Source organism: Eupeodes corollae, chromosome 2 (genome assembly GCF_945859685.1).
Source record: "Eupeodes corollae chromosome 2, idEupCoro1.1, whole genome shotgun sequence".
Lineage (NCBI taxonomy): Eukaryota > Metazoa > Arthropoda > Insecta > Diptera > Syrphidae > Eupeodes > Eupeodes corollae.
In genome coordinates, this window is record NC_079148.1 from 40585103 (window position 1) to 40729281 (window position 144179).

The following is a 144179-nucleotide window of genomic DNA, read 5'->3' on the forward strand; positions in this document are numbered from 1 at the left end:
CCATAGTTAAATGTTTTGCGGAACAGTTTTCAACAATTTATTACATCTGAATAAGAAGTAGTAAAACATTTTCAAAATTAATGAAAATAAATATTCTCTTGACTTTTAGACCTTACAGTTTCAGAATGAATATTAAATTTTTGTTCTTATTTGAAAGCTTTTAAAATAGAAAGGTGTCCATAAATCACCGCATCAATTGTCAACCATTTCCAATACCTATTGAATTTACAAATAAAAGTTTGCATGGAAGTAGTTTCAATAAGATAAAGGAGTCGATGAATTCAAATTGAATCCTTTGAGATATAATCTTTTCATGTCTTCTTCCTTCTTTAAAAGTGAAAGCTTTTTATCAGTTTGCAAGAATATTTGCTTGAATTGATGAATTGAAAAAAGAAAACCGAAAATTTTTCTAGGGGTCTCTGTATTATTACTCTTATAAGACACTATCTGACCCCACTTCTAGTGATAAGGACCTACAAAAACATGGTCTATGCAGAAATTCTGCTGGAACGGCCTAATATTCGTTGTTTAGGTCTATATCCTATTTCTTGAAATTTATCCACTGAAGAATTTAGTGAAATGTTAACCACTTCACAATTTAAATAAACTTCCAAACTCTTTGGTTTGTTTGAATACAATATCTAATATGCAACGTTAGATATTTTGCTGCTTTTGCTTTCAACAGAAGGACTTTATCACTTAGGTCCTTCAAGTTGGACTATATCAGATTTTCAATTTTATTTTTCGAAAACAAAGAGACTGCATGTCTTGATTGTGTGTGTGTGTTTTTTTTTGTAAGGAAAGTAAGCTTCATATTTTTTGCAAATTGTCTAAATTTCAATCAATAGCTACCCCAGTCAAAAATAAAACCCTTTTAATCTGAATGATTTATGACATTAATACCAAATAAGAAGTGTTAATCAACTTTTTTGTTTAGATGTTACCGTACTTTTAGTAATGATATGATGAATCCTTTAAAATATGAGATCAACGTGATTTTGGTTTTAAGAATTTCAAAATGCCTTTTTTAATTAATTAATTTAGCATTTTTTTGTTTTTATTTTGTATTATGTAGATGCTTTTTATATTTCTATTTCATTGCAGGGTGATATAGTACAAATTTGAAAGCTTAAAAATGTACAGCGAAGTTCTAAAGTTATGTACAGTGTCTTGTTGTTATATGATGCAGTATACAAATTAATGATTAAAAAAAAAACAATAAAATCAAATTAAAATTGAAAAAATAAATGAATGATAAATTCATGAACATAAAAATCATAACCATTCATCTTTTCGTATCGCATCGTAACTTTGTGCGTTTGCTTTTGTAGGTTTACCTATTTTTATTTGTATTTTAATCTAAATTTTATATATTTATCAGTTTAGTTTTTTTTTTCTTGTTGGTTAAGTTCTTAGAGGTTTATTTTATACATTTCCTACATTGAAGTATTGGATACTTCATTTGTTATTATGTTTTATTGATGTTAAATGTTTTTATAGGTTTCAATCTCTGTTATTTTATTTATTTTTGCTTTTGCTATAGTGTTTTTTTTTTGTTTTTAATTTACCTATCTAATGAGTGAGTATGTAAAGCGAAATGGATTGTATTATTAATGTCCAAATATATTTTATATATTATATTGCAAAATTAAAGATCAAAGTAAATGAAAAGGGCTATTAAATGCGTCAACAAAAATAAATTTGTTTATTATTATTATTTCATTTCTCTTTTTAAATATATTTTGGCGATCATTTCAAGAAGTTAAGTTTTATTATTTTTTTTTGTTTTGTTAAAAATTTTATATTTTTTCTTTGGTTAAATTTAAATAGGTTTAAATTGTTCTAGTAAAATGTCTATTAAAATTAATTTAAAGAAAAATATTAAAAATTCAAGTTCAACAATAGATTGGCTAAATATTATCTTTTATTATTGTATAACAATCCATACACGGTATAGCATCCAAGATTTCGCAATAAAATCTCTTACATTTTTTAACAATCAGTCAACAAAAACAATGTGCTAATAATGAATAAATTTTACTTTTAATGTTTTTTTTTTGTATTATAGTTTAACGTAAACTTTTGAAGGAAATAACAACGTTTGATTTTTGTTTTTGTATTGTTGGTAATAACTGGGATAATTTTGACAAATTAACTTTTGTTTTGGACTTACGCTTTCTATATAATTTATGTATTCAAAGGTACCTCTACAACTCTTTCTTGTATTTTTTGTTTTCTTATTTTTGTTTATAAAAAATGTGTATATTTTATATCGAATTTAAATTGTCTATAGAAATAAAATAACAATGCCTTTTCCATATATTTATTTATTTTTCATTTTTAATAAATTTATGTATATTTTTTTCTTAAATTTGGGAATAAAAACGAAAAATTATAAGCTATTATGTTAAAGCTGCGGCAATATATGTTTTTTTTTGTTTTTATTTTGAGATATAAAACTTTTTTTTATTTTTAAATGTTTATACGAGTTTTGTTTTTTTTTTGTTGAGATGGTTAATTTGTCAGTTTCTTTACATACTTTGTACGATCTTTAAAATATTTTCCGTTGATTATGATAATTCAAAAGTATTTTAAATTGTTTATAATTGTTTTTTTGTTTTTATTTTATTTTTGCGTATAAAATTTCGAACTTATTGTAGCAGATTGTAGAGAAAGATATTATAGACTATTAAATGTTTTGGTTGTTGTTTGTTGTTGTTGTTTTTTTTGTTGATTCACGCATGTCATTAATGAGATGGTTTGTGGTTTTCTTTTTTTTTAATTTGTATATGTTGCTGTTGTTGTTGTTTTTGTTGTTGTAGCTACACCCAGATCTGTTCCCTGCGGTCACGCCTCAATCAAAGCCTTTGCTAGCACCAGTCTTCTTCATCTGAATCCGAATGTCGTGTGTGTAGGCCACCTTTTGGCTTGTAGCCATTTAAAACTGGTGAAGGCAGAACTCGTCCTGTTCGTCCCATGGCAAGAGCCTGTTCAAAGGACAGAGGTGCAATATATTCCAGTCTGCAAGGAGAAAATGTTGTTACATGTGTGTGAGATATAAAAATCAAATTCAAGCAGATTGGTCTGCTCTCTTTATACCATAATAGGAAGCCAAGACAACAATACGGGATGGATAATTTTCGTAATAAAATTAAAGTAGTTGCACTCTTTCTTAAATAGATATGACATCATCAAAAAACTTTTAATTGTGTTTTTAAAATAACATGGAACAGTATTTTTCTTTAGGTTTAAGTGATTGCCCCATTTCATGTGCCTATTAGCTTTTTAATCTCTTTTAAGTGTAAAATAAATGTCTATGTATTAGACAAAATTAAATAAGTAAAATAGGTGGGGCAACAGTCCGTTGAGAACTAGGGCCTAGTGACTTACAACTCTCAACCATTTCTGTTCACAAGTAATGTTGTCTGTAATGGAGGGGATCTACAGTTTTAAGCCGCATCCGAATGGGTTATTTGAGAAAGCACTTTTAATGACAAGAATAACTCTCAGAGATTTTGCCAACTCCTTGCAAGAGGCAGTAACCATCATGGCACTGGCACTACCTATATATTAAATATCCATAAAACAAGAAAGGGTATGAATTATGGTTGGTCAATCAGTTGGCTGCATTTCCAGCAAAACAATAACAAGGAGACAGAGAATTTGCACTTAACACTCTTATACTAGTTGTCTACTTGATTCAATGAGAATCACGGAGAACAGTGACAAAAATTATTTATAAACAGTTCGTAATTATTTTCTGTTGAGCTCACTCTAAATCGTGAAAATCAACAAGAACGAAACGTATTTTGGATTTTTGGATTTATTTTGGAAACATTTTCTTGGTTTAACTCACAACTGAATAACTGGACCTAGCTCAAGTGATATTCTTCAGGACTTGGGTGAACTTGATCCACAATTGAAGTTGGGCAGTAATAAAAAATTGATCACATTCAGTTCGTTTTAATCCGTTATTAGCACATTTTTGAATAAAGATACAGAAATAAAAAGATGACTTGGAATCACTTACTTTACATCCATTAGAATTTATGTTTTCTTATTTTAATTGTATGTAGGTAAAGTATGGTGTTGGTTTTACACTGGCCAGGTACATGTTAAGTCTAAAGCAGTTTCTTATGCTAAGTTGGTTTACATATGTTTCTTAAAACAATTTAAAAGCATATATTTCAAACTTTGAACAAAAGTTGTCTGCTTATTTTTTGTTAAATAAGTGTACAAATTATTTTGTTTGTACTTTTTTAAATATAATTAAAGAATTGTATTCAAATTATTTGACCAACTTTACATAAGTCTACTTAAAAATATCATTGGTCTCGATCATACCTTTCTCTTTCCAGCTCTCTTTCCCTATCTCTTTCTCTTTCATAAAGCTCCCGTTCTCGATCTCTGTATTCGTAACGCAGGTCGTAGTCTCTCATTCTGTCTCTATATCGCTCACGATCTCTATCTCGTTCCCTACTACTATAGTACATATCTCTTGGATCCCGCAACAAATCGCGGTGGTGTGGCAATGAGTGAACACTATGAGGCGTCGAATGATGTGTCTGTATAATCAAAAAATAAAAGAAAAATATTAATTTAATTTACAAAATTTCAATAAACATTTTATTTGTTTTTTTAATAAATCATGTAAATCGTACATGCGTTGGACTTGCATTCAGTTTTGGAAAATTAATATTTGTTGGCTTCAACTGCAACGTTGATGGTTTACACGGTGTCGGCGGCAGACGTCTTCCAGCTCCTCCACGCCTCGCCGCCAATACTGGATAGCTATGCTGAACATGTGTACCTCCTTTGAAAACAAAAAGGATTGCATAAGCAAACAAAATACAAAGCTTATTGTAAAAGTTGAGTTTGAAAAATAAAAAACGACGAAAAAAGAGCAAAATCTATAGAGCTATGATAATGAGAGTGGTCATACAAAAATAAACAAAAAAAGAAATAATTAAGAAATTGTTAAAGAAGAAAATCAAAAATCAGCGATAAAATGAATGAAATAAAATGAATTAAAATTAAAAATACATTGAGATACTTAAAATTGTAGATACATTTTAAAGATTTATTTTTTTCTGTATAAAATGAGAGTGCGGAAGAACATGCTGATATTGTAAAATGAGCAAAATGGTTATTTTTTAATGGAATATAAATATATAATAAAATGCATAATGTTGAAATTGTTGATAAAAATGAGTAAGTATAGATTTGTTTTTCAAGAATGTTGCGCCTGTTATACATAAGGATGTACTCGATTTAAATGAACAATATTGATAATTTAAAAAAAAGAAAAAAAAAACGCACATCGCTCCTAGTGCCATGCGCGCGATCTTTCGATAAGAAAAAAGGACCTTATTCTAGAAAATATTTCACGCATCCATGAAATAAATGTGTGTATATAGATAGTATTTCAGAAATACGAAAAAAATAGGTAACAAAACACATACACAACACAAAGAAAAAAATGTTTGAGAGTAATGAAATGTAGTTTAACACAAATGAATTGGTGATTTTTTTATTGAATTGATTGTATGTTAGTGTTTATTTATTAATATTTTTTCTATTTTTTTTTTTTTTTTTGAAAAAAATTGTCCAATTAGTTTTTTTTAAATTTTTTTTTTGATTCTTAAGTCATTTGCAAAAGTACCCATTTCATCAATCCCAATACCAAGTCTATCTCTTTCACGCATCTCCTGAAGTCGAGCGGGACTTGGCGATCGTGATCTTTGACATAGACTTGTCGTCCCATATGTGGGATAAGGCAGGTGATTACGCCTACTTCGAGATAAATGGCCACCAAATCGAGAAGGTGAAGGCGAACGGGCCGGACTTGTCGATGCTGACCATGAACCTACATTGGGGAAAGATATTTATGTATATTGCTAAAGTTGTAGTTTCTGATTTTTTTTTGTTAATTCTTTTTTTTTTAGTTTTAAATTTGACTAGCCGCAAGAAAGTGTTAAGGAAAGTGTTTTATTTTTACTTTTAATAAAAGACATTTTTTTATTTTTTGAAAATCAACAAAAGAAATAAAACAAAAAAAAAGAACCAAGAATTTGAAAAGCATTATTAGTTATTTATATCGTTGAAAATTTATCAAAGTAAAAGTAAAACATTTATATTAAGTAATTATAAGAAATAGAATTGGACATTTGAACTTTTCTAGCATAAGACATTACATTATATATTTTTTTCTTTTGTCTGAAAAAAAAGAAAACTATAATAAACGAAGCTTATTTAAACTAAAAAGAAAAATATATGAAACAAAAAACATTGTTCTTAAGGAAACTAACTGTAAAACATTTAAAATTCACTTTCACAAAAATTTTAACTCGCGGAATTGGGACAATGTAAACCAACTTTATATGTGGGTGTAACTAATAACAATCTAAGTTAAGGGTCTAATATTGGACTTTTTCTACCTATTGTTGTGTAGAGGAAAATAAAACAAATTATCACCAAACTAATAATAATAACAAATGTCATGTTTGATCTTCAGTGTACCTAAACGTGCCTTTTTGATTGTAAGACTCAAAAATTAACCGCATTAAAAATAAAATCGATTTGGGACTGATTTTTAAATTGTAAAAATCCGTCATACAATAAGGTCAGAGTATGGTTGTTTGGCAAATCGATTGGCAGGAAGTTTGACATTGGGTTGAGGATTCAATATCATGTCATAATCGATTTTCACTTCCTCCTGGAAAACTGAGTAAAAATAACCATGAGCTGAAGGCGTAATTTGATGTGATAGCTTAAAAATTAATTCAAAATTTGAAGAAGTACATTTGTTTTTTCCTGCCCATCTTTGAAAATATTTTTGACGCATCGACAAAAAGACGCAGGTTAGTTTTTATGTAAGTTGAAGAATTAAATTTCCTTCATTGTATAATGATTGCTTTAAAATTGGTAGTTGTTAAAGTGGAAGATAAAACATTATATTTAAGAAATCTTGAATTTTAACAAAAATAGTCATTTTTATCCATTATTTTTGGCGTAATCTGATGACCAAACTTTAAAAAAAAACTAGGAAAAATTATTGATTTATTAGTGCTTATTTGCAAGCTAATTATTTTTTATAAATAAACAGATTTAATATTCTAAAAAGTCCTAGTTTCCATGTTGTAGCAAAATATCCACAGTCATTTTTTTTTCTCGAAAAAAAATTCGAGTATAGAATTTTAAACCTTAAGAGGACTTTAATCCCTCATGGACATAATATTTCGGCTTATTGAAAAAGATATGAACCTTCTAAAATTCCTATTAACAACAGTCATCTGTCTAACTAAGTATTATACTTAAAAACTTAGAGTATTGGTGTGTTCATGTTCATATAAAATAAACAATATTTTATTAATTTTATTGTTTTATGTGTGTTGATATGCAAATGTGATTAAAATTATACGAAAAAATAAAACTATGAATATAAACAAAATAAAATTAAGCTAAAAAAAAAATAAATAAAAGTGTGAATATGATTAAATTGCATAAAATATTGTATTGTATTGAATTTTTGTATTTCTGAAGTCTAAAATATAATTTCTACATAATTTACTTCAAAATTCTATATTTAAGTTTGTAGATTCAATAAAGCTTTAACCAAAAATATGCAAACTCGTATTAAATACTGTTCAAAATTGTAGTTTTTGTTTAAAGAAAAAGAATACGTATAAGTGTTTAAATTTGACAACTACAACTAAGGACCAATATTTTGTTCACAAAACAAAAACACATCTATTTCTTTATTCACTCGGGTAAAACCAAAATTTCAATTATTCTCTGAAAAAAGTTCTTTATAAAAATAAGATTTATAAACATATATTGCTTAAAGGATTCAATCCGATTCGCTAAGAAAATGATAGAAAGTATAAAAGTCGTTTGGAGTTAACCAGTTCCGAATAAAAAAAACAAAACCCTTAAACCCAAATTCTTTACCGAACTGGAGGCAAAACGTTCCACTTTTCTCTACCATTTCGATTTATTTATTAAGTTTGTGCATACGCTAAGTTAACCACTCACTTTTTTGTTCATAGTAACGCGTATTTGTGTATAAGGTACGGCCTAAAAAAAAGAATTCTCAGCATATATAAATACGATTTTTATATACAACTAAAACAACACAAGTCGTATTTTGTATGGTTTCCAAGTCATAAACAAGAACCAAAAAATAAGTCAAAAGTATGCCATAATTGAAAATTAAAAATATTCGAAATATTCCGTTGTTGCAGAACATTTTTTTTTTAACAATTAACAGGGGTTATTAGTAGTAGTATGTTTTAATTTGAACACAGTGAGAGCTTTAGGAAAATAGGGAAGAATTTAAGATGAGATTTCGGTGGACATTAGTGTTAAAGTTTTGAAAATCAAAATTAAATAGAAAAACAGAGTTGACCAAAACATTCCACTTTCACGATGTGCGTTTTAAAAAAGAATCCTTATACTTTACAGTACGCCCAAAACTGAGTCGGATTAATCCTAAGCAACTAGCATCATTTTTTGGCAGTGTCGAATATGTGATGATTCCATAAAAGGTGATCTGTGATACACAAACCGAGTATTGAAAATTGAATAGTTTCCTGGATGCGAGTGACATTTGGGGTGGATTAATCTTTGACGACAGTAGACAGAGTTGTTGAAGCATTAAATTCTACATGGTTAATAACTCCCCATTGGATAATGCTGTCGAGATGGGATTTCCATGAGCTTAGCATACGCTGCCGCTGAAGTTCCACTCACAAAGCACAAGGATGTGAAAAATTTTAGTGGATTAGAAGTGGAAGACAAGAAATCGTTTTCAAATAATATTGAAGAGAGTCGGAGACAAAACGGATCCCTGGGGCACACCAGCATTTTTTGTATGAGCATCAGACTTTAAACCCTCCAATATAGATAGTATTGAACGGTTAGACAGGTAGTTTCTAATCAAACGAAAAAAAGATTCATCAATACCGAAAGCAACAATTTTCGATAGAGAGCTGCGTGCCAAACTCTATGAAATGCTTTTGAAATTTAATAATTTTACTTTCTCCAAAACGATGTGAAGATATGGCTCACTGTTCGGTTAAATAAAGCAACAAATCACCAGTCGACCACACAATATTGCTACAAAAGCCATACTGCCGCTTATGAAGAATCGTTCGTTCTTAAAGATATTTCTGAAGCTAGTAATTAATCAGCGTTGCAAAAGTTTTGCATTGTTGAAGAACAAGTACTCCAGTACCTCTTCAACTGCACGAGTGCAAAAGAAGATTTGTCCCATACAATCGTTTAAAACTAATGATAACCTGACTTGTGTTGGTTGATACCCATAATAATCACAAGACTTGTACATAATTACACAAGAAAAAATAGCAACAAACTGCTTTTCCGCATAACTACAAATAATATGAACACGAGTTCTTTTAATCTTTAAGTGGCACGAAATTTGTGACCCTGTCCTAATGCTCGTATTGTTTTTTAGCATTCAGTAAGGTAATTCACTTTGACATTTAAAAATTATAAGCAATAATTTTTAATATTGCTTACATTTTTTGCTGAATTGCTGGTCGAATTTTGTGATAATTTTTAAAATATGTAAAAATGGTCAGTGCATTGCCGCGTAACTTTAAGAATGTCTTTGAAAAAAATTAGAAAAGTAAAATAAACTAACAAAATTTAAAGTTTTTTTTAAATTATTAAAAATACGAATGAGTGAAAAATAATAACAAAATTACTGTGCATTTCGTTATTATTTTGTTTTTCAAAACGATGTGACGCCAAAGTTTCATTCTGAAGGACATTTTATTAACAATTTGTTGACCCACAGAAAACCATATAATTTACAAATCTATAATACACCAGCATTGTATTATTATTTAGGACAAAATAATTCTATGAAACATTCAGTAGGGGAAGAATAATTTATTTGATATTGTGTTTATATAATTTTATTTATTTTGTATTTTGTAAAACTGTTTTATTTAATTTATTGTTGAAAATTTCATCATAAATATTTTTCACTTTGTATTGTCCTTAAAAACTTTGTCTTTCAAAATGGTCCTTAGTTTATTTTAAATATTTGAAAAATATACAAGGGAAGTTTTAGCTAAAACAAATTTTGTATACCCAGCCCCTAAATGTCAAATTTTGTACATACAAATAATTGAAATGAATTTAGAAAATGAATTGACTTATTTTTGGTTGAGCCTCAAGTTTTAACATATAATTGTTAAAATATTTTTAGTTATCATTTGTTTCGAAATTTAAATGGAAACGTCCAAAAAAATATAAACTTTAAGTGAACCAACTAACAAGAAAATGTTCACTCCAAACAAAAATATCAATTTCAATTTTTAAATTGAATATTAAATGTTGATAAGGACATTTCATAAGGAATTTCGGCAAATTCTAAAGCTAGTAGTAGGCACTTGGCTGTTAGTTGCAAAGATTCTCTAGTCTATGGTTTAAGTTTGAAACTTAAGCTGTCCCGTTGAGCAAATGATAAGCATACTAAAATAATTTAAATAATAATCACAACCTTCTTTCTTCTTAAGAAGGCTTTTATTGCCTTATGGTGTTTAGCATTTAATTTACTTCTATTTACAATATGTTTTTTTTTTATAATTATTTTTTACGGAACACACAAAAAATAATATAAAACAATCAAATTTGACTATTTTATTTTAACATGCTTTAAGAAAGCTAAACAATTAGGATTTTTTATAGTTACATCAAACAAAAGTTTATAATTATTTTTACAGGGTTACAATTTTACTATATCTTAACTAAAAACAATTTTTTTTTGCAAAATAAAAAGAAAAATTGAGTAAATTAATAATAAAATATAAGTATAGCCCTTTTAAGCATAGATTGAGTATATAAGAAACTTAAAATATTTTTATTTTTTAATTTGTTTGTATTTTTTTTCAAGCAATTGCTTTTTACAAATTTACCTCTTGGATATCGAGTAGGGTGACCATAACTATGCCTAGGATGACGGGTCTCCTTGACCATCTCTACAACATTAGATACGGTATCGGAGAACCCAATATCATGATGTATATATTGATGACCTCGCCGTCTAGGACTTGGAGATCTGGCCAAAGGAGATCCGTTATGCCTACAAATGATATTCGCAAGGTAAAAATTTTTATATAATTATTATATGAAAATACTTTAAGTTAAATTTTGACTCTCTGGGTTACCTTAGGCTAGGTGATCTTCGATGACCGTTTGTGTACGCATGACCAGGATGCAGATGGCCAGCATCGCCCCCAGTTAACGATTCCTGAGAAGGGTGCCGTGATGGAACATCTTGTAACTCCAACATCTATATTTTGTTGTTGTTTATATATATATTGATAGTGTAAGTAAGTATGATCAGTATAAATGTGAAAAGTATTTTTTTTTGTTAATTATTTAATTAGTAAAATTGTGTGAACATTAATTTTTCTATCGACTCCATTTTATAGTCTAATTTTGATTTACCAATATGAATCTAGATTTGTAATTATATTACAATAATTATGAATTAAATTTTACTATTTTAGCTTATTTTTGTTCTATAATTGTATTTTCTGTTGTCCTATATTTATTTTTGATAAATATATATTTATATTTTGTTTATAAAATAAATTCAAAAGTAAAAAATACTGAAAACATGCAGGTTGACAGGCAATTAGTATAGATAGTTGCAAATATGTATACAAATACTTTCTATGATAAAGTTCAAGGCTCTCGCATGCAATGTGATTATAATGATAGCTTCTTAACTATTTTGGGATTTTGTTTAAGTAGATAATCATTATATTGAATGTTTATGAATTAAAAGCTTTTTGTGGTACTTACCAAATTGTATTTTTTTTTTTGAAACATTGACTTACAAACATGTATAACATTTATTGGCACAGTTATATAAACTAGCTTTTTCGATTAAACATATAAATTATTCAAAATAAAATTAAACAAAATTAAATTAACTCAAATAAAAAGTGGATCTTAAAAATCTTGTTCTTATTTATTTTGTGTGATAGTAATAAAACACATATATCTTTTTTTTTAATTATAAACCTAATTTAAATGTAATTCAAATATAATTTTAAGAAATTATGAACTGAAAATATGATTGCTTTAAGTATTATTAAATTGATATCAACAAATTTGCATTGTACTCATATTTAGTGTAGAACACTGTTTAAATAAAAAAACTTTATAACAATGGAAATTATAGATATAATATAAAATCACTGACGTTTGTCAAAGAAATAATAAATTGTATTGATAATTCTAATTAATAAAAACACATTATTTATTAAAACAGTTTTTTAATAACGATTTTGTACGTTTGGCAAATGGTTGTCTTTACTTTCCAAACTATTTTTGGAAACGAACTTTTAAGAAACTAGTATAAATAATGATTAAATAGCTTAATCGACATTTCTTCTTAGCTCTTTTTACCGTTATTTATATCATATAACATATGCCCAAATGCAGTAAGGTTTATAAATTTAACTCAACTATATTTCATTAAACGACCAAGCATTGACGAAAAGTATGAAATCCCGAAAACATAATATGTTATCGTTGTTTGCAATTCAGCATATTTCGCTCAAAAGAACTTGACCTTTAAAATACCACAACTTAGTGCTTTTTCGAATTGTAAGTCATGAATTGAATCTCCGCGGAAGGTAAACGGCAATATGTTCCTTGAATGGCTTTTCGAGCTTTTAAAAAATGAGAACGTATTTCAACTTAGTGCTCATTGAAAATTGGATGCATAATTTGTTTTCTCAAATAATTGTGTCTTATAATTTTGAAAAACTACAGTGATTTATTTTTTTAAATAAAACCAGAATGTACTATCATATAGAAGCATCATTTCTAAAAGCTTCAAAATATACCTAGAATCACCTAAAAATTATTATATTTTAACTTAAGCCTTTGCAGAAAAATAAAAACTAAATAAAAATAATTTTTCTATTTAATATTTTGAAAAAGCTTTTAAAGCCAGCAGTAAATATTTATTATTAAATAATTGAATTTATTTAAATTTGTTTTTAATTTTAACGAAAATATGGATTTTGGTAACACTGCTATAATGAATTGAACTAATTTCATTTCCTAATATCTTTCGAATAAAGAAGATTCAAGAGAAAACATAAGTATTACTTTTTTAACTACATACTATGGGAAAGCTATAAGTTTGTTTTCTAATTTAAAAATATATAAGAACGCGATATGAAAAAATAACACAAAATTGAATTGGAGGTCTTAAAGGGTCTTACAAAATTCATTGGGAAACAATTTCACAAGTATTCAGAGCAGGTGTACGATAAGTACAGGTTTTACAGAACAATTTTCAGGAAAAGAGTGGTTAAATAGTTTTGGAATATCATTTCACAGGCATTCGACATAGTTATAGGTTTCATGAAGGAACCTTTACTGTGATGTGTTATGCATAAACATGGTCATTATAAACAGTTTGGATAAATAACATAGTTGTTAAATTTGACGAAATAACCTTTTTTATATCAATAAAATATAAAGAAGAAATCTTAAGTTGTTTTGATGGGCAAAAATATAAGTAATTAAATGTTTTTAAGAAAGGATTCATTTTTAAAATTCAGCTATTTAGGAATTTTAAAAGCTTATATTTTGATATTTGACAAGTAAAGACCGATAAATATTTGAAAAATGCATTGATTGTTATTGTGAAATAGTAAAAATTCGTTAAATATAAGCATTTTAAGGTTTCGTTAAGTTTCTTGACATTAGCGAAAAAGTTTAAGAAAGTGATTTCATTAATCATGACCAATTATCACTCAAGAATAAGTGATAATATGACTGCAGAAAACCGTATGAGACATATACAAATTTAGTTTTATGAATTCGTTGCTGATCTTATTGACAGTACGCATTCCACACCAAGATTACGTCGGATTGTACATAAAGAAGATATGCTTTGGATAATCATAAAAGTGATATCTTCACTAATTGTTTCGGTTTTCAAAATGTTCTTTAGTTTCATTTAAAATCTTTAGTGGTGAAACCCATTTTAAATACGTAAGCTATATTACTAAACTGTATCCTCACATTTTAGTATCGGAAAATCGTATAATTGTTTAATGCAGTTCTTCGGCGTTTGATGAGATGTAACCTTTAAAGTTAAATCTGACTCTAATGGAACTCTTTACCCTTGCGCTTGAGAGCAATGCTTAATGATTTTGAGTTTCCACAATTTCGTGATTTCGTTTATTTATAACAAGGCGGTGAAGGGTGCAACGTTACTTTTATTCAAGTTGGTAACAAATCGTATGATTTAACAACCTTTAGAATTTTTTAAGTTATTAATTCGTGAAGTATGCAGGGCATATCGCAATAAATGCGCAAATTAAAAGTCGTTAAAAATATGTGTTGCTCCAACCGTTGCCGTGGAAGCCACCTGGCTTTGCAATGAAATTAACATCTATTAATTTTTCTTTAAACATACTCATTGTTTTAATATCAAAATAAAACCGCTTGTTGGAATTTGGTTTCGTCTATCTAGTGTTTTAGTAAACTTTCCTAGTGAAAGATTTAATACAAAAATTAAATAACCAATCATCGATATCTAAAGTGTGAAGCAAGAATACAGTTTTTTTTTAGATTTTTGAACGGATAAAATAAAAAAATATTAAAAATTAAACTATCTAAATCAAATCTTTCTTAGCTTTCGTTAATGTTTAAATTTTTGTAAGCATATTATTTTCAATACAATTTGGTTAAATTATATTGTAACTAAAACTAAAATTTCTTTGAAAACAAAAAAAATCACATAAATCTTTTCTTTTTCTTTGAATTTAACAAAATTCATCGCTTCACACTTCTACCATAAATGAAGGTTTTAATTTGAAGCCAATTATAATTTTCTATCCTAATTTTTCTTGTTCAAAAACACAAATAATACATTATATAAGAGGATTCCTATAAAAATCACTAAAAAGGAAAATATTGCTTCTTAAAAAGGCGTTTACAACAGTAACAACAATAACACCGATTTACTTAAAATGATATATATAAGGGGCTATAATAATTATAGATTCTAAAAACTTTAATTAATTTTTTTTTTGCAGTAACACGAATAATAATAATAATGTAAATTACGTAGGAATTTCTATATTTAATTTTATCGACAGTAATTCACATTGACTATATTATACGAGTATATATAGAATATTATATAAGGATATTTTTTCTGACTTATGTGTTACCACTTTTAGTTAATTTATCACCTTTTTGTTTCTGAAATTTAAAAAAAAATCGTAAAAGGATATAAATTTTAATCATTTTGGTAAAATAAAAACAAGTATGAAATAATTTAAAATGAAAAAAAGAAATAAAAATTCGAAAAACATACAATTGATAGATTTTCTAAATAATAAAATGAGTTAATAACTAAAATGATTGCATATTTAATTTTTTTTATTTGCATTTCGTTTTTATTTTAGACTAAGAAATGTTTATTATTTTTCAAATAAGTCATTATTGACTTAATCCAACACAAAACAAATTCCCCCCGTCACTTGATTGATGTAAGGACTGTATTAAACATTTTTGTTTAAAGATTTATGTAGAAGCAGAAACCTATAAATTGAGTTGTTCTTTAAGGAAAAAGTTACACTTGAGGGACAACTTTTCAAATGTCGCAGTAAAACATTAGTTAGTAAATGCTAACTTAGTCTGCACTTAGTCATTGAAAAATTGGCTCCAAGTATTATACAATATTGTATCTTCTAGGCTTTTTAATTAAACTGATTTGTATGAAGATTTCAAAGCATTTAAATTTTTTTTGGATAGAAATTTAATCAAGCAATCATTTTAAGCTAATTTTAAACAAAATAAATAAAAACAAACAAAAAAGTATCGTTTAATTTTTTTACCTAATTGATCGCTTTCGTATCGTACTCCGGCGTGCTAATGTAGCCAAATTATTATGATCAGCATCACCATTAAGCGGTTGATGATTATTATTATTGGCCAGGAGATGGGTTTGTGAATTAGCACCTTCGTTATTTGGCTCTAAACTAATGGAACCTGCACGGGAATCATCCTTGTCTAACGCAGCCATATCAAGCAAGCAATTGAAGAATGATTGTTTCTGTGTGTTTTGTTTTTGGTATTGGGATTTTGTGCGTGATGTTTTTTAATTATTTTAATTTTTTTTTAATTTTCGAGCAATGTATTTAAAGTAGGTTTTTATTTAAGATGATTTGTGTTTAGTGTGTTTTTTTTTTTAAATTCAAATATTTTTCCCGAAATCCAATTAGGCATAGGTTATTTCCCGTAGTTGATGCAAAAATATTTATGTTTATTTTGTTTTTATTTATGTTTTTTTTTTGATTTTTTTTATTTAGCAAATATGATTGCAGTGAGCAAGAGCGAGAAAAGAATTAAAAAAATCAAGCAAGAAATATTTTATTGTTTATTAAAAATGTGTAAATATTAAAAAAAAAGAAGTAGATTGTATATGTAAAAGTAGTTATAGGAAAAATTAGCAAAAATGTTATCAAACTATTAGGAGAAGTAAATTTTGTATTTATTTCTTTAAGTTTTAAGTTTTATAAGTGGATAATGTTAAGGTACTTAAATAGAAGGATTATAAGAGTAAAGTATAGTTTTTGTATATTTCATATTTATTTAGTTAGTAGTTTTGTTTAGGATAAATACGTCTAGATTCCATGCAAAAAACTAATTGATATAATTATTTTTGTTAGAGATAAAAAGTGTTTAGTGTTCAGAAGACGAATAATGTTGGAATAAATATGTTTTACATTGTGTTTTTCCAGAAATCCTTTCGATATTTTAAATACAAAACTTTATTCAGTGGAACTGATACAGTAAGACTACTTGGAGGTAGACAAGACAATATTAATTTCAATGATACAAAATAACATTTATTTTTATAGACGCAAACATACAATTAACTTATATCGAATTGATTTCTGCTTAGTTTTTATTTGTTTTTGAGATTTTAGAGAAGAATTTAAAAAAATAGCTAAGAGTGCTTATTTTAGATAAGACAAAAAATTTACAAACTCAGTTAAAAATAAAGATTAAACTAGATTAGTTTTCATGCAAAGGTATTTTAAGAAATAAAAATGAAGAAAACTAAGAACATGCCTAGTTTTTTTTTGTTTAAGAATTTAAAATATATCAAATCAAGTCAAATAAAAATAAAAAACTAATACTATTTATTATTTGTTTAAATATAGGACAATTATTTTTCTAGATTTCTGGTTTCTAGGTCTCTAAATGAATTGTTTGTTTCTATTTATTATTTTTTTTTTGGAATCTAATTTATTAATTAATCCCTGATGAACTTAATATTAGTAAATTACGTTAATTGTTATATTTGATTGAGTGAAATGTGATCACTAACACTAAGACCATAGCATTAACTTTAAGGTAAACAACTATATTAAAGGCAACTTGGTTTATAATAATTAAAACTGTGTTAATTTTTCTATACTATAAAAATATATTAAACGAGCATGTTTACATAATTTGTTTCTACTTTTAATTTATATTTTTTCATTACTGTGGTTCCAATATATTTTTTAATCAAAAGAATGTTCATTCCAAGTTTGTGCGAAAAAAATAAAACAAAAATTAATTTAAAATAAAACAAAATTTATGAATAGAATGTTGTTTTATTATTAGGAGATTTGTATACTTATTGTGAGGTGAGCGCTATTATTTATAAATTTTGTTAAATTTGTATTCATTCATTTTGTTAAATTTGTATTCATTCATTTGTTAGTACCTTTTTTTGAGTAGTTTTGGGAAATTTTAGTTCAAGCAAATATTTCAAACTGATTTAGGCGATGTTTTGTTAAGAATAATTTTCAAAACTTGCAACGAATTTTATTAAAATTAAAAAACACATTAATTTATCCTTTGTGAAGTGAAAACGTCTCTTGGGAAAATAGAACTTAAAAAGGTAAACTTATACCCAATTTAAACAAAGAGATTATCTCATTATCAGGTTTAATTTTTAAAATTTAAAAAATAGATATGGTATGCATATCATAATTTATTTAATATATTTACATACATTTTTAGTAACACGCCCTTTAACTTTTGTTAGTAGAATCAATCAAATGCATTTGTTAAAAAATGTTCAACATATGACCATTTCCAAAAACAACTTACTTTTTTTGTCAAAAGAAGTATCAAATTTCATTCTGTAGGCTTGGGCATTTTTGCAATTTAATATTGTTTTTTTTTTTTTAAAGTAAAGGGCTATTTTAAAGGTGATTGTCTTTTTTAAGATACATCTTTGTGAAGATAGATTTTTAAATACTTTGTCTGAATTGTTTTCTTGATTTGTCTGGGCAAACAATTTTATTTTGAAAGCGCAACGCCTTGGACCTAAAAAAATATTTTGAAACAAATCTAAAATTTGCATAGGTATTTTTGTAATCAAAATAAAATATGATAAATAAATAAATTAGGCGATAGTTTGTTGAGAACTACTCTTAACCTTATTTGTGCAAACCATGTCATCAATGGAGGGAATCTACAGTTGTATGCCGAATCCTAACGGCTAATAAGAGAAAGCTCTCTACATCATAAGAAAAACTCTTGGAGAATTTTTTGATTCCTCGCAAGAGGATGTACCTATCAAAAAAGGTGGCACAGGCACTAACTAACGACATGGGTAAAAAATACGATACCGTTTGAAAAAATTTATGATTCTAAGAATTTAAAATTTCATGAATCAATAATAATTGTAGTGTTTTTATATAAAACAATTGTATTGAGGTTTGTTTTCCAATTTATAACTTATTGTTCTTATTTTACAAAAACTCCAGTTCTGAAAAACAACAATCTGAAGAAAAACTAATAAATTCAAAACAAAAATTAGGAAAATGTGCAAAAACTATAACTATATCTTAATTGTGATACTGCCAAATAAAAAATTTCAAAATAAAATCATGTCTCTTTTTCAACTAAAAAATATCTTTTTTTTTGTGTTATAATGCATAAAGTTCTCAAATGAGTTCGGACTGGCAAAAGCAAGCGAAATTTTGGTTGTAATTTAATTTATTTTTATTGAATGTCTCGTTGTTCAATAAAATTTTCTATTTGGATTGGGATATTTTAAGGTGAAAAAACGTCGACAGAAAATTTAAGTAAAATTATTGAAAGGTATATGGGTGTATATAAATTGATTATATTATTTTATAGAAATTCATCTATAAATAAGATTATATGTTATGATTGAATATAATTTCACAGGAAAAATTTGCCAGGGAATTTGATATAAGGAATTACAACATAATCATTGATTATAATTTTTTTAGCGATAAATAAAGAATTTATATATTTTCATATATAAAATGCCAACAAACGAAGCAGGAATTTTTGTTTAAATAAATTTCCATACATTTAGCAAACTTTGAATATTAAGAAAATGATTATAATGATATATATTATGTTGATTAAATATAATTATATATTAATAATTTGAAAAGAATATTTGCAAAAAAGCAAGTACCGGCTGATCGGCAGCGGTAGGACTACTTTTCATATCATCATCTTTCTTGGCCTTTTTTTAAGTTGGAAGGAACAATATTTTTTTTGAAATTGCAAGTCGTTATGATGTGAGTCAAAAAGTAAATGAGAAAAAAAAGTGTAAACAAAATTATCATCAAATATTTTCGAATATAATTGTTATATTATTATTAATATTTTTTGTTTAATAAAAATTGTTTTGTAATTTTTGATTATGTAACTCAAAAGATTGTAAGAGAACTTAATTTTTTATTTCACTTAAAAATAATTGTGCAAGTTTAAAAAACTTTGCTATGGCCATAAAACTCTTTACCTACAAAATTATTAGTTTAATTTATTAATATAAATTAATTTATCTAATTTACTTAATAAATTTAACATTGAACATTTATTTAAAAACAACATTAATTCAACTTTAAAGGTTTACTTTGATATTCATAATTGAAGGATTAAGGTATAAGAATCAATTTCATAATATTACAATATTTAAATCAATAAAAAATAAATCAATAAATTATTAATCCTACTTTTATGGTAAAGTTAACTATTTTAAGATTAATTCAAATTAAACAAAACACAAAACACACAAAAGTTAGTGCGATTTAATATACCTCCTTCCAATTCTGCATTTTATTATCAAACGTGAAATAAATTTAACATAAATAAAAATAAAATTAAAGTGTTTTATATCATAACATCCAAAAACTGTTCTAAATTTTAACAGTTTTTTGTTTTTAATTATTTTTTTCTAGTCTTAATATTAATAAAATAATTACAAAATAGATTTCAAAATGTGTTATGAATACAACTACTCATTTTTTTCTAAAATGTATTCTGATCCATATTCCCTTAATATGGAGAGAACTGAAAGTTGTTTTTTTCCCGATGTCGGCAAATCGGTGGAAACGACGTTACTCACCCTAGAGCGAACCATAAATTACTCTGTCCATTATAGAGGGTTCACTATGGTTGCTTTCCTTGACATCGAAAATGATTTTAGCACATCTGCACAAACATTTTTGAACGTAGAGCGTTCGGTTGGGGAGATAATTTATTTAATGCTGATTAGCAGAATAATTAACTTAAAACTGGATAACTCTTCTGTTAGAAGATTCTTTAGTAAAAGAACAATGCAAGGTGGTGTTCTATCCCATCTCCTCTGAAATCCTTGCTGTTCTGAATGCGAATGATTGCAGAGTAAATGCCTTGTGGATGACGTTGCTATAGCGGTCTCAGGAAAGCATCTTAACATCCTAAAGGAACTCTTGCAAAATGCCTTAGACAAACTAATACTTTAGGCTCATCTGTGTAGACTGGTGGTTAACCCACACAAAATCGGTTTAGTCCTATTTTCTAGGAAAAATATTCTTTCATATGTTAATCGCCTTATCTAATTATAGTTCTTAGACTAGGCTTAGTATCCGGGTCTTATTTTAGACAAAAACTAAATTGGGGCGTAATATACATAAAAGAGTTAAAAAAAGCTTCTATAGTCTCTCTCAAGGCCTGAATTGCGCATTGGTTATACACATCGGTAATCAGACCGATTTTAATGTACTGCGTAGATTGCTTTGGAAAAGGCTACGAACCGTGACAAACTAAATAAAATCCAAAGTCCAGATTGCCTTTGTATTAGGCGATCGCTTCCCACGACCCCATCTGCGGCACTGGATATCCTAATGTACCTAAAACCCCTTAACAACAACATTGGCCACTCCGTAATTCTTAAGTATTTAGAATCATTTCCAAAGCACACAGAAATTTCCAGTTTCCAGTTTTCTATTCCTGTTTTTTGCTTAATTTGGCATACCAATCGATACATGTAAGCTATTGCTAATGCAATATGTCCTACACTAGATTTAAAGCCATCAAGGTGCCTTGCTATCTCTAAGCAGATCGCCTATAAGCTCAAAAATCGGTGTCATAATCATTTTGAAATGACTTTTGCGGAAGCTGTATGGATGAAGACGATTTCAATCATGTTTTCACGCTTCGAATTCTCATTTAGCTTAGAAGAAAGCCTCAAGATTTATTTAGTATCACAATGGGCCTTTAAACTGGCCTATAAGTGTGACCTATTCCATCACAGACAACCTTTTTATTTTAATTGTTATCTGTTTAACAATTTTGGGATTGTAATATTATCTTGAAAAACCGGCCAAGTTAGTTGGTGATAATCTTCTTCTAAATCCCTAAAAATTGGCATAAAATATCGGTTTGTTTAATAAACCAAAATTTAACATGTCACATCGAAATGCAAAATCTAGTTTCATGTGGGATTGGACAAACCTCGACACATCACCCTACTCCAACAGACGAACGAGACAGAACCGACTACTTCACAAACGAACAGACATACCAAAAGAGAATTAGCGTCCCTTCTATTTGTATCCTTTCACATTTTGTATATAGCGTCAGCAAGAAAGAATATAAAGAATCGTGACGCATTCACAATCCATCCGCCAAGAGGATCAGTAATCAGTTGTCTCGAAGTTTTGCTCGAATTAATTAAGAACTATTTATTTCATTAAATATAAATTATTTGTGTTCTTTTAAGAAATGTAAAGAACCCGTAAACAGAAGGAGCTTGAACCCCACATTCATGTCCGAGTACATTTAAATCGCATTAATAGTGCCTCCAGGACTTTTCAAATAAAGATTTTCTTATTGCATCCATAACACATTTTATTTAATTTTTAAATTGTCTAAAAATAAAATTTATCTAGAACATAACCAATTTTAAATCAAATAACACATTGTATTTACAAAATTTATAATAAGTTTAATTATATTTTTAGATACTTTTTTCTTGTTTGGATTTTTTTTATACTTATGTGTATTTAATTTTAATAATTAATACATTGAGAAAAATTTACAATAATTTAAAAATAAATTATTAAGTAACCAATAAATAAATCTAATGGACCAATATTTTTGTTGTGTTAAAAAAAATTTGTTGTTGTCTTTCTTATTTTTTTATTTTATAATATAATACAGATAAAGTATTTACTTAATATTTTTAACCTATGTTTTTTATATATTTTATGTATATAAGTTTGTATAGTTTATAAAAGAGAGAAAATTTAAAATTGAAACAATAAAACACTTACCGGCATGCCTGAATCTATTTGTCCAAAACGCGTCGTTCGCCAGGATTCTAAGATAAGAAATCCACCATAAATTTTGCCAACTGATAATTTTCCCGTATTCAATTGATCACTTTTCGGCACCAACAAATCAAGGACCTTTCGGGCCTGTAACGGCCATATATGCGTTATGGTTTCCCTGAGTTCCATATCGGCTTGATCCATTTCTTCAGCTATATGAATTATGAGTATATTATTTTTTTGTTTAAAAAAAAATTGATTATTTATTTTAATATTTAAGAGACATGAAATATCAAACAAGAAACATCGAGTTTAGCAGGAATCTTTTTTTTTGTTGGTTCCAATCTGACATTTAGAAAATCTTCGAGCCCTAATTGAACATAGGACCGTGTTATTTTGGACCAGAACTAAAAGCAAGGTAGGAGAATGCAGCCCACTGGAAAATCAGTACACAATGGTTTGTGTACAGAAAACAAGTGAAAATAACAACTTGTGGTTATAAATTAACAATAAATTACACAAAAGGACTTTTATTTATATTTAAAATAAAATTGATGAAAGCTTAATATTTCAGTTGAGAAAAATTGTATTATAAAGGGTGGTTATGTTTTAAATGCCTACAATCGGAAAAAGCATGCAAAAATTTGGGCAAACTGGGTCTGTACGAGATGTGAAAACACCAATGTTTGTTCTACAGGTGGTATTGCTGCTGTTCGCGATATTGTAGTCGAAGGGCCGTCCACCTCAACTCGTCGTCGTTTCCAACTATTTTTCCCCTCACGCTCGTCATGGATGAACGACATGCACATGGTGCATACAGACTTGCATGTACACGCTTACAATTTGCAATGGACTTAACAACTAAAGCCTCTTGACCATTTCAAGAGTCATCAATGGTCGAAAGAGTGCCAAGAAATGGCAACAGTGAATGATCAATTTTCGAAGAAAATTATATATAGTTGCCGAGGCAAACTTTTACCTCAGTGGATTCGTCAATGACCAGAATTACCCGATTTAGTTTAATCCAAGATTTATTTTTCCAGAATAAGGCGGGTCAAGAAGTTACTGTGAATGGTGTTTGGTCACATTATGATAGTGAACTTTGTATGGCCCGAATACGAATATATAGACGTAGATAATTGTCACACATCTAACGTTTGTTGGTCGACATCGTATTGACAATAGGACGGAGGTGTGCCGGCGAGGTCCCGGCGGACATTTGGCCAATATTTTGCTCCAAACATAGTTGAACCATACCAACATTATAATAATAAAAACAGATTACACTAATTTCCTAAATAATTTCTGTTCCAATTAAAATCAATATCGGCCATTAAAATTTAACCAACCATTATTTATTACTGGTCAGAAAAATTATTCAAAAATTGAATTGATTCAAATTAAATTTAAGGAAATGAAAGAATATCATACTTTGGGTCCTTATTTAATTTGGAGCTTTGTTTTTCTGGTGGTTAATGTTAATGTTTCTAATAAAAAACTAATGCAGAAATGAATATATATATTCTTCTTCAATTTGAAGGCCAAAAATATATTATTCACACAAATTTTCTACTTTCAAAAACTCAATATTGAATTTTGTGTTAAATGTTAGCTTTAAAAAAATAAATATAGTAATTTCTTTTTATAAAATTAAAACTATTTTCAACAGTAAAATGTTCACTTCAACACTTTAAAATACTACCGAACGAAAAGAACACAGGACAGAAGGCAAAGATACAGTTCTTATATTGAAGAGGGTTTCGATTTCAATATAAATCCATAAAACTATATGGCTGATCAATATATTTTTACTTACCAGAACGCATTTTTATACTGAGATTTTCACGTATCAGCGCAAATAGGGTAGTTGTAAAATTCACTCTCAGTTCTTGATCAAGCGGCATATTCATTCTTATTAATTTTTTGTAGGCGAGGCGATTGGGACATTTGTTACCGAACCCCAATGGAGGATCCATGTTTTTTAACATATCATACATTTCTGTGTAGTGAATTTTACCCCTAGAAAATTTATCGATAGGATTTATATTTTTATAGTTTTTTTTTTCTTTGCAAATAATTTCATTAATTTTTCCCTACTTAAATTTAAAAGAAATATTATTTGTTCTTATAATAAAACAGTTTATAAATATTTTTAACGAAACACACACACACAAAAACAAATGTACAATTACATTAACGATGAATGCAAATAACATTTTTAGTTTAAGAAAAATGTTGAAAAATCACTATCTACTGTAAAAGTATCATATTGTGGTTATATATTTTGTTTATGTTTATTTTTTGAGGTGAGAAATGTTATTTTTTTTAAATTATTTAATGGTGAATGGTGGGGTGTTTTGATTAAATAATTGTTATACTGTCATTGATAAAAATGTTTTTTTTTTATAATTGTGAAACGTGGTAAAATTTGTTTGCATAGATGCATTTTAAGGCAAGTTGTAATATGAAACAAATACGATCAAATAATAATCAATTTAATAATATTACTAACTACAAGTTGTGTTAACCCGATTAAATATTTGTACATAATTAATCGATTTAGAGTGTAAACATTTTATTTTCATTGTAAATATTTTTATAAAAGTTTACACCCTATGTCGAAAAATTTGGTTAAACACAACAAAAACAATAAATCTAACAAGATTAAAAATAAAATTCAATTGATTAATTTTATAAAAATATTTTAAACACCAATTTTATATTTTAAATAGAAAAAAATAACACATAAATATATTGTGTTTTAATCGATTTTTTTGATTTTATAATATTAAATTTAAGTTTGTGTGATTTCAAAAATTAAAATCTGTAAGAAAATGTTTTAAAAAATTGGACTTTAAGAAAACAGAAAAATTTGTCTCGAAGATATTCGTTTTTTAGCACACATTTTTTTGAAATAATTTGTAATTACAATTTTAACTGAAATTTGAAAAATATCTTGAATTTCGTGGTAGTTTTTAAAGTGATATCTTTTTTTATTAAGAAAAAGCATTTGGAGAATATATTGGACACGAATATTCGATTACAATACACAATATATTTTTTTTAAGAGAATTCCGAAAAAATTATTTTAATCCCTAACAGATTAGCAATTAAGAAAAAATAAATAAATAAAAATAATAATAATATTTAACAAACAATTAAAATATTAAATTTGATAATTACGTCGCATTTGGATCATATTCAGCCCAAATCCGAACGAATTCGTCTAAATGATGGGCACCCAATATACTGGAATCACGTGTAAGATAATCAAAATTATCCATGATGACGGCGACAAACAAGTTTAACATCAGAAATGAACAAAAAAATATGAATGACACAAAATATGCATATGCCAATGTTGAACCACATGTCTCATCCCCTTTCTCCGCACGCTCATCACATGGCTTCCCTTTAAGGCACGCCAGCATAATGTTCGGCCACGCCTCGCCCGTTGCACATCTATAAGTAAATGTAGCTTTAGTAAATGTTAAATTAAATGAAAATTTTAAAAAAACTGAAATTATTTTATGTATATATTTTCAACTTTTATATTTTTTTAACTATATTATACTTTTTTGTGAGCTATAAAACACCAAACTATTTTCTTGTATTATACCAATAAATAAATTACTAACTAAAATAGATTGCTTGTAATTAAATTAAAAAAAAAACTTTGAATTATACTTTTTTTAATCTAAAGTATACAGAAACGTTAAAGTACATCTTTTTTTTCAAATTTATTTACAGAAGTTTTCAAACGACTAAAATAGCACATTATACTTGTGACTTGGTACGAAATACATACATATATTTAATAAATATTAATTTAAAGTTGGTATATTTTTAATTTCAATAATAATAATAAAGATTTATTATTATTTTTATTAAATTTTTAAATTAACTATTTATGAGAATAAAACAAAAATTATATAACCAACTTTAAAAGAGGTTCATTTGAAATCTACCAACGAACTAAACAAAATCAACTTTTATTTTTTAATTCTACGGGATATTTTTCTATGAAAAAAAACTATGAAAAGTTTTAATTTGAAGAAATTTGGAGTGTATTATAATTATTATGAAGGGGTTTTTTTTTAACCAATTTGTTAGTTTTTTTTTGAAAATTATTTTTCCCTAGAAATGGATATTCCTTGGAATAATTTAGGGTGGAGAAAATCTTATTATATTTCTTTTCTTACAAAATAGACAAACGTTCACCAATTTTTGTTTATTTAAAAAAAAAAATATATTAAAAAAATCACAAATATTTTCCAAGAATTATTTTTTTTCCGAATGAAGTTCTATTTTCGACATATTTTTTTCAAATTGAATCGGATTTATTGTACTTTTATTTATTTGTTTTTCATTTTGAAATTGTATGAAATTTGATTGGTATTACATTTTTTGAGAAAATCGAAATTCAAAAAGGGGTCAATATTGACAGTCTTGTGACTGTTATTTGTATAGTATTTTATTTTTATTTCGAAATATAAATTTTAAATAAATGAAAATAAAATAGTTCTTTCAAAAACATTTTAAAGAATCAGATTTGTAAATGAATGCTTTCATTTGAGAATGTTTTCTTTAATTGAATCATTTGTGGAAAACCATGGGTGCATTTGACTCATTTAATTCAAAAAATATAAGAACTTTGAACGTTTTTAATTTTTAATAAGAAAAAGCCCAAGCTATTCCAAGAACAATCCATTTCATCACTTCTAGATTATATTTCAAAATTTTACTAACTTGGATATATCTTATTCAACGCAAACAAACGTAGTAATATTTTTTTTTAATTTTATTTTTGAATTTCTACAAAAATTCAACAATAGGGAATTTAAATATATAAGTATGCAACTTTAATTTAACTTTTAATATCTTGCTCATTCCAAAACATATATATGAAACAATAAATATGTTATTAAATTAAAAACAAAAATAATGGACTATATTAGTGCTTTGGAGAGGTGGTGGGTGGGGTAAGTTTTGGCACTCAATCAAAGTATAAAAATACGAGTACTTATTTATATGGCACAACAGGAATAGTGGATTCAGGCTGGTGTGTAGTTGGGAATTTTAAGCAACTTTATTTTTGAAGGTTAAATTGTTGCACACAAAGTAAATTTATTTGTTTTTATTTTAATTGGATTTGAAGTTCTCTATATTATAAAGGGACTAAACATTTTATATTAAATTTTGTGAATTTTATTACTAAAGGTACATGAAAACTACAGTGAAAGCAGATTGTTTTTTTGAAAGATAGGTAAATTAATTAAAAACAAATATTAACTTTTTTTAATGAATGAATGAAAGTGTTTTTGTATAATTGATATATAAATGTGTTGTTTTAATTTTTTTATAATTGGGTTGTATTTACCAAACAAATATATGTTTTTTTCTATTATTTGTATTTGAGTGCATTTTTGTTTTGTAAAATAAAAGCAAAATAATTAAATAAGTATAAACTATATATTGTAAGTCAGAAAAAACCTATCTATTTTTGTACAGTTGCTGAAAGTCTTATTGTTTATAGATTAATTATTAATTTATATTTTATAACATTTTTTTAGTTCCCAAAAAGAAGAATGTATAGAATTTATTTTCGTTACAACAAATATTTAAAATTTTATAACAAGACGAAGAGATTTTTTTTTCAATTTGTATGTAAAAAAAAAAAAAAATATAAAAAATTAAAAAGAAAATTAAGTTGTACTTTCTAGTTTTTGGGGACTTAAATTGTGAGGTTTTTGAAAAACTAATTCGATGCTAAATGCCGTCCTCCAGCACCTGTACTCTATTTTGTAGATTAAGAAGAATCAGATTATGTTATTTCCTAATAGACTATAGATTATTATGTAAACAATTCCAAGTGTCTCTTCTCTAAGGGAAGGATTTTATCTTTTTGAATGGACTGCCTATTGCGTCACGGACACTGATAACTATAAAAATTCGCTAAGAAAAACTATTTAAACAAATTATTATGAACTTATCATAGTAATGCTATAAATGTCTGGTCTGCATAATTAATTTTTTGATATTATTTTCATCTAACTTTTTTTTTCGGTTGTAGTAGTAGTTGTTGTTGTTGTTGAATTGGACAATAGATTACATACCTGAACAGCAACATGACTCCTTGCACAAACGATTGGAAGTTGTTGTGTCTAGTTATTGACTGTTCCGGTGTACTTAGTTTGATATTTCCAAACACCTATTTGCAATGTAATAATGTTTTTTTTTTTACATAAAAAAGAATTTCAAAAATTAAACAGAACCAAAAATCAAATCAAAAATTAAATAGAAAAAAAGAAACAAAAAACAAACAATATTGGTTCATTGAAAAATCAAATGATTTTTGTTCGCTGAATTGTATATATTTTTAAAATATTTATTTTTGTTAGGTATAGGTAACTTAAAAAGTATTATGTATAAAAATAAAAGAAAACAAAATAAAGTTGTTTAAAAAAAGTATATTATTGTTTGTGTTTCTGTCAGCGAGTATTAAATTATTCTAAATTGATGATTTAACAAGCTGTAGTACAATTTTGTTTAAAATTAATATTTCCAAAACGAGGTTAATAATTATTATATTCAAGTTTTTGTATTTTTTTTTATCTATTTGTACTGTACTTACAGAATTTTAAAAGGGTCAATATTGTATTAATACTTATAATAATAAATAGATCAAAGAACAAGTTTTTAAATCAAATATTTATGTTTATATTTTTTTCTATTGCTATAAACAAAATAATGTATTATAATATTGTTGATGTGGTACGAGAGTTTCAAAGCTATACACTGTCTTGTTAACGAAGAAATGCAGGAAAAGGGTTCTTTTATTAATATGAATCCTACGTAACGTTTTTTTTTTGTAAAAGATAGGGATTTGCGGTAAATGAAGATTTTTTACTTTGTACAGGACAAGGGTCTACCTTAAGGCTAGATGAAAGAGGACTAACTACATAATGGATTTTATTTTTTGTTAATAACATATTCAATTTTTGTTTAACAGGGAGTTTTTACAACCATTCCAGTAAAAAAAATAAACAATAAAAGACAAACAATGAATATTGAAAATCAAACATATATTAGTGTTTATTTTTTGTTATTTACTAACAAACATGCAATTATTATTTCAAAGGAGGGTATTATGGTTTATTTATTGTTTGGAAACTTTACTCTTGGGTTATATTTAGTATCGAAGAGAAGAGTACTTATAATATTCTTAAATATATAAAAGTAAATTGTAAAGAAAAAAATATGCAAGAAGCCATTTTCAAGAATGAACGTATAAAATTAATAAAAACTTGGATGCTTTAGAACAGAAATTAAATAAAAAAGTAAATAATGTTTGAGATAAATTAAAATATAATTATTTAACAATTTTTTTTAAATAAAATTCATTCGAAAACAGAAAATATAAGTTAAGTTTTGAAAATGGTTATAATTAAAATTAAAAAAAATTTAACCGAATTTTGTTTAATCCCACCAAAATTTGTTACACTATCGTTCTATTCTGTTTTGTTTTCGTTGCTTCGTTAAGATACATTTTTTGTGATAAATGTTCCTAAATTAAAATGAATACAAATACCATTTTAATAGAATAAGGACGAATTATGAAGTACTTTTTTAAAAAGCTAACTATTTTAAAAATTCTTCAAAATTAGCTTTGCTTTATGGAATAACTAAATCAGAACAGTCGAACAAAGCAAATTTTAGTCCGAAAGGAAGTAGCTAAGAATTTCAAAACTTGTATTTGTTCTTTTTAATTCCAATTGCATTCCTTTGTTTATTGCAATTGAATTTGAAAAATATCATCCTTTAGCTATTATCAACATTTTTAAGTATATTTTAGACTTTGGAGGTTTTGAGTGATTACTAATAGAATATTTATGTATTTGATAAACTGTCAATTTTTCCATTAAATGATCAAATTTATTCTAAAAGAAAGCCGCTGAAAATCTGTCCTCTTTATTTTTCAAAATGGATATAGTTATAAAAAATCTAAAATTAACAAATACGAAAGAAAACTTCAAGGCTTTTAAGACTATTAATAAATTTGTTTAAGTCACAAATTTGCACGTTGTTTTCTCATTTTGGATGCAATTAAAATAGTCGGGTTTTTAGGTGGAGTCGAAAGTTTCGGATGTTAAGTTCAAAAATCGATTCTGTTTCAGTTTTTTAGTGTAAAGCACTATACACATTTCTTTTTTTTGGCATAAGAATATACATTTAAGACTTCTGAAGTGTTGAAAGTGGCAAAAGCAAAATGAGTAATTTAACCAAGTCTTGATAATTATAGACTCAACTATAGCAAACATAATTTCCTGTTCACTTGATATACATAATTAAAATCATAAATTGAAGATGTATCAAAATTGTTGTCATGTAATTTGTTTAACAAACACAAATGGGTATTGAATGCATTTTAAATTGTGCCTTTGCTGCTAAAATTCATTTTGTGAACATACAAATTCTATCCTTGCCCGGAAAAGTGTCCGGTATTATTAATTGCTCATATTTATAAAACTACTGAAGTGAATTTCAAAAGCCCTTACCAATTAAGTAATACATCTTTAGAATATAAAATAATAAAGTTAACTGAAAATTGCAATAAATCTGAGAATAATTTTTGTGAAAAATATAGTTGTTTTTTTTTTCAAAACTACTAGAATATCTAAAATGTATCATAGAACACACAACCAAATTTACCACTATTACTACTTCAACAAACTGTGTTAATTTATAAAACAAATACAAAAAAAAAAACAAAGAAACAACAATTTTTTTAGTTTCTTGAATGAGAATAAAAACAAATTAAAATACCAACAAATATTTTTTCAAAAAATTATTAACAAATAATTAAAAACAGAAAAAAACAAACAATCATACAAACATAAATATGAAAAGCAAACAAATAAAAACCAGAATTTATTATTTTACGTCTCAAATATAAAATTTATAAAAAATATTTATATATGAATGTAACCCATATACTTTCTTTTGTAAATTTAGTTATAGATAATAATTATAAATAAATTAACTTTGTAATTACAGTTAATAATACTTTAAATAATTACTTTTTCTTTCAATACTTGTTTTAATCAACATTTTTTACCGAAAAAGCAGCATGATTCCTCCAAAGAACGATTGAAAATTATTATGCCTGTTGAGCTGAGTATCCGGATCATATTTTATATTTCCAAAAACCTTTATTTTCGTATACACATTTATGTATAATATTTTTTTTTGTTTTGTTTTTTGTTTTAAATTTTACATTATGATTAAAATAAAAACGAAAGAAAAATATTTTAAATCATAAATATTGTTTTTTGTCTTTTCTTTATAAAATTATAACTAAAATTTATTATTTTTTTTGTTGGATTCTAAACAATGAAGAAAAAAGATGGACTGTGTGTATATTGGAAAAATAAGAGGGGCTACTAAAGGTCCTTTTTGTTTGTTGTTTTTTTAAGTTTATTATATTTTCAAAGGCAATGCCATTAATTCCAAATTTCTAAGGATATTTATTTTGTATCTATGATTTCTATTGAAAAAATATTAATGGCTTTTTCATTCTCTACGTATAAAGTATATCTAGGTATTTAAAATCTCTAGGGAAAGAAATATTAAAATTCATGTAAAAAACGGGCCCTTGTCGGCAGGTGGAAATTGTTGTTGCAAACCTAATCAAGTGTAGGTATCTAAGATTTGTTTCAATCAGTGATTCTTTGTGTGTTCTCGCTACCAATTTATTAAAATTTGATTTAATGTTGTGTTGTTTGTTCGATATATAAATATATGTGAATATTTTTTTTTTTCAATTTTTTACTACTATAATCTTTTGACCCTTTTAGATTTTGAAAATTAAAAATTATTTCATATATTATTTTGAAACATAAAAATAAAAAAAAATATATTCATTATTAAAACTCAATTAAATCACGATAAAATTATTCAACACAAAAAGGAAATCAAAAATGTATTTATTGTTTCAAATATTTTAATGTAACTTACCTGCATGCCAATAATGGCATAAATAAAAAACAGCATTGCAATAAGCAAACAGACATAAGGAAGTGCTTTGAACGATTGTACGAATGTCCAGAGTAAAATTCGTATCGTATATCCTTGGCGGAGAAGTTTTATGAGACGAGCGGCACGAAACAATCTCAGGAAGCCAACGTTTATCGAACTCGACTGGAATTATCATAGTTTTAAGAAAATTAGTGAAACAAAATAAAAATTTAATTTATATTTAGTAAATCTAAGGATTTAGTTGAGAGATAGAGAGAGCATTACAATTATTCATCATTATAGATTTTTTTTTCATTTAAATATTTACACATTTATTTATTATTTTTATAAAGTCAAATTTAAATTATATAGTTAAAATGAAATTTAGAAGGATAGTATTATGGTAAATTTTTGGCATACAACACTTCCAAGAGTCAGAGTGCATCAGAATTATTTAAAATTTGAAAAAAAAAGTTTTCACTACTTTATTAGAAAAAGTTTTTGTTTTATTTTATTAAAATGCTTTTCAATGGCACAAGCAATTCAATATAGGATGATAGTGATATTTATATATATAAACAAAATTCCTAAGATCATTCAATTCATTAAAATGCGAAAAAAAGAGTTTTTGTTTTTTTTACTAAGAATTAAATTTTTACAAAAATATAAGTCTAGAAGTTTTATTTTACATTTTTTTTCCTATTTTATAGAAAATGTTTGTAGAGTGTAAGGAAATATGTTATATTATTTTTTATTGAATGTTAATTCTCCTTGGAAAGTGTTGTAATCCATTTATACTAAAACAATAAAAAAATCAATAAAACCAAAATAAAAATCAATACTAACTAATAAAACGTTTAACACATAAACTATCAACTAAAAATGTATTAGTATTCATGTGTTAAGTTTTAAGTTAAAAGGGAAATAAAAATTCAATACAAGATATGTTTGTTTTTATTTAAACTATAAAGAATCTATGTATGTTTTCAAAAATGTGGAATTAGTTAAGACCAATTTGTTTAAAAAAAAATTACTTATTCTATTGTTTAATTTTGTCAAAAACGCTTAATTTGTCTTCTTTGCCTTTGTATATTATTTGCATGTTAGAAAAACTTTAAATAATATTTGTGTTTCTGTTTTGTAAAGTTTTTGAACAGTTACTGTTTGAAAGGTCTTCTAAAATGTCCTCACAAGAATACTGATTCTTTCTTTTTCTTGAATAATTTATAAAAAATTTAGGAAGAACTCCATTTGTGAAAAGTCCAAAACTTCCAAAGGGTACTTGTAAAATTTAAGCTTTAGCCAAAGAAGCTTATGGAGGATTTTTGTTCTTTTAGGTTCAAAATCGAAAATTTTAATTTATTTTAAGAAGTATTTTTTAAACACATGCAGAATTGCATTCTGAGAACAGAGAAGTTTTATTCTTAAAATTATTAGATAAACTCTAATATTTTATATTTAATTTTGACAAAGACAAAGTAAACACATTAAATGCATTTTTAAAAGTAAATTTTTTTATTTACCACTTTAACATTAAAACACTAAAAATAACTAAATAATGTTTTTTTTAAAGTACTAACAATAGGATATAAAGTATATGAACTAAACTAGATGATAGTATAATAATATTTAATTTATTGTAAAAAGGGAATTAAGAATAATTCTTAAAAACTAATAATCTAAATTATTATATTTCTATGATGTAAAGGTTAAGTATAAGTATGTATGTTTATTATTCTAAATTTAAATGTGTATGGTAACCTAAGAAGAACAATCTGAAGAACCTGATTGGTTTTCAAAGATCTTATTAAAACAATAAAATTAATTGTTTGAAATAATAGTTTATTTTTGTTATTTTTAAGTTTTTAAGAGTCAATTTAAATGGTATCTTTTCTCAAGGTTCAAGCTTTATTTGTTGTTTGATGTAAGAGAAAAGTAATTAATATTTTTGCATTTGGATCGGGACTTAGAAATTAGAAATCAGGTATTAAGGACAGTTTCACAAATATGAAAATAGACAAAGTGCAATGAAAACTATTTCAATATCAAAATTTCAATACTTTTCTGTTGTTTTCAATTGGTCGATATTTTCTCTTATGTTTACATACATATATATTTTTTTAAACAAACAGTCTAACAATCTTAAAAACAAGTCAAAATTTAAGTGACTTAAGTTATTAAAGTAAGTTGGTTTCATAAAAATGCTTGCTTATACGGAATACATCACTTATGTGAAATTTATATAAGTAAACAAATATTGCTTGATTTAAAAATTCACCTAAGAAGATATTTGATGGTTGACATTTTTGTAATCTTTTGAGGTTTTCTGTGATTTAGAAATTAAAATGTCAATACATTTCTGCGTGTAATATGAAAAAGAGAACACTCAAAATTCTTTATTCTGTTACGTTTTATTGTTGTTACCTCAACAATTTTTGTTTTTGAAATAGCCTCTTTGCAATAATTACAAAAAATGGAAACTGAGTTTGACTAAATAAAACACTTGGCTAAGAAAAAAGTGTTTGGAAAAGCGGCTTTCTCGTGCCTGTAATTTTTAACAATTTAAAAGAAACTCATATTAAATTCTTTACTAACATTACAATGAATTATTTTGAAAACAAATATAAAATATTAACTTGACTCTTTAATTTCTTTAAAATTCCTTCAATTCCATGTTCACTTGTCCAAATTAACCAATCAGATTATTCAAAATGTTTTAACAAATAATCAAAATTCAAAATCTAAGCTCCAAAGAGATAAAAGAATAGAATATCCTTTATCCATCAGTGTCTTATGTTGGTAAGGATATTATCTCTCGAACTCATAATGAAAGTATCGAAAGTGGTCTATCGAAAAATACTTAACTACAGAATCAAAAGGGGCAGCAGGGCTTAGAGGATTTATTTTATTTTTTTTTGGTTTAATTTTTGGCCAACGTTGATTTTATGTTTTTATTAAGAAACTTCTAGATAGAAACAAAAAGCTTGATTAAGAAAAAAGGTAGATAACACATCTAAAGGGAGCGGACAGAAACAACATTATTGAGGTGAATCTAAAAGTAATGTGATAATATAATACACAAAAATTCATTTATAGAAATTTAGTTACGATATGGTTTTTTCATTTTTTATGGATCGATCAATATTGGGAGTGAAGCTAGGCTTTCACTACGTTTAAGCATTACAAGTATTATTAATTAATATTTTGTTTTAAATTTAAGTAGACAGTTTTAAGTTAAGAGTATAATTGCGTCTAAAAAAGTTCTTCATCTAATATAGCAAAATTCGTTGAAGTTAAAATTAAGTTTTACATTATTAAAATACAAATACAATTACTGAGCTTTATTTAAAAAAAAATACGGTTTTCATTACTTTTTTAATTTTTACTTACGTCCTGATGTTTGTTGGAATTGGATATTTGTTTGTATATTCGAATTCAGTTGATATGTTTTTTTGGATGTGATTTTTTTATATTCGGTATCGAGTTTTAATATCGATATTCATATTTGAGATATATTTTTGAGTGATGTTTTGTGTGGTTGTTTTTTGATGATGAAATTTGACAGATTAGAGCAGTTTTGTATATTTTTTTTAGTTTAAACAGCGCAAGCAATTTTAGCATTCACATTCGAGATATTTTATATAGTTTGATCGATGATTATTATTTTTTTTTTTATTTTTAGTTAACACATACAGAAGAAGTTGTAACAGTCACGGGCATCATCAAATTTAAGAAATTTTTTTAGTTTCATTCAATATAGAATTATTTTTTTTAATTTTGATTTTTTTTTTGCAAAATAAAGAAGAAGAAATAAATGCATTTATCAGATATTATTTAAATCGATATCTTGAAAATGGCATATCAAAATTTGACAACAAGTTATAATAAATTATTATTATGAGCGATAACATCCAAATAATTTCTACACGGCGCATTATTTTGCCAACAAAATTCTATTCTAAAGACGTTTTTTGTTTACTCTATTTTAAATAAATTTTCTCTAAAAAGCATCACTAGCAAGAAAGGATGATTTTTTTTTTAATTGGGTCTAATTTTTAGCAGGGCTTAAAGATAAATTCAAGGCATCTAATTTGTAATCAAGAACCAAGCCAACTATATTTTTGAACGCAACAAGGGATACAGATCAATGTAACAGTATATTAACGATAGAGCATTGTGTGACAACCCATCACATTTTGTAATTAAATAAAATTGTATTAAATAAATAAAAGAATGATTTAAATGTTAATAGACAAAATTAATATTGATGAATAATATAGTTTGAAGTGTGTAGTGTATGTTAATGAAATGATTTTAACATTCATTTGAAATCAAAAATACCATTTGTGCTTTAAAGGTTTATTATTTAATGGATTTTTAATTAATTTTTCTTAAAACTTTTAAAAATACATTTTTAATACTCCAAGTTTATTAAATATTTCTTATGAGTCGAAAAGAAAAATCAAATATTACGGATTAGAAAGAAAAACTGTCATTTTAAAGTAAATCTTCAAGTTCCGTTTTTAGCACTATTCAGGAAGAATACAAGGAAAAAATTTCAGAAAAGAAAAAATTTAAGAAATACAATTAAAATGTTAATGATTGCGGTTTTTTTTAACTTAATTGTAAGTATTTCAGAAAAGTTTACATAACATTTCGTTTTTTTGAAAGGATTCCAAAAAGTTGAATTTTGTAGGAGGACTTAATTAAAATGTCAATTTTTAAAAAAAAATACTCTTAATCTGGAGCAAATGGAATGGAACAAGCAATTTTTGTGGGGTGAGGGAGAAGGAAATGATTTCTTTTCAGAAAATACTTTTTTGCTCAAAATACTCTCACTTTTTAAAAGTATTTAATAAATACCTCTGATACTGAAGTTTTCATGAAGGGTAAAGTTTTCTTTCAATGGAAGCTAAACCTAAAGTGCTCAAATTTTAGTATTTTGGCTCCAAAATCTACATTGTTTGGCTGTGTTATTTTTTTCGCCATTTCGTTTTTACAAATACTGGATACTAAAGTTTTCATATAAAGACTATTTCTATTTTGTTAAATAGTTAACTATTCATTAAAACGTTTTTCAACTTAGTTTTGAGTTATAGGAAGTTACCTAAGCTTTAGGACTATAAACAAAAAAAACTATAACCACTAAAAAACAAATATTAGTTTTTTTACTACTTTTCCATACTACTTTCATTATTTTCAAAAACTATGATAGAATATTTTTGATCTCCAATTACTTACTGATGGATCAGTTGACTGTGTGTATTATGAAAGATGAATTATAAGGCGATTGTTGTTTTGATGAAGTTTTATTCATATTTATAAAAAATATTTTGAAAATATTGTGTGTGTTTTTGATGTTGTTTATTGAATTGTTTGTAACATGAAGAATAAGAATGATTGTATCCAGTGAATGTGACACATTTGTTTATGAAATAAAAAAACGAATAGAAAAAAATGAAATAATTATCCATTTAATTTTTTTTAATACTTTTATAAGAAAAATAAAATATTTGGGGATGGGTTCACACACAAGTTTTATAGATTCAGTACCTACTTAAAAATATATTTTTTTTAATTTTAACGATACAGTTTATAAGTAGGTAAACAATTGTATTTTTTTCTTTAAATGAGAAACAGCATACAATAACTTAATATTATAACAATAAAATGACCTATTACATTCACAAATAGGCCTAAGTCAATTCTAGAAAGCAATAAGAGTTTTAGTTTACTAGCTTATGATAGCTTATGAATGAAAATTACTAACTACTTTTATAAATGAATAAGAATAAAGAATAAGTTTTAATTATTGATATTTGTATTTAAAAAAATATAAAACACAAAATAAATTTAAAAAAAAATATGGCAAAATAAATATATTTTAAATAAAATCAAGAATAAAAATAAAAAAATCCTATTTCCAAAACTAAACTGAAGATTTTCTGCTAGCAAAAAATGATACCAGAAAGTCTGAAAATTCAAATTTAAATTTAAAAATAACTGATTTTAGTTTTCGTGATTTGTTTAAAATTTAATAATGTATAGGTACTTTTCTACGTACTCTAATTTGTTTCATTTTGAAAGACGACTTTATTCCGAATATTTAAAATTCTTGTGTCAAATCAACTCATTTCTTTCTTTGATTTTTTTAATAATTTGAGAAAATAATTTTCTCAATTAATATTTAATTTTAATAAAAAATAAATAAAACCAACTGATTCGTAAACGAAAAATTTACAAAAATAAAATTTCAATGTAAGAATTAAAAAACTACTTAAAAATAATTTGTTTTAATAATTAAGAAGAAAAAAGATCTATTCACAGAAAGCTTAAAATCAATACAAATATCAAAATCTTTTTTTAAATTAAAATAAAAAATAAATAATTGAATTTTTTCTAATGATAATAAGATAGTTAAATCTAACAAGCTATAATGAATTAATGAAATATCGTATATGTTTTATAATAATGTGTGTGTGAGGTGTTGTACTTACATCGTGCTGTTGTTTTTTTGATTGTTGTTGTAGTAGTTGTTGTTGAGCGATAAAATTATTTGTGTATTATTTTATCAGGAAAAAGTTTTTTAATCATTGGTTTTTTTGCATTTTTTAAATTCAAATAAAAAAAGTTCAATAAAAAAAAAATTGTATTTTTCATGATTTTTGATAGATTTTTTTTGGTGTTTTGTTGTTGTATATTGGTATTTTTGTGTGATTATGTATTCGACCCCATATCGTATTCGTATCAAATCAAATCAAGAAGTATGAAAAAAGGAAAATTAAGAAAAAATATATTTTGATTAATATAAATTCGATTGTTTCTTTTTATTAAAAATAATAAAATAAATATTTATAATGTATTTTTCTGTTTTGTTAGTTTTGGTGGTTTCTATCTATAATAATTATTTTTATGCACATAAATGTATGATTAGTGTTGATCTAAATATTTATGAATTTTGGTGTTAAAAAGAGTGTCACTCAATTATATATATATATAAGATCGGTAAAGAGTAACTCAGCACATCCTTGAAATTGTATGGGTTAAGAGATTATTTATGTTTGTGAATACCTAATTATTATTATATGAAAAAAAAGTTATTTTTAAGATTTAAAAAAATAACATAATTATGCTTTTATTAGTTCTATATATATTTTTGTATCCTAAGAAGAAAATCTATTATTATGATTATTATTGTATATAAGAATTATAAATGTAAAATATTTGTTAAACAAAATTAATTTATTATTTTATAATGTTTGTTTTTTTTTTTATCTATTTAAACTTTGGCGAGAAATTTTAATGATAATCTTAATTCTAAATTCAATTAAAAAAAAAATATCAAATTATGTATATAGTCTATATAGAAATATCATGGCAAAAGATATATGTTTATGTATTTTCAACCAAAACACTTGTGTAGGTATATTTATATATGCGAGTATATTGTTTGAAATACGTAATGATATTAATAATACAATAATTGTTTACCCCAAATTCCATCCACAATGCATCAATGATACTGCCAACAACAGTGATCAAATCAAAGATGTTCCATGGATCCTTAAAGAAATTCTGTTTTGAAAATTAAAACGAAAAAAAAAAAAAAAAACGAAGAAAAAAATGTTAATATTGTATTAAAAAGGGTTTTTGAATAATAAGCACACTTTGCTGAAATTTACAAATGCCACAGTTTACTTTATAAAGTTTATTTTATTTTAAATATTAAAATATTTTAATACGTATAGTTTATGGTTAATTAAATTAAACATTGAAAATGAGGTAAGAGAAATGAAGAAGTACCATTGTGCAAAAAATAGGAATATGTTTTAAAACAAAAATGAGTAAAAATGTTCATTATAAAACAAATTAATTTATTTGTTTTCCTATAAAATCCCTTTCACAGCAATAAAATAAGTCAGCAGTCTATACAAAATTTAGAACTTTGATGTATTTTGTAGATTTTGAAAAAGGATGTCCTTGTTCGACATCAATCAATTGCTTCCAATTCCAAATTTAAACCAAACCTTTGGGTAAAAAAAAAATGTTGAAGAACACAAGAACGTATTTTTGCAAACAAATCGAATAATAAACTGATTTTTTAACATAATATTACAATTTTTGTCAGTATAACTCCAGAATACTTTTGTATTCCCCATATTTTGAGTATTGTTAAATTATTTTTAAACATTGTTGACGTAATTTTTTTAAAATTCTTTCTTTTGTATTATAGTTATTAAAACAATAAATGTTTAGTTAATAAAAATATTCTTTAAAAAAAAAAATAAAATAAATATCAGACTTTAAAAGCTCAAAACAATTTAAGTAGAAATAACTAATAATTTAAATAACCTAAAAAATATGTAACACATTTAAAGCTTTAATTGATATTCTGAGCATAAAACACCAAAATGAATTCATACGTAGAAAAAAAAACAGTTTTAGAATCAAATACATCCCTTAGATTCTATGTGGTATACCAACCTTACATCCAAAAGCTATTATTTTTAAGATGGTTTCCAAAAAGAAGAACAATGTAAACACCAAATTCATGTATGTCAAGATGTCGATTTGGGTAGGCGGTGCATCGTGAAACTAAAATAAAATAAATGACAATTTTGCAAAGTTCGGGTTTTGATTACCTATTTGTTTTTTCTTTGTTTTCCTTTTATTGTATATTTTGAGGTTCTTTTAGTTTTGTAAATGTTAATATATAATAAATTAAAACTGAATTTCGTCTGTTTGCAGCCAACATATTTTTTGTAATAAAGTTTTTTTTTCAACCTTTTAACATTCAAAATAAAATAGAAATCTAATCGAATTAACAAATGCTTTGAATACAAATCGTAGATTTTAACTTTTTTTTTTAAAGAAATACAAAATAAATATGTAAAAGACCTTAAAACGAATTATGATGCATTTTTCGTTTAATTTTTGAAAATGAATTATAAATTTTAAAACTAAGGAATTTCGATCTAGTTTTATGTTAGCTACATGCAGCGAAGACACCTTTTCGTAGTACTTCTTTTGATTATTCAAATAATTATTTTTAAACATTTATTTGTTATAATAATTTCTAATTTTTATCTGAGAACTAGTTTTATTTATTGTTAATGTTAAAAATGTGTGTCAAGGACGTGTCTAACGTGATGTCTGTTTAATTTTTTGAAAAAGTTGAAAGTGTGTGTTATAGTTAATAGATATAAAATCAGATAGTTTTTTAATTTAGGAAATTAAAATGGAAGGAGTGAAGTAAAGAACATGCTCTTTATTAATTTACAATCAGTGGTGTCCTCACTTTGCTTTAAGTAGTATGCAATATCTTAAAATTATAATTTAAAAATAAAAGAACATGCAATTATTATGTGGCAATATGGTGCGTTTTTAAAGGCTGGATATAAACATGCTTTGATGGCTAAAAATGATCAATATCAAAGCACTTACCTTGATCTTTTTTCATGGTGCATTCACATTTGATAAGGACTTAGGAAAAAACTTTTGAGAAACAAGGACTAAATAAGTCCTAAAATAACCCCTACTTCTGAAAATGTATCTTCTATTGTGACTTACAATAATTGAAAAATTTATATTTTTCTCAAAAATCTTTTAAATTTGTGTAGAATTGTAAATTTCAGCTTGGCACCTTTTATTTAAATAAGTTTGTTTACAAAAACAAAAAAATACCCACCTTTACACCAAATCCGATTATTTTCAGTACTGTTTCAACACTGAACATTCCAGTAAACCCCATGTTGATATATTTTAAGGATTTTTCATACATATCGCCTTGGTTATGATACTATATTATGGAAAATCAATTTATTTATTGTTAATAAATACAAATCTTCACTAAAGAAGAACCTTTCCTTTTGAATTAATTGTTATTACATTTTTGTGTATATTATAATTTATTGAATACAATATAAACGTTGTATGTTGTGTGTGTATGTTTAAATTTGTACTACCTTATCTAGTTGCTATTTTTATTAACAAATAATTTATATTAAACAAAGAACTATTTTCTTTCAAAGAAAAAAAAAACAAAAAACTAAATTAATAAATAAATTTCGAAATTTTAATTTAATATGTTTTTTTTTTTTTATTTTATTATTTTATATATACTTTCCTCCTAAGGTTCGAGCATTATAGTTTAGAAATAAAAATATATGTACGAAAACATGCAACAAACATTAAAATGTATATTATACACACATAGTAGGTATATTTTGTACATTTTTTTAACATAATATTTATACGAGCACAAACATTCATATAAGTATGTTATAATATTGAAATTGATCATGATCATGCATTTGTTTAATAATAATTTTAAGAAAATTGAAATAAAAAATAAATAGGCCTAAGTAATAAATAAAAACCCTTTTAAAAACACATTTTGATGATTTAAAGCTTGTTTTTTTTTTTATTGTTTTTCATTATGCATATAGAAAATCAATAAATGTAAACATATATGAAGTGTTATAATGTATGAACGCCATTGTTTTTACTATAACAGTGTACCAATCATATTCACTGTTTTTAAGAGAGAATTTTAATAAGATTTTTGAACCTCGATTTTGAATCAAAATAAACACACTTTTTTAACCAACAACAATGCCACCCGTAGTAAATTATGTTATATAAAAAAATATAAAAGAAATTTAAATTGGTAAATTTATACATTTTTTGAGAACTAGGTTCACTATTTCGAACGTCTACTGTCCCTTAAGTTCATTGGATGTCAATCATTGGAAGGGAAAGACAACCATAAAGGTGTGTTTTTTGTTTAAGTACCTGCATTCTTATTTTTTCCGCACTATTACTTATTATCCTAGTAAATGAAATATGTACTTGAAGAAGAGGGGATTTAGGGACAATCCCTTTTTTGAACCCATAATTGTATTGCCCGTCTAATTTTAACATGTAAGGAAGGTTGTTAGTAATTTGTTGTGTTCCTTCTTCTTAGGAAAACTTAAGGGATGGTTTGTGATTGTATGGAAGATCATTTAATTTTTAAATAATATGCATGTACTCAAGGGGATATTACTACCCTTATTATGCTGAGACACAGTGTGAGCACAAGGGAGCGAGGGTTTAAAAGGAGGTGTCGGTACACATTGATTCTGAAATGCAATGACTGGGAAAGAAGAACTGTGGAAAGTTATTCGATATTCTAGTAGTATAACAAAAGTACGACCCAACTTGGGCTCGATGGTACACTGATGAGCATTCCTAGAAAAGCGAGTATTAATGTTGAAATGTTTAAGGGGAGGGATATAGTTCTAGAGCATAAACCGTTAAAATAATGGATAGAAAGGTTGAGACAAGAAACTCTACTTTAAGCAACGTTATATGATCAAAGTTCAATATCGTCCAAGAGGCAGGAGCGCCATCTCTGTAATAGGAGTTATACTCAAGCTTTGGACGTTTATAAGTCTTGTAGTTAACATGAAGATCAGATTGCGTTAGAGAACCCAAACATAGTGTGGAATTTTTGGGGACATCGTGTATAAGATCCTTCCGGTACCGAGAAAATAAAATATCACAGCATTGAGTTGTCTAATTATTAAATTCCATGCAGTTTTTTATTTTCCACACACAGTTTCACATCCAAAGAACTTCGCACCAGAAAGCCACCGTCTCTTTTATGTTTATCCATTTTATGAAACAAAGATTGCTCCATTGGCTTAAAATCTTTTCTTTTGAATCAGGGTCAAACTTCATCTTCATGGTGAACAAACGAGTTTGGAATATGGGTGGGTTTTTTCACGCATACTCTATCAAATATAGTAAACCAGAACCAGTTGTCTTGTGCACCTTGTAGCTTAAGAAGAATGACAGCATATGATTGGGATTTTGGGAATGGTTTTTGTTAGGCTGTACTTCATATTATATATATTCAAAGGTAACTTCATTGATTGCAGTTCATAGTATAACACACTACACTCGACCTACACTGAAGTTGAAATGTATTTTAAAATATTTTAACAAAAAGTTAAGTTGCATATTGAATTTTTAAATAAAGTCAAAAAACAAGTCAAAATACTTTTGACAAAATTTGTATTTCATTTCATGTCAACAGCGATGAAATCTTGTCAAATTTGACATGAAACGGGTCAACTGGGCAACACTGGACAGAACAGAACCTTTGGACTTGAGCTCATCCAATACTACTTATATTGAACGTTTCGAAAGGTAATTACTATTCCAATGAAGAAGGGATTAATGAAAACCGAAGAAAAACTTTTTCGAGTCTGATGCAAAACCCTATCAAATGCTTTTGCAATATCAAGTGCAAGTTCAATAATCTCATTTTGGGATTATAGCTCTTGAAAATTGAAAAGATCTTCACTGTTAATAACACATTTAAATTTTTTCAGGACTAATAAAGAAGCTTTCATTTATACAATTTTATGAATTTCTAATATCACAAGTAACCATGATAATTTGTTAAAAAGTAGTAAAATTTAAAAAAATAGCAAATTGAATTCCGAATAGATTTGATTCTATTAATAAGATATAATTTTTAAGTATTCGATTTTTCAAAATTGTATTTCCTAACTAAGAATGTAGTTTTATGTATGTATACATATCAATATTTAAACAAATGTGCTAAGAACTTATAACAAGACAAACGTGTTAATTTATAAAACAAGTACACATAAATAAAATAATATTAATGTTATGATCCTCAAAATGAAGCAACACTCTTGTAAAGTACATTTTATATTCTTTTCGTTATATCAAAAAATTGCTTTTTCCTTAAAAAGTTATAATTTCTTATTTAAATTACCACAATATACTTTCTGCTAAAACATTAAATTTATAATTTACTCAATATTATTTAAATATTTTACGGTGGTTTTTGACTGATTTACCGGTCGTTGGGTCCTTGATTTTTTTAACTTCAAAACTAGAGTAACTTTAGTGCTTTAAAACGCTGTTTTGTGCTCGCAATATCTTATTAACTAACATAATATTTAAAAATAAAAGCTAACGCCTACAAAAAAAGGGAATGTGCAGATATAAAAAATAAAAATATACTTTATTTCATGCAATTTATTTATTTACAGCAAAACTAAAAACTATCGTGCATATAAAATAAAAATAAATTATTATTTATTCCTTATTTTTACATACACAAACAACAATTTAGCAATGTATTATATTATTGTAATACTATATATATATAAAAAAAAACATTGTTAAAAAGAGCAAGTATTGTGTATTTTGTAAATAGATTTTAAAGTTTAGGTTATTCAGTATTATTAATGTTATTGTTTATCCAAATCGGAAAATATTGTAACTTTTAAGTATAAATGTCAGTGTATACGAGTGAGAGTAAGAAAGTGTTTGTTTAAATAGAGATTTTCTTCGACCTTTATTTAAAGACATTTAAATTATACGTTTTTTGTTCAAAATATTTCAAAATAGATGATATCATATTAAAATGATATATAATTTTTCTATACATATTTTACATACCTTCATCATAAGTAATAGCGTATTGAACACAATTAGCATCATTATAAAATACTCAAATGGTGTTGAAACTACGATTCGCCACACTTTGTATTTGAAAGTGTTACGATTTTTCGGCATATAACGTTCCAGAGGTCGAGCACCAATCGTAAAATCTATGCAAGATTTCTATAATAGAAATTTTTAAACGAAAAAGAGAAGTTTTTAGTTTTAGTTTATTACGAATTGTTCATGTTTTATTATTGTTTTTCTCATTAAAGAATAAATAAATTTATTGTAACATTATAACAAGATAGAGAATTTTTAACAAAATAAACCAGAGCTGTCTTCTTAGTGAGAAAGAACACTAACATAAATACCTCTTTTTTTCTACTTCAGTACATTATTATACTTTCATCCTAAATTTATATAATTTAAAAAGTTAAACTCACCTGATTTTTATCGATTTCACCATCTTGCAACTCAGCCTCGCCTTGCTCTTGAAATGTAATGATAATCAAGGCCACGAAAATGTTAACGAAGAAGAATGGAAATACTATGAAATATACAATATAAAATAAGGACATTTCAATCCGGAAATTTTGAATTGGACCCCTGTTTTCATATGTGGCTGCCATTGAATTTTGAAGGACTCTATATTATTTTCATTTTGAAAGGAAAGTTAAATACATTCATGTTAATTAAATATATTGTATAAAAATATAAAAATAAGAATTACTACAAAAGACGTTGTTTTTTGTTATTAATATTTTTTTTTTACTAAAAAATATAGATTTTCAAAAAGAAAATTATATCTTACTGAGGCCATCCTTCACCGGTCTGTACAGCGAATAATGTTAACATGGCAGTTGCTACATTATCGTAGTGAAAGTTTCGCGTTTTCCAAATCCGCCGTTCCTCTCTTGGTAATAGTTCATCTTCTTCATATCTGAAGAAGGAACCCCTGGTAATTATATCAAATTTCGTGTGAAAATTGTCTGCTTGTGTGTTTTTTATTTATTTAAATTTGAATTTTTATTTTTGTACAAAACATAATTTGTTTTATATGGTTGCAATTAGGCGTAAAAAAATAGGAAATGTTACAAAATCGATTACAGAACATATACATTTAAACCAAATACACATAACGTTCTTCATATTTATGAAAATAAGCTCAAAATACAGTTCTGCATGTAGTTTGTTTTTGTTAGTTTTACGGTAGCTTAATAATGCGAGTAGAAGATAGTGTGGACATTGACATTGACATTAGCACGGATTTTACGGATACGGATATTTTTTAACGTTTAAACATTCTAGACTTAGTATGTATATGAAATAATATATAAATAGCCTGTTTATTTTTTTTAATTGTTATGGGACGGCTAGCACACATAGTTAAAATTATAATAAATATTTTATAAAAATATTGGATTGAAGCTTTCTGGGGTATGGAAAGGGGGTTTTAGTGTTGTTGTTTGTTTAAAGGTGTGAGGGAACACACAGCACACAAATATTATATTGCGGACAAAAAACACAACTAAAAATTAAAAAATTGTTAACTAAAATATACAAACAGGATTCTCAAGCTGAAGGTCATTTTCATTTTCATATTTTTTTCTTCTATTTTTATAAATAAATGTTTTTTTTAAGATGACAATAAGCTCTTAAACTAATAAAAATCTTAATTAAAATTTAAACAAAAATATACCGCTTATCTTTTTCGTATGTATACAGGATGAGCCATAAATAATAAGAATATAAATTTTTTAAATTAAAAAAATATATTATATTTAAATATAAAGTTGCTACGAATGAAATTATAATTGTTTGTGATTCCGAATATATACTACACATAAGTAAAAGTTCAAGATAAATATTAAAAACATTTAAAAATGTTGGAAAACAATTAAATTTATCTTAATTAATTAAAAATTAAACTAAAAATGTTGCAACTGCTTTGGATTAAGACGTAAAATCTTCAAGTCAATAGAATTAAAAATAATAAATTAATTGATTTTTCGTGTAAATGTTTTGAAATAAATCTAATTTGAATATAAGAATAGACTTGAATTCTATTGCTTCTGTGTTAAAATTACAAATTAAAAAAATTCATCGTTATTCGTGAGAAAAAATTGTGCTGTAAGAAAATTAAAACAATTGTGAATTACAACAAATTAAAACAAATTGTGCTTAAAATTTATGACCCACCCTGTAAATTATACTTTATTATAATTTTAAGTTGCAAAAAATATTTTAGCGTTTTATAATAACTGTAAGAATATTTTCTTATATATTTATAAAAAAGTGATTGTAGCGTGTCCTTAAAAAATATTAAGTTTATTGTTATTATTAGATTCTATAAAAAATGATTTTATTTTTGAATTAGTCTTTTTCTTTTACTGTTAGCTTCGTGAATGATGATATTTAGCTTATTAAGAAATCTTCTGGCAGTAGTATGGTTGGTATGGTAAACTTGTGTTACTTTTATAAAAGCTTAGGTACTTGTGACATCAGATACAAGCAATAACACAAATCTTATTAATTTTCTGTTGTAGTTTTTTTGGATTTTTTTGGAAGCTAGTGCGTAACTATATTTGTTTTGCGTGAAGTCTTTCTGTATTATTTTGACTCAAAGCCCTTAAAGGCAAATAGTGTTCGATGATAATTCCTAAAATCTGACGCATGTGCTCATAAGGATTTTATGGATATTGAAAAAGTTTCTGACATTTTGAAATAAGTATTTTCTGATTTGTGTTTAAGGCAAATGGAATTAGTAACCTAATTTTTTTAATTTTCCTCCGTAAACCTAATAATTTTATTTACTTTTGATTTTTTGTATAAAATATCTAGAATTTTACATCTTTCATATATTGGACACGGATTTTCTTTTCTAGCTCCTTCACTATAAAATATTTTTATTTTTTTTTGAAAGTGATACCTTATCCAAAAATATCTTCAATAAAATTACAAATTTAACAATTAAAAATAAGCATATCTTAAGGATTTTCCTATGCATAATAAACTAATTTGCAGTGGAATTTTATTCATATATATATGTATTGGTTATAATACTTTTATCTATGACAATCTCTATAAAATTATTTGCAAATAATAAAAAATAATCAATAAGCCTGTTTGTTTATAATAAAAAAACTGTGTTTTTAATGTAGGTTAATTTTTGTGTCGAGTTTCATATTTCTCGACGAAACAAGCGCGTATTGAAAAAGCGAAACTTTACTCGATCCTGTCTTTGTATCTTTCGCATCTGAAAAAACTTTATTTTTTTTTAGTTTTTAAAGTTTTTCATTTTTATAAAAATGCGATTAGGCACAAGATTTTAAATACAAAAAAAAACTTTGTATATATTTTTAATCTGAAATGGTAAATATTATAATAGATAGTAGTAGTTTTTAAATAATATCTTTGTATTGCTCAATTATTTATTTATGATTATATTTATATAGGTATATATATTTAATTGAGTATATAGTCGAAAAAAGTTAACGCAACAATAATATTTATATATTTTTTATAATTATGCAACAAACTACAAGAGTTAAAAAAAAACTCAACAAGAAAAAGCTAATTTTTATCGGCCAATATTATATTTGATAAGAAATTACAAAATTTTAGAGTCTAATTGTTAAAAAAAAAATTATGTATCAACAATATATTATTTGAAAAACTAATTAATTTTGTATTAAAAATGTATTTAATTTGTACTTATTTTAAAATTAATCATTTTCGGAAATTTAAATTTGTTCAAATTTATTTTTAAACTTGAAATGATCTTTTTTTGGAGATTTATTCTAATGACAATAGTAATTCTTATTATGACCTTAAAAATCTCATATTCGAATCTTTTTAGTACTTAAAAATTTGTTATCAATTAAAAAATTGAATGCAGATATATTTCGGTAAAAATATGTCTTCAAAAATTGGATTTTTAAAGCGAGAATGATTAAATACCTTTTTCCAGGTTAGTTTAACCAACAGTCCACAAAATCACATTTTATTTTGAATAAGTAATTTTTTAAAGACATTCTATTGTTTGCCTTTTTAAGTAAACATTTTTAATACAAATAAGGTTGATACATAAATAAGAATTGGTAAAAATCTATTTAAATTGTAATATATGTTAAAAAAATAAACAATTAACGAGAATATTAATTAGAAAGCCGATATTTCTATATTGGATTTTTTTATTTTTATTGAATACAAATTTGCAAACTACTACCAACAGAAAAAAAATGTTTTTATTTTCCGAAAAAAAATATCTTGAACCAGATACAAATATATTTTTGTTTTGCTATAATTTCAAACAAGTAAATCGAAACACTATAACTACTCGTATTAAACTTTATAGAAATTAAGTTTAAGCTTTTAAAAATAACTTTAAATATATTTTAATATCACTCAGACTAAAATAGACAAATTTAACTAATTTCCTTCATTCGAAAAACTTAAGAATAATCTTTTGAGGCTATTGTTTTTTTATTTTCAATATTTGTTTGAAAAATTGTTTCTATTTTCTTTTTTGTATGCCTGTATTTATTTATTTTATAATTGCAACTTAATTTTTTATTAATGTTTTTATCAAAATAAAATATCACCTTTTACTAGATTGTCATCAAATAATATAAAGTAATTCAAGAACGCATTTCATGTTAATCTAAGAAGAGGTTAAAAAGGTAACACTAGATTCGATTTAAGAAAAACGTAAATTTTCTACAAAAGATAGACAGAGGAAACATATTTATTATAGTTTTTTTCTACAACTATATTTTATATAAGTAAGGGTAAAGTATAAAATAATATAGAGATATTATCTATAAAAAAGACAGTAAAGAAACTAATAGTTGTTTTTTATATATTTTAGGGGAAAATGTCAGAGTTTTAAACTTAAAGTTTCGAAGCGGTCATTCTAATTCACTTCACACAGACTATTTTATTAAGGCAAGTTGCGTGCTCTTTGAAGTATATGTATAACAAATTTAAAAAAAAGTTTTGAAATACTCTAAAACACTACTATCTTTTTGAATATCCAAAAAATGATAACTAGCTATCTTGGATTATTTTGCTTTGCGAATTTTCAAAACTTTTTTTTATTTATTTATAAAAATTAGGTAATTCTTAAAGCAGGTGTTAGACATAAGGTTTTAAGGTAAATCTATCACCTACATTTAAATATTTTTTATTTACATAGTTGGAATCGCTTAAAGAAAAATAGTCACGCACTGCTCAATTCAGTTTCTAAATACAAACACATTTTTGTATAAAGGTAGACAATAAATTGAATTAGGATAAGTTACACATAGATTAAAATATATATTACACACGCGAAATATCTACAGGGCTGATAGTTTTTGTTTCGAAAATGAAAATTTAAAATATATTAAATTTATTAAAGATGGAAATAATAATGCAACAAATATAGTTTATAGCAAACACCGATAGGATAGACAGAGATCTTCTATAATTTTTAGCTTTTTTTTGTCAATTAACTACAAACAAAAAACACAACAAACTAAAACTTATAAATAAAAATAAAAATATAAAACAAGCCAATGTTTAAATTCTGTAAAACATCTAAGCACAACACACACACATTTTATTAAAAACAAAACAAAAAAAAAACTAAAATAAAATGAAAAAAAAAATATTAAAATTATAAGAAATTAATAATATAATATTAAAAATTTTGATTGAATTTAAAATTTTCTTTGTTTACTTACTGGCACTCTGTGGCAGTATGTTTACTATCGTCCGTACAATAAAAAAATTTCCCATTGAACAATTGTACACCAATTACCGAAAAAATAAATTGAAACAATATATACACGATTAAAATATTAACAACATTTTTAAGCGAGTTCACCACACAATCGAATACCGCTTTTAATTTCGGTACACGTTTAATTGTTTTTAATGGACGCAGGACACGTAATACACGCAACGATTTAATCGTTGATAAATTTGCTCCCGCTTGGCTACCGGTCATATCGAAACCGAAGCTTACTGCAGCGCATATAACGACCACAGCATCCATAATATTCCAGAATTCTCTTAAATAGCTGCCAGGATGTAATATAATACCTAAATCTACAATTTTTAGTAACATTTCTATTGTGAATACGCCCGTAAATGCATAATCGAAATAATTTAATATTTTATTTCGCGTCGAATTTTCAATGACGGGATCTTCGGCGGCCAACGCTATCGATGACAATGAGATGACGACCATAATGAAAAAATCGAAGTATGGCAAATTGACCACCCAATGGGCTCCACAACGAATGCTGTATGATTTTTTTTTAGTTTTTTAAATTTTTTTTTTAAACATCATCGTCAAGATTTTGAGAGCATTGGGAAATAGAAAAAAAATTAATAATTGGTTTGTTTAGATAAGCTTGTTTGTGTAAATTTTTAAAATAACTATATAAGTCCGATAGGTGGCACTTGATTCAAATAAGTTATTTTATACTGATTGTTTTTTTTTTTTATTTTTAGCTTAAGTCTATATATTTTGGTATCCACCATAATCTCAGATAATAATTTGATCCTTTGGATGATATTTTTTACATAATTGCAAGAAAACATAAACTTTAAATAGAACAACATTAATTTCGAAAACATCGCTTAACCGAGAAACTTACCCATTGACAGATCATCAAAATTAGATAACTGGCACCTTTACAACTTTCATCTTTTGATATTTGACAAATAAAAACTACACCATTACTAAAAATGGAGCGACACAAGCTTTAACAAGGTATTGAATTGGTGAAAATGCATTTCTTAAAAACGGAACAATACCAACATCAACAACGTGTTAGAATTATAAAAATTCTAACCTTAAATGATGAAAATCGTGAATTTAGACAGGTCTCACTCTTGAAGCTGTCATCTTTTGATATTTGGCAAGAAAAAACTACACCACTACTAAAAATGGAACGAGCTTTAACAATCCATTGACATATTTAAAATGCATTTCAAAAGTGCTGAAAGTCTTAAAGTCACAATTAGAAGAATTGGAGTATTTACAATAGTTTTGCTTTTTAGCAAGTATAAATAAATTAGTGGAAAAATTATTGGGCCTTACTAATTGAAAAGTAAAGCTGGTGCAGATATATTTAGGGAGATATTACGCTGTCAAGAGATGATTAATGAATTTTATGGAGGAATTACAAGATATTTATGAGAAAGAAGTTTGTTTTCAGCAAAAAGAAAGAAACTGACCAACTTGTGATGGAAAATCTTTAAAAATTGGTCATCAAATATTTCATATTTCTGGAACCGTAGCTTTGGCGGTAACGTGTTCCGATATAAATGGTAAACTTTTTCCGTCTTCAAAAATTGATTTCACTTAAATGAGCTATTTATTCCTTCGGATATTCGGGAAATATCTTGTAACATTATTGAACATTTGGAGAAGTTTGAACAGAAAAATTCAGACTCCCGTGATTATAATCTTTTGTGTGACCTATCAACAGAAAATTGACAAAACATTTTAATTACAATGTTTTGGTCCGAAAATGCAATAATCCAAGATGGAAATAAGAATAGTTACTCAAAAAATTTTCAATTAAATCGTTTAAAAAAAACTTATTAATTTAAAATGCCACCTAGCAGACTTATTTGTTAGTTAGAAACAAATTAATAAAAAATAAAATAAAAAACAATATTTACGGGTTTGTCGGTGATAAAATAAACATTGATGAATATGGCAACATTGGCTTGGGGCCTTCGGTGACCTCTTCTTCTTCTTTTTTCTCCTCTTCTTTCTTTTTACTTTTGCCACCAGTAGCTGGCGCTGCTGTTTGCCCTTCAACATAAACACCATCTCCTTGAAGAGCTTCCATTTCTTTTTCAAGCTCCTGCAATTGTTTTTCTTTGTCCTCTTCAACTTGTTCCTCTTCAGCTGCTGTCAGTTCTTGGGCATTTGCCAAATTATCGACGGCGATAGCCAAGAACACATTTAGCAGTGTATAGTTACCGAATAGCACCAAAACGATAAAGTATCTGCATTTTGTGTTTTTGTGAAAATAAAAAGATACACGACAAATAATAATAAAATATGTTTTCTTTTTTTTTTGTTATTGTTATTGTTTTTTTTTTAATAAATTTGAAAATAAAAATTGTATATTGTATAATTTTTTATTAAAAACTAAATAATTAAACGAGTACTAAAAATGTGTATAAGTATGGGTTATTTGGGTTTAGTAGATGTGTGATTTAAAGGATTTACTTTGTGTACCTAATGTGAATGTTGATAAATTTAATTATCGTGTCCATACATTTATTAAAATTAGTTAATTCTAAAATATTAAACAAATTTGACATAAATGTTATGTTTATGTGTTTGTGGTGTAACAACAAAAATGAAAATGTGTTAACAAATAGGTAGTAACAAAAACAATGTTTCTAGTATTTGAGACTTAAAAAAAATACTTTTTTCACTGGTAGGTGAAAATAGTTTTTTTTTAGAATCAATTTTCTAAAATGTAAAAAAATACACTCTCTTTTGTTCGATAAACGTTAGGCTGCCATTTTCTCCCGAAATAGTATTTGATTGTAAATTTTAACCGAAGACAATGATATTGCACTTTCCTGAGAACTCGAAAAAATCCATCACCTAATTTCATATTTAATGAAATTATATTTAAATTAATTTATGTATTTCCTTTTTTGACAGGTTTTTTTTTCTTTAATTTTTGCTATAAAAGACTGTCAAAATACTGATTGCCTTTCCTTTCTTCTTATTTATCGTTGATTCAGTTTTTATATTAAAAATATATTCTCGAAAGCTTAATTAATTAATATTATAATAAATTGAATTTGTATGTGTTTGTTTAATATCTATATCATGCACTAATATTATTAGTTAATAGATTACATAGTGTTTATATTATAAAAGCAAATTAAATAAGCTTTTGCAAATTATTGTATTGCTTGAGAAATTGTGTGCGCTTAATTTTGTATAGCTGCAGCTTTATGTTATTGAAATAAAATAATTTAACTCTTTTTGTATCTTTGCTGATTTGTCTTTTGGTTTTCAATTAAATAATTTAGGAAAAAGTGCGAAAAGTGGAAATTTCGTTTTTTTTTAATTCCATTGCCAAGTGAAGACACCCTTTAAAAACTTAAATGCATACTTTTTTCGAATTTCGAATTGTTATCAATAATTCGAAAACTTGTCATGAAAATAATGCAGAATTTACTATGGAAAAAGTACTTAACATTTAAAAAAAATATTTATTTACTCTCAAAGAAAAATAATGGTCATTGAAGTGAGGTACTTTAGCAACCAATAATTTTCATTAAATAGTTTTAATTTATTGATTTAGATATTTTGAAAAATATTTTATCTCAAGACCATTTTAAAATACTACAATTAAAGGGAGTCTTTATTTCTTGTAAGGGAGTTATTGAAAAAGCAATGTTTTGTCGGGAAAAAATTAACAACCTCTTTGAAAAGAAAAATCTAACTAGATAGAAATCTAAAAAACTTAAGCCTTTCTAAGTTTGTTTTTATTTACATGCAAAATTAAAAATTTATATTTACTAATCTTTAACAATTGGTTAATAAAATTGAAAAGCACCGCAGTTACTTGATATCGTCCTCTTGATATGTGTTACTCTCAAGACTGTGTCAAAAAAGGAAAAATAACAATCGAAGGCGCCACGGAGAAGCGTTTAAGAGTTAAGTACATACTCCATTTGTTTTAATTTAAGTTTATTGCAATATGAAAGTCTGAAATTTAATTTTTTTTTCATATCCTTTTCAAAAATGTATTATAAGAATTAAAATATCTTATAATCGTAATTAAGTAAAGCTTAATCCATAAGTGATTATGGATCTTTAAATGTAATGAATCTTGAAACATTAATATAAATGTCAAAATATCTATAGAGTTTTTGCTATTTTCTAAGCAATGAAGCTGTCAGTCCACTGCAAAGTGCAAAGCCATCATTAAAGTCATTTAAAACAAGAATACACAAAAACAAAAATGTTTTGAAAAGTTTTTTTTTGTTTGATTTAGTAAACTTCTTATAGGATTTTTTTTACACTCAAAAATTGATATTTGAACGTTTATTGGTCGTTAACTTTTTTTTTCAAAAATTTGAACTCGTAAGCAATTTGTATGCCTTTTTATTATATTTTAAAAATGAAGACTCTGCAGTTAATCTTAATTTAAAATTAAATGAGGAACTCTATCTCAAGAAATTAAAATATTTAATATATATTAGAAGTAAGTTACGAACAATGAAGAAGTTTGAAATGCTTTTCTTTTACTTTGTAAGTTTCTATTGTTTTAAATAAAACATATACAAATATATTTGCTCTAAAAAACATTAAAAAATAAAACCTTTGCTTTCAATTCTCATTTTTTCTAACCAAAAATGTAAGATTCAAAAATAAAACCTGATCAAGAATACATGCAACCTAAGGTTGTGTTAATTTAATTATATAAAAAATCGTAAATATATAATTGGCATTAATAAAAATATTAGTTATAATTTGCAACATAACTTCATGCTCGAACAAAAGAAAAAGTAACTTTAATCACCTGTCATATATTTGATTATTATTATTTAATTCAGATTTTATTAAGAGAATTAAAATTGTTGGAAAGAAGTAACCATACATTATATAATAATAATATGTACGTATATTTTTTAAAATTCTAATTAAAAGTCTAAAAAAATCTCTAACTAGTTTCTATACTACTTGTGTGTTTTTTAAGATTAAAACAAAAATAATATTGTGATTTATGATCCTTCATTATCCAAAAATGTTTGGATTTCCAACAATTTGTTTTTATATTTTTATACATTATAATTTAATTCTCTTAAATTAAATCTGATACGTATTGTTTTGAAATAATTATTATCTTGAAGACGATGATTGCGCACATTAATGGTTCAACGTTCAACGTTATTTGATCTTGACTTCTAGCAACGATATTTTATACTTATATAGTTTTTCTTTTTGTTTACTACTACAGGATGGACTACTGTATTATATTATGATAAAAAATGTTGATCCGACAAAAGACACAATATTTATTGTACGAGTACAGAAAATATAAAAGTAATTTAACTAAAATGTATAAGTTTAGGTAATAGACAATTATACGGGAACCTATTTTATTAATTATAACAAAAAAAATAAAAAATCGATATTTTCTCTATTACAAAATAATTGTTAAATATTATTTAAACAGTCGTAGTACTCGTTTGTAAAATATATAAAGATTAACACTCTACGTCACTTGATTAAATCGAAGAAGTTTTTAGGAATTTTGGGTATAAGCAAATGTAGACTTCCTCTCAATTAATTAGGATGAGTTCTGTAGAAAATGAAATATTGCATTTCCTGAAATTGTCATTTTATTTAAAATTGTTTTATATCATATTGATTTACAAATTTTTAAAAATAAACGACAAATATTATAATTTTCCCTTATGTTGGGAAAATATTCCTAAATATTCTTAAAGTTGAAACAAAATGCTGATATACAACCAGTTTCTTGAAACAGAAATATTCTTCTAATAGTTCAAATCATGATGAACATTTGAAAATTTGTTTCTCACCCCTTTCTGCTACAATTTAAGTATTTTGACTTAAAATACGTAATGATCAGTTTTATAACTTAATTTCTTAAAAAAAAAACGAAAAGCTATATAAAAGCTGTTAAAATATTACATTACAACGAGTTTTTCCTAAATTACTTGGATTTCTTCTAAATATTTTGGAAATGTTAAAATTGAAATACCATTTTTGTTAAAATTCTCAACAAGAAACATGGAAAATACCTTCTACGAATAATCAAGTGACGTGGACTGTTTATGATTTTCTAAAGACGTTTGATATTACGTTTAATGTAGAAGAAGTAGAAGTTGTTACACATTTACAGGTGGAATTGATTAATACTCAACAAAAATTTATAAAAAACAAAAATTAGACAAACAAAAGTTTTGACAAAAAACACAAGAAAAACTTAAAATTAACAGAAACAAAAACAAAATAAAAGAAAACAAAAAACTTACAGTGAATAAATCATTCCTTTCTTGGCTCCACCCTGTGATATTATACCCTGATACATGACCTCGTTCCAATCCTCACCGGTCAGTATTTGAAATACAGTTAATAGTGCAATCGGAAATGTGTTGAAATTTGTTTCGGGCGTACCATTCGGCAGATTAAATTGTCCACCGAACAATTGCATGCCTAGCAATGCAAATATCAGAATGAACAAGAAGAGCAGGAACAACAATGAAATGATGGATCTCATCGAGTTCAACAGCGAAATCACAAGATTCCGCAGCGATGACCAATATTTGGTCACTTTAAATATACGTAGTAGACGGAGGGCGCGTAGAACGGACAAACCGAATGAGCCGCCTTTCACCTCGGACCACACCACTTCGAATATCGAACCACTAATGACGACACAATCGAAACGATTGAATGATGATTCAAAATATATCCGTGGACCTAGAGCGTACATCTTGACCCACATTTCTGTCATGAAAAGACCCAGAAACACAAATTCTGCATAATCTGTAAATAGAATTAAAAAAGAAAGACAGAGAAAAATTATATTTGATACATAATCAACCCCCCTCCCTACTAAATTGCAGACAATCAATTGAGATTGGATTTTTCAACTGGGAATGTCCTTATAAGAAAGTTTCTTATAAGATCTTTTAGTGTCCAATTGGAGTCTCTATACAAATTTTCTCCATCAATCAAATATAAAAAAATCTGATCACAATTGATTTTCTGAATAATAGGGTACATCATCATCATATCATAACAATGAGTGAACATGCGGACAATATCACAGCCTAAGCGGTCTTACTCTAACGATGAGACTGCATCAGGATCCCAAACGTTACAAAGAACGTTTGTTTTGTTCTTTTTTAAAAATACTTACACAGAAATTTTGTAAGCCAATCTGGCTGGCCGTAATGTTCTACTGCTACGCAAACAGTATTCAGAAACACCAAAACTATGACGAACCAATAGAACCATTGTGTTTTGACGGTATGTCGGATCCAGAATCGAAATCGCTTTTCCGCATGCCAGAAACCCTTGCATGTGCCTTGAGTTTTCGTTCGCGATTTAAGATATCCTGAAAGTGGTACTGTTTTAGTTTATTTTGTATTTTTAACATAAAGTATAATAAATTTAATATGTACGAACATCAAGTTCGGAGTTTTGAAAACAATAAAAATAAAATATTTAACATATAAGTACACAAACAATTATTTGGCGATACATTTTATAGAAACATATTATGTGATTTAACATTTTAATTTGAACATATATCTATAGACTTTAAGAAAACATAAATAAACGTTTTGTACCTTGTTTAAAATTTAAAAATTATAATAATAATAATTAATTTTTTGATTTTGTAATGGATTCTAGTGTAGGGTATGTTTGATATATGAGCAGCAAAACTATATTCTATTTATTATTATTCATTGAGTTCATTCAAGGCTGGCTGGAACTATAGCAAGCTTTATTGAGTACATTATTAAGCTGTATAATTGGGGTAGTAATGAGAAGCTAATGGATGTATTTATTAATATGATAATTAACACTTAAAACATTCTGAGCCATGGTTAACTGTAGATTAAACTATTCCAAACGAAAACTGTTTCAAGTGAACCTTATCATCAAATGCGCTCAAAATTTGTTGACTCTGTACTAATGGTATCCTGCCTTTTTTTTATAAAATGCGCAAACTCAAGGGGATATTACTATACCCTTATTAGGCAGAGACCTAGTGTGAGTATTTGCACATTCACGTAGTACGGCTAAGGAACGAATCTGCAATTGACAGTTGGACTCGAGGGTATACTGTTGAACATTTATAAAAGCCTAGGTATTTCATGAAGGAAAAATAACTGTAAAAACGGGTGAGACAAGAAACTTTACGACGATGTTAAAGCGATGCACCAGTTATGACATTATCAACAATCAACTTAAATGCTCTTCGTTCAATACTGTACAGGAGGCTTAAGTTAGTTAAAGAAGCTCCAGCCAAAAGATGAGAATTATACTCAAGATTTGGGCGTATACAAAGCTTTTAGATAACACATACGTAGAATATCGAGATTTTCAGTCTCATTGATGCAAGCGCCATCCATGGATAAAGGCAAGGGGGAGGGGTATATCTCACTTTAGTGGTACAATGGTTTTTGAATTATTAAATTACACGTGATTTTGTCTTCCCTATTGCTGTTTAGATCGGAATTTAATGAGCGTATCATAGTTTTTCATTTGAGTTCCACATCCGAAGAAGAAGGATTTGAGTCTGAAAACGAATATTAAAAGCTAAGAGTACTACCGTCAGCGAAACAATGTATTGTGTTAGAATTTGTACACAGAAGATCGGTTAAAAAAATGAGAAAGAGTGTTGGAGTCAGAACAGAGCCCTGTGGCACACCAGCATTTATTGTGTGGTTTTCGGACTTGAACAAAAATGTATAATATTTATTCAATTAGAAATATCAACATTCAATTAAAAAATAATGCTAGAGACATAAACGTTTTAGTAGCTTCTTGAGTTTTAAAAATATATATATATTAAATTTTCAAGAAAACTCAATGAAATCACTAAATTCTTTTGAATGTACTTTTCGTAGAATAAATGTGATTTATTCGCGTCCTTAAGTTAAATTTGGCAAACTTTCAAAGTGGCAGATGGAAGGAAGTTATTTACATATGTAAGGTTAATTTTACTTAGACTCATACAGTACAAAATATGTTTAAAATTTTAATTTACTAGCTTATAGTTGATATGGTGCTTTTTTGTTTATTTAAAACTTTGATTTTTTGTATCAAATGCCTAACAATGTATGTATGTATGTTTATTTTGTGTTTTATCAGACAGAAAAGAAAAATAAAAACCCAGAAAAAAAATAATTTGTGTACCATAATTCTTGAAACTGTTCTGCAAGTATATTTTTTGAATACTCCTTCGATATAAACTAATTTGAATCAAATCTTTGCTATTAATTTTTTAATTACTTTATAATTTAAAAAAAATAATCAGGAAAACATTTTTGTGTTATTTTTGCAAACATTAATTACAATAGTTGTTGCAAAATATTTAAATTGAATTTTTTTGGTGAAATGTGCACAACAAAATGTGCATACATACAATACGGGGACATTACATTTAGCTGCAATAAAATTTTAAATAAAATGTATGAAAATACGACACATTCTATTTAAAATTAATAAACAAAATATTACATCCTTTCCAAAAAGATTCCTGAGAAATTAAGGTGATGTTTAATTTGCAATCTACGAGTTTTAGCAGCAGAGCATAGAATTAAACTATTAATTTTTTTTTTCAAGCTTTGGAAAAACTATGGTAACTAGTTATAAAAGTTATGTATTAGTAACATTAGAATATGCATTCTTTTCTATACAAAAGCGTTTTGGTAAAAACTGCGAAACACGCTGCATTATATTATTTTTTGTATTTTAACACTAGCACAGTTATTTTGATACAATTTCTTAAATTTATCTTTAAGTCGTACCTTCCTTTTCATTATCAGTCTCAACTGAAAGAAAATGTTGTTCAATGATAATTATGCGCACACACCAAATGAAATTGATATAAATAAATTAAATCAATAATTTATTTAATAATAATACAATTTTTTGTCAACTAAAAATTCGTAAGACGGTATACATCATGATTTATAAATAAAATATGTTATAAAACTAATATATTCATAAAAATATATTCTAAGGAAAGCCCATACGTTTATATTTACCCTTCAATAAATGTCCTATCATTTTACTCTTTTTCGGTTTTCTAAATAAATAATTGCCTAAAGAGTGAAAGTTCATAAAAATCTTTCAACGCAAAAACTCCTTAATCTAGAGGACACTCTATATTATTTTGCAGTGCCAGAAGTTCAAAAATTATTTAGAGTTTTAAACGTTAATTTTAACTTTATTATTAAATTCATCTTTTACCTAAGTAACTTTCAAAAATGGCTTTAAAATTGGCGCAACAGCTGCTAAAAAATTATGAAATAGTGACTTACAACTCTCAACAATTCCTGTTTTCGAGTCATTTCAGGAATGAAGGGATCTACAGTTTGTATGCTGAATGAGAACGGCTTATTTAAAAAAGCACTTTCATGACGAGAATAACTCTTGGAGACTTGTCCATTGCTTCCAAGAGATAGAACCTGATACAATAACTTTAGGTGGCACAGCGGGGATTGAACCCAAGACCTCTAGCATGAAATTTTAATAAATCGTTTAAAATATTACACCGATGAATCTTAAGTACAAAGATTTTTCAAAATCAGATTGAAAGTTGGAAAAACTCACAAAACAGATTACCAAATCAGGATAACTTGTGAAAATGAATAGCTCGGATAAAAGTCTCAGGCCGTCATAGTTAGCCTTAAGAGTACTACCCATTTCAGGTCTGTCAAGTGTATGGTACGAATACATGTGCTAACCATCTTTTGGATTCAATCCTCAAGTCAGGAATAACAGAGGACCTTATTTGTACTTTAAGAAGTTTTTCAAGCTTTAAGTTGATCTAAGCCTTGGAAATATATGAGTTGAGTTAGAAAAATTAGAGCACCTTATCTGTATTTCAAGGTTCAAGACTGAAGTGACTGTAATCATTAGCGCAATATGTTTCTATTGGTCACAACCATAAGTATCTCTCTATTTTCTTGAAAAATTTCAGGATCATAAATTTTGCGACCCCTTATTTTCTTAATTACTATGAGTTAAAGGTTGTATAGGCTTTCTTTAGATCAAAATTAATAAGTCAAAATTTGTATTTAGCTATTTTATTATTCATACCATCATCACCATAATCTTCTTCGCCTTCTTCTTCTTCTGTATCTGTTGACTTAGATTTTCCTAAGCTTTTCAGCTTTTTTCGTTTGGCGGCATTTCTTCTTCTCGCTATAATTCCCAGAAAAAAATATTTATTAATTTTTAAACAAATATTTGTATAATTATAATTATTATTACCCTCCATTATGTGCATTTTTTCCTCTTCAGTTGTTCTTTCTTCGGCTAGTATCACTTCCTCTGAAATTTTGACGATTGAAAAATAGAAAAAACAAAAAAAAAATATATTAACAAAAATAAAACAAATTGAAAAAAATAAGTTATTTTGATTTTCAAGCAAAGGATGTTTTTGTATTATTATAAAGGAGGAGCATTGGTGTAAAAATATTGTTAGGAATGATGCAGGAACATTTAAAAAAAGATGAAAATATATCAACAGTGTTTTGTTGTTAATTATATGTTTAAAAGCATTCAACTATATTTCAGTTTTTTTTTTTGTTTAATATAATACTCTACCAGCTTTACAAATCCATTCAACATAGCCGTTTAACTCTCTTTCTAGTTGCTGTTGTCTTCTAAGCTTAAGAAATTCTTGCCTATTTTCTACTTTTTCTCGTTCTTTTGCGAATTCACTACGAAAGACAAAACATTGGTGGAATTTTGTTTGTTTTTTTTTGTTGGTTGGTTGGGTAAAAAACAATGCAAATAATTTTTTTTATTTTTGTTTACAAACAATTAATTACAGAGGAAAACTCAGGTTATAACTAACTCAGTTTGTAATTTGATAATAAACAAAAAATAAAATTATAAATATAAATAAAACAAAAAAAGAAACAGAGATACTAAAGGAATTTAAAATTATATCGAGATAGAGAAATGTAGAAAATGTATAATGTTGTATTTACACTGGAATGAAAAAATATAAAAATTTGATTCTACCTTCTTGTCATAACAAAATTGTCATTTTTGAACCAATACTCCTTTTGTGTGATTTGGTGCACCTGACAATAATATTTTGACCTTAAAATTTATTACTTATCTTACTTCTATACAGACTTGAGGTTTGTATTCCATTTCTAAGTATTTTTTTAATTTTTACAAAGTTTAAGAGAAACATAAGAACTTATAGAAGCTATTTCTTATGGAATTTAAAACCGCTAAGCAAATAAAGTCAAATTTAAGGAATTATTTATATTTTTGGTGGGTTTAATTAGGGGTCGTTTACATAGGAAAAAGCCTAATCAAAAATATAAAAACTGTTCTTTCTTTTAATTTTCAAAAAAGTATACATACAATTTTTATAAACTTCACATTGGAAGTTATTGTAATCGGTCCGATTTGTTCAAGTAAAAATTTTGACATTTCTCGACGTTTAAAGGTTTCAAGAAATTAAATCCATTGGGACACCAATTCATATAATCTATACTTCAAGAAAGGATAAAGAATTCGAATATATTTTGTTCAAATGATAACTAACGTTCAGAAAGGACTTTCGACAGTAAAATTGTATTTATTTTATTCTTGAAAAATTTGGTTGGCCCTCGAAATCATATTAATAAATAATGTCTTTGACTTAGTCTACACATTTAATGTTTTTTTAAAAGATTTTATATGAGTTTAAAAAATAGCCGCTTTTTCCTTAACAAAAATTAAACGAACTTATTTATTGATTTGTTTAATTGTTTATTCATAGAACATGACATGATTAAATTTTCCATAATTTATTTCCAAAATAAATCTGTTTGAATGTTCTACCGAAAACATGATATATGTTGTTGTTTTTACGACAGCTTTTCCTAAAAAAAAAGGCATAGGGTACGTTAACTTTTCGAAATCAATAGACTAAAAATCCGAATCGTTTCAAAACAGAATATAAAAACAGTTTTTTTTCGAAAATGCATAGTCTATCAAATCACGAAGACTTTTCTTCGATATTGTCAAAAATTAAAGTGGTAAGGCGATATTTCTAAATTCCATTTTCCTATTTCCTATGAAGCGAATCTTTGATATGACGTGATTATAATTTTCTATGATTTTGTGAATAAAATGGGAATGATAAAAGTTTGTTTTTTTGGATATTTTTTATCTCTAAAAGGTTCAATTAATTGGACATTTAACTGGGTAAAAATACATGTCATTTCTTTTTTAAATTCGAGCCATCTAAAATAATAATAAAAATCGTTATACTTGTTGATTTCTATATGTAAATATACGTCATCGAAAATGATATTGTCTGTCCACTGTGATGTGGATGATAGACAATAAATTAAATATAACTTCACTAGGCATTAAAAAACTAGCAATTCATCACACATCATTTTTTGGATAAAATAACTAAGAGATGATTGTGTTCACCTATAAAATTATGGAATTATTACATATTTTTCAATTGATTTTTTTTTTTGTAATCTAAAACAAATTTATTGGACACACACATTATTACATATCAAACTTCTCAACTATGTTATATTAAATGTTTTGTGTATATTTTGGGTAAATATATTTATATATATATATAAAATTGTGTCGCATAAGTGGATTTTTTTACTTGAATTTTCAAATAGCTAATTTATTTAATTTTTTGTTTGTATAAACCTGCTTGAGTTATCCAATCAAGATATGATGTCATGGCATTTTGAAATAATGTTCTAGTCCGGCATTTTTGAAATTCCATTCGTCGTTCGACACGATTACGTTCGTTAGAAAATTCTCTTCAAAAATGACATATATACAGGTATATATTATTTTTTAAATAACAAAAAAAATCAAATAATATTTTGTTGTTATTGATTTTTATATAAATTATAATAATTTAAATATATATAGTTTTTGTGCAGTATAATTTACAGAAAAAAATATAGAAAAATGTTTATAATATAAAATTATTTTAAAACATAAATTGAAAATAGAAACAGAATATAAAAAACATAATGAATAATACAACAAAAATAAACATAGAAACAAAATATTCAAATTATAAATAAAAAATAAAAAAAAATTGTAAATAATACCAAGTGTTTTAAAACTTACCCGCTAAGAACACCAAGAACTAAGTTGAGCATAAAAAATGAGCCTATTACTATTAGAGGCACAAAATATATCCAATTAAACGTTGAACCTAATGCGTCGTTGGTCTGAAATTAATTATTTTAAATTTTTTAAATTTAAAAAAAAATCCAATTTTCTTAAAACTAAAATTAATACACACAAACATTAGAAGAAGAAAATTTGATTAAGATATAGACAGATTTTTTCTACATTTGAAAATTGTTGTTTTTTTTTAGATTAAAGTAGATTTTTTTTTTCTTAAAGAAAATATTTATACACATTAAGACACATTATTTAAATTATATGTACGTAGTTATTGACATTTTTACACAGAGAAAAATATTACATTAACATATACACAGTAAATATAAAATAAATGGAATAGTTGAAATTAAAAAATATAATGAAATTCGTTTTATTTTAATAAAAAGGCAAATATTTAAATTATGTAAAAATGTGTGTGCGGTATGTGTAACGTTGGGTTAAATTACGTCCAATATATTTTTTTTCAAAAACAATGGACTAAAATCCTTCTAAGGGGCTTATTAAGACCTTAGGAGGTTAGAAACTTTTACAACTTAAAATTAAGCGAGGAGAAAAATCAAAATTTTTGTGAGTACAAAAATTCTGTTCTATAGACAGAAATAGTTCCTCGAGAGTTTGTTACAGTTTCGATATTGTAGCACATTTTATTTTATAAGCCCTCATTAACATCATAATGAAACACCCTGTATAAAATCATATACAATTAAATTTATGTTTTACCATACTTATATAAACTTGTAAAACTTATATATTATATTAATATTTTATTTAAAGCAGAACAATATCGAATGATAAAACAGTTTGTTCTTTAATCCATGTAATACTTTTCTTTGTTAAACCAAGGTATCATTCTATAATTTTAAAGAAAATCAAATCAATTTTGTAATAAATTGTCGAAACGAAAACGTCTCTTTTATTTCTTTGGCTCATTTTTTATGTTCGCGGCATCCTACAATATTAAACTATTTACGGATATCACGCCTATTTACGGATACTACGCCTAAACGTCAAATTTTATTTGACATTTCTCAATTTTGGACAAACTCAATTTGAACAGTGGAAAGATGAACACGTTGAAATTAATATGCATATCGTGTACTTCGCGGTTTTTTTCGGTCAATTTAATTATCCAAATTAGCAAACCAGATCTGTAGGAGATGTTAACACACCAGTACCTACCAATGGTTGAAGAGCCGTCCACCTCATTTCATTGTATTGGCCAACAATTGCACCTCTCATGCTCGTTGTTAACACACATAAAGACTTATTATCACGTTAACAAGGTTCATCGACTCAAGAACTAAATCTTCTTGATCTTGAATATTATAAGTTGTATTGGTCAGAATAGTGGCAAGAAATGGCAACAGTGGAGGATCAATTTTCGAGGAAAATCATCTTCAGTGACGGGGTACATTTTTACCTCAGTTTCAGTGAATTCGTCAATAAACAAATTGAAGCATTTGGGAAAATGATAATCCAAGAGTGATTGTCGGAAAACCAATGCACCGGAAAAGATAGGCTGTTTGGTTTGGCGGTAAATGGGCTGGTGGCATCTTCGGGCCGTTTTTTTTCCAATGAGCCCGGTTACTGTGAATGGTGTTGGCTAACGAACTTTTTCTGGCCCGAATTGGAAGGTATTGCTGTGGACGATACATATGCAGCTACAACAGGACGGTGTCACTTGCCACGCTTCTAACGAATTTAATGGCCGTGTTAGAGCCCTTGGATGCGATGTAAACTGGCCATTGGACTTCTTTATTTGGGGTTATTGGAAAGAAAAGGTCCACTTCTAAAGGATGAGATAGTTCAACACATTAACGCCATAGAACGTCAATTATGTCTCAATTTCAACGAAACTTGGACCATTAGGTGGAGTTGTCCTGCAGGGCTTTGGGGTGGCCACATAGCCGATGTTATATTTCAATCATAATTGAATTTGACGAATATTATCATAACAAAAAGAGAAGACAATAATTTCCGAAATAATTTGTGTTTTGTTCAAAACCAACATCGGGCTTTAAAATGTAACCACCCTTCATAAGCGGGTTTAAGTTCAAAATATATTTCAGAGTATATCAAAAAAAAGGAGGGGAGCTGTAACTTCCGTTGAAGTTAGTTCCACTTTCAAAAATTAAATAGAATTAAATTAAAAAAAGATTATTCTAACGACTCCATAAGTCCTCCCGGGAAAGCGTTTTCTTATAGGATTTTTTTGTACCTAAACATGTGTAAATGTGAAGTTTTTTTGTGTTATATTGCGTATTATATACATAAAAAGGCCAAATTAAAATATTCCATTTACTTACACACAAGTCAAAATAAAATGTTTGCACATAGATTATAACTATTTATAGACAGAAATTATGTAGATATTTATAGGTAAGTAAGTTCTAAGTTTTAATGAGAAATATACATTTATATAATAATAAAGAATTCATGCACACAATTATGAAATTCAATGCTGGTGCAAATGTTAAATTTTCATGGCCTATTTTTACGGTTGCATTAAAAATATATGTTTTTGGATAACTTTTTTTTTAATTAAATTTTGATATTTTTTTCTGAACTGATCGAATTTGACTAAATGCGTATTATTTTGTTTGTTAAATAATTGACAATTGTATTCTGAGTCATAAGTTCAAAATACATTTGACAACACCCGTTTCTATGTAGAGTTATTTTGAGCTCGTATTTAGTTTTATTTATTAATAAATTCAGATCAGAAAACATTTACTTAATTAACAAATAGCCAATATGAAAATCGAGTTTTTTAAAAGTCAATATATTAGGAGCATGGGTATTAAAATTTGCGCCCAAAAGCAGAGAATTTCAAAGAAATAATTTGTATCTGTGTGCATATCCAAAATATCAGCAAAAAAGATATATCTTAGATATTATAGTAATTATGCGAATCGCACACTTAAAGCAGGCATGTTATGGTATATTTATTATACTATATTTTATGATTTCTATCGCAATCGATAGGCAATTCTGTATTAGGTAAATTTATAGGTAACGAAAGTGCAGCACAGTTTGAGAACATTTACATAGTTATAGATAAATGAGTAGTAATTATTTTGTTTATTTAGAAAATAAAATAATCTAGAAAATTTGAAAAATGTAGGACAGTTTGAGACATACATGTAAAAGTTTGTTTTACATATAGACACATTTTATTCTATACAAATAAGAAAAAAGACACTATATTAACTGCAATACCAAAAAAACGCATTGGTATTGTGGAAAATACAGTTATGCACACACACATATATATTATTTGTTTTATGAAAATTACTTTTTAAAAAGTAATTTTTGGTTTTTAAACACAGCAATTTACCCAATACAGTATTGCAGTCCAGCCTTCCATTGTGATGCACTGGAATACGGTCAACATGGCAAAACCGATATTGTCAAAACTAGTTATTCCAGAATTTGGTCCATCCCATTTTTCCAGGCACATACTTGTGTTAACATTACAAACGTATGAACCTCCCGACGCAGCAGTGAAGTTGTCCGTATTACACGGTGTTTCCATCTCGCCCTCCTTAACAATTCTATCTGTTTATGCAAAAATTAAGAAAAGCAAACAAAACAAAATTATTTTATTAATAACGAAACTTTTTAGATTTTTTTGTTTCATTTATAAAAAAAAGAACAGTTTTCTTTACTTGGATCCTCTAAACTATAACAAGTCTTATGCAGTGCGCCCGAATAGAACTCGAGTCCGATGATTGCAAATATAACGATCGCAAACAGGACCAAAAGTCCGATTTGAAGTAACGGTGCCATTGCTTTGATAATTGATTTTAAAACTACTTGTAAACCTGAAAGATTATTCAATGTGTGTCGGAAAAAGAAAAACACACAGAAATTGTATTAGTTTATGTTGTTTTTGAAAATAATTCTGGAATTTAAAAATTTTATTATTCAAAATTGAACTTGAAACAAAAATTTAAATTTTCAATAAAATAAATAAATTACGTTATTAAAAGCATGCATCTATGATTAATTTTTTATATTTAATAAGATAAAAATAGAAAAACTAAACTATTCTAGTTTTGTATTAACTTTGGAAAAAAGAGTAAATAAATTATTGTACTAAAAATTCTTTTTTCCAAATGTTTTTTTATATTATATTAATCTAAATATAAATTTAAAAACAAAACATACAGAAATTACACTACAAAGAAAAAACAAAACCAACTCTAACGAACTATTGCTTTTTTTAATAACTACTCACTAGGAATTCCAGAAACTAATTTTAAGGGCCTTAGCACACGAATAGCCCTTAATGTTCTTAGATCTACTTCGGGCCCTTTTTGTGGGAACATTGTGATGAACCTGATGTTTTTTTTATTTTTTTTTAATTCAACATCAAACAAGCGATTTGTTAAAAATATTTTTTTTTTAATTATTTTATTTTTTTTGGAAATCGCAAAAAAAGAAAAAAATAAAAGAATGTTTGTGAATTATTCAAAGAATTTTTGTATTTCTTGATAATTTTTCTATTTGGTAGGTATTCTAAAACAAAAATAATAAAAATAACTAAAGAAAAAAAAAACTAAATCACACCACAGATCTAAGACACATATAAGAGTAAAATGTTTTAAACTATAGACCAAATCAAAATTATGAAACTATTTAAAAAAGAAAGAAAACTATGGGCTATCGTTTTGAAAATAAATAAAGTTAATTGAAAAACTAAATAAAATCAAATTCAAATAAAAAAAAAGATAATTAAAAAAAAAATAAGATTTTGTGCCGAATTCGAAGTTGTAAATTTTTTTTACAGTTTTTGATACCAATTTCCTGAAAAGACTAAAATTTTGGGAAAAACATATTTTTTTAAAAACTTAAATATTTGAACTACTGAAAAATGGTAAAAAGGCATTTTACAAGATGTACAATACATTTTTATAATATATTATTATGATAACGATACCTTGGTCCAGTTTAAGAAAAATAGACAGGAAATTATTAAACAAGTTAGAACAACCTTAGTAAGTTCTTGCGAGTCTTATGGTCAGTTTATCAAATAAAGGTGAATTTTTTAAATTCACCAAACGATTAAAATTGTGTACAAAGTTTTACAACAAAATGTTATCAAAATTTATTATTAATTATTATTATTATTAATTTTAAGTGTTTTGTCAAAAACTTCTTTGTTTTTTAAACGACCAAATAGGAGGGTCTTTGAAATAATACCGATTTCCATTCAAAACCATGTCAAGGCTTAAACGGTAAACCATCGGTAAGTCCATTTGTAACATTTTTTAAAAGATCAATAAATTATGAGAAGTCTTAAGCAAAAATGTGACTTAAGATAGTTTACGTAGTTTTGATAATTAATTTTTAAATTGTATCTCAAACAAAAATAAATGATTAGACTTTTCTTAAATTTTCGTCTTTTAAAATGGACTTTTTTTCGATTAAACAACAAATTTTTGATTTTTAAACAAAAGAGCGAGACAGTAATAAATAGAAAATTCATTGGACAAATCTGAAGTAGGACCAAAGTTCATTAAAAATAACACAATTTAAGTGGACTAAAAGTGTTTTACCTTTAAAGAGAAACATGGGCTGGGCATCCCTGTTTGCAAGGAGAGTCTGAAAATTTGGAGGAAAGTAGACAAAGAACCCACCAAAAACTAACTTAATCAAATAAGCCAAAGAACTAACACCACAATTAAATACTTAAATGAGTAAGGCCAAGTTCTAAATTATGAAAAGGAAACTTCACTTAATATAAAATACAAATTCACTCTATCAATCTATTTCTGATTAAAAAGACAGAGAAAGATTACGTTTGGTATTGATTCAAAGAGTATTTAAGGACTGGCTCTATCCATTTAGAAACTCATCGTATAAAACGATGACCAAGACAGTTTCGCATAAATATTCGTACATTTCATTCATACACTTATCAATTTCCGCATTGGTGGTCCTAGATGTTTTACTTCAAAACATCAAAAAAAACAATAGCCCGTTGAATGATAAAACACTATGTGAACCTTCGAGCAGATTTCCCATGTTAGGGACAGACAACAGAATAATGCTGGGTGGAAATTGAGGCCCATGGAAGAATTCGAGTTAAGTTCATGAGGGATTGGATCCATTCCTCCTCTAGAACGACAGTGAGACATATTTTGGCTTTGAAATATTTATATACTGTATCTGTTTTTTCGTATGATGTAATTTAGTCACTTATAAGTGGGCTATTTTTCCACCATCATAAAGAATACTTTCACCTGTTACTACGTATTTTCGAAAAATAATGGTCCGTTAATACTCGCAGACCGAAAACCACACCAAACAGTGACAGGTTGTGTATAAATTTGTTTCAACACAATTAACAGTGGGTTTCCAGAACTTCACATGTGACTATTTTGACAATTAACGAAGCCATCAAGATGAAAATGATCTTTATGACTCAAGTTGAATTTGTTTGATAGTCAGCATGCAAATTATACAACAATTAAAAGTCGTTGTATTCAGCTCTTAGATTATTGTTTTGTTTTCATTGATTATTTTTTTCCTGAAACAAAATTATTTTTTGACCCTCGTGCTTAAAAATATATTTCTAAGGAAAAAACGCAGGTATGGAAAGTTTTTGCATTTTATATTTCTCATCAGGCCATAATTAAAACACTGAAAAAATATCTACTAATAGTTTAGATTAAACGCATTTTCAACAAGCAACGAGAAGAGTGCTCTTTTTTTAATCTAAAATACTCGCATACTATTTATTTTTAAAATATTTTCTTGTTAAAGTGATTTTGATCTTTTTATTTCAAAATTGTGTCATATTCTAATTTGACTGAATTAAGTTTTGCAACAAGACAACAAAATTCTTTTAATGCTGGAATTTATAATTTGCTTCCCACTGTTAGAATTTTGTTAGTGTACATTATAAAGAAATAATAAACTTAAATGTTCCTATAGAACATTCATATTTACGATTAGTAAAAAGCATTATGTTTTTAAAACTAAGGATCTATTCACAAAAGGAAATTGTTTCAAGAACTATCAGACTATTTCTTCAAAGCCAACGAATTCTAGTCGGCCCTTAAAAAATACACGAGCTATACAATATTATAATAACTAAGACATAAACTATTTCCATTAAAAAAAAATTCTATTATTAAAAAAATTGAAAACAAAAAAATCTACTTTAATTTAAATATTCTAGCGGAGAAATTAGTTTATGGTTTTTTTATAAAAGATATTTTGAAAATTAACTCATAGCTGAAGATTTACTAATTTTTCTCTGGCACTAGTATTGGTACTAGATTTTAAACTATTAAAATGTTAATAGATACGATACAAAATGAAAAATTACATTTTGCTTGATTTTTATGAAGACATTTTCTGTCAAGTTGACGTTTTTTAAAAAAAACTAAAATGCCGTTGCGAGATCACACACTAGAAGGAACGATGAAATTTTTAATTATTATTAAATATGTATGTATTATGTATATTTTTTTGTTTAAACTAAAGACCATCTATTATATAATAATTATGTATAAAGAGTCTAAAATTTTGTTTGCTTGTCTAAAACACACACACTGATGAACTGATAACATATATATATCTAAACATATGTATGTATATGTATTTATAAATTATAGTATAAATATATAGATAACGTAAAAATTGTTAAACGAAGTTCAGCGAACAATTCCTACTTAATGGCACTCCTTGCTGAGCACTCGGACGTCTTACTTGGTATTCTCGAAACGAGCTTAAGCGGCCTTAAGACACGAAAAGACCGCAACATTCGCAAATCGACATCGATATTGGCTTCTGCGAAGATCGTCATAGCGCTGGAGTAATTATTTTAAGAAATAATTACAGTTTTTGTTAAATTGTGAATTAATGAAAAATTAAAAAAAAAAAACATTCAAAATAATCAAAAAAATAAAGAAAAATAGAAATTAAAAAATCATAAAATAAAAATAAATAAAAAATTCTTAAATATTTTATAGTTAACCTGCCCAAGTGTTTTATAATTTCAAAACATTTTTATGAAGCTTATGTTTTTTTTTTCTATGAATAATTGTATGTCAAGATTTAATAAGACAAAATAATTACCCCGTTACTACAACGAAAAAATCCATTATGTTCCATATATTCCTGAGGTAGGAGTGTTTATGCAGAACTAGCCCTAAGGCAAGGATCTTGAGCGATGCTTCTACACAGAAAATGCATAAAAAATAGGCTTCGGTTTTTTCCTATTCACAAAAATATAAAAACAAAAAAAAATGCATTAGAATTATTTTTGAACAAGTCGACTATTAAAGTGAAAAAAAGGATACCAGTTTTTGAGCCAATACTGTTTTATCACCCTCAGGCAAATGTTCTTCTAATGCCAACACTACACAGTTGGCAATGATTGTCAATAACACAGCATACTCGAAGGGCGGCCATTCTATTATAAATCGTGTATACTTCCTAATTGGATTATCCTCGGTAAGGATAAAAAGTGATGTGGGCCCACCACCGGGTGGTGATTGGCCCTGACTACTCGGGCCACCCATTCTATCAGCTAAGCGATGGGCTCCCCTTCGACCCAAGTGCCCCCCGCTTGTGGAGCCCTGTTGCTGTCCTGCTAGCGCCGCTTCCTGAGCCGCTGCCAACCTGGGAAATATACAAATGAAAAACAGGATATGAATATATATGTATGTATATAGAAATAATTTAATATAAATTCATCTAGTGAATAAAAAAAAAGAAACACTAAAGGAAATTCATGTTATGGACTTTGTGAAAAGCACCGTGGGCAAGAGGGCTTCCGCATCATTGGCGGTTGTCGGTTATATCGATGCAATATTCAACAGGTTTGTTACAGCTAAAAATAATGTTAATTGAAAAAAAAGGTCAAAAGACTCCTTAGAGTGATTGTTTGCTTTGTAAGTGCATTAGGTTCCGTTTGATTACCGCTCACTGCATTTTATATTCCATGAAATCGAAGTTTTTGGATTAGAATTAAAAGGACAATGAATAAGATAAGTTGTATTTGCTTACAGTTTCTATGAAGTCTGTTAGTTAAATGGATGGAAAAATGGAAGTCTAATGTACAACAAAATAAGTAGAGTAGAATACGAATTATTCTGACTTTCTAAGTACTTCGGTTCTATCAAAAATAGGCCTGAATGGTTCCGGTGTTAAAGTAAAACGAATATTATTTTCTTAAGCAATATTCGAAGTACTATTAGATTAGTACTTTTATGTACTGTCAAAATAATTTACTTAAGTTAATGTCAGTTTTACTGTCATTAGTTTTTCTTTTGTCAACAAACTTAAAACAGTATGTTCTTTGAAGCATTTAAAAGCATTTGCTAAAAGTTTTTTGTTATTTGTGGCGAAGTATTTAAAGATACTGATATTTGACATTTTTAAGTATCAGTATCAAAGTACTTACGACCAAGAATAAGTTAAGAAAATTGACATTTCTTGTGAGGTTAAATAAACTTTCTTAGGCTTAATATAAGAATCAAAGTTCTAGAACCTTATATTGTAACAATATTGATTTTGGAGCTACAAAAGTTTGTGAGTTAAAATAATTTGATAGCGGAGATAGTAAAAAAAACATTAAAGAAACATGTAAAATTATTATATTTGAGCCGATTTTTCAAATCCAAACATATGTCATTTTGTCTTTTACAAAATAATCTTGTTAATATTTTGTAAAATTTGTCAGTTTTTCATAAAAGTTAAAGTCCTACCAAAAATCCCTATAAAATAAAGATAAGTGAAATCAGGCCAACTTTTATAAATTACAACATAACTAACTCTTGAAAAATGTCCTTATTTAACTTAGCTTCTGACTGGCTGTTCATGTCAAGAATTACTATTGGAGGATTTGTCATCCCATCCCGTTTTGTCTTGCTAAAAAGGTTTGAAGGTTTTCTTATTTTTTAAAAAAGTTTTCAGTTGAGTTATTCTGAAAAATTAGAAAATTACCAACAGTGTTTTGCATATGATCAAATAGTTTGATTTCAAAAATTATTTTTCTTTAGGAGATTCTTAGTCGAAAACCAATTTTTCTAGATTTTATTTTTTGTTGATTTTAATTTCAAAAAAAAAAATGACTGTTGAATTTAAAAAAAAAATGTACTGAATATCAAAAATAATATTTTCTGTGCGGTAAAATTAGTTTGAAGCCCATATTTTTAATTTTTGAGGAGACATTTGAGTCGGAAATAAATTTTTACCAACTCTTAGTAATGTTTTGTTAAGCTTTTTATTTTTTGTAATTTCAATTTCTCCCATAATCTTACTGAATGTTAAAAATAATATTTTTAAAAGACGAAATTAGTTTCAAGCCAATATCTCAATTTTTTGACAAGGTATTGGAGTCGAAAATTAATTTTTACCAACATTTAGTAATGTTTTTTTAGGTATTTATTTTTTGTAAAATTTCAATTTGATTTTTCTCAACATTTTACCAAATTTAAAATTTTTTTTTGTTACATACATTCTTTTTGAAAATAAAATAATGTTGTACAGTTTTTTTTTTTTAAATTTATTAAAAAAAAAAACCATAATTGGATTTTTTCCAAGAATATAGAAGTTTAAAATCATGTTACAATATGTAATATTAAATGTAATTTCAATGCTGCATACGTTCATACTGTCTTGAACAGGCCAGCTGTTTTGGCACTAAGCGAAACTCAGGTTGGTGAGACCACCGATCAATCTGAGTTTAATCTCTTCGGTTACATCTTAGTGCCTTTATTCTTTTCTCACCATGGTCTAGCTGTATATGTACGGAATGATGTTGCCTATCAACTTCTACCACAATATGGTGCACCAACACAAATTTTAATTATATGTGGTTTAAATTCACCGTCCAAAGGCGCATCATTCACACGTGTTTTATATATCGTAGCCCAAGTCTGGATAATAATTCGACTTCTAACGAATTCGATGCGCTGTCCGACTCTATCCAGAGAATTTTATCCCATTTTCCGCACAGTGAGATCGTTGTTACGGGCGATTTCAATGTACATAATTCTTCGTGGCTGAGCTATTCTGGTCAGACAACATCCGAAGGAAGGTATGTCGAGATTTTTGCTGAGTTAAACCACCTGACTCAGTTAGTTGACGAGCCAACTCGGATTCCTTACGTTGCAGGTCAATCCGCCAACACTCAAGACTTGTTTCTTACTTCTGATCCTAATAAATATACTGTCAGTGTATTATCGCCTCTAGGTACATCGGACCATTGTGTCATATCTGCAAATTTCTCATGCCAAAAAACGCCAGTTAAAGTTAAAACCCCTACGAGAACCGTTTGGCAATATGAGAAAGCCAACTGGGACGGTCTCAACGAATTCTTCAGGAACTTTAACTGGTCACTATGCTTCATCGATAGTGACGTGGATCCCAATGCAGATATGATTACAAACTTAATTCTTTGCGGAATGAGAAATTTTTTCCCGAATAGGGTAAAGAGGTTATTAGGATCAAGAATGTTAATTTCCGGAATTACAAAGAAAACCCAACTGAGGAAAACCGGAATAAGTTCAAACAAGCTAGAAAGACCTGTAACGGACATATACGACGCATTAAATTTTTGCATGACCAGAAATTACGGCAAAAAATACTACAATGTCCCAATGGTAGTAAAACCTTCTGGTCATTTGTAAAAAATGTGCGCAACACTACGTCATCGTCAGTTCCTACGCTCGTTTATAATGACACTCCCTACGTAAGCGCGATTGATAAAGCCAATTTGCTTGCAGCACAGTTTGCTGTTAATTCGATGCTGCCAATGAGTGACATGACTCCGCCTGTACTTGAAAGCGTAAACGATTCTATGGGACGGATATTCTTTCGCAAAACCACTGTGTAAGTTTTTCCATCTGTCCTACGCTACAGGTCTCTTTCCGAGTGGATGGAAAACTGCATTTGTCCAGCCTGTTCCTAAAAAAGGCGAACCCTCCTCACCATCTAACTATCGTCCAATTGCACTTACGTCCCTTCTTTCCAAGGTCATGGAAACACTGATCAATTTTCAGCTTAAGAAATATCTTGAATAACGAAAGCTTCTTAATCCCGGCAGTATGGCTTTCGTTGCAATAAGTCAACTGGTGATCTCATGGTTTATCTCACCGAACAGTGGAACAAATCTTTACATCGTGTTGGAGAAAGTAAGAATATTGCACTTGATATAGTTTGGCACGAAGCTCTCTTATCGAAAATGCGTGTATTTGGAATTGATGAATCCCTTCTTCGTTGGGTTAAAAATAACCTTTCGGACCGTTCAATTCAAGTAGTCTTGGACGGGTTCAAATCTGATATCCACAAAATAAACGCTGGTGTGCGTCAGGGCTCCGTTTTGTCTCCGACACTTTTCCTTATTTTTATAAATGATCTTTTGTCTAAAACTTCTTACCCACTTAATTGTTTCGATGACAGTACCCTCAGCTTTTCATATTCGTTTCTAGATTCTCATCCTTGTTCTTCGGATATTGACTACCAACGGCAGCGTATGATGAGCTCATTAAATTCTGATCTTGATGCTTCGAAAACTCAATGCTGTCTACTGTCACAAAAGCGTAACCTTTCCCCTATGCCACTATCCATGAGTGGTACTTGCATCGAGGAGACTGAACAGCTTTCAGTCTTAGGTATGTGCATTACAAACCACTTGTTGTGGAGTGATCACATATTTGACATCGCCAAAAATGCTGCTAAGTGTTTAGGTTTTCTTCGAAGGTGCAAGAAGTTTTTTACTCCTACTGATCTGGCTATAATCTATAAAGCCTATATTCGTCCGAAACTCGAGTACAATTCCCATATCTGGGCAGGTGCTCCTATAACCTACTTGAGTCTCCTAGACAGAATTCAAAAGAGAGCTCTAAAGATGATAGGTGACCGTTGTCTAACTGAAACTTTTGTATCTCTCGAGCACCGTTGTAAGGTTTCATGCCTGTCATTATTTTATCGCTACTTTCATAAACAATGATCTAATGAAATATCCAGTTGCATTCCTCCCCTCAAACAATTCAACCGTAATACCCGTTCCTCTAGGAATGCTCATCAGTTTACCCTTGAGCCTAATTTCGGACGTACTGTAAAGTACAGAGATTCTTTCTTCAGTCGCACCACACGAATGTGGAATGCTTTACCAGACTCAATGTTTCCCACTCATTACAATATGCAGACATTCAAAACCAATGTGCATCGGTATCTCCTTTCTAATCCTATCCTCCCTTCTTAATTGCTCGCACTGTGATTTATCATGATAAGGGTATTCATATCCCCCTGAGTGCGCGTATAATATAAAAAAAAACCAAAATTTTCATTTTTTTTTAAATTGCTATGGTATAAAAATTTGTTTGAGAGACCTCTCTGCATATTTTTACATTATTTTCTGTATAACAAAGTTTGTTTGAAGTCGATATCTCTACTGGATTTTAAGCTATAGACGATACGAAAAATTTCCTGAATATGCGGACATACGAATTTACGCACAGACAGCTCTCTTAAATTGGTATATTTAGATTAAGGGGCCTTGCAAGGTGGAGAAATGTCAACATTTTCAAATCGAAAATTCGAACCGATTACACTTACTTCCTATGGAAAGTAGGACAAATTAGAGTACAAAATTAATTTCATAATGACTTCACTATTAAAGCTTTAAAGCAGGGTGTTTTCATTTAGGTAAAAAAACAAAGACCTTATTAAATCAAAATGAATTGACTTTACACACTGAGGTGAAATAGCGAACTTTATGTGCTTTGTGTTTTGTTGGGTCTTATCTAAGTGCGTTTTAATCAATTATTGATTGGGGTCCGCTTTCCGTCAATTTTACCGAGGACGGCATCATAGACAACAATAACATTTCGGGAACTACCCTTCTTTTGTTTCAAAGGATTCCTCGATTTTCTTCTTGGCTTAGGTAAGACCTTACCGCCAATGCCAAACACCACATGTTTGCCAGAAAGCTTCTTCTCCATCTCACAGTTCAAACGAATTTGGATTTTTTTTGAAAGCTTCCTGCTTTGAAATTTTAAAAATATGATGACAGCTTTCTTGTAAATATTCCTCAATTGGGGTTTAAACTCGGAATTCATATCGAGTTCCAAAAGAGCTTTAGCAATGGATTTCTCGAACTCATCTAGTTCATCGCCAATGTCTCCAATCATAGTAGCCACTGAACCTAAATTTTGTTATTTTTTTTTTGTGAAGAAAAAATCATGAAAATGATTATTCTGATTAAGTTAAATTAATGACGACTTTACCAAAATCTTAACAAACTTTTCGTTTCACTGTAAGCTATCCACAGTTGCCAAAGCTAAACTCATTAAACTATAACCGATGCGTTCCATAAACCCCTATTGACCACAAGCATATAATTGTCCTTTGAAAAGGATTATTTTTCTTTTTAACTAGAGGTAGGTGCACTCTCAACATGCTTCGATGTCACTGAACTTTTAAGATGTCTGTCGAATGTCGTTATATTGCATTGGTCCTATAGTTATTTCAATTGTAGGTAGAATATTGGAGGACTCTATATACACAGATCTTAGAATATAGTTTTTGTGTTATTTTTGCCTCAGCTTAGATATAATATCGAGTACTTTTACCAGACAAAACCAAGATGTGTGATGTGCAAAAACTCATAGATGTGAAAAGAAAACTTACTTATAGACAATCAGACTTCGAGTACTTTATATTGCACGTCTATTGTTGTTATTGAATAACATCCTTTCGATTCTAAAAACTTATATACTATACATACGAGTACTAGTACATATATGTATTTGTATGCCCATTGAACAACAATACCATCCGCACTAAACAAGTCAAGTGTAAGAAAACTTAAAGGTAAAAATTATAAATGACTGTTGCTGTTGTATCTATATTTCTATATACAGGCATCAGTCTATACACTTCATACTATACACCTTGATGGCTATACACACGTCCATCGTAAACGTAAAATCAATTCATTTAGAGGTTGTCACTGATTTATGTACTTATATGGCAAACAAAAATGACTTTAAGGTATGTTTATTTCTATACTTAAGACTTAAAGGAACTTAAAAATTTTATGTTTGGATAGGAAGAAGAAGACATTATTAAAAACCAAAAGTCAACTTTTACGAGTATGGAGGTGGATTTTAGTGATTTTAAAATCTGAGACTTCGAGGCTTAAGGTGTTATAATTACAAGTACAAGACTATATAAAAAGAAAGAACATGGAAAAACAGAGTAAGAAATTGTTCAGTAAAATACATTGAATACTCCTCAAGTTCAATGGGAAGAGACTAATTATGAAATATGAAATGGTAATAAGTAGGAATTATAAACATTGATTTAGTTTTATATTTGCTTTCATTTCCATTCACCTACTCATATTTATAATTCAAAATTGATGACAATTGATTTTTGTTCTTAAAATAAATTTTGTATTACTTATTTTGAGCTCAAAATTAAAGACAAAATTCAATGTGCAAGTATTACTTTTTTATTTTAAAAACATTTTTTTACCAGGACAAATTTTCTCTAAGCTTTGGACTCAGCGTTGTAAGAAATAATTTTTGATTGCATTTATATTTCATTGAACATAAATTTAATGCAAAATAAAATTTGCACTAAATCTTGAGTGGGGCAGGTAAACATTTTGGTTAACCCTAAATATCTTATGAACCAAAAACGCTAGAGACCTGAAATCGATTTCATATTATATATTGTAACGTGATCTACACAAGTATATTTTCTGACAAAAATCTAGTTGAAGGTTTTTTTTATAAATCAAATAATAAATAAATCACCTCGCAAATTTTACGAATACAAAATGAGTTTATCTCCAAGACAATTTTGTGCAACGAAAAATAACGTTTTCAACATCTGGTAAGATTTTGAGAAAAATTGAATTGACAGTTTTTCTTATAAAAAATAAAAACCTAAAAAACATTACTAAAAGTTGGTAAAAATTGAATTTCGACACAAATATCTTTTCAAAAATGTATAGTTATGGCTTTCAATTAATTCGAACTTATATGAAATATTTTTTTCAACATTCGGTAAAAATTTTGAGAAAAATCGAATTAAATTTTTTTTACAAAAAATAAAAACCGAAACAAAGAAATTAAAAAAAGTTGGTTAAAATTGATTTCGACTAAAATATCTTTTCAAAACCTTAAGATATTGGTTCAAACTACTTTTATCTTTTAAAAAATATTGTTGTCAACATTCAGTTAACGTTTGAGAAAAGTCGAATTGACAGTTTTTTTTTTTAAAACAAAGCTACAACTTGGTAAAAATTTACTTTAAACTCAAATAGCTTTCCAAAATTTTAAAATATTCTATTCAAACTTTTTATTTCACAGAAAATATTGTTTTCGATATTCAGTAGTTTTTTTCATAAAAATCCAACAGGCAGGAAAAAATAAAATCTACAGAAAATAGTACACAAATTTTGTAAAACTTGATTTCTTAATGTCTTTTAAATTAATTTCATTCATCCAATTTGTAAAAAATTAAGAAATGCTAATAAAACTGGTAAAAATATGTTTTTGAGCAGAAATCTATTTAACAAAACTAAATTCTCAAAATAAACTATTTCTTTATATGGAAAACATTTTTGGTAATTTTAAGTTTTTTAAGAATAATTTAGCTGAGAACCTTTTTAATCCAACACGAAAATCTACGATTGTTTAAGCAAGACAAATCGACAGACGGAGTGGGCGCATCCCAGCCTCTTTTTTTATATAGAGATTATAGTGCACGGAAAAAAATATATTGAAATCAAACTAAACATATGGTAAACAAAATGTTGTTTTAAATTTTAATTTATTTCTTAGAAAAATTCATTTGACAACTTTTTTTACAAAACAGGATAAATCTTTCAAAGAACATAAAATTGATAAGAAATAATTTTTGATTCAATTGGGATATAAACAGGGAAAAATATTAACCTAACATTTTCTATCTCACACACAATTTTGTTAGTAATATTTAAAAAAAAAATTGTCTAAACTTAACGACGGGCAGGGATGCATTAAATGCCAAATGAATTTTGTTCCGTTTTACAATACATTTTTAAAATACAAATCCAACACAGATGTTGTTGTACTTTAGTTTTAAAACATAATAAATGACTTTGGAACATCTGCATATTCATGTCAAAAACAATTTTTGTAATTCCTTTTATTTTGACTGGAAGATATGTACCTGAGTCGTCTTAAGTTGATTTAAATTTTTTTTTAATAGAGAAGCTTTTCAAGAAACTAAAAAGATAAAGAGCCTTCTTATAACTAATTGTTTGGTTAGTTTCGTGAAACTGTTTTTAAAATGACTGCACAAATATTTAAACAATATTGATAAGATGTAAAATAACAAAGCTAAGAGTGTGATTATGGCCATTTTAAACGATAAAATTTCTACATAACTATTTCTTAACATTTTACAAATATTTAAATCAAAAATTGACTTCTATAACTTTTAGTAACATGACTGCTGAGTTTCTGAGATTTCCCTAGATTAAGTTTTCTAAGCAGGGACAGTTTTGAGTAAAAATATATTTTCCAGTAATCAAAATTAAATTTTGGAATAGTAAATGTATTGATTTTCTTATAAATTTTATTCGCACGTTTCAAACCAAAATATTTAATTAAAAATCATTAAGAAATTAACATATACATTTTGCTGTAATATACGGGGTGTCCCGTAAGTAATGGATAACCCTGAAATGCCGCATAGTAGACTTTATGACCGTCCTGAAAACTGATACAAAAAAGTTCTATCCCAACCACAAGAAAAGTTATATGCATTTTTTTGTTCAGTGCATTATTTTTTTTTTTTCTTACTTTACATTTTTGAATACCAGGACTACAAGAATGAGTTCCATAATTTTTTTTTGCAAGAATATTTTACATTACTTGTGCCAACATATAAGTAAAAGAAAATTACTATAACTGTTGGACTTCTTAGAGAAAAAAAATTATTTAACGTTGAATTTCAATGCAAAATGTGAAAACAAATAATTTTTTAAAAAGTTAAATCATAGCTGGTAAAAAAAATGCATGAATACCTGAGTGGCCAACTATTTTTTAAAATATGCGCGTTAAATGCAGATTTCAAAATGGTATAAGATTATATCTAGAGTCAATAGCAAGTTATTGGTAAAAATCTGCCGCACTAGAGTAAATTTAGCAAAATCAAAAAACATAGCAGATTTTTGATTTATTGGCTGTTTCTACGATGTTGTCCTTATGATAAATCCAAGCTTTCAACTTCTAGGGCCGAATGCATTATTGATAAAAATTTCAAAAAGTGCAAAAAACGGTTACATTTTCGAGCTTGTTTTGAATTTTACCAGTTCTATGGGGCTTTAACAAACCCATCAAATATTTTGTAGGTTGCTATTAGTTTATTTGTTATTTTATCTAAACAAAAAGTTTTTGAGCCAGCTTTTAATAACATGATCACTTAGTTAGAAACCAAAAACAAAAATTGGTATTTTTTTTTAATTTAAAGCAAGTGCTCAAACTGTTTTCCACCCACTCTTATGCAGGTTCTGCACCTCCGAATAAATGAACATCTTATAGTTAACGTGCAAGACTTTGCTCAGAAATTTGTAATGCAGCTGCCTCAACACGATTTCTTAGCTCCTCTAAAGACCTGATCGGCTTGCTGTATACGATTTCCTTAATGCATCCCCAATAAAAAAATCAAGCGGATTTAGGTCTGGTGAACGGGGTGGCCATAAAATTGGTCCCAGACGTCCTATCCATTTGCCTGGATATCTGGCATTTAAATATACCCTCACAGACACAGCATAGTGTGCTGGACAACCATCATTTTGAAGCCAATGGGATTCCTTTAGTTCTTGAGGCACTTCTTCCAGCAAGGTTGGGGGATCATTATGGAAAAACTCCAAATAACCTTGGCCAGTTAAAATCCCCGGCAACTCAAAGGGTCCAATTATTTTCACATTGAGAATCCAAGTCCAATAGTTTATTTAGAATTGGTACGGAAATAAAAATCCCATAAGTATTAACTCAAAAAATTGTAAGACAACGAAAACAAGTGAATTAAAAATTTATCGGTCAACATAAATACCTTAAGATATATTTTTAGAAAATACAACTTTTTTTTATAATTTATTATTCATTCTTACTTCTGCAGTTGTTGCACAGTGTAAAATAAAATTAAATAAAACTTTCGTAAAAAAGGTATAAAACAGTACAATATATTGGAAATTAATTAATTTAAAAAAAATATACTTTAAAAATTCCTTGAATCGAATTTTGTAACTTTCCGTGCATTTAATTTAAATTTCCATTAAGAAGGAAGGAGAATTAAAAAAAGAAAACATCATAGAATAGAAGGATAAAGTGCTTTGCCTAACTTTAAAATTGTGAATATTCTATAGTTTTGTGTCTCTTTTCTCTTTGTAAGAAAACTAGTTCCAGATTTGGCTTCAAAAATACGTAAGAATGCAAATCCAATTGTTTGTTTCCATACGTTTAACAGAAAAAATTGGATTACAATGCTAAGAAATCCTGAATCTAAAGATCTAATACTTTTTAATAATGTATGTCTTTACAGATAAATTCAAACTTGTCTTGACTTTTCGTATTTATGTTCAAAATCTGTTTCGATCAAATCAGTTGCTATAAGAGGGTTACATTATTTCCTGATTACCACACATTTTTTTTTAAAGTCAAAGTGTGTCAAAAGCAGGGTTGCAAATTCATTTAATCATTAGTCTAAACATGTTTTGAATAATTTCACTTAGGACGAGTACTTTATGAATTGAATTTCTTTCTTAAAATTCACTTACTGACTTATAAATAAATGTTTGTATAACTCAAAAGTCTCTAACTAGCTTGTGAATTAAAATCAAACTTGGTAACTTAAGATTTTTCAACTCTTCTAAGAAGTGCACTTAGTTAAAAAAAAAAAAATTTGATTTCGATATGTTTAAAAATTCACTTAAATTAAATCAATCACTTTATAGTGAAAACAGGAAAAGTGTATTTGATAGGAATATGCGGATAATGTATACAAAACTTTACCTATACAGGCAATAAAAAGAAGAAAATTATAAGAATTATAAATGCTTAGATCAATATTCTAAAATAATATAATGTAATTACCCCTAAAAAAAAATTAGACGTCATACAAAGGACGGACGCGTGTTCCAATATTATTGTTGTTTAATAATATTAAATCAGTCTGAATTTTGTCTTATTTTGTCTTTGATTCTTTTCTTAATTTCAACTGTGAAAATGTATTTGTAATTTATACCCTACATGACTGACTAAGACTTTATTTTATTATTTTTTATTTTGGCTTAGCCGGCTCTACCTACTCAACTCATGCCATATACATAAACATAGTTGTATCTATAAATATGCGATGCGTAGACAAAGATTTTTATTTTTCGTCCTTGGTCTGTTAGTGAAATGATTGTCTTGCAGACAATACGACTCCGATTTCGAAATTCATAAAGGAAATTGACGCCGACAAAAGTCAAAATTACTTTTCCTCTCAGAGTTTCCCTTCTAGTTTGGATATTTGAGAGTAATATTTTTCATCTTTATAGGGTATTGTGGTTATGTTTTAGGTGGGTAGTTAAATGTTAAAATAGATCCTTTGGCATCAGACTTAAACTTCATATTATCTCAAATGTGTAGGTTTGTATGCGTGTTTGTGTTTATCCTTTGTAAAATGTTTTATAATATATGTATTTTCGTAGTTCATCTGATTACGTCATTATCTAAGGAAAGAAACAAAATATAATAAGAATTAAACACAAAGGCAGTACCTTAACTTTTGATGACGCAAAGGTTAAATTTTGTTGACTAGCTATCCGCAGTCCGCAGTATTTTTTATGTTTTGTTTTAAGTTTGATGTCTCGTCGTCAATGAGATATAGATATTATATTGGTGGGCGTGTTTTTATTTTTTAATAAATAGTGGATTGAGGTACAACTATACTTTATTGTATCGAATTCATATAAAAGGTTTATTGTAAAAATTGTACCGTCTGGAAGATTTTATTTCATTAATTATTAATAAAAATTGCATATACAAAAATTATCGTTTTTATGTATTGTATATTTGGAAAAGTCGATTAATATTAAGAAAGTTGTTATTTCTTGTTCTATAAAACAAAAACTGTTTGTTGTTGATAATATTCAAGTACTTGTACTATGTTACTCTTTTTTTGTATATGAATATGTTTCAAAAGTAAACACTTCCCATTACGAAATTCATAGAAAACCTATTGAATCAATTCTACATAATTCCATTGACTTTAACCTAGTGGGTCTTCCTTGGGATGATCCCTATGATCTGCCTCCCTATGAACATCGTTATCAGCTTTTTCAAATGCAATCTTATCTTGTGTACATTTGGATTTCCTTGGCGGAACTCATCACCTGCGTACATTCCATTTTATACATATTGACTTCTATAGAACTAGCTATGGATGAATGAAGCTTTAAGTCGAATGATCATTTTATATAACTTTAATTGTTCATGGATAGATTTAAATCAAAATAAGTTGGGATTAAAATCATTGTTTTTTAGATTCAGTATCCACTATTGTAAACGTCTTTATTTTATTTTTTGTTCTGTAATACCTTAAGTTTAATGTGAACTGTGTTTTGTATTTTGTAGAATATAATTGTATTATTTTCTTACTAACAACTAACAGATGCACTTATGATAAGCCTCTTATCGTAGTTTGACACTTGCTATAAACTTACTACTTTCTGCAAATTCAAAGTGTAAAAGTACATCGTATGTCTCAATTTTCTTATTTTTGAATGAATCAAAGATCGGAGAATCGTTTGTTGGACAATTGTTATTTAGTCTTCACAAAATAAAGTACATTACTACTACTACAACTACAAAATCAAACCCTAATAAGTGCACAATTTAATGTCTTTATTTAAAGCAAAACTCAAATACGAGAGACATTAGGACATTAGTTTGGAAGCTCAGAATGACAGATGATATTACGAAAGTCAATTTTCAAATTCTTTGGAATAATTCTTAAGCATTTCAAAGAAGTCTTCATTACCACGTTTAATTTCATTTTCTAAAACTTAAACTTTACATCCATTGCAAGATCCTTTACATTTCCGAAATCGGACATTTTTCTTAGAAAATGTAATATTTTTTAAATTATTTTTTTTTTTCAAATCAAATGTTTGTTATGTCTGCATTAATAAAATTGTAATAAAACAAAAAAAAATGTCTTCAGTTGAACATTTTAAGAGCATAATAATAGTACTTTTGAAGTAATAGTACGATACAAATTTCTTGAGACCTGGGCCCTGTTTCCAAAACACTTTTCACTTTGTAACGTTTTCTTTTACTTTTGCAAACTACGTTTCACCAAACGCAAATTTGTAAAGAGCATGTAATTGGATAGAAAAGTTTTCCTCTCTGCAAAATAAATTTCATCAAACTCAAATTTTCAAAATTCGAAGTTTTTTCTGGAAAGTGAAAAGTATTTTATTTTGCAAATTTTGTTTCAAAACACAATAAACTTTATGTATATAAATAAATACATACATTTATAATTATAATCTGCAATATGTAGAGATACATTTTTATTTGCAAATAAAAGTTGTCGAAAAAATTAATTTTATTTAAAAATATAAGAATAGTTTTGAATAAATAATAAATTAATTGGGAATTTTAGAGTTAAGGAGTGGATTCATTTTAATTTTACAAATGTTTGATTTTGCAGAGATTTCGTAGCCATCCTTGATTGAAATTTGACAATTTGAAGCAAAAAAAAGATTCTTTTGTAGAACCCTTGTAAATAAAAGGAAGAAGTTAAAAGAAACTTCTAAACTAAGAATTAAATTCGGTATCGGAAACGAATTTTTCGTAAAAGGGATGTAAGTTAAAATCGAATTACTGTTGTCTGGAATTAAAATAAAATAAAATTCAATACCAAAAGGAATATGCGTTTAAGTTTCTTCTAACACCTTTTTTTGTACAATAATAATGTTCTGGGAATAGAGCCCAATATCACGGTGTTGCTTCTTTGCAAATAATAAGGAAAGCAATGATTGATGAATTTCTATCTTACACCATTTCTGTCCAAAAAACTGTTCAGACATAGCCTTACATCTTTTTTCTCAAGAAGTATTTCCTTCTCTAGCTGTATGTGTTGACGGTACTATGACAGATATTGACATAACTTAGGAATTAATTGAAAAATTTTATATTCAATTAGTGAAACACTTTTACTTTTCACTTTACAATTAAAGTCCGAAAAATTGAAAAGTGAAAAGTCTTTTCACGTTTCGAAACAATTTGCAGTTTAATTTGCAGGATTTTAGTTTTTCGCAAAGCTATAAAGTGAAAAATGTTGGTAAATAGGTCCAGATTAGATTAAAACAAAAAACCATTTTTTATAAACTATAAACCCTCAAAAAATCAAGTTCAATTTATCATGACATTACTTTCCAAAGAAAAAAACAAATGTCCACAAAATTAAATAACTTGCTTTGACATATGCATGTTATGAAAATTATTTTATGATCATAAAAAAATAATGAAAGGGTTTCATTATACGTTTCATCCTAACGAGAAAAAAGTAAATATGTATTTAATTCATTAATTTTTGTTAGGAATTAAGAAAAAACCAATGGTTTATTAGTTGAAGAACTTAATTCAAGTTAAGGATAACAAAAACCATAACCATTGCCGATTTAAAAATAAATAGTATAGTTGCAGAGTCACGCAACAAATTAAGGTGTCTTACCAATATATTTAACCTTCGGATATTCTAGCATCCCGTGGTATGATGGTTAGTGCGTGGGACTGTCATGTCAGAGGCCTTGTGCTTTCTCAAATTAGACGTTCGGCTTAAAATTGTAGGTCTACTCCGTCTTAAAAAACGTTACTCGTACACAGGGATGGTAGAGAGTTGTAAGTCACTAGGCCCTAGTTATAGAGATTCTAGCATCCTTCAGTTCAAAGGATGCATAGATTTTGTTGAAATTTTGAAGAGTTTATTTCTTCGGAGAAAAAGACTTAGTCAGAAACAATAATGCATTTCTTACACAAATAAAACACATATATTTTAGGTTACTCATCAACTATGAATTTGACAGACAAATCGAAGACCTTTACAATGTATTATAAATGTCCATTAATGTTAAACATTTAAAAATGTTCCCCAAGAAAGTAAAACAATTAGCATGAATCTTAAACATATGGTTATTCTAAAATTTCCTAAAAATACATTTTAGTTCGAATAATATTCTATTCAACTTTAAAGTATTTAAAATCTGTGTTAAGATTAATTGCATAATAAACTGAACTTAATCTAACTTTTACTCACTCAATTCAAAATGTCTTTGCTGTATTTTATTTAGAAAATACAAATACTACATTCCTTTGACTTTCTCAACTTTTTTTTTGAAAAAAAAACTAAAAAACAATATTATGTAGGTATATGTAAGTAAGTATTCATTCAAAAGTCATCAATTATAAAGTGTGGTACCTATTAAAGTTATGTCCCTTGTCGTCCTTAATATATCTATAGCTACATACCTACAAAAACAAAAACTCATCATATGATTTGACTACCCACATCAACATCATCAGCGACATCATCAAATTTACAACAACAAGAACAACAACAATGACAACAATAGCAACAAAAACAACAACAACAACAACAGCCAGCAACTATATCAACCATCCGCTCTTTCTCTTGCTCTTGCTGTCTTCTCTCTTTCTTTCTCTTTCTCTTTCTATTTTTATACACCAACATCATCGAAAATAGCTTTCATTTTCCTTGTTGGATCACATCTCTCTGTGCACTAGTTAAACACTTCACTACACATCGTTCCACTAACCCCTAAGCCCTTAGCCACCAGCTCCCAGCCCTTAGTCCTCAGCACCTAGCTCAGCTCAAAACCAACCCATCACAGTTTTCCCACATCGCCATCATCCGATGCAATCAGTTTCCAAACAACAAAACAGAGCAAAATAACACAAAAGGATACAATGGAAGGATACCTACCATAGTGTGTGATTATTTGCAAACAAAGTACAATTATCTATCTTGAAAAGCTGCTGCCACTGCATTACAAAGCCGGGTGATTGTGCTTAGAACACCAACACATCCTTAGCTCTGCTCTTGTCCCCATATATGTGTTGTGTTTGTGTGTAGGAAAATCTCCCACAAATACATGGTCATATAGCATATCCTTCCTAAAGACCGATATAATAAGTTCAAAGAAAGAAGGCGCCTCACGAAAGCTTCTTTAAGTTCAACAATGTGTAGTTTTTTTCTTTTCGTCACATTTTTGTATATGTGTTGCTCTATAACACAGAGATCTGTATAGCGTATATGTTGTAAGCCCAGGTCTGGAATACATATGTACCAGTATATCAATACCAATATACTGCTTGATAATATTCTCAATATGGCTATCTTCTTAAATGTAGATACGTATATATGTAGGTACCCATAAGAGTGTAGTGTACCTACTCAGGATATCAGCTACTACATTGGGTCTATGATCCATATTTGATGAAGATAGAAAAACATCATCAGAAGATGCCTGACAAGTAACGCATTGTATACATTCATACCTACTTATATATATACATAGTTTTTTGATTAGGAGCATTTTGATGAACAGAGGGGAGCTATACCTACCTACCTACCTTTTATTTAGTGACTTAAGTCAAAGAAACATCAGCCATTATATGCATTTTTGAAAAACAAAGAACTCAAGATTACATACGTTCGTAGAGAACGTACATATGTAGCTTTGAGATGGGGTTGTTATGTGTGATGTACTCTGACATACCATTTTTCGAGATCAAAGAATTATGTTAAATTATATTTTATGTTTTTTTTTTGTACATGTATATGTTCTTGGATACTTGAGGCCATTTCTTCAAATAAGGGCATTTTAAAAATGGTAATTTTTTTTTTGTAAGGATTTTGATTGACAGTACAAAAACGTTTTCGTCTCTTGGTATCATTCTGTAAAAAAAATGTAATGCATACACATATTCCATGATTGGAAAATATTTCAAAAGAAATGTTGTATGATTTTTCAAAAACAACAAAACAAAATTTTTTTTTTTTAAATCGAACTTTTCTTTAATGTTTTAACATCGATTAAAAATTAAGTCCTTTAAAAGTAGTATATAAAATTTTTTAAATTGTTTTAATTTAAGCTGTGCAAGCACAAACTTCTTTTAGATCTTCCAAAAGTTTCAGAATTGTCACTAAACAAATTTTTACAAAGGTGTATTACTATAAACTTTATTTTCAGACGACGATCTTTTAAAATTGTAAAAAAAAATTATACTGATCTTTAATGAGATTGTTAGACTTTTAGGATAAAACGGGACAGTTTAAAAGGTATTGTCAGCTCATTGGTATCTATTAACAGATTACTGACTAAAATGTTTGAAAAATAATAATTTAACTGATTTGAAAAAAAAATATGTAAAAAAACAAACCTAACGGTGTTAACATTGAACTCTTTTGTTATGATTAATTTTTACGTCTCATAAAGTTGTATATCTCTTTTCTTATTGATACTTAAAACGTGACGAATATTAGGGCGCTAAGATTCTGTTTTTCGTTTGTAATATTTGTATGTTTTAAGTTTGGGAAATGAAGAAATAGATGCCTGCAAAGAGTTCAATGCGAGCACCGTTCATTGGAACAGTTTTTCGTTAAATTAGTTTTAAGGGATGCAAATAATATGTCTGGAAGTCTCAATACACTTATACCTTACTGAAAGTATCATACAAAATGTTAAATTTTAATCGAAGAAAAAAAATACCACAAACAAATTAGAAAATTCCATTTACATCCTTCGAACATAAGTTTACATTTTTTATAAGATTTTTTAAGAATTCAAACTATATTTACTGAAATGAAGTTCATGAATATTAACTTATCTAGATGTACTACAAGCTCCATAATGATTTCCGTTTTTTTGAAGCAACTTATTAAAGAATAAGCAAGTTAATTCATTTGATTTACTGTAGGTGTCATGAAAAGTGGCCGTTCAGACTCGGATTAAAACTGTAGGGCCCTCTATATCCCTGAAACCATTACTCGCTCACAGAAATGGTTGAGAGTTGTAATCCACTAGGCCCTAGTTCTCAACGTACCGTTGTTAAACCGTATTTTTTGGTATAATATTTATAAATATTACAGTCAAACAATAATAATAATATATAAAAATCAATACTAAATCTCTAGTCTTTATATTTGTTATGTTAAAATCCATTTATTTATTATTCTTTTTACAATATTGAATGTTATTTGTTTTTTTTATGTTAAAGTCCTCTGAAATATTGATGGCTTTGAAATATACTCAGAAGAAAAAATTGTAATTAATATTTAAGACCACTGTCATTTTACATGAAAGGATTTAATTTCTTGGTACTGCTGAATTCAACTTTTATTTCCAAAAATGTGGTCAGAAACTTATTTGTGTATTATTTAGATGAACGTTTTTCAATACACACATAAATAAAAAAAAATCTATTTTAATGTAAAATATGAAATTCCCAAGTTTATAAGATAATTTTAATATGAGTGTTAAAAAATCGCTGTGATATTGTTTGTAGGTTGGGGCACAATTCCAGTTTCTAGAACTCTGTTTCTCTAAAAATCTTAAAATCCTGGGGCGGAATCGGGTAAGGTGATTGTTGATAAATGACAATCAAAATGATCGAATTTGATCTACATAAAGTGATAGTCAAATTGATACCTAAAAAGCTGTCACAAAAAAATGTGATAGTCGTTTTCAAACAAATTTGTTTATTCCGAATAGAGCTACCAGACGCTTACACAAACTTTCACTTTGTTTCTTTTAAAAAACACATTCCTGTGACCGACAAAGCTTACGACATTCGAAAAAAAAGCAAGAAAAGTATGAATTTTATTCAAAATCAGCCAATTTGAAACTTTTATTTAGATATTTTATAAGAATCAATTTAAAAGTTCACCAAGGCAACAACGAATTTTGACAATTTGAATCTGAAATTGTTCAATCGAATTGGATTGAGTTGAATCATCTTACACAGACGGAATGAAAATGATAGTCAATTTGACTATCAAAAAATTGATAGTCAACAATCACCTTAGCCGATTCCACCCCTCTATTTTATTGTTTGGATTCCAAATGTTCATAAAACAATTCATGTATATGATTATATCTATATATTACACAATTTTATTGTAAAGCAAGGAATAGAGAAGATCTAAGAATTGGTTTTTTATAAAAGCATTATATTGGTGTAAAATTAAAGAAAACTGTTTAATATTATATAGATCTTGTATACGAAATTTAAAGTATTAGATGTTAGATTTACAGATACTTTAAATACAGATAAAAAGATTTTTAGAAAAATTCATTAAAAATTATTTTTATACAAATTTCTTGACCGATTTACTGAATTTTGTAACTCGGTCTTTGGCGTGAATTCACAATTTTGATTTATTGACATTTAAAAAGAAAAACAAATTGTTTTCTTAAAAAAAAATAATTTATGAAGCGAGTGATAGTTAAATTATTCGTACAAAGAACTTGAATAATTTTTCAAAATACACAAAACGAAAAATCTAGTTTTTAAAATTCGAATAATTACAATATTTGTTATAAAGGTTCATTTTATTGGATCTTATCTGGTGGCAGTTCTTAACAGACAATAATTGATAATTTTGTAACTATTAACTGCAATGTTTAACGACATCAAAATAATATACCAACTTACAATTCACTATAATGTGTAAGCCATTTTATTAATTAACTAAGTGTACAAGATTATTTTGCTAGTTTTAAAGGGTCTTACTCGCTCTTGTGAGTTTGCTAAAGTTAAAGTCATAAAATGGCTATTTTAAAATGTGGTTACTTTTAAAAACCATATGATATTTTACATCTTGAATTCCATCACTATTATTTAAGTTTGTTTAGCAACATTTTTTTTGATGATAAAATTTTGTTTATAACAGTGAATTATTATTTAACTTGTTAGCGAAGGATTACTGTTGTGAAAAAGCTATTAAATGGTATAATATTTAGAAAAAGGTTTTGTAAAGATATTCAAATAGAAAACGAAAAAATGTGTCTAGAGGAACAATCTACATTTATTTTTAGGTAAGAAATAAAATGTAATACTTATGGTCTAACCCTTTGATTCCTATAATGTTTTCTCAGTGAAACCAAAAATTTAATATCAGCTTGAAATATTCTTAACGATTTCATGATAAAACAATGTTTATTTTTATGAACTTTAAATAGCACCTTCCGAAGACAAAGGCTTATTGTGTTTAAGGAATTTTATTTTTATGAAAAAACATCATTAATTTTTATTTCCAATTATCCTAGTTTTATTTACAAAAAAATAATTGTGATAAGTGTGATATTGACGAAATAACTTTTTTCCCTAAACATACATTTAAGTCATAATTATTATGGTATCCGGTATCAAATTACCATATATATTTTTGTATGTTATAAAATTAACATATGAAATAACAATTTTACAGACATTTTATCTACAAAAAAGCTGATCAAATCCCTTTAACTACTACAACACTACTAGGGTATTTTTTAAAACAAAATAAGTTGTTTCCTAAAAAGAATTTATTATCATTTGTATAATTAGAATTTCAATCTCGAAAAAAAAGATTCATTTGGTTACGAAATACCTATTGATTTTTTATTAAATTTCCAAAATATTCTTAATTTGTGTATCATTTTTTTTATCATCCCATTTAACTTTTCCTTTCTTTCCCAAAAAAATTCTTCTTAAAACACTTAAAGTTCAAATATTTTCACTTTTCATAGTTCAATTATTATCTTCACACTTGCTACACACTTTATTCGTATTATTAATTTGTTTAATTTACTATTAGAAAAATAGAAATAAAAAACAGAAAACATTGAGGACAACGCTCTGTTGGGAATATGGAAGCAAATCCCAAGGGAACACATTTGTTTGCTGAACTTAGCATGTAATGCATTAATGAAATTGATTGATGCCATCACCACGCTAAATGGGAAAGGATAACATTGTTTAGAAATATCCTACTAAACTACATTATCGAAAAAGATGATGGTTGACCGTAAAATGCATTTAAAACAAATTTTATTCTACATTTTATTACTATTTACCGGTTTTTCAAAAGAATACAAAAAAAAAACTAAAAATGTTGGTGCCTAAAATATCGGTTCATTCTTTTTATTAGTTTTAAAAACGAAGAACTTTAGAAATCATTTTTACTCAATGTGATATTTGTTAATAATTTTCCCAGTATTTCCCGCATATATTCCCATGTGTTTGTGATTTTTTTGTTTGTGTTGCCTTCTTTTCCTGTCACATTCCATCAGTAATTATTTTCCCATTTTTACCTACACGTCATCGTCTACGTAATTCAGGGTTCCAGAGAGCTGTTTATTTAATTCATATCGAAAAGCTTAAAGTGGCGTCTGCGCGGGAAAAAAACAACTACTGCCTTCATTATTTTACTTTTTAACTTAACTTGTCCCAGTGTAACTTCCTGCTTAATTTCGTCTTCTATCTTTAATGCTGGTTCAACTTCGACTTCGACAGGAAAAAAACCTATATACACACACACAATATTGAAACACATAAGCATCAAAGGTATACACATATACAATCAAATATACGAAAAATAAGGGAGAAACTTCTACCATAACCAGGCAATGGGACACTTGTTTTCTTCGGAAAGAAGACAGCAAAACAAAAACAAAACCGGAAAGCTTTCTTGTATGTATTTAGCCTAATTTAAGTTTTTAATTAATGTTATTAAAATTTATTATCCTAAGAATCAAGCTGCAAAGCTCGTTTCTTAAACAAGCATAGTGTGTTCAAAATGAATGCAATTAAGGCCCTCTATATATGTATGTACGACGACGACGACGACGACTTTATTATAGTGAGTTCAAGTTGTCGTATTGTTTTTGTAGGCAGGTACAGGACGAGTAAGTATGTATATATATAGGGTTTATTTTTTTACCGCATTTCGCTTTGTGACACCAAAGGGATTCGAAACACAATGTGAAGTACTTTAGTAAGTACCTGGTGACTCCACCTTTCAAAAAAGCTAAACAAAGTACCAGCAACTATTCCTTAACAACTAAGTGTATATGAAATGAACCTACCTTTATAAAGCTAGCATAAGTTTGAGGACAAAACTCAAGAAAAGTCTGAAGATACTTTTGCACGTTTTAGAGACACTTTTGTGTGAAGTCCATTGGCCTTAAAATCAGGGGCGGATACTGGTATAGTTTTATTTACATTTTTATTTTATTTTGTTTTGGAGTTTCTAACAAAAGGCTGCACCAGCAGTCGATATGATGGCTGCATCGAACATTGAACACCGAAAATGACCAAGTTGTTGGTTGAAGTTTTCCGGAAGATTAAGGTCAGAATTTTATTAAAATTCTAGACTGGCTTTGTTTTCTTGGTCACGGCTGCTGTTGTGGAAGTTTTTACAAAATGTCCACTCAAAGAAAGTTAAACAATAAACTATGGAAAACAAAATAAAACAATGGCTTTATAAACACAAACATTCGGTTTTTATCAGCCTAATCGATGAATGAGCTCAATTTAAACAAGGATTTTCAGGATGAATGAATTGTGACTTTGGAAATATGTAAGTATGTGTACATGTTTTACACCAATAACCAACCATGACATTTTAATATGAATATTTAATGACTTTATTTTGAGTTGATTTAAGTATCAGATATTAGTTTCAGTTGAAATTTACTTTGTAAAGATCTAACAGTTGAGTCTTTTGTCATACTACTAAAGTATTTTTGCTCTTATCTGCTCTAAAATTAAATTTTTTAATACTGGTCGTTTTTTTAAGATTGTTATTATCACAATTTAAAAGAAGTTTTTTGTAGCGCCTAGCCTTTAAGTACGCCAAGATTAGTAAATATGTAATTTTGATCTTCATCTTAAAAACTTAAGCTAAGGACGATATTCCTAAAAGGATCAGACAACTAATTTGTGAAATTTTTTGATGGAAATAAACGTTTAAATAACTCTAAGAAAATGTGTATTATTTTGTACGAAATACCATTTAAAACACAAACTACTTCGACAAACACTTTAAAAATATTTGAAATTTATTTAAATTTAAGAAATGGTTTTTCAGTACCGTAGCACTGTTCTTATACGTTAGCTTTTGAAATATCGCTAGAAGTAACATTTTTCTGGAAAACCAAAATGAGGTTAAATATAGTTTTAAGGAGAATTTATTTATCTGTTTAGTATGTAAGATAAATTCAAATGTGAGGAGGGCGATACATTTTTTAGTAAATCTTAAACTTTTATTTAATGCCTAATAATTTTACAAAAACTTTAACTTAGCTAAGCCCAAATACAAACTAAATGATAACGTCGAAGTATGAACGAAAAACTCTGAAGATATTCATAATAATAACTACCTTACGAAAAATTAACTTAAGTGCAGTAGACTTTATGCCTAAGCTTTTAATAAATTGTTGTTGTTTTTTTTAAACCTCACATTTATTGTCATTAGTCTATTTAAAAACATGTTTTCCACACCCTAGTGTACCCAAAATAATATTTCAATTTTTTGAACAAAAATGTGAAATTAAGTTGAAGTCTTGAAAGCATAGCCTTTAAACAAATTTATTTTTATACGCATGTTATTTCACAACTTAAAAGTTCGAGTTACAAAAACAAGAACTATGAGTGAATTCATTTAGTCCATAAGAAATGTCTTTTTCTTATTTCAAAATTTCAAATTAAATAAAATGAAAATTCAATCTTATTTCTAAAAGAAAACTAAATAAAGGCAAAACTCTGATTTAAGACCTGCTTAAAACATTTTTCCTTGCAACATGTCGACGAACCGAATTCCGCTGTCAGGCAGGATGCATCATTCAACTTAGACGACGAAAGCTAACAATTTACTAATGAAGTAAAAATTGCCATATCTAAGCTGAAGTCAAATAAAGCCGCTGGAACGGCTTGAATGCCGAGCTCTTTAAAGCAGCTGGAGATAAGTTGCACCAAATTATCTGTAAGTTATGGTCGGAAGAAAGTATGCCCGATGAATGGAACCTCAGTATTGTTTACCCGATCCCAAAAATAGGAGACCTAGAGGGTCTGCGCAAACTGTAGAGGAATCAGTCTTAACTTAACATCGCCTATAAAATCTTCTCTGCCGTAATATGTGAACGTCTGAACAACCGGATAGGTCCTTATCAGTGTGGTTTTAGACCAGGAAATTCCACAGTCGATCAAATTTTCATATCACCTAGGCTCCACTGTAAACGCAGAAAACAACACCAGCGCTGAGATCAAACGCAGAATAACTCTTGCTAACTGCTGTTTCTTTGGACTAAGAAAGCAATTGAGTGGTAAAGTCATCTCTCGAGGCACCAAAGTGTGCTATATAAGACCCTTATCATTCCCGTTCTGCTATACGGTGCAAGAGCATGGCCTATGACAAAAGCGGCTGAAAGCACCTTGGGTCGGTTCGAGAGAAAATTTCATCGTGGGATCTACGGTCCCGTATGCATCGAAGGGGAGTGGAGGTGAAGATGGAACGACGAGCTGTACGGGCTGTACAGCGACGTAGACTTAGCCAGAAGGGTAAAAGACCAACGACTAAGGTGGCTGGGTCACGTAGAGCTCAGGCCCGGAAAATCTTGGAATGCACACCCACAGAACAGCGCAGTAGAGGAAGATCGCGGATCAGGTGGCGCGCACAAGTTTAAAGTGACTTCACCCAACTTGGAGCGCGAAACTGGTTACATCTAGCTAGGGACCGAACTAGATGGAGAAATTTGTTGGATGAGGCCCTAGTTCACACAGGACTGTAGCGCTTCCTCAAGTAAGTAATTATTACTTACAATGAAATTTGGTCTGTTAATTTAATGTATTTAAAAATGGTTAAAGAGTTTTAAACAATAAAATACGAATACAAATTTTAATTAGAAAATCGTTAGTGTTTTTTTTTAATAAATTTTTTATATACATAGTTAATTTTTGTAAAAAACGATAACCCATTTTCAAGATATCGAATTTCGAGAAAAAATGTAAGTTTTTAATATTCAAATTTTAAAATAAAAAATTAACATTTTTAATTGTCAAATATTATTGAGACAGTGTAAGAGCTTATGGAGATCTACAAATGGAAAATCATTGAGATCGTTTTATTAGTTTTTGATATAACTTAAAAAGAAAAAACGGTTCTATATAGGGTATCCTACTGTAGCAATACACAAATGATTTGAGGAAATTCGAAATTCCGATTTTTGCCCATTAAGTTTGTATAGGGACCATTACTATCTCAAAAATTGAAAAAAAAATCACAACATAAATAGATTCAAAACCTCAATTTCCAAATTTGGAGTCAAACAACCCAATAAGACAGACAAAATCGGGTGCCCCACTTTTTTCGACTTATCTGCCATGGTAATGTTTCATTAAAATCTCGAGATCGAAAATATTGTGTAGTATTTTTAGTAGATTTTAATTTTTTTTTTAACTTATTGTTGGATTTTTATAAATATTTTAAAGAATGTTAAAAAAAGAAAAACAATATTTTGAATAAGATAAATTTAAGATAAAATTATTATTTAGTAATGTTTTTTTTTTTTTAATTTAGATTTCTGTGAGAAAATCGTTTCTTCAACTTTTCCAAATTTTCTTAAAATTTAAGCAAATCATTTTTGGTTTTCGCAAAATTTTCTAGGTGCAAACAATTTTTATCAGTTTCTGAGATTAATAAAAAAAAACGTTTATTTAATTATTTTTCACAATAGAACTTCTTTGGTATAACATCATATTAAATAATATCAAAATTAATGGTCAACAGAAATGCTCACTTTTTTTTTGAAATTGCTATAGTAAACATAAACGAACGTACCTTCACACTGACATCTCAGGGACCTTTAAACGTCGAGAAATGTCAAAATTTTAAATTCGACAAATCTGACCGATTGCAGTAACTTTTTATGTCAAGTTTATAAAATATAATTCATGGTACTTAAGAACAAAACTGATAAAATTCTACTTCGATTAGAAACACAAAAATCACATCAATTACTATGGGTTTTTTGTATTTTAGGTTTTCTGCTTTTGGTATTTAGATTTTTTTAGATTTTCAATTTTCTTGTTTCTGTTATTATTGCGAATAACTTGGACTTTGGATTCAATATTTTGAAGTCTATTTCTGAAACATTTCTGAGAAAATCTCTTTGACGGATGAAATTGTATATATTTATATAATATTTTCTAAAGATTAAAAGGTTTATATCTTCGTATCAATCATATTTGACAAAAGTAATACGCCTTATTGATATTAAAAGTGGTAAAAATTAACTGATTGACTTTTTCGGTACATATATAATTCTTAATTCGTGTATAAAAACAAAATGAAAATTTTTGATATTAACTTTATTTAAAGTCTAAATTCTAATATTTATTCGAATAATCGTAAAATTATAAGAAAACGTGAATTTAAAAAATTATAAATGTATTCTTTCAACTTTATTTTGTAAAATATTTGACTTTTCTTACGAAAGTATGTTATTTAAGGAAGCTTACAAATTTTTTGACTATTTTTGTCTTTCATTTTTCAAAAAAACTATGGCAATGAAAGTAAAATTTCCATGCATTAGTATTAATAACTACAAATATTGTCCAGATACATATGTATGTCTTAGAAACAAAGGCCTATATATACGAATTTCACTATAACTTTGAAGTTTTTCTATCTACAAAATTGTATCCCTTTCGTTACTCCACAAGCGTAAATAATGTAAATACGAAAGCCAATTTCATTACCAGAGTTTTCAATTGCGACTTTTGTGTGGGCTTGTGGAAAACTACGTCACAATAGCTTTATAAACCTTTAAGAAAACTCGCAATACAAAGCCATCGAATACAGTGTACATTTTACATATATACAACACATTATTTTCGTCCCACGCGACTTTTCATCTTTAAATTCCAAGAAAAATATCTAACAACATATTATAACGACGACAACCAAAACGACGACGACGTCATATGACTCACTCATGTTCATTCCGTACAACGCAACCAACTAACACCCTTTCCCTTTACGATACTCCCACTCCCATCACTCCCATTACCACCAGGGATGTGGGTTTTCATATAAATGGGTTTGAGTTGATGAGTTTTCTGGGTTATCACAAAAAGATGAATCATAGAATAATACTCGGTTGTCGGGATGACTAAAAAAAATAAACTGAGACAAAATAATCAATTAACATGTTGGCAGGGTATAATCGTGAATGAATTTAAACTTCTGCACCTCCTTATATCATGCATCACAAACTCAAACTCTCGAACACAAAATAAAAATCAAAATCAATTCCAAGCCATTCATTTTAATTTAATGTAAACTTTTGCCAAAATTGAACAGCGGTTTTCTCTTTTATTGGCTGGCAATTTTGCCTTCTAGGTCCTTTTGAGCGAACGCTATATTGCCCGGGGTGAGTATATAAATTTGCCTCCCCATTTCAACTTGTGCAGTCGTTAAGCTCTGTGACAGTAGGGCAACAATTTTTGGCAAACAAAACCTCAGCCATACTGTTATAAGGGCATAATCTAGGTACATCTACTTGCATCTACTGACGATCCTTGGGGAAAAATATGCCTCTATTTTTTTGTTGGTTTAATATTGCGCTGGCCGAAAAGTTATGTCGGGTATTCTGACCTCGTTTTTCATTGACCATTAAGGGCAATGTTTCATGGAAAAGAGGTAACCAAGTACTTATTCAACATTACAACAAACAATGCCTAGGTTGTCAGTAGTATAAGAATGCAGTTTCATGCAAGATCTAGAAGGAGACCAAGTATCCCTTCGCGTCCGTCCTGCTGCAATCTAGGTAGGTACTAGGTGGATATGTACATTGCGACAATTATTATTATTATTATTTTTTTTCAGTTGTTTTTGTTTTCGTTGAGAAAACGAGGAGCTATGATCCGTTGTAGATGCTTGTCCTACTTCCATTGGAGGAAGCTGTGTTGTGTGTGCCTTGGATATACATAATATAAGTTCCAAGAGTTTCCGAGAGCTCTTGCTTAAAATCAGGTATAGCATAAAGTCACCATGTTTAATACTTCTTTATCTCGTCGTCGTTTAATGCGGATGCAAGTGCAAGGGATGTGGTGTGCCTGTGCACTATACATGGTGTTGTAGGTAGCTAGCCAAGAGTGAAGTGAAAAAGTATCTAAAAAAAAATTAAATACATAAAAATAAAGGAAGTCTGGAGAGCTTTTCAGCATTAATAAGAGTATTATCTGCACTTTTGAACTTCTTTTGGTTTTCAATTTAATTTTTACATTTTGTTGGAATTAATTGCAGTATTTAGTTTATATCGCCTGCAAGAAAAATCTTAAGGAGGACTTAATAAAAAAAACCGGTTTCACTTCTTAAGAAAATAGAACGGAAGAGAGGAAAGTTTATAAAATTAATGAAATTATTCTTACAGTTATTTGATGTAATAAAAAGGATGCATGTTAATATCAACATTAATATGGCTGAGATTAGGCAGTTTCATGGGCATGATAATGACAATCAATTAAATAGTGAAAAGTCTTTGTTTTAGAATAGAAGTTAAATATTAAAAATCTGTACTATCTAAAAATAATTTCCTAAGATTCTATTTTATTAAAAATAATGAACTTAATTCTAAGAGTAAATTCCATTTAAAGAAGTTAACGAAAAATTAAAAGGAGCTGTAAACTTTGTTTGTTGATTAAGTGGATTCAGTTTTTGGCACAAGTGTGTCAAAATAAATTATTTGTACTACCTAAATAACATAAAATTCATAAAAATAAGTATGTCCTTATCCATTTTCAGAGGACTGACATAAATAAGTATAAAATGAAAACCATATATCATTATAGTTGAAAGTCTTTACATTAAACAAAAATTACCTTTAAATAAATCAATAAATAAAAACCTAATTGCTGATTTATTTTTTTGCAATTTCAAACGAAGGTAGTTTAAATAATATTTATTGCATAATTTCTAGAAAATTGTAAAATTGGAATCTTGGTTAAGAACTTAAAGACTCCAGAAACACGGTGAAAATGTATTAAAAAAAAAACACTATTAAGAATGATTTTTAGATGAATTATTTTAGAAACAAAAGCTTATTTTATTTATGTACTTTTCAAATAATTAAGACTACGAATTCTGAAGTTTTAAATATTTAGGTGGACAAACACCTGGGACAAAAACAGTACCTAGTGACTAGCAACTCTCAACCATTACGGGTCGCTTTACATTACATAACGTTACATACTACTCAGCACATAAATGTAAATGTAGATTGAGCGGCAAGACTATGTTAGGTGGTAACAACACAAGACAGAAGGACAGAAGAGAAAGAACAACAGACAGGAAGAACACAGGACAACAGCACGCGGAAGGTTTCGAGACGGTCCGCCATCTGTCTACTAACCACGCTCACTGTTGCTTGATTTCGGTGATCGATGGGAACCGAAGTTTTATCAGTGACTAGGCCGTTGCCTTGCTTTTATTTTCAGGGATTTAGAGTAAATACAATTTTTATGTTGAACTTCAAGAATATGGAGCATATTTGTCAATTTCTAGCCAAATGCAGAGATTGTACAAAAATCTCTGTCCTGCAAAGTTACTATCACACAACGTGTACCTCAAGAACATTTTTGACATCTATTAAAGTTTTTATAATAAAAAAATCGAAAATTACAATTTGCTGGTTTAAATGGATTCTCGACTCCAATATCTTGAGAACGAGCCAATATATTGACTCCAAACTTAAAACTTATTTCAAATTCTATGAAATAAACTAAAATAATTTATGCATCGATTCGACGCATTGAAAATCCTAAAAGTTTAAATTATTGATAGCATATTTTAGTAAGTAGCTAAATATTTCAAGATTTACTAAGAGTAAGAAAGCAGAAGATGTTTTGAGTCAATAGGATAAAACATATTATTTTCTCCGAATATTCCCAATATTACAAAATTGTATTTACTTTTTTTTTTAATTGTTATTTTATAATTTATAAATTGATTTGTGCTAAGTTTTGTAAATTAAATGCACGACTGGATCGTACAACCTTGCTCATATATCCAAAGAGTCTATTTAAAAATATTTAGTGTATTTTAGATTTAAAAATGTACCTGTAAAAAATGTTTGTTTTTAAAAATTTAACAGGCATGTTATTTCTCAAAAAAAAACTTATTTTTTTAATTTTTTATTGGAAAATTGTTAGAGCGTATTTTCTTAAACTTATTTAGTATGTATACAAATTTTTTAACTAAAGTTTTAAAATATTTTTGATATGCATTTATTTAGAACTTATAAATATATACATACGTTTTACATACAAATTTTGTAAACAAATGATGATGTCCTTTTTTCAAATGTTTATTTTCTAAAATAAAAACAATGGCATTTTTGATTTGTAAATATTTTTAAGCGCAGACAAAAATTATTAAAACCAGTAAATAAGGGTTCTATGGGTGGTACCGTTTGGAGCTATACAAAATTATTTTTTGATTGAAAGAAGTCAAATTAAGTAAAAAATTTGAGAAAATTAAAAACACTATTCGTTTTTTTTTTAGGAAATTCGAATTTTCGATTGTATGAGAAATAGTTTTATTTTTAGTCTTAAAAAATGAAAAGAAACTCCTAACGTGAAGAAGAAATATTTGACTGTTAACAATCGAATTATTTTTTCCTGAACACCGTTTATTTCAATAAAGGATTATTAAATATGATTTGAATTCACGAAAATAAATATAAACCAGCATAAAAGAGTTCACATATGCGTTTCGCCCCGATGTAATGGTTGGGCTCATCATAAGATGAACATTACACCTTGTCTTGATGCATATTTTCTCGAATATTCGACTGTAAACATGTCATTTTCAATAGTCCCATAGAAAGGCAATGAATAAAGCTACAATTTATCTTCTTTAAAGACTTGTATCAACTATATAATTCGCAGTGGCTCTATGTAGCTCATATTATATGGAATCTCGATTTATTCGGGAAAATATGCACCAAGACAAAGTGTAATGGTCATCTTTTGATGCTGGTTTATATTTATTTTCGTGATTTTAAATCATATTTAATAATCCTAACGTGAGTTTGCTCAAAACCTTAATTTTCAAATCTGAAGTCAATCGAATCAATGCTGGCAGTAGTAGTCGCAAGTAAAAAAAGTTTAGTTGGCATTTTGTACTTCATTTAAAATTTCAAAAATATCATATAATAATAAATATGCTTTACTTTAGTTCAAAAGTGTTCAAGTCTATCATATTTGTTGAATTACTGGGAAACCTTTTTAAGATAGTATATGTATGTTTTACAAGTACGAAAAAAAATCACATTAATATTATAAAAAAACGTGTTTTTTTTCTCAATAGTTTGTATTGTTTACTTTGAAAATCGAATGAACAAAAATTTTTGGAAATTCTTTTGTAAAACCAAAGATTTTATATTCAAGAGAGGCAATTGCAATAAAGCTTCTAATAGTTTAATGTGTTTCACTACAATAAGTATCTTCAAATTAGGAATACTAATATTAAAAGCATACCACTATACTAAGGAAACCATTGAAAACAACACCTTGTTGAAAATATAACCTTTGTTTTTTTATCTACGTTTTGGTTTTTTAAAAAAGATGGTTTATTTATGACTAAAGAAAGATGTTGAATATTTATGGCAGAAATTCTACATAAGTATGATTAAGAAATATATCTCATTTCTTACCGATATTTGTTCTGGTTTATGTTTTTTTGAAGACGAGGAAATATTTTTTAATAATGGACTCTTATAATATAGCATTAAGTTATCCGGCAAAGCACTTACTGCAGTAAAACTAAATTTCTACTTATTTTAACTGTCATAGAGTTGTCAAAGTTATATCTCATTTAGAAATAAAATACACTATTTCTGGGGATACTCGTATATTACTTGGGTTATGAATAAATTAACAATCACGCAACCAAGAAACTTTTATTTAAACATGTGTTTTGTATTTTTCTCCAGGGGTTCCTTGGAAATACATTTTTGAATATAAAAGCATATTAAATGATAAAATAAAACAAACAATTCTGGAGATAAGTTAGAAGTATACAAGGAATGTAAATAATGTTTTATGTCTGCATGTATCTTAACTTTTATTTTCTAAAACCGAATTTTGTAATACCTATTTTTTCCTTTCAAAAATGCATGTGTTAATTTTCTAGCAAATACTAAAATTAAAGTTAAAATTTCTCGCAAGTTTAAACTTATTTTAAATCAAATATAGAAATTTGAAACCAATTCTTGATTTTATTTTAAAATAGAGAGACTGTGACAAAAGGACCTTCACTTAAAAATTCCCAAAGCCAAATAGTCACTCAAGAGCTTTAAATTTAAACTGTTTTCCATACACATAGATATTCGGGTCGTTTTATGAATTCAAAAATATTATCGAAGTTATTATTATAACTTTATTCTTTGTTTCGAACAACCATTTATTCTTAAAATTTAACTAAAATTAAAAAATGTTCTTTATGCGGGATTTTGTTTAAATTTATTAACCACTTACATTTTAAGTATATTTAGGCTTATAGGTGTAAATATTTAACTGCTGTAAGCAACACAGTGAATTGAAATATTTAAAATTTGTAATAAATGCACTTTCAAAAATAGGAAAAAAACAAATATTCATATTAATATTGTAAATTTTTCATAACACAAAATAATTTAAGCCTTATTTTTTTCGGTTTGTCTAATAAAAAGCACCAGAAAGCAAAAGCACAGTTTACGGTACAAGGCATACAAACAACTAGCTTATCCAAATCATTTTCAAAATTTCTTTTCAAAATCAATTCGATTAATTTGACACATGCAAAAAAAAACTTATCCTGACACATCATGGAAAATTGAATGAGGTTATGTGTATATATTTTAGAGAAAAAGTTAGACAATTCGTTTTCAACAAAGTATGTATATGACAGATTTAAATATTTTTTTTCTAAGAAATGATAAATGTATAAAGGAACTTAATTTATAGGGAAATAATTGAAATTATATAATCACTTAGAGTAGTAAAAATGTAAACTGGCATACCTCAGGTTCTTAAAGGATTAATCTTGTAAGATGTCATATAACTTTGACAACTTTTTTAAATATATTAAAAAAAAGGAAATATTAGTCATATTTTAGTTTTTAAAAACATATATATTACACTTAGCAAATACATTCATATTTAAACATGTAGGTTGAAAATATTTGATAGGTTTTATTAAGACTAAGTTATTTTTCTTAAACAAATATTTTGAAGGCCGAGCTTATGAAATTTACAAAACATTTATTTCTACTTGAAGGTGAGAGCTAATTAAACAAAAGTGGGCCTAGAACAATTGTTCTTGTTAGATATTGAAGATCCTGGAAGTTGTATCATAACGAAATATTGTTTTACGAAAACTTCATCATTTCTATAATTTTTATTGATTTTTGAATTCTATCAAATATTGATAAAATCTCTGAAACAGTGATACAAGAAGCTATTGAATGAGTACAAAATTGTAAATATTATTGACTTTTTTATTTTCAGATAATATTGAAATATTTTAATACTTCGTAAAGTCTTATATCGATAGTAATTTAAAGAAAATGGACAAAACCTTGAAAAACCTTTATTTCCAATATTTTTCAATTTTAAATCTGATAGATTAATTAGTTGAATCTTACTTTTCCTTAAAGCTGATATCATTTTGACTTTTTTATTTCTTTAGACTTAAAATCGTGAACATTTGAAACAGAAGATGGTTGTTTGAGGTTTTGAGGTTTTAAGTATGTTAAAATGTATTCTTTTTTTAATAGCGAATATTAAACATTTAAAAGTTTCTCAACTAATGGGCATGACTAAAAATTGCATGAAATAAAGGAGTATCAAATTATGTACAATTAAAATGAAACAATATTGATAAGACTGAAATTCTTTTTAATTTCTAATTTAAACATATTTTCTCTTCTTCTTTATTTATTAAATTTTTCTAAATAAAATTCCTTCGAAGTTAACCGTTCTCTTTGAATTCGTCTTCATGCAAGAGTTTTGATGTTTCAATGTTTGAGACAAAACCTCGGAAAACAATTTTACAAATTATATTCAATACAAATTTAATAATAATTAAATTGCACGTCGGTTTAAAAACAGAACTAATTTTTTTAGTGAATCTCAATTTGGATTAAAGCCCATAAATTAACTGAAGATGCGTTATTAAAATTTTGCAGTGAAATTTATGAAAACATAAATAACAATTTGTTTACAGCTGCACTCTTCATTGATTTAACTAAAGCTTTTGATTTAAAAATGCATAATATTCTCTTGAGAAAATAAAATAAAATACACGACTGGGTCGCAGGAACTTGCTCCTATATGTTAAAAGTCTGTTTAGAGTACCTATATACTCGTAAGATTTAAAAATATACCTGTAAAATAAGTTTGTCTTCAAAGATATGAATGCCATTTGACTCGTCAAAAAAAAGAAGCGATTCATCCCAAGACTTTATTTAAGTTTAATATTAGAAGAACCAGGATGAAAAGTAAATTATCTCAAGATAACAAAGAGGAAGAACATGTATGTTTAAATTGTAAAGCGATCGCCTATTGGTTTTGTAGTTAGTCAGGTGTCGAAGACGAATAAAGCATAGTTAATTGGAGTTCTTAGCCATGTTTATAATGATAATGAATAAATGTTATTAGCAGATAGAAGGTACTTACTACAATCAAATCACATTCCTACTTTCCTGCAAGTTTGCAGCGCTTTCCTGCTCTTTTGGGCTTATGCACAGTTTAAATAATTACAAAAAAAAACTATTTTAAGATTCAAAATTTTACCTGAAAAATAAGTTTGTCTTCAAAAATTTAAATGCCGTTTTATAAGTCAAAAAACCTTTCATTTTTCAATTTTTTTTTTGAAAATCGTTAGAGCGGTTTTTATTTTTTAATTGATTTTGTATATATAAAATTTTTCAATTTTGTTCTAAAAATATTTTTGGTATGCAGTTGTTTAGTGATTGTAAATATACGTCCTACATTTGAATGACGTAAAAAATGTTGACCCGTTTTTTGAGATATAAAATTATGAAAAAAAATAATTCAACATTTTTTTTTAAAGCCAAACAATAAAAAAATGCACTGTTGATAATCAAATATTGTTAAGGCAATATAAGAGCTTATTCTTTAATAAAATTATTGAACTCAGTTCATAAGTTGCTGAGAAAATTAAAAAACAAAATAACGGTTCTATGAGCGGTACCTTTTATGAGCAATACAAAAATATGTTTTTCTTATAAAAAGAAACCAAGTTAAAAAATAAAATTTTAGAGAAAATTAAACAAAAATCTGTCGGTTTGTTTTTGAGAAAATTCGAATTTTAGTAGTTTTGATCTTAAAAAAAAATGAAAAAAACACCTAACGCGAATCTGATCAAAACCTTAACTTCCAAGTTTGAACTCAATCGACCCAATGGTTTATGCTGTAGGAGCGTGGACAGACAGACAAAACCGATCGGTCGGAATCGCGGGACCCACTTTTCTCGACTTCTCTACCATCGTAATATCATCTTGGATAAAAATCTCGATTTCGAAATTTTGCACGAATGCAAAACTTATAGTTCCTACTCGTATATGTCGCAAGTAAAAATGCGACGATGTGGATTTATTAATAATTAGCTAGATTCTTATATATCCAATAGAAAGCAATTAGTGAAAATAAATAGTAGTTAGTTTGTGTGAAATTAGTATTGCTGTTCTACAAGGTTCGGTTTTGGGTCCCTTGCTTTTTCTGATCTTTATTAATTCTATTTTCAATCAGAATTTCAAAGTAAAAATTACAGCATTTGCTGATGATTAGACCCGTTGCAGTTCTCTGGTTAATTTAATTTCTGTAATTAACTCAGACTTGGATATCTTAAGACGCTGGTTTGCAGTTAATAAAATGGTATTAAGTATATAAACAAATAATTTAAAAAAAAATACTCATTTCACGCAACTATGTCGATAATTTTGTCAAGATAAGCATTCACTACTATTAATTATTACTGTTACAAAATGATGGCCCGTTCTTAAGATATCATATTTTGAAAAAAATAAATCCAAAAAACAAAAAAATCATACAATATAATTTAGACAATTATAAATCAACTTATTTAGATAACAAATAATTTGAATGGGTTCTAATATAAATTGGTTCATCAGTTCCTGAGAAATTTTTAAAACACAATGATTTTATGGGGAGCTATATTTTTTATATCGAAAGGAACCAAGTTAAGACCATTGGACTTTATCGGACTATTTTTGAGATGGTTAAATTTTTGAATAACACATTGTTGAGCTGTTAAAACCCTTAATTTTCAAGTTTGAACTTAATCGTCCCAATGGCCAAGGCTGTTAGAGCGATCACAAACAGTCATATAAACAACGGAGGGAATGACCGAACTGAATATTTTGACTTCCCTGTCGCAGGTAAAAATCTGTAAAAGTCTCAAATTAAAAACAAAAATTAAAATTGAATTGTAAAAAAGGACTTTCGAAGAAATTTAAACTATGCCTTTTTAGTAAAAAAAATTAGTTAGGCCTTAAATAAGTGTAGATTTAAAAATTAAGTAAAAATTTGTCAAATCACAAATCTTAAGAAAAGCTTTTCTATTACTAAAAACTGCATTTCTGACACCCCATCAAATTAGTACCAAAATCAAAATGACTGATTTTTTTAAATGATGCAATTTAAAAAAATACCAAATAAGCTCATTTTGTTTGGGTCGCATACCAGCTTATGAGTTCATAAGTACAAACATTTTAATACTGTATGAAATTATTTTAAATATTTTAGTAACAAAAACTTAACCTCTTTTATAAAATCTTATATTTTGATAATTTGTTGCTAAAAAATAATGAAAACCAAAAAGCAAATCATAATATTGTTCCATTTGCCTCACTTAACGATCCTTCAAATTTTCAACCCTGATCTATTATTTATGTTGAGAGTTTTGAAATTCATCCTAATCTTATATCGCATCAACAACATGCATCAAAAATCATTCAGCGTTCACTTTGGCGTATATTTTCTTTTTTTTTCATTCAGAAAAAACAAACAGTCAAAAAGAACCTATCATTAGGTTTTTGTTTTTTTTTTTGTTTTGAATTTTTTAGCATTTCTAAACTTGAATCTATTTGTTCTAGTTATCAGTTTCATTTTGAATATAAAAACAAAAGGAAAAATGAACATATATATCCTCGACTTGTACAGTGTCGTTATATTTACACTTGCATTTTACCATTCAGCATAATTTAGTATTCTTTCCTCATCGATACAATTTAGGACACAGATTTCTCTTGTTTGTTGTCGAAAGTTGATTCTCGACACCAATTGGTATGAGTTATCTCATTCATATCGTCCTTTTTGCTTAAATCTTTTCAATGATTTTATTTCAAATCCTTTATTTTCTGGCGTTTTTTGTGATTTTTTTTTTGTTGCTGTTGTTATTTATTTTATTCTTCTCTATTTTAACGATTTCACGATTATTTGTCACAAAGCAAGGAAAATGGGTAAAAAAATCGGTTCATCTATCTAACTATCTATAAACCAAGTATGTATACATGTATTCGAATATATAGCAATTCATTTATCTATTATGTTTGTGTGAGAGTGTGTATGCTACCATTGTTGTGCTACTGTGCCGATAATGCTACTGACCCATCTTGCTCTGATTTTTTTCTGTGTTTTTTGTTGTTGTTTTTTTTTTACTCGAGTGCATCTGCACTCTCTTTTCGTTTCCTTTTATTGTATTTAGACCGGATACATTAATACAAACAAAAAGACACACATATGTAATGTACACGGCCAAAATATCTCTGTATATTTTGACGAGAAAAGCACACACTTCTGGAACTAAAAAGGAAAAGCTTTAAAATAAGGGTTTCAAAAATCCTCCATCATCCTTAACACTGTGGGTATGTGTGAGTGTGTATAAAAATAGTATACGCGTAAGAGATGGACAAAAATTGCAGATACACATGTAAAGTATATATGAAAGAAAGAAATATCTTCTTTTTTTTATTTTCTATTCCTTGTAAAGGACGAAAAAGAAAAATAAATATTACCTACTAACTCTAAGGAACTAGAGATATAAAAATAAAATTTAACGCATTTGTATTGTAATAATGTCCAGGCTTCTTTTTTTTTTAATTAATTAAGAAGAAAATATATGAAATGTATGTAGGTATGTAATTTAAAGCTTTCTCACTTAGATATACATCGCACATCCTTAGAAGGACGACAGTTTTTATTTATCATATCTTCAAATTAATAAAATATATAAAATATTCTACAGTCAATTAAATTAATAAAAATAATAGCCTATCAAGCTTTTAAAATTCCAGAAAGGATTTTGCTTTGAGAAATAATGACAAAATCATTGTAGATATTTTTTGTGTTCCTCTTTTGATTATGACTTTGTGACAGATGTCACAATTGGGCCAAATGTCAACCCATATTTTGTTAATGGATACGACAGGAGAAAAAAAGCAAGAAGAGAAAAAGGATATTTCATCGGAACATACCGTCAATATTTCCAACTTTTTATATGTAACAGACGACCGCTCGGCCATATTGTGTTAAACCACGTTAGCTGCAGCACACATTCGTCCTGGTTGACTAATAATCCTCATTTCATTCAGCATTTGATTAATTGATGGAATTTTTCGAATTATATTTTTTTATTTACTTTATTTTTATTTATTTATTTTCAATCTGGTATTTAATATTTAATTTTTTTCTTTCCGTTTTCTTTTTTATCTTTTTCTTATACAGGAAAATAATTTATTTTATAATCAAACATCTAATTTATAATTTGAAGTATATGTTTGTGTGAGTGTGTATTTCTGTTAGTGACGATGATGGCACGAAGATTTTACCGAATTTCCACTGAAGTTCTATTAGTTGATTAAATTAATTATTTTTAAGATTATTTTCTTTTTTAATATTTTTATTTTACATGGTATTAGACATTTTTGTTGTTTTAGTTGAATTTTTATTACTCGGAAATAGTTTTGCACAAAAAATCACAAAAATCACAGATAAATTAGATTAAATTTAACTTTTTTCTTTATTTGTTTTCACTATGAATTTCTTTTTCTATTAAATTTATTTATTTACAAATTCGTTAGATTTTTTGTGTATTCTTTTTTTTGTTGTTGTTGTTTTGATATAACTATCGGCATATTTTCTTTTCTTTTGTTGATGATGAAATTTTTTATTTTTTTATATATTTTGTTTACTGAATTTCGGTAAAAATTTAAATGAAATATTATTATATAGAACGAGGTTTAACAACATTTTATTTTGTTTTATATACATTTATTTATATATTAATTAATTATTTTATATATGTATGCAATCAATTAAATTTATGGGAAAAAAATCAGACGTTGGCAGAGAATTTTCGTATATATATAATATATTAATTATAGTACACATATATTATATACATCAGTTTTATGTTTACTTAAGTTTTAGTTTTCTTTTATATTTTTAGTATTTTTTTTTATTCTTTGGTATATGTACAGTAATAATGTGTTTAAATTCTTGTATCTTATAACTTAAATTTCTCCGTTTTTTAAGTAACTTTGCTGGATTCTTCTTCTCATTTTCTCACACATTACTAAAATAGAAGAAAAATAAAGGCACAAAATACTATAGTTTAGTATTTTTTTTTTTCTCACAAATTATATAAATATCAACGTTTTGAAGCACTTGAATAAACCATTTATCAATAATAAATGAATATATAATTAAAAAGACACAAAAATTATGAAAAGAAAATATTTCACGCAGTATTTTTTCATAGGGTTCCGTCCTAAACAATTTCCCGATTCTAATAATGAAATCTGGAAAAATCAAGCTTGTTTTTTCTCCAAGAAAAAGACGTACACCAATACATCAACAGAAAGAGAGAAATTATTCACAGTTAGAATAGACAATTTGTAAACAAATACAGCTGAAAAATTAGCCAGTATTTGTAGGGGAGATTTATATAGTACAGGTATAACTGGGAAAACTTTGCTCCATTAACACAGTTAAGATACTTAAAGGAAAAAAAAACATATATTTATCGCTAGAACCCTTGAGAAACCGCTTTAAGGAATGTTGAAATTATAAAATTGAAGAACTAAGGTATTTTTTTACTAACTTAAAACCTCAATTAATAATTTTGATTCTTTTGGAAAGAACGATTGATTTTTCTTTTGAAAATCTTAAAGTTCCGTAAATCAAAAGTTATGTCAATATTTTTACCGGCACTTTGCTCAAACGATAAGCAAATCCAAATTACTTAAAATCAACTTAAATTAAATAATAATATTATATTAAATCAAGTTTAGCACGCACATGAAACATAGCTCTCTTAGTCAAAAGCAAGATAAGGAACAAAAAAAAAAACGAAAGAAACGAGTCAACTTTAAACACAAAAATTCCACCACATGACGGAGAAACTTAACGAGGTTTTGGGAAAGTCAAAAAGGAAGGATTGGGACTTTTTTACTCATTCCATTCCACTAACACACTCTCGCAACACTTTGACCGAAATTCTCATGGTTTCCATCCATCGAGCGAATGAAAGGAAAAAAAAGCTGAAAAAAAGCGATGAACTGATTTTTCATGGGAAAATTTTGTAATTTTTTTCTCGTATGGAAAAATATGTTTTTTTTTCTTTCTCACTGATTTCTGATTTTTATATATCTTTTTTTTTTTAAATTTAAAGTTGAAAATTTTCTTTTTTGACTTAAACTAACACTTGTTTCTTTAATTTTATTGATTTAATCCTTTTGTGAAAATTAATTTATGCAAAATTTTCTGTTTCTCTTCTTATATATGATTTTCTTTTTCGTCTTCGTCTTCGATGGGACTTTTTTTCTTCTTTGCTATATAGAGTGAAAAGCTTGAAAATTTGTTCACCCAAATTTTCAAATGGACATTTTCGGGTTAAACTTTATGGATTTTGATGAAATTTTTACATATTTGTATTCGCGACGTATTAAATGAATGATTTTCACAATTTTTACTAACTTTTTCACTAGTTTTACCACTTTTTATTAAAATTTTCCACAGAGCTACCATTCGAGTTCGTCTAACCATTTGGGGGGAGAAATTCAACGAACCCTTACTGGTTACTTTATTAAGCACAGTGTATGTGCCTTAAAGAGAAAATTTGAGATAGCAGTGTTCAGTTCATTCTGCGGAGGGGTGTTTGGAAAATTTCCCATGGATTTTCCATAGTTTTTTTTTTGTTGGATCATAATGAAGGGTGGTGGAGGCAGCGAGGTGGTTGTTTTTAGTTTTCCCGGTATTTGACGCAAAAGTATACTATTCAGATTCCTTACACACCGATATGAGAGATATAGAGATTGGGTTGATTTTGCGTGGGGGTGATTTCACACACACTGGGTGTTATTCAATATCTCGCTGATGATAATTTTTGATGAACTCAATTTGTTGTGGGGTCCGGTTGGGATGTTATTTGGGTTTTTATTTTTTGGGGTTTTTGTTTCGATGATTTGTGTATTATTTGAAGCTTGTGAGCTACACGCTACGAATATGTATATATAGGAGAAGCAAGATTCATTTGAATAAAGAAAGGAGTTCATGTGTACTTGAGTTTGTTGTTTTCCATAGTGAAAAGGAAAAGAGAATTGTATATTGTGGGAAGCTTTTTAAAATCTCCGCTGCGCTGGATTAATATTTTGGCGCTGAATCCGTTTGAAAGAAAGTTGTTATGATGATGTGTTGAAGTTGATTATTATTTAAAATTTGTACATGATATAAGAGTTATTGGTTTTTGATTGAATTCGGGTATTTTTCAACACAGTATGATAAAATAAACTTATTTGAAATATTTGAAAAATGTTATCATTATTTAATTGAAAACGTACTCCGGTAATATTGACGGTAAAAAAGTAGAAAAGAAGTTCTAGGTCTGCAAACACACTGCATTTTTGTTGAAAAAAAAAAAAACATCAACACTAGTTTGCATTTATTTGTATGTATGAAGCATGAATTTATTTATAAAGTCACTGAAAATCATACAAAAATGAACTTGTTTTAAAAAGTTGTTTGTATATTTTTCCTTTAAAAACTGATTGTTGGTTTTATTCATAGCATTTATTAGAAAATTATTTGAAAACAATTTTAGATCCAGAAAGAACTAAAAACAATTATTTTTTTTGTATTAAGTTAGAAAATTGATAACGATTATTTTGTTTTAAATTTACTCTTTTTCCAGCGCACGTTAATTTCTTAATTTTATATGGAAAAATTGTAAAAAAAAAGTCAACTAAAGGTGTTGACTCAATTGCTAAAGTTGCTCAAATTGTACTTAATTTAAAAATCTCAAGGAATGCCTATTTTACTATTTAGCCCTTATCCAAGACTGTATACGATTAAGTTAAACATTAAATGGAAAGTTACGATTAACTTTTAATATGAGTGGCTTGGCTGACAATATTTTCAAGATCAGTCATAGGAAAGTTGAGATATTTTAACTTCAATTAAGAAGTGCATATATATATAGTAGAAAGATAGTTTCAGTTTTTCGCAAAAATAAATGTTTATATCCTGAGGGATACAAAAACTAAGAAGAGTTAAGTTTTTATGTTTTTAGAGGTGCAGTATATTATTTAGTTTAAAATACTAAAATGCCTTATTTTTGGGGTGACAAATTGTTTTTATTGTTTTATGCTTGGACAGTTGTTTTACATTAGAAAATTAGATTTTAGATTGTTACCGTCTCGACGGGAAAACCCGTAATCTTCAAATTAATATTTTCTTTGAATTTTTTTAATAACTTCCAAAAAGGCCCTAAAAACGAAATAATGAAATACCGACCTATTTCTAAACTATCTGTGATACCTAAACTATTTGAGTCAATCGTATGTAACGTTCTTTCTTTTCACTGTAGTTCAATTATTTATGATAACCAGCATGGTTTTGTTAAAAAGCGTTTGACTGTTACTAATCTGTACCCCCCCAGGGTAGTCACCTTGGTCCTATTCTATTTGTCTTATTTATAAAGGACTTGGTTTCGATCTTACAAAATTCGTCTGTCCTAATATATGCTGATGACATTAAATTTAAAAAAAAACTTAACTTTACCTCTGACTGACTTCTCTTGCAAGAAGACTTAATATTATTCAGTAAATGGTGAAATAATAATCGTCTTGTTTTAAATGCTGACAAATGTAAAACCATGAGCTTTACATGCAAAAAAGTTCTAATTACACGTTTAATTCTTGTCCTTTAAGTAGAGTATATGCATTTTTTGTTTATATTGTACGCGCTCTCAAGGAGATTTGAATACCCTTATAATGATTATATACAGTGCGAGCAATTAGGAAGGGAGGACACGATTTGAAAGGAGATACCGATGCACATTGGTTTTGAATGCCTGCACATTGTAATGAGTGGGAAATATTGAGTCTGGTAAAGCATTCCACATTCGTGTAGTGCGACTAAAAAAAGAATCTCTGAACTTAACTGTACGACCGAAATTGGGCTCAAGGGTAAACTAAGGGGCATTCCTAAAAGAACGAGTATTATGGTTGTATTGTTTGAGGGGAGGATTTCAACTGGCTATTTCATTAGATCAGTGTTTATGAAAGTAGCGATAAAATAATGAGAGACATGAAACCTTACGACGGTGCTCGAGAGATGCAAACGTTTCAGTTAGACAATGGTCACCTATCATTTTAAGAGCGCTCTTTTGAATTCTGTCCAAGAGACTCAAGTGGGTTATAGGAGCACCTGCCCAAATAAAGGAATTGTACTCAAGTTTTGGACGAATATAGGCTTTATAAATTAAAGCCAGATCAGAAGGGGAAAAAAACTTCTTGCATCGTCGGAGAAAACCTAAACACTTAGCAGCATTTTTTGCGATGTCAAATATGTGATCACACCACAACAAGTGGTTTGTAATGCACATAACTAGGACTGATAGCTGTTCAGTTTCCTCGATGCAAGTACCACTCATGGATTGTGGCATTGGGGGAGGGTTACGCTTTTACGAAAATAGACAGCATTGAGTTTTCGAAGCATTAAATTCTACACGGTTTTTGATTCCCCATTGAACAATGCTGTCAAGATTTGAATTTAATGAGCTTAAGTTGGTAGTCCACATCCTAAGAACAAGGATAAGAATCTAAAAACGAATATGAAAAGCTGAGGGAACTGTCATCAGCGATACAATTAAGTGGGTTAGAAGATTCGTCTAATAGAATCGTTAACGCTTTCAAGTACAGGCGGAGTCATGTCACTCACTGGCAGCATCGAATTAACAGCAAACTATGCTGCAAGCAAATTGGCTTTATCAATCGATCTTACATAGGGAGTGTCATTGGAAACAAGCGGCGGAACCAACGAAAACGTAGTGTTACGCACATTTTACAAATGACCAGACATTTTTACTACCTGTGGGACATTGTAGTATTTTTTGCCGCAGAAGGTAATGCAAAAATTTAATGCGTCGTATATGTCCGTTACAGGTCTTTCTATCTTGTTTGAACTTATTCCGGTTTTCCTCAGTTGGGTTGGCTTTGTAATTCCGGAAACTTACATTTTAGATCCTAATAACCTCTTTACAGCTCGAATCAAACCATGAGTTTTCTTTGGGTTTCATAGATTTTACCCTATTCGGGATATAATTTCTCATTCCGCAAAGATTTAAATTTGTAATCATATCAGCACTGGGATCCACGTCACTATCGAGGAAGCATAGTGACCAGTTAAAGTTCCTGAAGAATTCATCGAGACCGTCCCAGTTGGCTTTCTCATATTGCCAAACGGTTCTCGTAGGGGTTTTAACTTTAACTGGCGTTTTTTGGCATGAGAAATTTGCAGATATGACACAATGGTCTGATGTGCCTAGAGGCGATAATACACTGATAGTATATTTATTAGGATCAGAAGTAAGAAACAATTCTTGAGTGTTAGCGGATTGACCTGCAACGTCAGGAATCCGCGTTGGCTCGTCAACTAACTGAGTCAGGTGGTTTAACTCAGCAAAAATGTCGACATACCTTCCTTCGGATGTTGTCTGCCGCGAATAACGCAGCCTGGGTTTCACTTAGTGCCAGAACAGCTGGCCTGTTTAAAACAGTATGCACGTATACAGAACACAAATTTTGTGTTGCCCCCGAATGTTGCTATATTCGACACAAAACTTACCAGCCATCACAATACACAAAAACACAAAAAAAAAACCAAAGCAAGACAGTTATCTATACAGACATTTTTTTTATTACTAAAACTTCACAGTTGCAATTATTCATAATTTTTTTTAGAGGACTTGACTAGTTATGCTTAAAACCGAAATACTAGTTTACAATTAAATTAATAAGAATGCTCAGCACATTTAATTTAACCTTACAAAGTCAAAAAAATGTCACTTAATTCAGAAAAACTGAAGATTGAAACGTCTTGAAAATGTATTTTGTATTAGTTGCTCTCTTATCACTTAGTATATTTTTTTACCAAGTATTTTGAAAGTAATAAAAACATCAATATTACTTGGGAAATAAATCACCTACCTACATAAACACGTGTTTAAATTAAACTTACCTGTTAATTTTTTTTTAAGGCAAACATGTATATAAACAAAGCATTATAATTCCTTAGGTAATTATTTTAAAAATTTTAAGTTTTCAAGTTCTATTAAATAACACCTCATAAGTTTCTGTGTCACAATTTTATGTTTAAATCTTGCCTAAAATGAAGATAAGAGATTCAGCTCAGCATAAAATTGCATTAATTTTTTTTCTTCATGATGATTGTATTCAAATAAATTCTTTAAATTTGATATTCTATTTTTCTCATTAAATTTTATGTAAGTCACATTAAAAAAAGTACATCATTTAATCTGTTGCTTTAATTTTGAAGATTATAGTCCTTTTATGGTATTACCTTATAATATATTATGATGATTTTCTATTTCAACTCACCATCTTCTGTATTCAATGCTTTCCCTAAGCATGTCCTCAATATTAGTTAATTCAATACCATTTTCATGTCGCCTTTTTCCTTCCGATGCACTGAATGTATTTTTAAGAAATTTGCCGAATCTTGTGAATGAAATTTTTTAGAATTAAAAACAAAAACACAAAAAAGAATTTTTTCTCACACCTTCTTATACGATCCATTTCTGTTTGAAAAATAAAACAATCAAATTTAACTTCAAAACATCCGCACAGTTTTAAACAAATTGTACAAATGAAAAACTTGAAAATTTTTCCTGACAAAAGTCGGGAAAAAAAAGTATATTTTCTATTAGATTAACACTATATTAAATTAAAATTGATCTTTTATGCAGATAAGCGCTCTCTCGGCTTTCATCTGAAGACTAAACACAACTTGATCACAGGTCAGAGCCTCAAGTAAAATTATTGTGTGATGATCACTAAAGTACCCATAATGGCATACATGACACTTCTAGTGAAAAAATGCTTGAGAATTGAAATTATTCAATTAAAGTCTGGATGGTAATATTATTGAAAGAGAGTATACTAACCCCTATGTTGTGTTTTCAAAACAAATGCAATGCGAAATGATTTTGAATCGTATTTTATTTTTATAACAGTCTCAAACAGATTCACTTTCTAGTATTGCGCTTTATATATTAAGTATTTACAGTCCATACCGGATATTAGAAACATCAACATTGAAGAGCGTTTTTGGATCTTATAATTAGTTTTCTATGACTTTGTGTTGATAGTAATAAAAAAGTTTTTAAAATTAGTTTTTTCTTGTCAATTGGTATTGCAAAACATAACACAATTGCTTAAAACGTGATGTTAATGTATAATTTTGAATAATATTATAAAAATTAGTTAAAAACTACATTTTGTATTTAATTTAACAATTCAAAAACATTGTATAAGCGCTATAAAAGATTTCAATTTTCATAGAAATCAATTTAACTACTTTTGGGTAGATATACAGGGTGTATCACGGGAACCGGACAAAAAGTAGGGGGCCCTTTCTCCTCACTGGTGCGGTCGAGCGAGGTGGGGATGGGCTCGTTTGAAACCTCCGGTAGTCCCGTTTAGTAACCACAATGGATCATTGGGAAGCGGTTCATCGTGTCTTCGCACTGGAGGAATTTATTTAAAACAATGAATCGGTGGTGGCAGTGCAGCGGGCTTTCCGAACCAGATTCAATATTGGACGTCACGGTACTGTTCCCTCAAGAAACACAATTATGAGATGGGTAACTTCTTTTCGGAGTACGGGCAGTGTAATGAAAAAGAAACCACCTGGCCCCGTACGGACAGCTGCAACTGAACAAAACGTTGACCGATTGAGGGTAGCTGTTCTCCAGAGCCCCGGCCGTTCCGTGGGCAAGCGAGCTCAATCACTACATATTTCATTATCTTCAGTGCGTCGAATTATCAAGCATAATTTCAAGTTTCATGCGTACAAGTTGGCAATAGTTCAGAAGTTGCAACCTACTGATTACGCACAGCGTTCTTTATTCGCATTGGAGATGCTCTCGTTGTTTGAAGTGAATGACGATATGTTGCTACTCATTAGTGATGAGGCGCACTTCCATCTCAATGGTTCTGTTAATTGACAGAACTGCCTATATTATGCCCCTGAGAAACCTCAACGCCTCCACTGTGTGGTGGGCAATGTCAAGAAAATTATTCATGGGTCCCTATTTTTTTTGGAAGAAGAAGGAAACACCGTCACCGTCAATTCTATCCGCTACATGGACATGATAAATAACTTTTTGAGACCTCAATTACGCACAAGAAGACGAATTGTCAACCAAGCAGATGTTTGGTTTCAGCAAGATGGGGCCCCCCCTCATACTTCCAGACCCACAATCGCCCTCTGGCGCGAGATGTTCCCCAACCGCCTTGTGTCACGCTCTGGGGACGTGCCATGGCCCCCGAGGTTCCCTGACTTGACGACATGTGACTTTTTCCTTTGGGGATACCTAAAATCACGCTTTTACGAGTCGAAACCGAACACTTTAAAAGCGTTGAAGGAAGCAATAACGTCTGAAGTTGCGTCAATTGAACAAGACGTACTGGAGCGCGTCCACCGAAACTTCTTGGACCGACTTGCCACCTGTTACTAACAAGATGAGCACCATTTCTCCGACGTTATTTTTAAAACTTGAAATGGCATTTAGTTCCCTACCTTCTGATATTAATTAAAAAATTAAAGACTTTAACTTTTGGAGTAACATTCATTTGTTTTTGATCCGGTTCCGGTTCTTTAACAGAAAAAACTTGCGAAAAAAGGTTAAAAGAAATTTGCTTTCAAAATCTCTTAAGAATTTACAAAATGTTGTATTTTTTCACAGTATTAAAGATATATAAATAGTTCTCAGGTAGAGGATTAAAAAAAAAAAACTACAAACAGAAAACTGAAACTTTCGAGAAAATATTCATGTTTTTATTACTGGGCTGCTGCTACCAAATACCATTATGATGTTTTCATTTTCTTGAAGTCTTTGCCAACATTTATTTACTTTATAATAACCAACGTAGTACCCGTGGAATGATGGTTAGTGCGATGAATTGTCATGCGAGAGGGCTTAGGTTCGATCCCTGCCGAAATTTTTTTTTACACCTGTATTGCCTCATGCGAGGAATTGACAAATTCTCCAAGAGTAATTCTTATCATGAAAAGGCTTTAACAAATTTGAGTTCGGATTCGGCTTAAAACTGAAGGTCGCTTCCATCCATGACAACAACACTCAAACATAGGAATGGTTGAGAGTTGTGAGTCACTAGGCCCTAGTTCTCAAACGGACTGTTGCGCCACCTAATTTATTTATTTTATAATAACCAGAATCCCCATGTTTTAAGTTTGAATTAAAAAACTTATCAACGAAATAAGAATAAGTAGAATAAGTCTGAATTCGAATTTGACTTTAAAGTTTTTTTAAAAGGTCGGATTTTTTCGGTTTTCAAGGGTAAGGTTAAGGGGGTATTCTGGTCTAGAAATTAAAAAAAATCGATTTTTTTTTCTTTTCATATTTTCATAGTTTAACTATTTAAGAATATGTCTACTAGAGGATTTTCCCAAATTCAAATTATTTTCGGAGAAATAAGTATTTTGCTGAGCAGCCATCCAAATCGGTTGGGCTGCAACTAATAGAACAAAAGACATAATGGGGTACTTTAAACGCGTTTTTCTCAGAACTGTCTTTTTGAATCTGATACCCACGATTTCTCAGGTTCTGCCGAACCGATTTACTTGAAATTTTAAGAAAGTCTTCTTTAGGGACTTGTCTACGTCCAGAACTACGGCCATCCTCAAATTTTTATTTTTACTATTTTTAACAAATCGAAGAATGTTCAAAAAAATGGTAAATTTTTTGTATTTTTCTTTAGACAGCCGCCATTTTGTAAAAAAAAATGTTTGTAACTTTTCCGTAGTTCCAGACATTGCGACATTATTGTAGATTAATAATCTTTTTTAGTTTTTGATTTCAGATTTCTAGGAGAGTTAAAATCGTGGGTATGGTCACGCACCAAATTTTTGAGACGCACTACTCTATCAGCTGATAACTAACGGAATTTTTATTTTTTTTTACTTTTTTATTTTTTTTTGTATGCTTCTAATGTGAATAAATAATGTATAAAAAAATTGATGGTAAAATTGTAGCTTGCTTTTTTCTACAGCACTTCAAAAATTACATAAAATTCATGTCTCTAGACCAGAATACCCCCTTAAGACTTGTTAAGACTTAGATAAAGTATCTTCAAAATCTATTATAAATATTTTAAACATCTCATTTTATGGAAATCTTATGATTTTGGATGGTCATGAAAAACACTTTTTTAGTGCGAACTTGGAATTAGATCTTAGTCAGAGTTGCTTTTAAAATTTGATGTTGGATATAAAATATATAAAGAGGGAGACATAAGATAAAATGAGATACTTCAAATATTTCAACAAAATCTATCTTTAATGACAGATAGATTTAAAAAATCATCATTTCGCAAAGCCTCCAAAAGATTTTATTACAAAAACCTTCTTACAATTACGTTGTACCTTGTACAATTTCATTTCAATGCACAAACCTTGTTAAACGGTCAATTTAAAGAAGCTGCTGTTGTCATATTTGTTCGTCATCAATAATGATTGCTTACATTGCATAACTAATACTCAAAAATGAGTCACCCTATATTTATTTTTACCAATCAAAGAGAAGATTCGAAAATTACATGAGAAAGCATAAATATAATGATACTTTACCAGCTTTTTCGTTTTCGAAAGCGGAACTTTCATCGCTTTTTAAGTAGCTTTAACATTTGATTTGAGTCTCTGCTATTTTATAGGAAAGTTTAAAAAATAATGTTAAAAACTAATAATAGCTTAAGTTATTTCCTATCGATTAATAGAAAGTTACTAAATATTCTATGATTCATAAATTTAAATTTTAAACCAACTGTTTCGAATGTTTGTGTTGAAAATGTTAAACAATAGAAGAAGTGTAAATATTTTTAAATTTCTCAATTCAAAATCTTAAAAATAAAATAAAAGAGTGGAATGATAGGATTTATTTTATAATAAAAGCTTAATCAACCAAACTCTTGAATATCTTGCTTGTCAAAGCTTTCTGACCAAATAAGTTTCGTCAATAAAATTACCTGAAAAACATTTTGTTAGGTATCTATAATTTGTAATAATGAATGTTATGTACATATTTTTTAATGCATGTACCACATAGATTATGTATGTCTTTAGTAATCTATTGTATATAGGTAATAATATGGACATATGTGTTTATTCAGATTAAGTAAATTATGTATATATGTATGTATTTAACATTATATAGGTATAAATCAAATATTTATTTAATTAATTCTTGAATTGAATATTGATTTACAGTTGAATGGGTTTCTTTTGTTAAAAAATGTCTTTGTTCGAATTAAGTTCAATAAATAATGTCTTCATCTTATTTAAGTACATATTTTACATGTGTGTAAGCATAATTGAATTATTTTAATCATTATCTGTGATGATCTTTTCATTAAGTTATAAGGTTTTTTTTGGGGCAATGGAGTACCTTTCACCGAAATTTCTGACATAAATGAAAGAGTCAAATCAAATAGAGATTGATATAGATAGTCAGTATTCTTTTATTTATAAAACTAATCCTATTTTGTTATATTTTCTCAAGGCGAGCTATTGAATTTTGAAATACATATTGTACGAGTATAAAAAGTACTGTACATATGGATATGTACATTTCAAACATAAGTTAAGGTTGTTTTTAGTATCATGCCAGCTAATTCATATTTTGATACACAACAGCCGTGTTTTTCTGGTATTCCATGTATAGGTAGGTAGAAATGGCGATCTCAAGGTAACCTAGCCTGAGATCCAATTAGCGCTGTAGTGCGCCGTTTTGATACCAAAAACTCGTTTGACCTTTGATTGAAAGGGATAGATTGATAGAGGAGCTTCATAGCGATTATGTAAGAGCCATTTTATCGCATTGAGAAAAAAGATTAGGTCTCTAATCTTTGTCTCAGATAGCTCATCGAGTTCTTGAAAGAATGCTTTTCCAAAGCATTTCATTCTGGTGTTTGCCAAAGCAGGACATTTGCAGAGGAAATGGATTATCGTTTCACTTTCTCTTTGGTCACTACAACTACGGCAAAAGGTGTTGTAAGAGATACCCAACATCTCTGCATGAACTCCTATAGGTCAATGTCCGGTACAAACCGCAACAATCCTGGCTATGTGTTGCCTTGGCCTGCATAGAAGATCGTTTGTACGGGTTTTGTTATAGGTGGGTATTATCTTCCTAGATATAATGCAGTTGGGTAAATTGCTCCACCTTCGGTTTAATTCGGTTTGGTAGATAGAAAAGATTTTACTCTTCATAGCAACAAGAGGAATGTTAACCATTTCCGCAAGTGAGCTATGAAGGGCCGATCCTTGCCTGGCTGGCTCGTCAGCCCGTTCATTTCCAACGATACCACTATGGCCCGGAACCCAGATCAGGGTGACACCGAGGTTAATATTCAGGTTCGCAAGCTCATCGCGACATTGCTGGACCAATTTAGATGAGGATATGGCCGAGTTAATGGCTTTGACAGCTGCCTGACTGTCTGTAAAGATAGCCACATTTCGGTTTTGGTGTATCTTACATGCCTCCCTTATTGCAAGCAGTTCAGCCTGAAAAACGCTAGCAAAGTCAGGAAGCCTAAAGGATTTGGCTACATTTAGGGACTCAGATAAGATCCCAGAACCAACTCCGCACTCCATCTTTGAGCCATCAGTAAAGATGGTTGTGTCGAAACCTATCGACACGATATCATCCTCCCAATCTTCTCTCTATGGGAAAATAACCTTAAAACCCTTACTAAGGTTTAAAGTAGGATTGCAGTAGTCAGTGTCTACCGAGATAATATCTGAGGGAATTAATTTCGTAGTGTTGCTGTGACCGTAAGGTTTTGACAACCAGCTATTTGATTCCTTCAGCCTTATAGCGATACAGGAAACTATGTATTTAATAAAAAGGTCGATTGGCAGAAGATCCAAAATAACGTTTAAGGTGTCCGTTGGGCAAGTACGCATGGCCCCTGTGGTGCTGGTGCCCACACAAGCTGTTCTCTGAACCTTCTTTAGCTTATTAATGTTATAGGCTTTGCTAAGAGCAGGCCACCACACAATCGAACCATATGTTAAGATAATGTGATAGTCGATTTCAAAGTTTTAACCATACAATTTGACATAAAATAAAAACTTCAAGAAGAGGGTTTGTTCGTAGATTTAATAAATAAATAAATTCATTATATATCTGCATAGAGTTTATTATTTATTTATTTATTCAGCTTCATACAAGCTATCATAACTTAACTTAACTTAACACTAGCTTAACATTTTTTTTTTTTTTTTTTTGCAGTTCTTGTTATCAGTTTTCAACATTAATTCATTTGGGCCCTGAGGCGATTGAAATAAACGGAATTATAAACTAAGCTTTCAAAAAGTATTGGAATGCATGATTGTTAATTTCAGTTTTATTGCCTTGTTTATGAATGGGAAATATAAATGAATGTTTCCATATATGAGGAAACACACCTTGGGAAAGAGAGGGTTCAAAGAGTGCAGTTAGAGGCTTTGACAGAGAATGCATACATTTTTTAGAACAACTGATGGGACGCCATCAGGACCTTGGCCAAAGATTTCTTTGAGGCTTGCGATTTTGGCAAGTAACATTTCTTCAGTTATTGTAAACGATGAAAGGAAGTTTTGAGTGCAACCATCTAAATAACTTAAGTAGTGTGGATCAGGATCATGCAGATGTTCAGTATACGATTTGCTAAAGTAATTAGCAAATAGATTTGATATGGTTGTTGGATCAGAGGAGGTTATGTTGGAGAAACTCATTGAAGGTGGAAACCCATCATATTTTCGTTTGACATTTATAAACTTGAAAAATTTCCTTGCATCAGAAAGAAGGTTATTTTTCATTTGGTTAAGGTATTGGTTTTAAAAGGATTCAATTAATTCAGAGAAAGAATTATAAGAGAGAAGATAGTTGTTGTGGTCAGTATCAGATTTAAACTGTAACAAAACTTGTTACGGGTATTTCTCAGGCTACGGAGCTCTCTGTTGTACCATGAACTTGGTGGTAGCACACACAAGTTGTTGTTGTTTCATTCTAAATATTCAATTGTAAATTCGGCAAGCAGCTGCCTTAAACTGTGCGTATAAAATTTCATACAAAAAACCTCCTTATATTGAAGGTTCAAAACGCATTTCAATGCCACTCGAAAAACTTCACGAAAGTTAATTTGTAATGCTGCGTTAATTTCTCTTCCAACCAACCGGAGTTATTTATTTTCTTCAAATTTGTTTCCACTGGCAAGAGGCTCATTTATGAAAAGTATTTATAGAGCTTTGTTAAATGTAAGAATATTCATGTTAATTAAAGAATTCTAAGAATTTTACTCCTGGTTAGTCAACTCGATCCACTGACCTTTCGCACTGTTTGTAAAACTTAGTTATGAAATTTGCCGGTTTGAGTATATTGTCGATTCTTATGACTACCTTTTCATCTCTGGACTTGTTAACTGACGCTGTTAGTTTTTGACATCCAAAAAGCATCTACGACATCGCAAATGCTCTGTACGTACATGTTTCGGTGTTTGTTTGTTTGTTTTCTAAGGACTATAACTTTGCATCTATTATTGACGTTCATTTAACTTTCCAGAAATCAAAATTAGAGAAAGTTCAATTGATACAGTAAACATTTGTTCATATTTTCTTTGAGTATGAATTAAGAGTTTTTATTGAGTTTTCAACAGTTTTAAATTCCTGAAGAAGTGGTAATAATAAGTCGTATTGAAATGTTTTAAACTTTTTTAAAATCATTCAATGGTGCTTTAAAAATGTGTATGATAATTTGAATTGAAATATTGAGTGCCAGTTTTTAACATCATTGATTATATAAAAGGTATAACTTAAACATTTATTATGAGTAGCTTTTAACTTCCAAGTTTGAACTTTTCATTCTGTATTGATATTTTGCTTTCAATTAACTTAAAACTCATTTTAGATTCATCTGGAATTTAGCACGAATGACAAATTATTGAAATGGAGTACGAAATGGTTTCGATTTCAGAAATGTTACCGAGGTTGGTTTAACTTTCTTAAGTCTGATTTAGTAAAAGCAAAAGTTTCTAAAATACTAAAGACTGTTTAGCTCATTCCTCAAATTTTTGAATAGGGGTTATATTGCTAGATATTGGAATTGGACCAAGATAAAGAGGAGACCTTTTAATAAAAATATACTCAAACATTTTTTATTGAACTAAATTTAACGAATACAACAAAATATTCGCATTAAAGAAAACAATTGTAGAGCAAAAGTGTATGTGTATACAAAGAATTCGAAAAACACTTATCTTGAACAATTCAATTGTCCTTATAATTTTCTTGAATGGAAATATATTTTAAGTGTAAAATTTATTTTGGTTTTCATCTTATTTCTTTTTCGAATTTCCGTATTTCTTTGATTTTTAAAAATTGTATCGATTTAAAAAAGATGTAGACTAATTTTGAAGCAAATCCCGTTTAATTCCAAAGATTTTTCATATTACATTGAATTTTTCAACGCAAAAAATTTTCAACTTTGAGTAAGTTTTGCAAACAAAAATTAATTTTGTATTAATGATTATTAACCTAAAAAACACTTTATTCTTCTTTAATCAAAAATTAAAATTTTTACTTTTCTTAGACAATTTTTACTAAAAAATTAATTCATATATGAACTCTTTTTTTGTCATTTTTCATTGAAGTTAGTTTGTTTCCGTTGTCATTCTAAATCAAAGGTTGCTCGAAGAAGGTTTGGAGGCTCAACTTCTTGATCGGTGCCTCTAATAATATTTTGTTAAAGTTTTGAATTCTAAAAATATCCACTTACATTATATCTCCTAATTTCAGTCTCGTTTGTATAAGGGCACAGCTTTTATGATCACTGGTGGTAACTGCGCGTCTTCTTCTTGGTGGTATTCGAGGAATCATTTGGGCATTACCACCACCTTCTTCTAAGCTAGTCATTATTCCACCACTTATTCGGACCATCGGCGATGATCCCCTTCGTCGATTCGACATATGTCGACCAGCCACTCCGCCCAACATCCTAAAATTATAGAAATAAAAATAAAATTAAATACAAACATATTTTTAGCAAAACTCTCTAAAAAAGCTTTTGAAAAATCAATATTCATACACTTTAAATTATAGCTAACATGATTTTTTAATATTTCTTTTTCTTTTTTCTTTTTTTTTTTTGCAAATATTTATTTGGTCATTTAAACATATTTATTTACTATATTTATATTTAAATACTTAGGCTTTTCAATAGATCCCTTTTTTAGTGTGTGGGCGCTAGATATATAATTTGTCTTTTATTAATAAAGGAACAAATAAATCCATAGCTTTATTGAAAAGCTACTTAGGACTTATGGAATCAACAACAAGATGTCATTTTTTTTTTGTTAGACTTATAAAAACAAACGAAACCGTCTGTCAGAAGTTAAGACATTTATTGTTTAGGATAAACACAAATAGGAAATGTGGTTGGCCTTAAGCCAAGTGATGGACTTCCTTATCAACACAAACCTTAAAAAATTGTATCCTGCGTGGGCCTTCTTCTCCGTTTTTCATTCATTTTTAGTATAATTTTATTTTAAACACATAGGTAAACAATATTAACATACATTTCCATAAACACAACTAACCATACATTTGCATTTCCTTCACACAAACAAATCTCTTTCAATATTTCCCAGGCTCATCGTGTATAATTATGTATGTATGTTTGAGAGTCCTGTGTCAAAAGGGAAAGAACTGTGTCCCTTAGGTAAATAAAACCAATCACTTCAATTAGTCAAAAGTAAAGCCTTATATTTATCATGTTATATGAGATCCGAACTATGTCTCATTTCCATAAACCACCCCAGCCCTCCCACTGCATCATTTTCTGTATAAAACATAGTTTGTCAACAACAACTTGCATTTCACTAAAATTTTAAATCTACAATTAGATAAAACACTCAGGGTGCCACGATTGATCTTAGTTGAAATTGTATTTATATTTAATTTCTTTTTCACAAGTTATCAATGTATTTAGTTCTGTTAAACAAAGTTGAGGATTAAGCTTTTAAAATAATTGAAAACTCTTGCAATAAATAAAATATATATATAAATACCAAATGAAAATATGAATCATTTCTATTTATCAGAAAATATCCTTTATCAAGTCAATTGGTGTGTTTACTTATGCATTATAGGAAAACATGAATGCTTACATATATTAGCATCAATATTCTTCATAAGTTGTTTGTGAATGGAAGTGAAATGTATGTTTATATGTTCATACAATTTACATATATGTAATGCACTTACTTTCTATAGAGAAATTTTCAAATGAATGAAATATTTTATGAATAATTCTTTGAATTTGTAAATGCACAAGCACGTACTAGGTATACCTATCCAGACCAGGCCAGACTGAAGCTCTTGGCTCAGTCCTCTGGTTGTGGAATAAGAAAAGTCTGAATAGAATAAAATTGTGGTTAAGTAAATTGATCATATACAGAGATTTACTTTAGGGTCATTTCACAAAGATAATATAATAATTAAGTCTTGAAAAGCTCCTGACAATAATGTAGGTGAATATAGTTACTGTATGACAGACTTTGATTTTATAGGTGTATAATTAATTCAGGGGTTTTAAATACAAAATCAAACACTTTAAATTCGAGAACAGCAAATTGGTTAAGAAAATTAATAACATTTTTTTTTGTTAAAGTTTTATTTAACCCTACTTCGCATCACGGCAAAAATCGGTGGAATCGTGTTATGGGGCAAATTTATATCCCGGAATGTTTAAGTTACATTTCCGTGCTATGTTTTTTCAGTTTTAATTTTTCTAAATTATTTATTAATAGTTTTTCAACATTTGTATTTCATATTATTCGAAAATAATTCTTTAACTTGGTTGACTTCAGAACTGGCATGATATGCCATTAATTTAAAATTTACCGCAAATCTTGTTTCGGTAGGGATTATCGGTTTTCCTTTATTTGTGACCTGACAAAAAAGTTCAACTTTTTCAGCCCCTTCCACTGGTTTCTCATGATATTGAATAGGTAAATTTTTGCGCATAAAAAGGTCCACTTTTTCCAATTTGTTATTCAATTACAATTTACAATTTTGGCCTCAAATGTAAAATCGTGTTTTTGGCTGTATTGGAAATAGTTGCATTAATAAAGAAAAATTGAGTTTAAACTTGAATTCTTAGATTTTATAACTTATATATTTTATAATAAATAATGTGTATTTATTTATTTACTCACATCATTTAGAGATCTTTACATCTACAATTAGATTACAAAGAATCGAGAAATAAATAATCATTTACAACAAGAAAAAAAAATAAAGGCGTAATAATACATAACATTAAGTGTTTAAAATAACAATTATAAAAACATGGTTTGATTAATTAATTCTGTTTATATAAAAATTAAAATCAATATGATTTGATATGAGATAAGTTTCTCTAACACAGCGAGTTAAAGGTTCATTACAAGCATAGTTTACCCTATGTTCCTTTTCTCGGAGTAAGCAACGTTCCTTTATTTGAAGCGAGGGAGCTTACAAATGTATCAACTATAAAAGGAAAGGGCATTTGATATGATGCGACAAAATGTCACTTATAAACATTACTGAAAACATTTTCCTTCTACTTTCAAGTGACTGAGTTAAAAGAAGTTTACATCTAGTCGAGTACGACGGGATTTCGATGTTCCAACCTAATTTCTGAATTATGAACCTTGTAAATTTTGTTGGATCATTTTAATTCTATTTAAATAAATATTGTAGTAAGGATTCCAAATCACACAACAGTATTCTTAGTTAGATCTAACATAGGCGTTAAATAGAGATTAAAGGAAAAAAGGAACCTTGAAGTCTTTTGAATTACGTTTAATAAAACCTAGCATTGAATTGGATTTAGCTACAATATATTCTATATGCTTGCTAAAGTTTAGTTTTGAATCAAACAATACAACAAGGTCCTTTTTCTCATTGTAAACAAAAGAAATTTTCAAAAATTTGCGACAAAAAGAAAAAATTTGACATTTATTAACGTTCAAGAATAATTGGTTATTTGTACACCATGCTGTTAACTTTTGGAGATCATTTTGCAAAAGAATAAAATCATTTGAAGAATGTATGTATCTGAAAAACTTTAAATCATCTGCAAATAAAAGTGTACTAGAATTTAAGAAGATTTCAGCCAAGTGGTTGATGAATATTAAAAAAAGAAAGGGACCTAGATGGCTTCATTGCGGGACACCCGAGGTAACAATGATTGGACTAGAGAGCACTTGATCAATACAAACGAATTGTTTTTGATATTTCCTAAACTAGTGTTTACTTATAGTTAATCTTTGATATAAAAGTACAGAACTTGGTCATGGACATGATGCGGTGATCTCGTTGATACCATCATTATTCAACAGCGGCCGCAACCTTACAATCGATTACTTCTTCACATCTGTGGACTTGGCCTTGACGTTGCTCTATAAAATACTAGCTTTTTACCCGCGGCTTTGCCTGCATTGGAGAAATTAAATAAGTATGAGAGATAAAGGGTAAGGGTATAATAATAGAAATGAGTCAATATAATAACTAAATTTTATTGCTTGACTGAGATCAACAATTTTTAAAAATTACTACAGACAATGAAGTTTCAACACCTTAATATATGCTTATTGAAATGCAACAACAAATGCTAAAATATATTTCACCGTAACAAAAATAAATAATTCTGAATTCTAAAGAAAGAAGAGTCCACCACTGCCGGAGTCTATTTTACGTAAAACTTGATGGAAAACATGATTTTGCTCTGGAAGTAATTGAGGGACTAATTCTGACACTTGATGTTGCAGTGCTATGAAATCATAATCTAGCTCTCATGCAATTTCATTATCAAAATCATCTACATTGTCTCGTCGAGAGCTGGACATTCCAAAATCATATAATTTTTTTTCCAACCATCGTAAGAACCTTGTTTTCGATTGTAATTAGCGTTTTATTGTAGACATGTTCATTGAAAGTAATGTCTGTGTGTACTTGCTGCAGTTGATGTAAAATATCTTTAGCCATGTATTCTTTGTACTTATTCCAAAGAGTTTGAGGGTTAGAAAGACCGCAAGAAGATAAAAGCGTACCGTAAAGTTCCCTGATTTTATCTGGCGATCGGCATTGTACAGTTTCCTCCATAGTTTCATCCCAATGATTGTCATTTTCTAACAGTCGCGTCGCCGAGCTTCACATGCTTCTCGGTAGGTTTGACATTCCTGACCAATGACAATTTTAAGTTCTGTAAAGCTAATTGGACCTCTAACATGATGCAACATCATGCGCAGACATTCGTAACATGTACGGTAAATATAGAAAAATTAGAAACAGTTAAAACTATATTCAATTGAATTAGATATTGTCGTCACCGTCGGTAATACAGTGGATTGGTATTACAGTATTCAGGGTTGAAACTTCATTACTATGATGCTAGATGGCGTTGAAGTTGCTTAATTTGACGATATTTTGACAAACAATTTTCTTATTTTTCGTAAATTTGTTTTTATTTTTTTTTAATAAAAAGTATCCTATGTTACTTCTAATACCTTCAAGAGTGTATGTGCAAAGTTTCATGATGATCGGTTAGCTAGTTTTTGCGTGAAAGCGTAACAAACAAACTTACATTCGCATTTATAATATTAGTATTTGTAGTAAGGCAATTTCTTCATGGTCAAATCGATCCTGCAAAAGTCAATATCAGGAAGCAGTATCGACTAGTCCATTAACTGTTTTTTTTTGATTTTCGGATTTGCGTCCGTAACTTATGTTTTAAGCCAAACTTAATATAAATATATGAACATCTGTATTCTATTTTTGTAAAACAATGGCTAAATTATAAATCCCATAAATTGAGGAGGAAAACCTTTGATTTATTTACATAATTAACATGAATTTACTCTTAAAAGTGAGAATTGTTCTGTTTTATATCAACCACTTCTCAAAGATTATAAAACGACAAATCAATCGATATTTTTTATGAGTTGAAATTCGAATTATTTCTCATAAATCATTACTTTTGTATGTATTAAAAAATTAATGTTGAAGATTTGTGCTTCAAGCTGAAATGGGCAAAATTTCATTTCTAACATGAGCATTCTAAATTTAAATTAATATTCATAAGAGAAAAGATCAATATGATAACTAAAAGTGAATATCAGTACAAATTTTATACTGTGCTAGAAAACAAAGTTGCTTTGGGCTTTGATGAACAATATGTTCAAAGGCTTGCGTTACAAAAATATTTGTATGTGTCTTGAGTATGGAATTGAAGATCCTGTACAATTGCTTACAATTCAAGGTTTCCATTAGAACCGCTTGAAAGCACGTGTGTTAATATTTTCGTACTTTCAGGTTTACTTTTTTCGGCAACAATATTTCATAAATTGTAAGATATATTGTTATTAACTCTATGTTGTTTTAAATTTTTATATATTGACCTGTTCCAAATTCTTAATTCTGTTTTTAGACTATGCGTATGTATGTATTTAGATATATACACATAGTCCAAAAAGCCTCCGTACAGCAGCTTTCTTTTTGTTGATTCGAGACAAAATATTTACTATGACAATATATTGAAAACAGGTTTTTGAAAACCACAATCACAATTTTTTTTTAAATTGGTAAAAAGGTGAAGTACCCGTAGCATGATGGTTAGTGCGTTGGACTGTCATGCAAGGGGTCTTGGGTTCAATCCCTGCCTGTGCCACCTTAATTTAAAAACAAATAATTTTCGCGGGTACTGCCTCTTGCGAGGAATTGACAAATCCTTCAAGAGTAATTCTTGTCATGAAAAAGTGCTTTCTCAAACTAGCCGTTCGGATTCGGCCTAAAATTGTAGGTCCCTTCCATTCCTGACAATAGTACTCGCACACAGGAATGGTTGAGAGTTGTAAGTCACTAGGCCCTGGTTCACAACGGACTGTTGCGCCACCCCATTTGATTTTGAAAAAGGCGAAGGTAGAAACTAAATTATTGAATCATATCACTTTGGTTTTAACATTTATTCCTAGTACTTTTTTTTCGAAAAAACACTAAAATTAGGCTGCTGTACGGAGACTTTTTGGACTAAAAGGACATAGTAAAATAATATAATTTCTTTTGAAAAGTCCAAATAGACTTTAACACAGAAAATCATTTAATTGAATATAACATTTTTTGCTAGTAAAACAAAAATTAGATTCCATTTGATTTAAATGTACCACTAAGAAACAAATCAGATTCAATATTTTAGCATTTGTATAAATTAAAATAAAAAAAAAACTTTTAAACCAATTTATATTTAACCAGACACAAATTATTAAGGTTTCTTAATAAATATATATTCCTATAAAAAGTCATTATAATTGTTCAAAAGTCACAAGAATCGGATTTTGTATCTTTACGTACTTTTCCAGATCCGCACATTATGGGATTTTGTTTCATCATCCTAATACTAAGGACCAGAAAGAACTAATCTAGCTTTACAGATATGTAACAACATTTCGACATGTTCAGAGACTATATTCAAAAATAATAATATAACTTATAAATAATAATCGCATGAACTTGTTCTTGTGTCGAAAGACTTTTTACAAATAGAATTTGTATTCTAAAATTAAAAAAAAAGAGGCTGGGATGCGTCACAAACTGATAACTTCCCATCACGTCTGTAGATTTGTTTTGCTTAAAAGTTTGTAGGGTTGGGTTAAAAAAGTTGTTAGTTGAATTATTCTTAAAACATTGAAAATTACCAACAATATTTTGTATATAAAGAAATAGTTTAGTTGGAAAATCTAGTTTAGTTACATAGATTTTTAGTCGAAAACTAAATTTAACCAATTAAAGTAGCATTTCTTAAATTTTTACAAATTGGAAGAATGAAATTAATTTTAGAGATATCAAGAACCAAATATCAATTTTTACCAAATTTGCGTACTATTTCTTGTAGATTTTATTTTTTTATGAAAAAAACGGGCTGTTGGATTTAAACAAACAAACTAATTAATATAAAAAATAATGTTTTCTGTGAAATAAAAAAAGTTTGAAGACACTATTTTTTAATTTTTGAAAACCTATTTCAGTCGAAAGTGTCAAGTTGTAGCATTGTTTTTTTGTTAGTTTTTTATTTTTTGTAAGAAAACTGCCTATTCGATTTTCTCAAAGTTTTACTGAATGTTGGCAAAAATATTTTTTTAAAAGATAAAAGTAGTTTTAAGCCAATATCTCAAAGTTTTGAAAAGATATTTGAGTAGAAAATCAATTTTTACCAATTTTTCTTTTAAGTTTTCATTTTTTGTAAGCAAACTGTTATTTCTTTTTTTTTAAAAATTTTACTGAATATTGACTACAATATTTATTGGCAAAAATATTTTTTTAAAAGATAAAAGTAGTTTTAAGCCAATATCTCAAAATTTATTTGAAGTCGATGTCTTCTGGTTCGTGAGGTATGGACGACGAAAAAAACGTCGCGAACGTACAGACGTATGGACGTACGTACGTACACACGCATTCACAGACATCTTTCTAAAAATCCTTAATTACGACTCTAGGGACCCTGAAACGTCGAGAAATGTCAAAATTTTTAATTTGACAAATCGGACCCATTACAATAACTTCCTACGAGAAGTTAAAAATACCAAAAAACAAGGTTTATCTTCAAAAATGTAATTTATTGAACAAAAAAAAATTTAATGCATTAATTTTTTCGAAAATCGTTAGAATGGTTATTTTTTAAATGTTCATATTTTCAATTAATGTTTAAAAGTACTTTATTTCTGTGTAGGTTTTTAGTTTTTATTTACTATACCTACCTTTTCTATTTAATTTTCGTCAAAAAATATTGACCCGTTTTTAAAACATAAAATAGAAAGAAGTCAATATTTCTTTTCAAAATCCAAATAGTAAAATTTAACATTTTTGATCATCAAATATTATTAAAACAGACAAAACTATTGAAATGGGTTCATTAGTTCTTGAAACATCTTAAACACAAATCAATGGTTCTATGGAAGGTACAATAAAAAAATATGTTTTTTGTTTTGAAAGAAACCAATTTTAGAAAAAAATCAAAAGAAAAATTAATAAATTAAATGAATTTGAGAAATTTGAATTTTCGAATTTTTACCAAACAATTCGTGTATGTGTTGTTATTATTATTCTTAACATAAACACAAAAAAAACTCCTAACACAAAAAAAACTTAACGATTCTGCTTAAGACTTTAATATTGAAGTTTGAACTCAATCGACACAACACATTGGTTTGGGCTGCATATGTAAGGGCAGGGAAACGGACGGAATCTAGGGACCCACTTTTTCATCATGTTTATTTTAACTATCAGGTTCCAAATTTAAAAATGCAATACTTGCCATATAGTTCCTATATGTCAAGTGCAAAAATAAGCTGCAACTCAAATTTATAACTATTTACTCGCGCCCATTTTTACTTTGTTTATAAAAACCGTCATATTTTACCAGTTTTTTATTCTTATATGAAAATTACCAATTGTTTTTTTTTTCAAAAAAAAAATTACTAAATTTAAACACCAATGTTTGCATGAAATAAAATTAGTTAAGAGCTGTTGGTAAGATATTGAAAACCAAGTTTTACCAATTTTTGATTTTATTTTTCTTAGTTCTTTAAAACTAAAAAAAAACTGTCACTTCGATTTTTTTGACTAATCAGACCGAATATGATTTTAAACATCTTCTTTAAAAAAATTGTGCTTAATTTCATTTATTTTTTAAGGAGAATTTATTATAAAACTCTTAAATACATACTTTAGGCACTACGAGTATGTTAGAATTTTAATACCAATTAAAATTATTTAAAAGTTTGAACACAGTTTCCTCATCTATTATGACTGCTTTTTAGCTTACCTTTAAAACCATAAACATAGTTCAGCAAAATGCATAAACATTTTTCAAATTTAATTTATTTTAAAGGCCCCGGGCTTCATAGTTTTCTAGAAATTAATGAATAAAAAAAAAATGTTTCATTATATGTTCGTACATGGAAACCTCAGAACTGGATATGAAAACAAGAGAAAAGTGAAAAACAACGGAATGTTCGAGGAAAATATTTATTGGCAGACCAAAAACTGTGTATGCAATTATTATATCTACTTATCATTTTTGAATGATCGGATATACAAACAAACATTCTCGTCAAAGCTATACACATATGCTTTGAGATATACAGTAGCGAGCAAAAAAAATGCAAACAAAGAGCTCAAAAGCAATAATTGTAAACTGTATTTTTCGTAACGGTAAAAACTGGCTTTTGTTTTTGTACAATGTAATCACAGTATGTGGAGGTTTGATATTGATAAGCATTATTACCGTGCTGCTCGTCTGGTGTCGTCAGAAAAAATTTTAAGTGGTAAATAAGGTTTTCAGTGCGAGCAAAAAAAATGCAAACGGCAAATATTTCTACGAAGGTAAGTAAAATAAATATATTTTTTTGTATAAATCAATTGGAATATGTAATAAATAGAAGCACCTATCGACAGATAGCAAAAAAGCTATCATAAATGCTGTTAATAACGGACGGTTCATGCAGGATATTGCATTGGAGTTTGGAGTGGCGATATCAACAGTTTCGCGCATTGTCTCCAGATATCGGGCACGAGGGGATGCCAATCGGAAGGTTGGTAGTGGCCGCCCACGCAAGACAACCTCCAGGCTAGACCGAATCATTGAAAGACAAGCTAAAGTCCATCCTCTAAAAACTGCGGTGGAAATTATGCAAGATGTAAACGAGCAATATGATGTTAACGTAGGAGTGCATACAATCAGACGACGTTTAGTCGATGCGGAACTTTTTGCAAGACGGCCGGCCAAAAAACCTTTCATAAGTTCCATCAATAGAAGAAAGCGGCTTGACTTTGCGAGGCGCCATATCCACTGGACAAGCGAACAGTGGGCTAAGGTCTTATGGAGCGATGAGAGCAAGTTTAACTTGTTCTCATCAGATGGCATTCACTATGTGCGAAGGCCTCCAGGACATCGTTATAACCCCAAGTATCAAGTTCCTACCATTAAACATGGAGGAGGATCGGTTATGGTGTGGGGTAGGTAATATAAGATAGTCAAGAAATGAAATTAATAGCTCTGCTATTTTTAAGGTTCGTTTTCTCGTGAAGGAGTGGGTCAATTGTGTCAAATAAGTGGTCGGATGAATGCCGAAATGTACAGGGACATTTTGGAAAGCCATATGCTTCCACATTTTCGATCCAATATGCCCGAAAATAGCCTATTTCAACACGACAACGACCCAAAACATACCAGCCGGTTAGTAAGGAGCTACTTGGAAGAGGCCAATATCGATGTTCTGGAGTGGCCACCGCAATCTCCTGATCTCAATCCCATAGAAAATTTATGGGATCTTGTAGATCGGGAGATTAGGAAGCGGAAGCACTCAAATTGTGCACAGCTGATGGATCACATTCGATCGGAATGGGAACAAATACCATCAAATGTTTTGGAGTCTTTAATAGACTCAATGCCAAGAAGATTGCGCGCTGTTGTTTCGAATAAAGGCTTCGCAACAAAATATTAATATGAATAAATATAATATGAACTAAAAACGAAAAAATGTTATCAAAAAATATGAATAAATCACTTTAATTTATTGTTTTTCACATATTTGCATTTTTTTTGCTCGGCTAAAAACGCATATTTAGGTAGACTTTTGGCCAAATAATTGCCTTGAAGTAAAATATTCCACAAATCGACCCTGTTTCGTGAAAATACAACATTTTCAATATTGTGTGCCAAATTTGGTAGCATAACGATGTAAAATGACTTAGTTATCATAGAAAACTCTTTTAACCTTTTTCGTTTGCATTTTTTTTGCTCGCTACTGTACCTAGGTCAAAGCTAAAAGCCCGATAAGAAAGGAAGATAAGGTCAATAACAAAATTTCAATAATGTTAATGTTTGTTTTTTTTTTCTTCCTACTAAGCCGACAAGCTTAAAGATTAACATATGTTTTGAAATTTTGGCTCAACAGGCTAAAAAACAATTTTAAATTTCCCATACGATAGAGAAACATGCCTGGATACAGTCATATATAGTATCACACCATAAACAAACTCAAAACTCTAGCTCAATATTACAAAAAGCCATATTAATTTTCCGGCTTTAGGGCATATAGGTAAGGTATACATATATGCGTATGCTCTTTGCTTTGGAACATCCAAAAATAGAATAACAGTATACAGAGACAGACGATAAGCAATCGTGGTGATGTATCGCAACTTCATGTTCATATCAAACACACATTTCTATGTACAACTTTATATATATAGGTGCAAAAAATTTACATATGTACAATTGTACACCCCCGAACGTCGTCGTTATCCTTTGCTACATCTGTTTGCATCACCAGCCAACATCAAATAAAAGACATCTCTACAACAACTATACTACATTCCAATTCTCATACCGCATTATCCATCCTTCTACGAGTAACATTAGGATTGAAGTAAGACAATGTATACGCCAAGGAAGGAAAAGTTACCATCGCCATCGGTTGATTCCATTTCACAACAGGTGGCTGCCGCCCCTTTAAGCCAGAAGAATTTCTCATCCCCCAGAAAGTAATGGTACCCGTATAGAGCCCTGCAGTCACAACTTAAACTGACTCACTCACTTTACTGACACGGCAGAGAACCAGAAGAGTGAGGGACACCAGACGGAAACGTTCTTTAGTCATGACGATGACGATTCACTAAGGAGCAGGACCACATTTACCATAAAGTAGGTAAGGTAAGGTACCTATCTAACCTTGGAACCAAGTGAATTTGCAAACGCATCAAATTATGGTATGAGTAAGACAATTTTGTACATCATCACATAGTGATACTAAATGGTGGAGTGGGTGCGGTTCGAAATACACAAAAGTCACACACACTCGGATAGTTCGAAAAGTTTACCACCAAATTGTTGAATATGCCACAGTAAAGTCTGAGGGTATTTTATTGGATTAAGCTGGATCCAGATTCCTGGATGTACACTTTATGCACCTGATGCTGTACCCACATACTGTAGACCATTATGTTAAGATACATATGTATATCTATATAACCCTTACCCTAACCCTAGAAGTGCAGGTTAGATACAAGTTTAAGAAAGACAATGACTAACATCCGAGAGTTCTTTGTTAACTTGTGACCTATCCAACGCACTGCACCGCGCCCTACCACATACCGCCTTATATTACAATTGAACTTCAGAGGTTAGAAATTCTATTTAAAATTGAATTATTTTATGTCAGACAATCAGATTCAAGACCTCTCAAAGTCGTTTAAAAGAGACAAAGAATCATTTTCTTTAGTTTAGAGTATTTTAGTTTTTTGTGAATAAAAATTTTAAGTTGATTGGATAGAAAACGCTTGAAGATTGCAAAAGTTATCTTTAGATATAATCCTTTATATTATATAGCTGACAGTCTTGAAAGTATCCTTCAATTCTTCCATAGCCGACCGAAAGGAGAGTGTAATTTAACTTCTCTGTCACTCTACGTCTACATAGTGACTAAGTGGATTTCTATACAGTATTTATTTTTCTTTATTATTTTTTCAACTTAATGAGAACTTTTTCCTTTGTGGGTGTTAAGTTGTTGCTTTCAATGGTCCCTTAAGTTTGAGCTCGAAATTGGTTTTCATTTTTCAAATACCACACAATAACCTGAGCATTTGGATATCTGAACTATGAATATGTAAATTTACGTCAATTAGGTTTAACCTTCTACAAAATAGAGTTTATTGGTGTTATCATTCAATGGATACATTTTTAAAAGCAGTAAGGTGTTAACTGCTGAGTCTTAAAGACAGTTTTGTAAGACGTGTGAGGATGAAATTCCAAATCTGAAATATTTAGGAATGCTTTCAAAGGATTGTAAGATGTGTAGATGCTACGAAATATAAATGAAAATTTAACTGAGACTTTTAATAGTGTTGTCTAAGTATTGCCAAAATAGAATAATGCCCTTCGTCTTGTTGGTTTCCCTAATCCTTAAATTCATGTAAAACTCATCCCATTAAAGATCGTCATTTCATCATTCCTTTTTTAAATGTGAGAAAATCTTACCAGGCTAATTTAGATGGAACACATAAATATCAACAGCCAGTGTCAACAAGTGACAGGATCTCAAGCCCTGAGTACCTACTACCTATTTCCAGGCATAGTCCTACACAATGTTAAAAGGTGAAAAGGAAACACGAAGAAAAAGCAAAACCATAGTAATAGAACACAAAACTACTTGATGAATCCTAATCTATTTGAAATAGCCAATCAATTCTTCTTCTCAAAGCCGACATTACAATTCCCAACTTACAGCTACCCTAAATACCATG

The 144179-nt window shown here is 28.2% G+C and overlaps 1 protein-coding gene across 23 annotated transcripts; it reads right to left on the reverse strand.

Moving 5' to 3' along the window:
- Positions 1-567: 567 nt before the first annotated feature.
- LOC129947033 (voltage-dependent calcium channel type A subunit alpha-1) lies at positions 568-116351 on the reverse strand. 23 transcript variants are annotated; one of them, XM_056057444.1, is made up of 33 exons: positions 116235-116351; positions 113732-114831; positions 74400-74721; positions 74176-74315; positions 70325-70425; positions 69753-69908; positions 69422-69642; positions 66022-66125; positions 63508-63623; positions 63172-63231; positions 62998-63102; positions 61701-61724; positions 59078-59275; positions 58188-58701; positions 53823-54155; positions 51869-52432; positions 46954-47097; positions 46586-46787; positions 46158-46322; positions 42361-42471; positions 40164-40247; positions 32673-32855; positions 28772-28866; positions 25839-26117; positions 24472-24674; positions 22659-22867; positions 19532-19582; positions 11199-11323; positions 10947-11113; positions 5663-5866; positions 4662-4813; positions 4345-4565; positions 568-3021 (listed from the first exon to the last, which is right to left on the reverse strand). In XM_056057444.1, the coding sequence occupies exons 3-33, from the start codon at positions 74619-74621 to the stop codon at positions 2871-2873; spliced, it is 5604 nt and encodes a 1867-aa protein (XP_055913419.1). In that variant the 5' UTR covers positions 74622-74721; positions 113732-114831; positions 116235-116351; the 3' UTR covers positions 568-2870. The 23 variants fall into 23 exon arrangements, with proteins under 23 accessions (XP_055913419.1, XP_055913424.1, XP_055913421.1 ...); XM_056057449.1 differs by having other exon boundaries at positions 116252-116347; XM_056057446.1 differs by having other exon boundaries at positions 116183-116330.
- Between the last annotated feature and the right edge of the window lie 27828 nt (positions 116352-144179).

Excerpts from the sequence above, each read along its gene's own strand:
- LOC129947033 (XM_056057444.1), bottom strand. The coding sequence starts at position 74,621 with ATGGGTGGCCCGAGTAGTCAGGGCCAATCACCACCCGGTGGTGGGCCC. Across the intron at positions 46,788-46,953 it reads ACCGGTGAAGGATGGCCTCA|AGTCCTTCAAAATTCAATGG; the intron begins GTAAGATATAAT and ends AAAATAATATAG. Across the intron at positions 32,856-40,163 it reads CATTGTGGATGGAATTTGGG|TCGAGTTCGATAAACGTTGG; the intron begins GTAAACAATTAT and ends TGATAATTCCAG.